The sequence below is a fragment of the Cetorhinus maximus genome, chromosome 24, assembly GCF_964194155.1.
Source record: "Cetorhinus maximus chromosome 24, sCetMax3.hap1.1, whole genome shotgun sequence".
NCBI lineage: Eukaryota > Metazoa > Chordata > Chondrichthyes > Lamniformes > Cetorhinidae > Cetorhinus > Cetorhinus maximus.
In genome coordinates, this window is record NC_135902.1 from 45640702 (window position 1) to 45777365 (window position 136664).

At 44.2% G+C, this 136664-nt stretch overlaps 1 protein-coding gene across 4 annotated transcripts; it reads left to right on the forward strand.

Moving 5' to 3' along the window:
• The first annotated feature begins 15377 nt into the window (after window positions 1–15377).
• Window positions 15378–103372, forward strand: tha1 (threonine aldolase 1). 4 transcript variants are annotated; one of them, XR_013580638.1, is made up of 8 exons: window positions 15378–15667; window positions 54360–54443; window positions 70433–70521; window positions 75158–75343; window positions 80024–80161; window positions 81753–81945; window positions 90032–90397; window positions 102801–103372. XR_013580638.1 is itself a non-coding variant. In XM_078571150.1 (7 exons), exons 1-7 carry the CDS (start codon window positions 15463–15465, stop codon window positions 90322–90324), a joined length of 1188 nt encoding a protein of 395 aa, XP_078427276.1. In that variant the 5' UTR covers window positions 15451–15462; the 3' UTR covers window positions 90325–92211. The 4 variants fall into 4 exon arrangements, 3 of the variants coding, with proteins under 3 accessions (XP_078427276.1, XP_078427277.1, XP_078427278.1); XM_078571150.1 differs by lacking the exon at window positions 102801–103372 and having other exon boundaries at window positions 15451–15667; window positions 90032–92211; XM_078571152.1 differs by lacking the exons at window positions 15378–15667; window positions 102801–103372 and adding an exon at window positions 48749–48825 and having other exon boundaries at window positions 90032–92211.
• Window positions 103373–136664: the final 33292 nt, after the last annotated feature.

A 136664-nucleotide genomic window follows, 5' to 3' on the forward strand; every position in this document is an offset into this window, starting at 1 on the left:
AGTCACACATGTAGACTTCCGGTGGGCATTGGTGGATAGCAATAGGCAACAGGAACCCTGGTTAAGTTCTTCTCTCTCCCAAAATATAGGGATTCTGAGGCCAAGTGCAGCACTCAGCCAAGTCCACCAAATGAACCTTGAATCTTCTGGTTTCTAAAATATTACAAAATATCACAAATACAGGCCATTCAGTCCAACTGGTCCATGGCAGTGTATATGCTCTACATGAGCCTCCTCCCACTTCACTAACCCCATCCTTCTGTTCCTTTCTAACCTCATGGGCTTTCTAGCTTTCCCTTGATTGCATCTATGCTTTTCACCTCAACTACTCTATGTGGTAGTGAGTTCCACATTCTAACCAATCTCTGCAATTTCTCCTGAATTCCCTATTGGATAGTGGGGGGTGGGGTCAGTTAGCTCAGTTGGCTAATGTGTGGTTTAGAATTTTTTTTATTCATTCTTGGGATGTGGACATCACTGGCTAGGCCAGCATTTATCGCCCATCCTTAACTGCACTTGTTTAGAGGGCATTTAAGAGTCAACCACATTGCTGTGGACCTGGAGTCACATGTAGGCCAGACCAGGTAAGGAGGGCAAATTTCCTTCCCTAAAGGGCATTAGTGAACCAGATGGATTTTTACGACAGTTGACAATGGTTTTATGGTCACCATTAGACTTTTAATTCCACCTCAAATTCCGCCATCTGTCGTGTGAGATTTCAAACCCGGGTCCACCCTGGGTCTCTGGATTATCAATCCAGCAACAATACCACGATGCCACCGCCTCCCTCGCCAACAGCACAGGGTTCAATTCCTGTTCCAGCTGAAGTAGACTTGGGGCCTGCCACCTTGCCCGGCTTTGTAGTAAAATCACACCACAAGCCATGGTTCAGCAATGCTACCTGGAGAAGAGGAAGTGACTATCTTGGATTTATGAACCCTAGTTCTGGTCTGGTCTACCCTGTCAATCCTTGCTTTGTGTTACTCAGTAATATACTGCATTAATCAGCTTTGCTATTTGGGAGCTGCTCTGTCTATTGCAGGACAAGGTGCAGTTACTCAATGTCATTTTCATACTAACCCACTGTATAGTTTGACCGTGTACATTTTTAGCATTTTTGTATAACTGCTTTGTTTGTATTACAGTCAGTTTATCTCTCATGCTGACAAGAGTAGGTGAGAAAATCTAATCTATTCTGTTTAAATTTTTAAAATAATTTTATGAGGGCTTTTATGCAGAACTAAAGCCCCCGTTGCAAAGATCCTTTGATGCAACAACAGTCTGTTAGGATAGCCCTTAATAACAAAGACAATCTTCATAAGATGCATGATATCCCTATGCACTGGAGCAGCAACTTGCATTTCCATAGTGTTTGAGGGAAATGGGTGGAAGCTCGACATTAAGCATTTCATTTAAAAACAGAGGCATCAGAGGACCTCAGTTTATCCTTTTATCTAAAAAAACACATCTGACTGGCGTGTGCTTCAGAGCATTTGTATGGAGACTGCAGATATGGTTTGCACACCCATCAGTTTAAGATGGTCACCTGTTAAAGTACAATTCCAGAATGTGTCATGTCTTACCAGTTTATTAGTAAACGGATATTCTTTGTCACAAAAAGTCCCAGCCAAAGAAAGGAAGATTCTGGACAAACATTAAATGAACATGATTAACAAAACTCCCACAAACCATATTATACAGCATTAGGGCAATGAGCAATATGCACATTAACAATGTGATCATCCAGTAAGTATAATCTACACCAAGAAATCCCATAAATCTGGTTGCTTTTCCTGTCAGACAATGGATTTAATACTCAGGTCAATATGACACCATATGTTTCTCGTTTAATTATTCTGTGTGGGTTTTTCGTATATTATGAACAAAGCTTTTATTTACGGGAATGTTTCTTTTTACCATGAAAGTGGTCTTCAGAATTATGGAATCTGACAATACTAAGCTCTCCTTTTAACCAGAAAATATTTGGTTCCTTGTAAAATAAATTAAAGGCACCCCACTTTAACTCTTTGGTACAGTGTCTTTGTACAGACTGTGTCTTGTCTAAATGACATTGATAGAATAAAATTTTATCACCTTGAAATTTTAGCTCTTTAATTTGATAGTGTAGTTCAAACTGGCTTTAAATGAACTAGAGCATTTTTTTGCCCATGACAGATCACAAGTATGTTTTAAGTCCCATCAATTCTGCAAATCCAAAAGTCAAAAATCAAAAAAAAATGCCACTTGGATAACTTGGGAAGGTCAAAAATTATTTCTTGTGGGCATCACATGCTCAGTTATATTATCCGAAAAGCAGATCAGCATTTTGTTGCAGGAGCCAAATCCCCCAACAATCACCCAGACTGAAAAATAATTTTACATCGCATTACAGTTCAGAAATGTCAGTATGACTCAGTTGATCGCACTCTTGCCTTTGAGTCATAAGGTTCAAGTCCCACTCTAGGGCTTGAGCACAAAAATCAAGTTTGACCCTCCTGTGCCGCACTGTCAGCGGCCGTCTTTCAGATGTGGCATTAAAAAGCCCCATCTGACTCCTTGGATGGATGCAAAAGATCACATGGCACTATTTCAAAGAAGGGAAGGGGAATTATCCTTGGTGTCCTGGCTAATATTTATCCCCAGTCAACTGCACTTAAACAGATTAGCTGGTTGTTATTTCATTGGTCTCTGTGGGAGTTTGCTGTGTGCAAAATGGCTGCTATGTTTTTTTTCATGCAGGGGACGTGGGCTTCGCTGGCTGGGCCAGCATTTATTACCCATCCCTAGTTGCCCTTGAGGAGGTGGTGGTGAGCTGCCTTCTTGAACCATGTGGTGTAGGTACATCCACAGTGCTGTTAGGAAAGGAGTTCCAGGATTTTGACCCAGCAACATTGAAGGAACAGCAATATATTTCCAAGTCAGAATGGTAAGTGACTTAAAGGGGAACTTCCAGGTGGTGGTGTTCCCATGTATCTGTTGCCCTTGTCTTTCTAGATGGTAGTGGTCGTGGGTTTGAAAGGTGCTGTAGAAGGAGCCTTGGTAAGTTCCTGCAGTGCATCTTGTAGATGGTACACACTGTTGCTACTGTGCGTCAGTGATGGAGGGAGTGAATGTTTGTGGATGTGGTGCTAATCAAGTGGGCTGCTTTGTTCTGGATGGTGTCAAGCTTCTTGAGCGTTGTGGGAGCTGCACTCATCCAGGCAAGTGGGGAGTATTCCATCACACTCCTGACTTGTGCCTTGTAGATGGTGGACAGATTTTAGGGAGTCAGGAGGTGAGTTACTCGTCGCACAATTCCTAGCCACTGACCTGCTCTTGTAGCCACAGCATTTATATGGCTAGTCCAGTTCAGTTTCTGGTCAATGGTAAGCCCCCAGGATGTTAATAGTGGGGGATTCAGTGATGGTAATGCCATTGAACGTCAAGGAGCGATGGCTGGATTCTCTCTTGTTGGAGATAGTCATTGCCTGACACTAGTGTGGCATGAATGTTACTTGCCACTTGTCAGCCCAAGCCTGGATGTTGTCCGGGTCTTGCTGCTTTTGGACATGGACCGCTTCAGTACCTGAGGAGTTGCGAATGGTGCTGAACGTTGTGTAATCATTAACAAACATCCCCCCTTCTGACCTATTCCATCACAAGGGAATGTCATTATGAAGCAGCTGAAGATGGTTGGACCTAGGACACTACCCTGAGGAACTGCTGCAGTGATGTCCTAGAGCTCAGATGACTGACCTCCAACAACCACAACCATCTTCCTTTGTGCTAGGTATGACTCCAACCAGTGGAGAGTTTTCCCCCTGATTCCCATTGATTCCAGTTTTGCTAGGGCTCCTTGATGCCACACTTGGTCAAATGCTGCCTTGATGTCAAGGGCAGTCACTCTCACCCCACCTCGGGAGTTCAGCTCTTTTGTCCATGTTTGAACCAAGGCTGTAATGAGGTCAGGAGCTGAGTGGCCCTGGTAGAACCCAAACTGGGCATCAGTGAGCAAGTTATTGCTAAGCAAATGTTGCTTGATAGCACTGTTGATGACCCCTTCCATTGCTTTACTGATGATTGACAGTAGACTGATGGGGCAGTAACTGCCTGGGTTGGATGTGTCCTGTTTTTTGTGTACAGGACATACCTGAGCAATTTTCTACATGGCTGGGTAGCTGTAGCAGAACAGCTTGGCTAGGGGCACGGCAAGTTCTGGAGCAAAAGTTTTCAGTACTATTGCCGGAATATTGTCAGGCCCCATAGCCTTTGCACTATCCAGTCCCTTTAGCCGTTTCTTGATATCATGTGGAGTGAATCGAATTAGCTGAAGACTGGAATCTGTGATGTTGGGGACCTCCAGAGGAGGCCAAGATGGATCATCCACTTGGCACTCCTGGCTGAAGTTTGTAGCAAATGTTTCAGCCTTATATTTTTCACTATGTGGTGGGCTCCCCCATCATTGAGAACGGGGATATTTGTGCAGCATCCTCCTCCAGTGAGTTGTTTAATTGTCCACCACCATTCATGACTGGGTTTGGCAGGACTACAGAGCTTAGATCTAATCCATTGGTTATGGGATCGCTTAGCTCTGTCTATCACTTGCTGCTTATGCTGTTTGGCACACAAAGTAGTCCTGTGTTATAGCTTCACCAGGTTGACACCACATTTTTTGGTATGCCTGGTGCTGCTCCTGGCATGCCCTCCTGCACTCTTCATTGAACCAGGGTTGATCCCCTGGCTTGACGGTAATGGTAGAGGGGGGGGATATGCCAGGCCATGAGGTTACAGATTGTGTTTGAGTACAATTCTGCTGATGCTGATGGCCCACAGCTCCTCATGTTTGCCCAGTCTTGAGTTGCTAGATGTGTTCGAAATTTATCCCGTTTAGCACGGTGGTAGTGCCACACAACACGATGGAAGGTATCATCAGGGTGTAGACAGAACTTCGTCTCCACAATGAATGTGCGGTGGTCACTCCTACTGATACTGTCATGGGCAGATGCATCTACAGCGGGCAGGTTGGTGAGAATTAGGTCAAGTATGTTTTTCCCTCTTGGTTCCCTCACCACATGCTGCAGACCCAGTCCAGCAGCTATGTCCTTTGGGACTCGGCCAGCTTGGTCAGTAGTGGTGCTACTGAGCCACTCTTGATGATGGACATTGAAGTCCTCCACCCAAAGCACATTCTGCACCCTTGCCACCTTCAGTGCTTCCTCCAAGTGGTGTTCAACATGGAGGAGCACTGATTCATCAACTGAGGGAGGGAGGTATGTTGTAATCAGCAGAAGGTTTCCTTGTCCATGTTTGACCTGATGCCATGAGTCTTCATGGGATCCGGAGTCGATGTTGAGAACTCCCAGGGCAACTACCTCCCGACTGCTGTATGCCACTGTGCCGCCACCTCTGCTGGATCTGTCCTGCCGGTGGGACAGGACACAGAGACAGTGATGGTGTGTGGGACATTATCTGTAAGATATGAGTCCGTGATGATGACTATGTCAGGCAGTTGCCTGACAGCTTTCCCAATTTTGGCACTAGCTCCCAGATGTTAGTAAGCAGGACCTTGCAGGGTCGACAGGACTGAGTTTGCCGTTGTCGTTTCCGGTGCCTAGGTCGATGCTGGGTGGTCTGTCTGGTTTCGTTCCCTTTTTGAGACTTTGATACAACTGAATGGCTTGCTAGGCCATTTCAGAGGTAAGTTGCTGTTAGCTTCCAGGATGCTCGGAACTGCTTTAATGAATTATTGTGATTATGCTTGAATTTTGTCTCAAGGCATTTCAGATCTGGAGAAATATTCCTTCAGTTAATGCTGATGTCACCTCAGCAGTTTCATTTGGCATGGGCTACATGCTAATATATCTGTTTATAATATAATACATTTGTGTGCACTCCCTGTGTCAAATTTTCCCATCATAACTTTCCATATAAAATTCAAAGGGCATTTAAGAGTCAACCACATTGCTGTGGGTCTGGAGTCACATGTAGGCCAGACCAGGTAAGGACGACAGATTTCCTTCCCTAAAGGGAATTAGTGAACCAGATGGGGTTTTTTTTCAACAACGGTTTCATGGCCATTATTAAACTTTTAATTCCCAATTTTATTGGATTCAAATTCCACCATCTGCAGTGGCAGGATTCAAACCCAGGTCCCCAGAGCATTACCCTGGGTCTCTGGATTACTAGTCCAGCAACAATACCACTATGCCATCGCCTCCCTGTTTCCTACATTACAACAGATGACCAGGATTCAAAAGTATTTCATTGGCTGTAAAGCACTTTGAGATGTCTTGGAGTGAAAAGTGCTTTTTAATGCTAGCGTTTCTTTCGGAAACAGGCCATTTGGCCCAGCAGGTCCATGCTGGTGTCTACTTTCCACGTGAGCTTCTTCTTCAGCATATTGATATCCGTGAAGCAACTTCTTGTTAAAAGAAATCAGTGGCACAATACAGTGTCCCTGGTAGGTAAGAACCCTGGGTCTCAGACTTATTCTTATTGCAAAGAGCTATAGTTAGATTTTTCAGTGTTAGTCCAGTTGTACATTGAGGTTCAGCAGTTGCATCAACTTCATAAGATGTCCTGTCTTATGTTCCCCAGTATGTGTTTTACTAATGGATAGTGTTCAAGCAATAAGGTGGTGAAATAGGGTGAAAGTATATTGACATATACAGCCTGATTTTAACTATCTATGTGAATGGGTTTTGAATAAGTTAAAATCTTGCCCATAATATCCTAGGCTTTAAATAAGAAAGGGCCTTACATTCATGAACATAAATATGTTGAATTTATTATGGAGAATCCAACAAGAGATGTCTCCCTGGTTTAGTAGTTACATAAGGAGGTAAATGCTCAGTTGCTGCTTGCTTCCTGGATGCTAGGAACAGCTTTAATGAATTATTGTGATTGTGCTATAATTTTGTCTCAAGGCATTTCAGATCTGGAGAAATATTCCTTCAGTTAATGCCTATGTCATCTCAGCATGACATGGGCTACATGCTAATATATCTGTTTATAATACAATACATTTGTGTGCATTCCCTGTGTCAACTTTTCCCATCAAAACTTTCTATATAAAATTCATAATGGAAACTGTAGGTGTCATGCTGTAATTACCTCCTTCCAAAAATGGAGGTGCTGGAGGGCCAGGTCATACTAAGCACTGCCCCAGCTTAGCAACAGAATAATAGGCCAAGCAAGCTCGAGGGGCCGAGTAGTTTACTGTTGCTCCTAATGCATATGTTCATACGTATTTTCTGTTGTTAGAAAGCACCATGGGTAAAATTTTAAACTAACCCACTGGGCAGGTACTTGATGGGATTGGATGGGTCACCTGTTTGAAACACTGCCACTTAAAATTATCCCCTGCGTCTGCCCCAATATTAAGCAATGAAACAAGAGCAATTCCACAATAGATCTGCAAGAAATAGACAGAAGTTTCATCTTATATATCTCAACCAAATTTTTCTATTCATAAAAGAAATATCAAAGGGAAAACAGTCAGTCATTTCCAGTACGAAGAAAAATATTGCGAGCACCAGAAACCATCCATCAGGATGCCCTTAAGAACAATTACCCTCTAATTTACTCAAGCAATTAGATCTCACGCTGCTCTTTTTTGTTCATTAAAATTTCTATTCTTTTGGACTTTGTGGATGTTCAATAAACGTTCAACGAATCCCATAAGCGCAAGGTAAAGATAAAGACAGTTTTATTGCCATTTCGTTCAATTAGAAGGCACACATGATTTGTCTGCAGTACAACAGTGTCTACACTTTGAAAATACTGTACTCCATTGGCTGCAAAGCGCTTTTGGAGTTCAGAAGTTATGAGGGGTGCTATGTAACTAAAAATTCTTTATTTTATTTGATCAAGTATTTGCGAAATTTTAACAGTTGCAAGGTGGAGGAGCCCAGAACTTGTGGCTGGAAGCAAATTGTGCAAGTGATATGGCAAAGATACATAAACCGGGGAGTGGGGGAGACAGGGAGAGATAAACCCCTTGAGAGATTACACTTTAATCACTGCCTGGAAACTCCTTTACAAATAAGACTATAGGGCACCTACAAATGTTGAAGCCTAGAAATGAAGACAAAGTTTAGAATACAGTTGCCAGCAATTACAAGTGGCAGCACCTTATCAAACAAAAACATTTATTATTTTGTCTTCGAGGGTTAAATTATGAGGACAGTTTGCATAAACTTGACTCGCATACCCTTGAATATAAAGATTGAGGCGTGATCTGATTAAAAATCGTAAATCATTCCATTCAATGGGTGAATCAAGAGTGAGGGGATATAATCTTAAGATAAGAGCACAGCCATTTAAGAGGGGAATCAAGAAGCACCTTTTCACAAAAAAGGATGATAGAAATCTTGAATTTTGCTCCCCAAAAGGCTATGGAGTTTGGTGCAATTAGAGCTTTCAGGGCCGAGATTGATGGATTTTTGTTAAATATCAAGGAATTTGGAATTAAGATGACTAAATGGAGTTGGGATTGGAGTATTCCTGTACCTGCGCTACTATAGGAAGCCTCCTGCTATATGCACCTGCATGTATAGAAATATTAGGAAATGCAACAAAATGAAAGTATTTTTGTCTACACAGTATCTATGGGGTTAAATCCAGGTTCATTCAAAGCAATGACCCAGTCTGGCTGATTGAGGCGAATTTGTACAAACAGGGATGTGGCAGCTGGGGCGTACTGCATTGCAATGAAAGGTTTTTTTAATATGCAATTGTTGTTAGTGCAATGCTACTAGCATTGTTCTACACATAAGCATCTCCAATAACTCAGATGAGAGCTCAATGGGAACAGTCACAATTATGTGATGATTGAATTACTCACATTCAATGGGCAGTAACCCATCTTGGCTCTTTGATTAAATAACCTTCCCAAATTCTCGATATGGAGCCAGATTCTGGGAATGTAACTGGTGAACAAAGGAGATCACAAACATTTCTCTCCTGATTGCGCCACACATCCTGTTTGGCTGTGTGGTACAATTGTGAGTGATACATTTGATCTCCCTTGTCCACTAGTTGCATTCTAAAGGATTCAGAAAGTATTTCTCAAACAGACTTGCCCCTTCTTGGAGCCAGTAGTGACCGGGAGAGGCAAGTGTACTCTGTGGAAGGCTAGAAGAAATCCCCACAAAAGCTATAGTCAGAGACTTTTGTTCAAAACCAATTTAATATTGGGGTCAATTTGAGGAAGGGCAACTCTTGTTATTTTCTATATTCCAAAGGAAAACCTTACAGGTCAATTGACTGTGAATAACGCTACTAGTTTATAGCCCAAGCAATGGTGTGTTAGAGGTTCTATATTACCACTTTTGAAGTCAAAGCAATCATGAGAGGGTATATGTTATTTCCAATAAGGCATTATGTTCAGTTCCTAAAACCCATACCAATAGCTAAATATTAGTGAAGTAAAGGCACATTAAGGTTGATTGGGATTAATGGCTCACTTCTGTGGATGATCGTTGGAACTGAGCATGAGGAAGACATCTGAGATAAAGGTTTAAAAATCAACAGGAAGATCCCCCCCCCCCTCCACTTTTCTTTGCAGGAGGCCCAATTAATCCTGTTTGAGAAGAAGTTATGAACAGTGCCTGATTCATGGTTTGTGGTGTGTCCGAGAACATTAAAGAGAACGCCTGCTGTAGACGTATATCTTAAAAGCTGGAAAGGAAATTCAATTCTCAAAGATTTCCATATTTTGACAAATGTCTTTAAAAGGAAGTTCTGTACTCAGGATGTCCTTGGGCCAATTTCAGAACCATTGCTCACAGGGCCACTGACAACCAACTTGAACATCACAACTTTGTGCAGCAATACTTTTCATATTTTATCACCATTAGATCACATTGCACTACTATATTCAACGTACTTTTACCACTTCAAAGCCGGGCAGGTCGAATCAGGTTGATTCACAGCTGCTCATGACACATTCATATTGGGTAACAGGAGCAGAGTGAAAATCCCTCTCTGTCCATTCTGACTGCAACAGCCTAACTCCAGTTTTTTTTTAGGAAAACAGTAATGTGCAACTCCAAAGGCTCCAAATGCAATGTGGCACCTGGCTATAAAGATCAGAATCCCAAGTTCTGTTTTTTTGTTCCAGCACATCTGTGCCAGTTCTCTACGAGAGCAAATCAGCTAGTCTCACTGCTCAGCCCTTACCCCATAGCCCTGCAAATTTTCTCTCTTCAGGTACTTATCCAATTCCGTTTTGAAAGCCACAGTTGAACCTGCCTCCACCACACTTTCAGGCTGTGCTCTCTAGGTTATAACCACTCCCTGCTTAAAAAAGCTTTGCCTCATGTTGCTATTGGTCCTTTTGTCATTCACTGTATATTGGTGTCTTCTGGTTCTCGGCCCTACCACAAGTGAGAACAATTTCTCTCTATCATCAACACTGTCTTTTTAAAATTCTTTCATGGGATGTTGGTGTCACTGGCTAGGACAGCATTTATTGCCCATCCCTAATTGCCCTTAAGAAGGTGGTAGTGAGTCGCCTTCTTGAACCGCTGCAGTCCACCTGGTGTAGGTACACCCACAGTGCTGTTAGGAAGGAAGTTCTAGGATTTTGACCCGGCAAAGGAACATTGCCGCTAGGGATCTAGACCCCTCATGATTTAGAACACCTCTATCAGATCTCCTGTCAACGTTCTCTTCTCTAAGGAGAATAACCCCAGCTTCTCAAATCTATCCATGTAACTGGAGTCCCTCATCCTTGGAACCATTCTTGTGAATCTTTTCTGCATCCTCTCTTTGGTCTTCACATTCTTCCTAAAATGTGGTTCTCTGAATTGGACACAATATGCCAGCTGAGACAGAACCAGTGTTTTATAAAAGTTCATCATAACTTCCTTGTTTTTGTACGCTATGCCTCTATTTATAAAACCCAGGATCCTGTGAGCCTTATTGACCACTTTCCCAATCTGTCCTGCCAACTCCAATAATGTGTGCACATACCCCTAGGTCTCTCGGTCCCTGCACCCCCTTTAGAATCACACCCTTTATTTTACATTGCCTTTCCTCATTGTTCCCACCAATATGTATCACTTCATACTTCTCTGCATTAAATTTCATCTACCATGCGTCCATCCAATCAACCAGCATTTCTATTTCTGCTTGAAGTCTATCACTATTCTCCTCACAGTTCCAAGCGACCTTGGTGCTGCGTTTGATCCTGAGATGAGCTTCCAACCAACTAACTGCGCCATCACGAAGACTATTTATTTCCACCTCCGTAACATCATTTGACTCCACCCCCGCCTCAGCCCACCTGCTGCTGAAACGCTCATCCATGCCTCAGTTACATCTGGACTCAACTATTCCAATGCACTCCTGGCCAGCCAACTACTTCCCACCATCTGAAAAAGTGGCATCAAATTTCTGCTGCTCATGTTCTAACTTCTACCAAGTCCTGTTCACCAATCACCCCTGTGCTCACTGGCCTACACTGGTTCCTGGTTAAGCAACATCTCAGGCCATGATTTCCGTGGAGTGGCAGTTACAGTCGGATTGCCGCTCCGCTCCTAGTTACTTACACTGAAATGCAGCCACACCTTTCCCACCCAACCTTCCGACTCAGGCTGGGTGAGAGAAGTGCAGCGCAGAAGGCATCAGAGGCCTTCAGTCAAGCGCTGGAGAGTTGAGGGTAAGGAAGATAAGCCTCCCTTTTTATGGCACCAGCTGCCATAAAACAGGTAAGTTTAAGGCCCAGCCAGTTTGAGAAGCCAGGAAGAAGGTAAGTATGGAAGGTAAGTGGGTCGGTTGGGAGGGGGGATGTCGGGCTGAGGTGGTCGGGTGGTCAGTGGGGGCTCGCTCAATGGGAGGGTGGGGTGGTCAGTGAGGGAAGCCGGGGGTGGGGGTCTAGTCGGGGGGTGGGGGTGGAGGTGGGGGGGTGGCTGGGTAGGGTAGTCAGGAGGGATATGGGAAGGTAGTCGGGGTTTCTGTACAATAGTAACCCAGAAATTAGGAATAGTTTTAATTCTTCTAACTTTTCCTGGGTAACTATTCCTATAAGACAGTCAGAGCTATCCAAAGACTGCAATTTAAATTGGAGTATTGGGTGCTTCTGAGTGCAGAATGAACTTCCCGGGCAATTGCCGTGCAATCCTTACCTGGGCATTTCCAGTGGGGAGGAGGGGTCCTCCAGCGCATCTTTTGGGGTACCCCCCCCACCGGAGATTGGAAGTTTTGGGCCTTCAATTTTAAATTCTCGTTCTTGTTTTCAAATCCCACAGTGGCCTCACATCATCAAAGCACCCCCACCCCGGCCCCAGTATCTGTAACCTCCTCCAGCCCTACAACCCTTTGAGATATCTGCACTATTCTAATTCTGGCCTCTTAAGGAACCCTGATTTTAATCACATTATCATTGGTGGCTGTACCGTAAGCTACCAAGACAGTAAAGCCCTCGAATTCCCTCCATAAACCTCTCTTTCTTCTTTTAAAACAATCCTTAAAACCTACCTCTTTGACTAAGCTTTCAGTCATCTGACCTAACATCCCATTATGTGGCACTGTTTCAAGTTTTCTTTGACAATGCTCCTTTGAAGTGCCTTGGGATGTTTTGATAGAATGAAGCGCTAAATAAATACAAGTTGTTCTTGGTGTTAGTGAGTGATCAGGTAAGACATTAGCAACTAACTTTTCCTTTTAAGTTAAACTGATGACAAAACGTCCTCTATTCTATTGAAAAACACTTCTCGTTTGTTTTGTTTGGGGCATGTTACTTTTTGCCTCAATGTTGACCAGATAACAGGCTAGTTAGATTATTTAAACATTTTGTTTCATCATGTACCAAATGTTACATTGCAAACAAAACATCAACAAATCCCAGCTGAAAAATATTTTTAAAATTTACATAAAAGGAAATCCAGTTATTGCCTGCTTTTTTTTATCTGACCTTGAAATAACCCCTACAAGCTTGTTAAAATAATAAAAGTCAAAGAGATGCCATTCTAGAGAAACTTCCAGTAACAAGAGTTAACTTTTCATGGAATGAGTGAGGGCCAAGTGGCAGGAACGATATGTAATGTGGGTTCCGCCAAGTTCTGCACAATAGAGGACTGGAAACAGTCATCAGGTGGAGATGTCATGTGTGATCCTATAAATCGCAGTGCATTAGAAAAGAATTCAATAAGCCTTCCAAAAGGTTCATAAAAGACAGTCTGGGCTGGCCCCCAGAAAATAACAGCAGCTTCAGTTATTTTACTCTCCCCCATCTGCACTTTCCAGTCAATTGCCTTAAATTATCTGCACAATTACCTGTCTCCAATCCCATTTTGTTTCTGCTGCTATTTTTGATGGAGCTCGCTGGCCTCATTCCTCCACAAACTCCCAACTTAGCCAAAACCCCAGGGTTCATATCTCCCCACACTGAGACCTACTCGCCCAAATCACTCCCGACCTTCTTATTCTCCACTTGCTACCTGTACCCCAATACAGAAAATTCAGGTTGCTGGTCCTCATCTTCAATCCCTCCCTGGTCTCATCCAATCTATTTCAAAACCTTCTTCAGTTGCATCACCCTGCCTGGGTTCCCTTTTGTCTCTCACTCCAGACCTGCTCTCTGAGGGGTGGAGGGAAATGCTGTTTGATTCTCCAAAGGTGAGGCTTTGCCCCAATACCGGGTTCCCAGGTGGGAGCTCCAGTTCATGAGGTGAGGGGGTGTATAGCTCAGTGGGAGAGCATTTGGCTACAGATCAAGTGAACTCTGATTCAAATCCTGCTGTCCCCCACCCCCTCTCCCCGCCACCTCCCCTCCCCTCTCCCCTCCCTCCCCTCTCCCCTCCCCCTCCCTCCCCTCTCCCCTCCCACCTCTCCTCTCCTCCCCCTCCCCCCTCTCCTCTCCCCCCACCTCCCCCCTCTCCTCTCCTCCCCCTCCCCCCTCTCCTCTCCCCCCCCTCCCCCCTCTCTCTCCCCCCCCCCCTCTCCTCTCCCCCCCCTCCCCCCTCTCCTCTCCCCCCCTCCCCCCTCTCCTCTCCCCCCCCCTCCCCCCCTCTCCTCTCCCCCCCTCCCCCCTCTCCTCTCCCCCCCCTCCCCCCTCTCCTCTCCCCCCCCTCCCCCCTCTCCTCTCCCCCTCCCCCCTCTCCTCTCCCCCCCTCCCCTCCCCCCCTCCCCCCCTCCTCTCCCCCCCTCCCCCTCTCCTCTCCCCCCCCCTCCCCCCTCTCCTCTCCCCCCCCCTCCCCCCTCTCCTCTCCCCCCCCCTCCCCCCTCTCCTCTCCCCCCCCTCCCCCCTCTCCTCTCCCCCCCTCCCCCCTCTCCTCTCCCCCCCCTCCCCCCTCTCCTCTCCCCCCCCTCCCCCCTCTCCTCTCCCCCCCCTCCCCCCTCTCCTCTCCCCTCCCCCCTCTCCTCTCCCCTCCCCCCTCTCCTCTCCCCTCTCCTCTCCCCTCCCCCCTCTCCCCCCCCTCCCCCCCTCTCCCCCCCCTCCCCCCCTCTCCCCTCCCCTCCCCCCCCTCCCCCCTCTCCCCTCCCCCCCCTCCCCCCTCTCCTCTCCCCCCCTCCCCCCTCTCCTCTCCCCCCCTCCCCCCTCTCCTCTCCCCCCCCTCCCCCCTCTCCTCTCCCCCCCCTCCCCCCTCTCCTCTCCCCCCCCTCCCCCCTCTCCTCTCCCCCCCCTCCCCCCTCTCCTCTCCCCCCCCTCCCCCCTCTCCTCTCCCCCCCCTCCCCCCTCTCCTCTCCCCCCCTCCCCCCTCTCCTCTCCCCCCCCTCCCCCCTCTCCTCTCCCCCCCTCCCCCCCTCCCCCCTCCCCCCCTCTCCCCCCCCCTCCCCCCTCTCCTCCCCCCTCCCCCCTCTCCTCCCCCCTCTCCCCTCTCCTCCCCCCTCTCCCCTCTCCTCCCCCCTCTCCCCTCTCCTCCCCCCCTCCTCCCTCTCCCCTCTCCTCCCCCCCTCCTCCCTCTCCCCTCTCCTCCCCCCCTCCTCCCTCTCCCCTCTCCTCCCCCCCTCCTCCCTCTCCCCTCCTCCCTCTCCTCCCCCCCCCTCTTCCCCCTCCCTCTCCTCCCCCCCCCTCCCTCTCCTCCCCCCCCCTCTTCCCCCTCCCTCTCCTCCCCCCCCCTCTCCTCCCCCCCCTCCCCCCCCTCCCCCCCCCTCCCCCCCCCTCCCCCCCCTCCCCCCCCCTCTCCTCCCCTCTCTCCTCCCTCCCCCCTCCCCCCTCTCCTCTCCCCCCCCCTCCCCCCTCTCCTCTCCCCCCCCCTCCCCCCTCTCCTCTCCCCCCCCCTCCCCCCTCTCCTCTCCCCCCCCCTCCCCCCTCTCCTCTCCCCCCCCCTCCCCCCTCTCCTCTCCCCCCCCCTCCCCCCTCTCCTCTCCCCCCCCTCCCCCCACTCCCCCCCCCCCCCCTTCCCCTCCTAAAATCAGTCAGATGTCTCATTGCCCATTTAAGGACGGTCAGTAACTGAAGTTGGACCATCCCTCCGCCCCAGACCGTAGGAAACCCCCCGGCTTCCCCGAGACCGGGCCCCCGGCCCCCGCTCCATGCTCCCCGCGTTCCTGAGGCGGCGGCTCCGGCCGGCGCTGCTCCCAGCCTTCCCCCAGCGCCAGGGCCCCGGCTCCGGGAGGCCGGTACGGACCGTGGACCTGCGGAGCGACACGGTGACCAGGCCGGGCCCGGCAATGAGAGCGGCCATGGCGGCCGCGAGGGTCGGAGATGATGTTTACGGAGAGGATCCGACCGTCAACGGTAAGGCCGCGGGGAGGAGGGAGATAGAGACCGGGGTGAGGGGTAATAGTGAGTTGGAGAGGGGTAATAGTGACGGGAAGAGGGGTAATAGTGACTGGGAGGGGGGTAATAGTGACTTGGAGGGGGTAATAGTGACTGGAAGAGGGGTAATAGTGACTTGGAGGGGGGTAATAGTGACTTGGAGGGGGGTAATAGTGACTTGGAGAGGGGTAATAGTGACTGGGAGAGGGGTAATAGTGACTTGGAGGGGGTAATAGTGACTGGAAGAGGGGTAATAGTGACTTGGAGGGGGGTAATAGTGACTTGGAGAGGGGTAATAGTGACTGGGAGAGGGGTAATAGTGACTTGGAGGGGGTAATAGTGACTTGGAGAGGGGTAATAGTGACTTGGAGAGGGGTAATAGTGACTTGGAGGGGGTAATAGTGACGGGAAGAGGGGTAATAGTGACTTGGAGAGGGGTAATAGTGACGGGGAGAGGGGTTATAGTGACCCTGGGGCAATACAGACTGAGGGTGGGGGGTTAATAGTGACCTAGGGAGAAGGGGTTATAGTGATTCAGGAGGTTGTAATAAAGAGGCAGGGAGGTTTTTTCAATGCCTGTTTGTTTATTTGGGCAAGATTAAGAGGTGTTGAGAGGATTAAAGCTTTTTTTCCTGTTGATACTATGACCAACTGTTTGAACTACACCTTCACTAGATTCTAAGGTGACCGTTTTGTTTCCTATTAAGAAGATTTTCAAAGCGTGTTTGCTTATTCTCTCAGTTGTAGAAGCGTTTCAAGACGTGCCAATGCTCCGTTGGTTTTGTACATAGTGGATGCTGGAAGGGTGGATATGGAGGTTGGAGGGGGTGTGGAAGGGATGTGAGGGAGTATGGGGATATGTGGAGTCATTGGCAAGATCTTTTAAACTTAACTGTGAAAAGGTTTCTAACTCCACAACAGGCTTCTCCCCCCGCCAGGTTTACAAACTGATTTACCTGGCGGGGTTCCCACAGCCAACAGGAACCCATCCTCCTCCACAAACATACCATGGGAAGGGAAATTTGAATTCCTAGCAAGGATTTATGTTGTGAACCCAAGGTCAGTTTTAGTGAGCGTCGGGTCATGACCTGCCATGATCCCCAACCCAAAACTGGCGGCTGAAGGGAATCATGGAATCCAGAGTGAAGAATTTGCTTCCTTTTCTTACCTTCTCTGTCTCATCATTTTAGGTGTTGGAAATCAAAGTGTGATGCAACTTGAAGGACAAGTTGTTGCCATTCCAAATTTGCCCTGCCCTGGAACATTGGCCATTCAAAAGTTGAGAAAACCAGACTCGGCAGTGGAGATGGTTTCTGGCATCTGGACACTTTAATGGTTACAGTCACTTAATTGGCCCAGTGTGCACAGAACTTGCCCCGTGTATTTATTTAACAGTAATTAGACGTTATAGCCATACAGGGAAATGCTCCTAAACCTTTACATTGCACAATGTTCCTGACATTGTAAAACAACACATCCTCTGATATGTTAGAAATGCCACAGCAAGTTTTCTAATTGTATATCTGTGTTTATTAGACTTCAAGTATTGCATGTAGAAATGTTTGTGTCACTGATTTAAAAAAGAATGCCAATTTGAATTGACATTCTGCATATCTGCCAAGAACAATCAGCCTCTAAATTTGTTGGCCATGGTATCACTTGACCACAGAACAATATTACCCCAATATAGTATTAAAAGCAAAGTTGCACATGTAGAAGGTTGATAAATTTGTGTGTTAAATTATAGTTCAATGCTCCAATCCTTTTAGAACTGTATGCCCTCTGACATTCTGTGCTCAGTGCTAGTTGAGATTCACTAAATATATCCTCTATCTTTGAAAAATTGACATTCTGTGACTGTGACCATGATAAACTAACCCTGTTCATCCTTCAGGACCCGTCTATCACCTTTGACCACACCATCCTCCTTCGATGCCTCCCGTCCATTGTCCAGTTGGGAGATGTTAATACCTTGCCAAAGTACATTGCTAAGGTTAAGGAAAACAGGTGATGAGTGTTAATTGAACATATATAAATAGGGGATAGCTGGGACACTGGGTTTTGTGGAAGGAAAGCTGAGAGACTTCACAAGTCAATACACTCTCTCAATCAAGTAAAATGCTGTGTCTTGGTTTCTGCTTCACCAGCTGGCTTGGATCCTATTAACAGGTGGGACTGCTCTCTCCTGGTTTTATTCCTATCTATCTAGTCATGGCCAGCGAATCACATGTAAGGGCTTCTATTCCTGCTCCAGCACCATTATCTCTGGATTCCCCAAAGATTTATTCGTTGGCCTTTCCTATTTCTCATCTACCTGCATCTCTGCAATGTTATCGGAAAGCAGGTCAGTTCCACATGTACACTGGCAATACCCCACTCTACCTCCCCTCCACTTCTCCTAACCCCTCCACTGCCTCTGATTTGTCACATACATTGCCTAGCACCCTATTCTGGATGTGGAGAAATTTGCTCCAATTTAATATGCTAAATGTGAAGCTATTGTTTCAGTTCCTGTCATAAATTCCTTTCCCTGGCCACTGACCCCTCTCTCCCAGACCACTCCCAGATTTGGCATCCTATTTGACCACCTACGTCCACCTCCATAACACCGCTCTTTAATACCCATCTCTTTGGCCAGGATTTTGGCCGTCTGCCATAATGTAATGCCTTATGTGACTCATTGTCAAGTTTTGTTTGGTAATTGCTCTAGTAAACTGCCTTGGAAGATTTACTGCATTAAAGCTGATTAAATAAACTCGAGTTGTTGTTTTAAACCTTAACCTTCTCCAACCCTAGTACCGTAAAATGATTCCTATCCTCCCCTCATTCTGGCCTCTTACAAATAATTGCTGCACCAGTGGTGATCATGCTTTCAGCTGCCTGGGTCCTGACCTCTGAAATTTCCACCTTAAATTTCTCTGCCTTTGAAATAGTTAATAGCTTCTTGTAGCAAAAGAAGTTAATGTGCCATAAACACTTACAAAAGGGTTTAAGTGGTTACATTAAGACTACTTTGAGGTTTCATTTCCTTAGAGTATCTACAAGTGCATTTTGTGAACTCAGCTTACACTTTTGTTGCAAGGTACTTCTAAGGCATACATAGGTACACTGGGGTAGCCTGTATAGATGCACACATCCTGAGCCCATCTAGCTACTTGCAGTCAGCATAATTTGATAGCCCCAGGATTCATTTGGTTAAGTCCTTGGTTAAGTCCTAACTATTGAAGGCTTTGCAAAATTGGGTCATTCCCTTTCGTGGCAGATTGGTGGGGTATGGGGGTGGGGGGTTGAGTTGGAGTTAATGCTGTCGGTTGTGACACGATTTTGATCTCCTTGGGGACTTGTGATACACAGTCTAGGTCTCACTACAGTGCAGGGGTATTGTGTTGACCAGTGCTCTGTACAATAGGCTTCCAGCAACACGATTGCTGGAGAAATTTATCAGCAGTGCCTCTGCCACGTTCTTCTGAAACAATGGGAGGACCAGCGAACAAATGCTAGTGTCCCCCTTGAAGCCAACTCCACAGACATTCAGGCAAAACTCCTACAAAATCAATTTCGATGGACGGGACAATATGGATGGGATTTTCTGGCCCTTCCTGCCGGCGGGACCTTCTGATCCCGAAGAAGTCAATGGAGATTTGAATGGCTCGCTGCATCTGCCGCCGGGGAAAGTCCCAGTTTATGTCCGGATAGCAGAAAACCTTCTCCACCACTGGGTCCTGTTCCCTCAGCTCTCAAATGGCCAATGTTCCAGGGGAGGACAAAGAAAACATTTCAAAGTCCACCTAATAATAAAACAGAGCGGCAGCAGAAAAGGAAGCAAACTCTGCACTCCAGACCTTACTAGCTCATGGAACACACTGCCCCATGTGCTCAAAAGAAATCTGGGTTGAGAATCTGCTTGTTCACTCACATGAAGACCCATGGCAGAAACTCACGATCCTGAGTAGACATCATCCTCGAGTTGAGGAACGGCCGCCAATGATGGCGACTTGCGAGAAATTTCTGGGTCAGTGACTGGGTCAGTGACTATCTAGGAAAGGACTCCAGACTGGCTGGTACTACTCAAGTTCTGAGCAGGGTCTGAAAATTAGACTGTCCAGTTTGGTCCACATTTGTTGTGATGAGATTGTGTTTGGCATTATGGAGGATGTAATCTATTGCAGCTGACAGTAGAAGTTGTTGTAGCCTGTATGCTACAGAAGCACTGGTAGACCCATCAGGTAAAGCTGTAAGGGTGTATGAGATCCATTATCCACTGATCTCCAGGATAGCTCTACAAAATGTGACGCATGAGCAGGACATGTATCTCTGCGGCAGTACTTCCTACAATCATTACCCAAAGAGAGGTAGGTTTCTTGTAGACAGTCTTTACAGTGTCTCTAGCATGTAGCTAACACTATGCAGCCTTCACACATCGCATACATATGCAAAATATCCTTTTAAAAATTTGGTTGTTTTTGTGCTGCAGGCTGCAATGGGCCTGCACATTGCAATCTACAAAATTCTCTGACAATTGGAATGACACTGTCTTATCCTAATAAAACAGCCTACCATTCAACTTTTCATGAGCAGTTTTATTGATTCAATTAGTTTAAACATATGTGCAGCGGTGTATGTTTGGAAAATATGCCAATGTTAAAAGCAAAGTACTGTCAAGGAGCAATTTCAGGCTTTAACTGTGGATGTGATTTTTCAGCTGCCAATTTGGCCTGTGGCTTTAAGGCTAGTACACTAAACCTGGCAGTGGAGTCCAGCAAATTATAAGCAGCTGTAGTTACCTGGCTTTTCCTATTTAAACCATTTCCTCATAGGGAGAACTTGTGTAGTGATCCTAAAGGAGCAAGCATCATGATCGCGCTCGAGACCACGGACAAACGATCCACTAATTCTTTAAAGAAACGTGAAATCTGCATCTTTATTCAGTAGGTAGCACTTTGTGTAAAGCCATAAAGAATTTCTTAAACTTGTGACTTTAGCTGATACAGTAGAAGCTAGTATTCCTCACTGAGAGCGAGTACTCTGCAAAGGAAAAGCGACTGAAGAGTACTCGCTCTCAGTGAGGAATACTGCAGAGGAGCAGTATGAGATATCATGGAGAAGACCATCTCGTGCTACTTTGACTTGACAGCACAGGGCCAATACTCTGGTGTGCTGTCAACCAGAGTTTTAAATGTATTCAGGGTTAATTTAAACGTTGAATTTTATAGACTGAGAGAACTGATTTAAAAGTTTTGAGGAATCGATTATTTGCTGAATGTATATAATATTTGTCAGCTGTGATGAGTATCTGTGCCTGGGTATAAGCACACATCTGTGAAGATTTGGACTTGGGGTATAAATAAATGCTTCCAACTGCAAATCAGTAGAATAACGGCCGATCCGAGATTAGTAGCTATTGTACATCAGTGCCAGAAGAGAGAAGTTACAAATGCTAGGAATCAAAATCAAAAACAGTAAATGCAAAGCAGGTCAGTCAGCATTTAGAGCAGGGTAAGTTAATGTTTTAGATGGGACTCTTTTTTATCTGAATTACTGAAAGAATCAGAAGCACATTAATCTGACATTTTCTTTCAGAGGTTCACTAACCTGCTGTGTGTGTTTCTGGAATTTTCTGGGGAGAATTTTCCCCATGGCGGGCCAAGCGGGAGCGGGCAATCGGGTCCGCGCCGCCATTTTTACGCGGGCGGGTCAGTTAAGGCCCGCCCAGCATACTTCACAACTCCCGGGAGCGGGTGGGCGGAGGCGGGCGTGCTCATCCCACCGGGTCCATTGGTGACCCGACGGCCTTTATAAAGGAAGGCCTGGCAGCCTGGGAAAGGCTGCTCGCGATGGCTGGGTGAAGGGGCTCTGCAGAGGGGCAATGGAGGTGAGGCAAGTCCAGAGGGTAGGCCATTGGGGCAGGCCAGGTCAGGCCGGAGGGTAGGCCAGCGGGGCAGTGTGCCCCTCGTTTTTCAGATGAGTGCCTAGCTGCCCTCCTGGAGGAGGTGGCACTGCAGTGGGAGGTCCTCCTTCCGAGGGACAGGAGGCGGAGGCCCCCCCAACCCCCCCCACCTGACGAAACGTGCTTGGGAGGAGGTGGCCGAGAGTGTTAGCTCCCATGATGTGGTGCGGTGCACATGCACAGTGCTGCAAAAGGCTCAATGATCTCCTGCACTCGGGAAGGGTGAGTACCACGTTGCCTCAAGTTATTTAATGCAGCCATCACCCCCCCCCCCCCCAACCCCCGCCAGCTCTGAGTACAGTAATGTCATTGAATCCCTCACGGCATGGATCCCTCGCTGGGTGTGACAGCAGAGATTTCCCATGCCCAATTCACCCTGAGAGGGTTGTGCTAGGATATGTTCTGCATCCACACCATGTGTGACCCTGACACCCAGAGTATAGAATGGGGTTGAAAGTCAAGGGTCTGCACCTAGGCAGAGTGCTGGTACTGGGAAGCATGTTGAAGTCAGAGTGCTAAGATGCTGGGAGTGGAGCTTCCAGTTGGCGGGGCACCTATCCACCTTTTGGTGTTTGCGCTCCACATGTGCCTCCTTGTGGTGCCACATATGAAGGAGGCAGCATTTGGCTGATGGGGGTGGAGGGGTGGTCAGCTCTGGCTTGTTTGGTTGTTTGGGTGAGTGTGCGTCAGCTGCAGGGTGACAAAGAACTGGAGTCCTGCAATGTGCCAGTCTGGCTGGGTTGGCAGGGATGCGATGGGAATACAGGTGCAGGCTGGACTAATCAATGCTCCTCTCTCATTTTCAGGAAAAGACTGCGCACAAAGCATCGGAATGAATGCGAACTGGCGGAGGGCAGGCCTAGTTGGCCATTCTTATGCCTCTCAAGCAGCAGGCCATGGACTTTAAGAGGCACCATGCCCCCAAGTCCACCAGTGGCGGTGAGGCTGGGGTGCCACGGGGTGGTGTGTCTGGCGGGCAGTCAGATCACCATGTGTGTCACAGCAGCCATGACACTGCAGAATGCTCTGATTGAACGTAACAACATGGGTTTACCATTGATAATGGAAGGATGAGCGCATAATGATCTGGGGGAGCGGCATGCACATTGACATTGCCTGCACTGTAACTAATCAAATGTCCTTTTCCTTCCTTTCAGCATCACCGGGGCAGGGCTGGGAGGAGGAGACAGAGGGCCCACCTCTCACCCCTGAAGCCCCTGAGCAAATGCACTCACCAGCGTCACACCATCTCAGCCAGGCAGGCACCAGTGCAGATACTAGCACCTCGGTGGGAATTAGATATTCGGCTAGTGTGCCGGGGCACAGCCGTGAGGGCACTTCACACTCGCTTGAGGTGCAGACAGAGACAGAGTGCCCAGGGCACCGGCAGTCGGAGGACTGCTGGGGACCAGATACTTGCTTGGTCGGTGGCTGATGATGTGGCTCTGGAGTCGTCCGTGAGGCAACAAACGCTGGAAGTGCAGCAGGGTATGCGGGACAATCTGGCACAGATACATGAGGCTATGCGTGGCATGGTGCCCGTGCTGGAGGAATCCACGCAGAGCATCACCGATGCAACGAAGCTCATGGCTGAGCGCCATGCTTCGTCCATGGAGAGAGTGGCGACTCTCGTGGAGGGACACCTCCAGGAGAGCAATCAGGTCCTCCTGGGGTTGTGCTCGCACTTGCAAGCCCTCACAGCGGCATTGGCCACAGTGGTCTGTGTCAGTGTGGGAGATGATCTGGGCACCAAGTTTCCCAGCGCGGTGCCCATCGAACTACGGTGAGCAGGGAGATCCAAAGCGACCTCACGTCAGCGCAGCAGCTGCCTGTCATCTCTGCGGGCTCCTCTCGGGGCGCTCCGGATGAGGGCAGCAGCTCCTCCGCCCCTCTGCCAGTGACCGTGGCATCCGATGAGGCTGCAGCGACTGGGGAAATGCCAGCTGTGGAACGGGCCGCTCCCTCCCAGGTGGGGCCATCAAATATTCCACGGGCCAGAGGACGTCCGCCAAGGTCATCGAGGCCAACAGGACACCACGGTGAGCAGGCTGTCTCAGGTTCCAGTGCCAGTGAGGGGACAGCACCTAGACATAGCACCCGTAAGCGTAAATTTAAGGCACCTTGGACATACCACGAGTTTCTCACTGGTGCTTTTATGTTGGCCCATAGTACTTAGTCAAAGACTCAGTGTGATGACCAACACTGTTTTTGTTTTGCTTTATGAATTTTTGTTTGCTCAATAAATCTTGACATGTTGCCATGCCTCAGGGTGATTCCTTACTTCTGCATGTGTACGGGAAGCCCATGATGTTATGAGTGAGTTGTTTGACATTGAGCTTTATTGATAAGGGCCTTAGTTAATGTTATTACCCAGGTTGATTTAGCACTCAGGTATCGAGTGTGGAGCCTGCAGCCCGGGCGTGTGTTGAAGGTCCATCTGTGGTGTGCTAGCTGAAGGTTCTTTGGATTAAAGCCCCCCGGGTGTCCCTGCCTCCCTGGAGTATGCCCGGGTCAGCATCTACCCCCTCAGTATTCTCCTGTGTGTGCTCGTTCTCAGACTCACTGCTGGACTCGTCGTGTGCACCCATAGCAACTGTGTCCACGTCTTCCTCATCCACTGCGTCCCCCTTTTCCAGCACCAGATTGTGGGGAGCGCAGCATTCTGCCACTATCAGCGACACGTGATCTGGGGGGTACTGGATTGCGCCCCCTAAGCAGTCCAGGCATTGGAAGCGCATCTTGAGAAGACCGATGGTTCTCTCCACCACAGCCCTTGTGGAGGTGTGGCTCCTATTGTAGCGCTGCTCAGCTTCTGTTCTTGGATGGCGGAGAGGCGTCATGAGCCACTTTCTGAGGGGATAGCCCTTGTCACCCAGCAGCCATCCATCCAGCCGGGCTGGAGCACTGAAGAACCCCGGCACCTGGGAGTGTCTGAGGATGTAGGCGTCATGGGAGCTGCCTGGGTGCCTTGCACAGACTTGTAGAATCAGCATCCCGTGATCACACACTATCTGTACGTTCATAGAGTGGAATCCCTTCCTGTTGACGAAGGCACTGGGCTCACCTGCTGGTGCCTTGATGGCCACATGTGTACAGTCTGTAGCACCCTGGACACGGGGGAAGCCAGCAATGGCTGCGAAGCCTCTGGCTCGCTCTGTCTGACTGGCATCATCCCAGCGGTAGTGGGTGAAAGTCAATGCACGCCTGAATAGAGTATCGGTCACCTGCTTGACACGAGTTTGGACAGCTGATTGGGAGACTCCGCAGAGATCACCCACTGACCCTGGAAAGAGCCAGAGGCATAGAAGTTGAGGGCAGCTGTGACCTTTAGAGCCACTGGAATGGGGTGTCCGCGCACACAGTTTGCGGAGATCTCAGGGCCAATCATCTGACAGATAGAGTTAACTGTCTCCCTTAAGAGACGGAGCCTCCTTCAGCACCGTACCTCAGACATATTGAGTTAGCTGCTTCACCGCCTGTAAACCCTGGCAGCAGGATAGTGGCGTCTCTGCGGCCTCTTCCGCCTTGCACTTCCTGTTGGCCCTGCACCCCTTGTGCCTGTGCCTCTCTTCTCGAAGGTGGCTCCCCTGGAGGCTGAATGTGGACTCTTGGCCCTCCCTCCCTCAGAGGAGGTGCTTCCAGTGGAGAGCACAACTCCCATTCTCAGTGTAAGGAAAGGCTTCCTGAAAGCTGCAGGCCCCAGAAATGATTTCTACTGTAGAGACCAAGGCTTTTACTCCTGTCCTAGTAGCTGGTGTGAGTTTTGAAGTCTGCCTGCTCACTCAGGCAAGTAAAAGTTACTTTCACACTTGAATCCCTCAAAGATCACATTCGCGACCCAACTCTCCCCTTTTATCCCGCCTGTGGATGAGGTTTGGATAAATGTCTCCTACCTGCCTACCCGTTGCGCCTGTGCAATGTCCTGAAGATCACACGGGCTGTGAAAAATCGGGTTCAGTTGCTGCCTCAAGGGCCTTAACTGGCCTGTTAATTGATGGCGGGCACGCATCCAAACTCATAGCGCGCCCGCCTTCCCAAATATCGCAATGGCGCACGGTGACGTCAGGACGCTCGCCCGGTGTCACTGCGCGTCATTCCCCCGCATGCCAACAGGAATATTCTGGCCTCTGTTTTTACTTTGGCCCAATATGCTTGGAGTAAAAACCGGCTTGACTGACTTATTGCTGTTTTGAAAGATGATGCGGTTGGTGGGGGGGTGGGGTATGAATGCAATTCCTCTTCAAAGCCAAGGTTTGAAACATTTTGTGTGAAAACTACGCACAAACCACCACAGTAAGCATGGAGTTCTTAAGAATGCACAGTTTTGCATCTGCGTGTGGTTACTTACTGCCAGGGTAAGATCGCACAGTGAGGTGAGAGTTCAGTGGAATTGTGCAATTTAATTAGCAGCCAGCATTGAAGCTGGTGACCTGTGCTTCTGAGTGCTGTGAATTCGGCACTGCTGAGAGCAGCGGAACAACATTGGGACCCAACGCTGATTGAAAAAAATTGTTTATTTAACTATTCTCTCTGCTTGTTGTTGGGCTAGGGTGCTCTCAAGCAGCCATTATTCATGGCTGAGCTTTGAAAGCAAGTGCTGGCATGAACCATGGGAAGGAGTGTCACAGCCAGGCCCATTCCTGTCCCTTCACAGTATGCACATTGCTGCCCAGCATTCTGGGATGTATATCAGGAAGAGCAATCTGATCAATTTATCTTATCCCTTGTAGCCTAGGAGTGCTGAGCTCACTGGCAGCAGTTTTACTGCCGCCCTGCTGAGATCAGCAAACTGCATACAGACTTGGGGGTTGAACCTGCAGGCTTCGTGCTCTGTATGTTTCACCTACTCACTGGAAAAGCTTACCGAATCAACCGGGGGATCACAATATTTATTCAGCCATTGTGTTACGAAAGCTGAAATCAGCTACACATCCCAAACTGTAGGGGCCTTGTGTGAACAACCTTCCATCACATATCCACTTCTTGCTTTCTCGTCCTACCCTATTTTCCCATTGCCTCCTGAAGGTTTAGACCTCAGTACCTCTCGTAATTTGCCACTATTCGTGTGGGATTGCTGACTATAGGGGTGTCAGCATTCAGTTTAATTACATCTTACTCAACATCTACACATTGAGTTTCAACAGCAATAAGCTGATAATCGGGACACCAGCCAGTTTTTTTTTTTCTCCCTCCTCTTCCTTACCCGAAGGGTGTTGAGGCTGCCCACTCCTATTCTCCAGCTCGGATCAGAGCACACTGGGGGTTTCCTCCTCAGTAGAACTCAGTTATTCGTTGGATCAACTTGCTGAGCTGTGAAATACCCTGGGTTGTATGCTTCAGTGTTGGTGAATTGAGGTTCAGGAGGTTAACACAGCTGGTGGGATGGGAGGGGTGTGGAAGAAGGAATAGTCATCACACCATTTGCGGGAATCTCCTAAGGGTTTTTTTTTCGCAAAGAGTGAGAACATTAAACATCGGGCACAGGAGTCTGTGTTGGTCATGTTGGAGAATTAAAGATGATAAATCTTGGTTTAACCCTTGCAATGCTGTAAATGAGTTTTCTCAGCAAGCTGCTGTATGGAGACATGATAGATTAACGCTACAACATCTGAAGGGACACCTGGTAAATTTAACAGAATTTGCAATTTGCCTGAAGCTATAGCCTTGTAACATACATCAACTTAATTGCTATCTTATATAATCATCACAGTAGAAAAATGAAAACACATAATGCATTTTTTTTCATGTATTCTAGTTGTCGGTGTGTCAATGACCCAGTAACGACCATTATTTGTAAAAGTACATATAAACATTTTTCCATCACATAATAATGTCCATGCTGCAGTTCAGAAATCACATTAATGGACATATTTTTCATAACTTGTATCATTTTGATGAATGTATAATTACAGTTTACTGCTGTACCTATTGTGTAGTGTTTGATGCATCTTAAGTGCAAAATTAGCTGGTTAAGGAAAAGTGATATTTTAATTAGAGGTAATGGGATCCAGGCTAGGGTATGACTGGAGGAAATAAGACTGTTGGAGATAAAATCTAATTAAGTAACTTTTTAGGCAATTTTCTATCCAGAAATAGAAACCACATCTCGATGAAGAGCCATACGGACTCGAAGCGTTGTCTATATTCCTCTCTGCAGATGCTGTCAGAACTGCTGAGTTTTTCCAGCTATTTTTGTTTTTGTCTCGTAAACCCCACCCCCAGTTCATCCCTTTTTTTAATAACCAGGTGACGAGACTATGAAGACCCTCTCATGGAAGTACATTCCTGAATAATTTATTTCACACTGGACTTGATGAGGAATATGTTATCTTGTAATGATATGTGGAGCCATTTAACAGAGGTCTTAAGTAAAATATTGCTCTGCAGGCAGTAATGGTAGCAGTCAGAGTACGAGCTGCAGCTGCCCACGTCCGTCGCACCCCCCCCAGCCCCTTCAAAGATGGAAAAACATTTTCCACTGTTCTATGTATTCAGCTTTCACAGCTTGTAGCTAACATGATTTGGTTTTCCTGTTCTATTTTGGTATTTCTAAAGTGTTCGTTATGAAATGTATTCTTTTTTTACACTTCATGCAGATGTGCTCAAAGCACCGCCACCCCCTCAGCTTTGGTTACTTGAAGCCCAAAGCGCTGATGCTATCAGTTTTCCATAAATCGTGTGCTCTTCAGTTTTTTTCCACACAATCTTGCTCTCACGCATGTTTCTATTAACACATTTATTGTAAACCATCTGTCAGCATTGTTAAGAGATTTTGCCTTTCTAGGGCACTTAGGTGCACGCCATAGAGTCTCGCAGCCACATATAGAGATTAATTGGATGTTCCCGGTATGTTGAATACATGTCAAGTAGTGGAGATTAACAGTACAAGTTTAGTGTTGTTGAGAGGCAGTTTCAACTTTGCACAATTTTTCAACAATCCTAAACTTGTATAGTTAAATCTCCACTGCTTGTATCAAACCTGAGGAACATGCTCTGGGAACTGATGATTTAAGATTACCACACCCAAAGATCTTGCTTTTGCCCCAAGGATTCAGTTTGCATTTGTACTACAACTGCAGCATTGACATATTGCAAAACTGCTTCTCATCAGCACTACAGTTACCATGTGAATGTATCCTTATAGATTTAACATTCACCATTGAGAAAATTGCCTTAGGATAACAATTCTTGCCAAACCTCCAGGCCCACAAAATTCCAGCAAGTTAAGCACATGAGTAAAAACTTAGCAGAAATAGAACTTGAATTGGCGTGGGCTTCATGGGTTGCATATGTCTATGGTCTATAGTTTGAACTTACCAGTTTCAGAAAATATTTGGGTTCACCCTTTAAAGACTATGATAGTGACTTTCAATATTAAACTGATTAAAGCAAAGTACTATGAATGTTGGAAATCTGAAATAAAAACAAAATGCTGGAAATACTCAGCAGTCCTGGTGGCATCCATGAAGAGAGAAGCAGAGTTAACATTTTTAGGTCTGACCTTGCTGTTCATTGGACCTGATGAATGAGTATTTCCAGCATTTTCTGGTTTTATCTTAATATACAATTAATTTAGTGACTTATTTGATTTATCTTTTGTCTTTGCCATTCTGCCAGAACACTGGATGTTTAGAGAATGTAATTTAAAAAAATGTCTTGTGGATAACACAGTTACTGTACATAGGGCAGCCTGCAAAGGAGGCAATATGGTCTTTGGACAGTCCTAGATCTTCACATAGAGCTTAGTCCTATTTCCCTACCCTTTGTCCGGTACTCAAAAGTTAGTTTTTGTGTCCAGCATATTTATCCCTTGCTACTGCTAGGCTGCCAAAACTTTGTGATTACAAAAAAGGTTTGAAAAGTACTTTGAAACTACTTTTAGCAATTTTATCCAAGATTAACTTTAAAGAGACGTGTTCATATTACAATCAACAAAAGAGAGAAGTTGGAGTTTCAGTTAAACCTAATTTTGTGCCTTCAGTAACCTGGCCCCAGCCTGTAAAGTTTTTATCATGAATCTGTTTGTGGTTTGTCTTTTTCACAAATGTGTAGTGACAGTTGTACAAATGTATACAGTTTATAGGCACGGAGTTTGATGAGTTGCACTGGACCCCCTCCTGGAATTTGAGAATTCGGCATACAAATTGGCCCAAGTTAATGAAGTTTAAGAAGAGGAATTTTTGCTGTAATTTCTAAATTGAGATTGATAGTTTTTTTTTAGGGTTATGGAATGAAGGCCAGAGTTGGGCTACAGATCAACCATGATCTAACTGAATGATGGAACTGGTTTGAGGGGCTGAATAGCCTACTCTATCCCTATTTTTTTATCTGTGTTAAGAGTTGGTGCCAAAACTGATGCAACTTTGGAACCTAATGCCATGCATTTCAGAGCTGTTTTATTTTTCCCCGCTGCCTCTTCTTAATCTTCATTTTTACTTTTACATTACTTTTATTTTTAACAAATATTCACTCTGCCAATTGTCCTGTGATTCTTTCTTTTCTAGACAGACTGCATAGATTGTATTTTTTTTCAGTCAGTTGATGCTCAGGAGTGTGAACTTTATCCTGCATGTGACACGACCACGTCAGCCTATTGTGCCTGTTTTTAATTGTCATAAATCACTACCGCTCATCAAACTATCCTGTTTGACCCCATTTGAAATTCCAGTAAGATGACTGAGTGGCAGAGCTTTGGGCTTTGTGCTTCCACTATTGTATACAATGGAACTGTTTTCAGTATTTTAACTGAAATTGATGTTTTATTATGCCTTTTTAAAAAAAAAAAGATTTTGCACTTTGTTTAAACCTTTGCTGGAATTTCCAAATCAACAGTGACATCATCCAAATTTGTGTCAATATTTAGACCCTCGTTTATGTGTGGCAGTTGATCGGAACAAAAATGAGAGTTAGTCAGGAAATAGCTCCCAGTGTTTCTGGAAGACTTTTCGCTGCAGTTCAATTTGACCGCAGCAAACTTAGTTTACTGAAAATGACTAAATATGCTTGAGCTTGGTGTTACAGACAAGATGCATCTGTAATATACAAAGGCAAAATAACTTTTACTTTAATAACTTTAAAAGGCTTAATTCTTAAAAGGGTCAGCCGAACTCATACATTTTACTTTTAAAAGTGACAAGCCCAGACCCAATCCAAACAATTCAATACAAGACAGCAGGACCTCAAAAATATGAGCACTTTGGAACTGAAAGTTAAACATTTTTTTTAATATATGGAACCGAGACCACCAACGTTCCAGCAACCAAATTTTAGTTTAGTCTTTAAGTTTTTAATTACTGTGGAGACATTTACCAGCACGCATTACTGAAACTACAAGACATTTCCAGATTATGAATGTGCTTTTTGTATTTGTGATGTGCCCAAACTAGTCTTTAATATCAGAACAATTAGACCTAAAGAAGATATTTCCACTTGTGGGCGAGTCCAGAACGAGGGGGAGAATTTTCCCCATATCAGGCGGGGAGTGTGGGCGCTGACGGACGGTGATCGGGACTGCGCCGCCATTTTGCGCGGGCGGGCCAATTAAGGCCCGCCCAGCATGTTTGGCGACTCCCGAGGATGGCGGGAGTGGGTGGGGGCAGGCGGAACGGCAATCCCCCCCAAGGTCCAATGACGACCTGGCGGCCTGTTTAAAGGCCAAGCTGCAGCCACACCAAGGCTGCTGTACATGGCCAAAGGTCAGGGACAAGGCAAATCAGGAAGAGACATGCAGGAGGGTAGGGCGGGTGGCCAGTGTGCACCCAGGTTCTCCAATGAGTGCCTTGCTGCCCTCAGCACGGTGGGATGTGCTTGTCCCCGAGGGCGGGAGGAGGGGGCCACCCCACTTGACCAAGCGTGCGTGGGAGGAGGTTGCGGAGGTCATGAGCTCCCGCAACATGGTGCAACGCTCATGGACCCAGTGCCACAAACGCTTCACCGACCTGCTGCATACATGAAGGGGGAGTAGCATGTTGGCATCATTCACTGCACGCATCATATAACCTTCTCCCTCGCTGGTGGTCAACCCATGCCTGAGTGGCCTGAGTGCAATGAGTTAGTGATGGCATGTGACCTTAGCTGGGCAGCCCACCAGAGATTGCCAATGTGTTCGTCAGCGTGGGAGGGTTGAGATGAGATGGGTTCTGCACCCGCAGCATGTGGTGCAGTGACACCCACATGACTGTGGTGGGTTCAACCTGGAGGAGCTACACCCAGGCGCACTGGTCGAACTCCACGACATGTGGAATTCAGGGTAATGACATGGTGTGAGGGGATCTTCAAGGTCCTGTGGCACATATGGATGTACTGCCCTCAGCCCACCACGTCATTGTGCCTCCTTTTCAACGGCTGGCACAACTGTGTGTTCCCAACTGCGATGAGGGCAGCATGTGGGGGCGGGGGAAAGGACACACCAGGCATATTAGTGTGAGTGCCAGCCACCAGTGGGGGAAGGATGCACTGCAGACCTGAAATGGCCAGCTGGGCTTGGGGTGGGCCGGCCATGAGGAGATTGACGGTACAAGTATCACTTATCAATGCTATTTTTTAATTTGCTGGAGGAGAATTCTCATAACAGCACCGAGTGGCTGAGGACTGGCGGTGGGCCAGCCCAGATATTGATGCTCAGCTGCTATGTGCAGGAGACACTGGACCTGGAGAAGCGGCATGCGCCCAGGTCCACTGGAGCCAGGGAGGTTGGGGTTCCACGGGCAGGCATGCATGGCCAGCACTCACGTAACCAGTAGTCTCCCAACATCCATGCCATTGCTGATTGTTGAGTGAGTGACGTTACCAGCATGGCTTGTCCAGTGCGTGTGGAATGATGAGCCAGGGGACAGGCATGTACATTGACGTTGCCCGCAGGCTAACTGATCGAATGTCCTTACTCTTCCTTTCAGCATCATCGGCGCACGGCCAGGAGCAGGAGCAGCAGGGCCCCCTCTGACACCTGAGGAGCCTGAAGTTTCACCATTAGAAGCATCACACCATCTCTGCCAGGCAGGTACCAGCACAGACACTGGCACCTCGGTGGGCATCATATCTTCAGCTAGTGTCCCGGGTCACAGCGGTGAGGGCACTTCACAGTCGCTGGAGCAGCTGGTGGAGACAGAGTGCCGATGGCGCCTGCAGCCGGAGGACTGAAGGGGCCCAGGCACGTGCTCAGTCCGTGGCAGATGATGAGCCTCTGGAGTCGTGGGCGATGCAGCCAAGTGCTGACATGTGGCCGGGTGTTCTGGAACATCTGGTGGAGATACATGAGGCTCTGCTTGGCTCGGTGTCAGTGGTGGAAGAGTCTACACAGACCGTGGTCGATGCATTGAGCATCATGGCTGCGACTCTCATGGAGACGCAGCTCCAGGGACAAGATCAGGGGTTCCTGGGGTTGCGCTCGGACCTGCGCGCCCTCACGGGCATTGACCTCATGTAGTCAGTGCCCATGTGGGCAGTGATTTGGCCATCAGGTATCCCACCTTGGTGCCCATCCATCTACGGTGAGCAGGGGGCCAAACCGACCTCATGTCGGCGGAGCAGCTGCCTGTCGTCTCTGCTGGCACCTCTCAGGGCGCTGCGGATGAGGCCAGCAGCTCCTCCGCCCTTCTGCCAGTGACCACGGCACCCAATGGGGCTGTGATGACTGGGGAGATGCCAGCTGCGGAGCTGGTAGCTCTCCCAGGCGGGTCCATCACAGGCTCACGGGCCAGAGGGTGACTGCCAAGGTCATCGAGAGCAGGCTGTCTCAGATGCCACTGCCAGCAATGGGGCACCGCAAAGACATAGCACCCACAAACGAAAGATGAAGGCACCTTAGGCACACCCTGGGTTCATTACTGGTGGTTTTCTGTTGCCCCCCACCCCCTACCCACACCAGGAGCTGATTAGAACTTTCTGTAATTTGACGAGACTTTGGTAACAATATTAAATTAATGTTGTGTCAAATGGCTGTGGGTTCCTCTTTATTTGGAATGGAATTCCTGAGATTTGATGAATGATTTGTGTGTCTTTCACATTTATTGAGGGCGCCCATTGCCAATCGTCCTATCCAGACAGGTGAGGTCTCCGGGATGGAGGATACAGGCCAAGCTTGTGTTGCACATCCATATGTGCTGTGCTAGCTAAAGTTTCCTTGGATTAGAGCGTCCCGGGTGTCCCTGCCTCCCTGAAGCATGCCCAGGTCAGCTTGTGCCCCCTCATCATTTCCCTGTGCGTGCTCATCCTCGGACTCGCTGCTGGACTCATCGTGCTCAGCCCCAGCCACTCCATCTACATCTTCAACCTCCACAGCGTCCCCCCTTTGCAGAGCTAGATTGTGCAAGGTGCAACATGCAACCATAATATGTGACACTCGATCTGGGGGGTATTGGAGTGCGCCCCCTGAGTGGTCCAGGCATCTGAAGTGCATTTTGAGAAGACCAATGGTTCTCTCCACCACAGCCCTTGTGGAGGCATGACTTCTATTATACTGCTGCTCAGCTTCTGTTCTTGGATGGCGGAGACGCGTCATAAGCCACCTTCTGAGGGGATAGCCCTTGTCTCCCAGCAGCCATCCATCCAGCCGGCCTGGAGCACTGAAGAGCCCCGGCACCTGGGAATGTCTGAGGATATAGGTGCCATGTGAGCTGCCTGGGTACCTTGCACAGACTTGTAGAATCAGTATCCTGTGGTCACACACTATCTGCACGTTCATGGAGTGGAAGCCCTTCCTGTTGACAAAGGCACTGGGCTCACCTGCTGGCGCCTTGATGGCCACATGTATACAGTCTATTGCACCCTGGACCCAGGGGAAGCCAGCAATGGCCGTGAAGCCTCTGGCTCGCTCTGTCTGGCTGGCCTCGTCCCAGCAGTAGTGGATGAAGGTCAATGCATGCCTGAACAGAGTGTTTGTCACCTGCTTGACACGTGTGGACAGCCGATTGGGAGACATTGCAAAGATCACCCACCGACCCCTGGAAAGAGCCGGAGGCATAGAACTTGAAGGCAGCTGTGACCTTTAGAGAGACGGGCATGGGGTGTCCACCCACACAATTAGCTGATATCTCTGGACCAATCATCTGACAGATAGTGTTGACTGTCTCCCTTGACAGACGGAGCCTCCTTTGGCACTGCACCTCCTACATAGTGAGGTAGGTGGTTTGCGCTCTGTATACCCTGGTAGCAGGATAGTGGCGTCTTCTGCGGCCCCTTGTGCCTTGGACTACCTCTTGGCCCTGCGCCCCTTGTGTCTGTGCCTGTCCTCTCAAAGGTGGCTCCCCTGGAGGCTGAATGTGTACTCCTGGCCTCCTCAGATGGGGTGCCTCCAGTGGAGAGATCACTTCCCATTCCCAGGCTCAAGGAGGCTTGCTGAAACCTACAGGCCCCAAAGCAAATCCTCACTGAAAAGTGCTGACCTGAAGGTAATGAGTGGAGTCCAAGCAGCTGTTATGTGTTTGAGACTTCTCCACCTCACACACGCAACTTTCAATAGCTTCTGAGCACTAACTGTTAAATGTCTGGATTCGCAGAAACAATGACCCCTCTTTCCTGCCCGTGGATGAGGATCTTTAAATTTCGGATAGCCGCAAGCCCATTGCGCCCGTGCGACGAGCCGAATATCGCACAGACGCCTTAAAATCCACAACAATTGGAGCCGTAACTACCTTAATTGGCTCGGTAATGACTGGCGGCCGTGCAATGGACTTTGTCACGTGGCAGTTGGGCCAAATGGCCTGTTTCCATGCTGTAAATTGTATCCAAGAGCTGGGAACGCAGAATAGGCCCATTAGCCTGCATAGGGCTGACACTCCTGTTTGAGGGAGGGTTTAAAATCAGCCTAGATTTCTGCACCTAATAATTATTTCTGCCGATGGGGTCTATGCAGAGGCTAGGCGGACACAAGGTTAGGCTTGGTGTGATGCCTTAAAGCGTCAAACTGTGTTGACTCTCTCATTAAGGCTGGCACATGAAGAATAGCCTCTTGATGAGTATTCAGATATTGGTGTCCATTTAACTGTAATCCATTGAGAGCCTTGCCTTCAGAAGAAGAGGGGGGGAAAAATTGACAAAAAGTGGGGGGGAAATAGAATTGCCTCCTGTTCAAGGGGGCAGATTCCTTTTTAGGACAGAATTCAAGTTGTATGTCTGATTGAAAAAGAGGGGAGGGAAATTATTTATGGACAAGTTGGGAAGGCTGTTAAAAGGCAGCCAGGATCCTTGGCTTTATTTACAGAGGTATAGAATAGAAAAGAAAGGAAGTTCTGCTAACATAGGCCAGAATTTTTCCATCGGCGAGTTGGGGGCGGGGCGAGGAACCCCCGACATCATCTCGCCCCATTTAAATATTCAGGAAGGCGGGCGGACGACGAAATCAGCTGTCAATAAGGATAATTAACCCAATTAAAGGCCCTGCCCGTCCAACCTTAAGGCTGGCGGACAGGCCAGGAGCCCCAGCGGGCTTCTGAAAAACATGAAACCTCATCCACTGGCAGGATGAGGTTTCATGTCTGTTTTTAAAAACTTTAATAAACTTTATGTAATATTTATTAACATGTCCCATCTCGTGTAAACTTTCAGCGCTCCCCCTGAGACAGCACTTAGTCTCAGGGAGCAAGGCGCTCTTTCACGCGAAAGACTGCACTTTGACAGTTGGGGAATCCCGCCCCACCAGCGCTTCACATTGGGCAGCCCGCTGGGCGCGCCTTAATTGGCCCACCCACTCAAAATGGCGGCGGGGCCCGTTTCAGCAGCGGAGTTCGGCTGCCCGCCCGCCGCCAAGCCGGTGGGGCCCGCCCATCGAGGACTAAATTCTGCCCATAATGTTATAAACGCTGACTAAGCCCCAGCTACAGTATTGTGGCCTATTCTGGGCACCAAGAGCATCGAGAGGGTGCACAGGACATTTGCTAGAACGTTACCAAAGATGGAAGACTACTAGGGTTGTTTGGAGCAGAGAAGGTTAAGGAGAGATTTAATAAAGGAGTTCAAAATCATGAAAGGTCTGGTGAGAGTAAATAAAGAGAAACTTTTTATTTTTTGGCAGAAAGGCAAATAACCAGAGAACACAGATTAAGATAATTGACAAAAGAATCAGAGGCATCATGAGAAAACAATTTGCACAGTGAGTTGTGATGATCTGGAATGCACTGTCTGAAAGGGTCGTGGTAACTGTTTCAGTGATAACTTGCAAAAGAGAATTGGACCTTGAAGTACTTAGTGGAAAAAAATTACAACTGTTGGGGAAAAGCAGTGCAGTGGGGCTAACTGGGATAACTCTTTCAAAGAGCCAACGCAGGAATGATGGATTGAACGGCCTTCTGTGCTATAGCATTCTATTCTAAAACTCTGCTCCTTCCCCATGACTTCCTCTTCCATCAGCTCCTTCCACACCACCACCCAAACCTGCTCCTTATCTGCTGTACACACAGTTTCAGAGGTTAACACGTCTGAATCATGAATGAAAAATGTTTTTATATGCAAATATTGGGCTTACCATTGAGGGCAAAAATAATTCTGGTGGTAATAATCGTCCACAAGCACTAAACACATATATTGACCACCAAATGGAAGATCCTGCTTATGGCTGTCTACGATCTCTTCATGGTGTGCTTTTGGTTTTTCTCATACTCTTCAGTATTGTCAGTAATCTCAGACTGTTTTAAGGCAGATTTTGAATTCTCGGGAGTACAGCTACAGCATATCACTCAAAACGATACCAATGAGGACTTTCACTTACCACTCAAACTTCAGGTTGCTATTTTGTGGCATACAAGCTATTAATAACTGCTGTTTACATTGTGCGTTCCATGTGGTAAAAGGTCCCAAGGTTCTACACAGCAGCATTAAGGTAAAAAAATGACACTAATGCCAAGTAGGAGAGGTTAGGAAGGATGGCCAAATGCTTGGTTGAATAGGTGGGTTTTAAGGAGGGCCTTAAAGGACAAGAGAGAGGCGGAGGGTTGAAGGAATTCATGAGTTTGGCCTGGGCAGCTCAGTGCGTTGCTGATCATGGTGAAATTATGGAAGAAGAGCCAGAGAGGGGTGGAGAACCTAAGGGTGGGGGGGAAAGGAATTAGAGGTTGGGAGAAGTGAGACCAGGTAGGCATTCAAACAAGAGGATGAGAATTTTAAATTTGTGGCATTTGCTCATAGTTGCTCAATGTAGGTCAGCAAGTCAGGGATGCTGTCAATGAGACTTGGTTAGGGTACGATATGGGCAGCAGATTTTTGGATTAGCTAAAGTTTACAGATGGTGCTGGATGGGAGGCTGCCAAGAAGAGCACTGGAGCAATCGAGTCTGAAGCTGTTGGAGGTATGGATGAAAGTTTCAGTGGTAAATGGACTCAGGTGTGGAGATAAGCAATAATACAGAAATGGAAGGAGAAGATCTTTGTGATAAAGAGTGCATGGAATCAGAGGCTCAACTCTGGATCGGATAATTGCTTGAAATTGAGACACTGGGCACAGGGGAATGGAGTTACGGTCAAGGAGTTTGAAACAAGGGCTGAAGACCATTGTTCCACAGCAAGTGTTGTTAAAGTGCTTTCCTGATGTGGAGTCTTTAATGAGCCCCAATTCCCTGCAGCTAAACATTGGGAGTCCTGAAGCCTCTCAGTCTGTGCACACTTTCCAATGACTACATTTCCTACCCAACCTACTATCTTAGGCTAAACCAGACTGTTGGCAACCTATTTAACCCTGAACTAAGCTTCTAACCACATAGCCTCTCTTTCATAAAAATGGATTACTTCCACCTCCATAGTATCGCTCACTACAACAAGTACCTTAGTGTATCTGCTGCTGATACTCTTTCTCATATCTAGATTATTCCAGTACTCCCATCCTTCAACTTATCCTGCTGCTCAATTTCTATCCTGCACCAAATCCTCCTCACTATACCCCTAATAAGATCTGAAGTTTAAAACTCTCGCCATTGAGTTTGAATTCCTTTGTAGCCTTGCTTCTCTCAATCTTTGTAATCTCCTTTAGTCATACAAACCCTCCCATTCGTCTGATGTTGGCTGTTTTGTACATTTCCAACTCCACTTTATTTACTCCACTCTTGATGATTGTGCCCTAAGGCACCTTGGCCCCCGCTAACTAGAATTTCCTTTTTGTTATGGACACGAAGGGGGTTAATTTAAACAGCACCAATTTCTCCTCTTGCTACCTGTCTGTAAACAGAAAGGCGTTTTGATTTGTTTCCCTCTTTATAAGCGGTGGCATGTTGCCCAACCCCTTGGTTTTAGTGCAAACCCATTTTCTATTAATGACCCCACAGTGAGCTCAAAGGGTTAATTTATTTGCACACACTCAAAATGTGAAAGAGAGCTTGCAATGTTCCCTCATATTCAGATAGTAAAGAGGGGGAAAGAGAAAAGAAAGATTTACAGTACAGAGACCATAAGAGAAAATAAATATTGTTACATGTGGGTTCCAGAGTCTGGAATCAAAGTCCAATGAGGTTTTCCTTCACAGAGGTTGATGGACTGAAAAGCGATGCTGGATAATTCACTTTTCCAGTGATGTTGACTTTACACAATGAGTTGGGCAGGCAGAGATGAACCAGTCTTGTAGGCGATGGCAGAGACTTCAAGCAGAAGCAGGCCAGGTATTCAAAAAAAAGCATTCCAGAAATTGCAAGTACTTCAACTCTAATTAAACACAAAAGCAACAGTCCAACAGGAGATTACTTTCCAAACATTTGCGAAAAACAAAATTCCTGCAGTTTTAAATGGCGAGGTGGGTGATGATGTGCAAGAATCAGATTTAGATGTTCAGCATCTGGCACCATTGGGCCAGAGCTTCTTTGGTGTGGATTGTCAGTCAGATGTTAAACAGCAGACTAAACGTTGCAGTTCAGCACCAGCCAGAGGCCCATGTCACATGACTCCCACCTCTCCACACTGTCTTTGACAAAGGATGCGTATCCCTCGTCTGGATCCGTGTGAGAAGATATAATAATTCTCCCAATTTTATTGGAATTTATTGTAAAATAGTGCTATCTGTGTCTGTGTGTGAGATTTAATTGGATTAAAGGCAGCTGGTCTGAAGGCTTTGATGTAAACATGGGGGAAGTTTAGAATGTGAGGTGTAAAAGGACATTTGCATTTTAAATAAGCTAGACTAAATTCCTTCCCAAAGGAAGGGTGAAATGTGTCACCTAACCAGGTGAAGTTTAGAAACTTTATTTTTCCCAAAGATTACTGGTAAAACTTAGTGCTGTGAGAGATTTTTATTATCAGAAAGATAAAGTTCAAAGACATAGTGAAACAATGGGAATTTGCATTCAAAGGGGAAAATATGTATAAAGGAGCGAAGGCTGAAATGTAAGGATAGGCTTTTTTAAGATCTAACAAGTGTGAAAAGCCTTCAACATCTATGCCTCAAGCTGCTGTTTTCAAAGAGCTGAAGTTAAGAAAACTTACTTTGAATTTGACTGGTTCAGGGTATCGTGTCTCATTTTGCCTGGGTCTTTTAAAATCTATGTGACTTACTGTTGCCTTAATGAAAGTGTAACAGGGAGTCAGATTAAGTAGAGGATTTAGAAGTTATCATAGTAGTAATTGTAGATCTATGTATTTATTTAAAACCATTTCTCTTTTTAATAAATGTTTAACCTAGTTTTGTAAAAACCAATAAGACGTGGTGGTCTTATTACTACTGAATTCAAGGCACGCATCTCGAAATTTACACAAATTGCAAAACAAGTTGTGGCAGTTGTTTCAAGTTTCCCTTTGGGATTTGAACAATCAGCACTTACCATCGGCTGTGCCATAACAGTCCCTGAGGTTATTAAATGTATCAACCATTAGCAGACGAGCAGACTCCTGTTGGCCAGCCTGATTTATGAAATGCAGATGGCCTTTGTATAGCTCTCTTTGAGTTTGTGCAGCCCAAAGACTTATTAATGGCTGCCCAGAGATGACGATGCGTGAATTTCCCTGATACTGCCAGGCAGCTCCTATTGTTTGGGGGGTCACAGACAGGCATAGATTCAGCCATTTTAAGGATCTTTGTTCAGTTTTTAAAATTTTAGGAATAGCCATGAGGGCTCTTGAGCCTCTACAGCCCTCCACCTTCCCAGGATTCAAGTGGAAATGCCAGTGTCTGAGCATAAACAAATCCTTTGGACCAGAGACAGTGGAAGTATGCTGGGTGGCAGAGGAAAGAATAGTGAGACAAAAATCCATCCCGTGGAAACAAATCTTTTGCTGGTCAGTTAGGAAACAGCGCTGAGAGTTGCCAGAGTGATCTGATCTCACTCGACCAGCTGAACAAAGAACACTAGTAATAAACACAGAAAATACTGGAAATACTCAGCAGGTCTGGCAATATCTGTGCAGAGAACGCTAGCAGTCTCATATGCATCAGCAGGGGGATCCCAAGAGGGGAAGATAAGAAGTGGGCTTAAAAATATAACAGGAAATAAGGATAATGTAAACTCTTCCTAATGTGGATTTCCATCATTTTGAGAATGTGTATGTCTTTCTTTCATCCCCTCATTTTGTCTTGAAGTGTGGAGGGAAGCTATGATATGTAAAACATTCCTCTGGAAAAAATAATTGGCTATATTTTAAGAAAGCCTTTAGACAGGTGTTGCTGCTTGTTTTGTTTTGCCACGTATCTAATACTTTGAAATGATTCACACAGTAGCATGTTCCTGTAGGCTAGCCCTCAAACCCTGTGGCAATGTTGCGTTATCTTATCTTGTATTTTCTAGGTAACTCCTTTCGTGCATAGATCTAATCAAGATTGAACTAGATAGCATGTTCGCCTTGAATACATCAATCTAACCCAGTGCATGTAACTTTTGAAACGGTAGCATGAATATACACAACTGTTGGAAGAGACATTGTCTTTCGTATATCTGCTTATTTCAAAGTCCCTCCCACCCATCCTTCATCTTGCTAACCTGAATAAGTGCACATGAAAGAACAACTCTTGCCCCTCCTAATGTTGGTACTCCAGCTGAGGATAGTTTCCATGGGGGCCAGCAACCCTCCTGTAACTCTTAAGTGTCCCACTTCATGACTGAGCATTGATTGCAAATGTTAGTTGGCTATTTGTCCAAGGGATGCATCACCTGCAAGCCTCATCCCGTCCTCAACCACACCCTTCCACTTTCTGCCATCACCTCCGCCTCTGTGTTGTTGAAGATAGACTAAACCAGCATAGACCCATGGCTTGAACCTGGGACCCATCTGGCCCTAATAGCTCAGTACCATATTAAAGTGCAGTTTTTGCATTGGAACATCAGACAGAGTTGATGCAATGTACTTATTTGACAGCACTTTGTGATCTTTTGCAATTATACTGTTAGAAAACTTAGAGAGTGCCTGTCTCTTTTAAAAAAAACATTGCACAATATATTTTTTAAAAAACAATGTGGACAATCCAAAAGTTAGAAAGCACATTAGCCTCTTGAACGGAATGCCAAGGCCCAATCCTGTACCACTCCCTACTACATAAACACAAATGACACTTGTGGGTTTTCTCCAGGGGATACATTTTATACCTCTCAAATCAATCAATTGGAAAGGGAGAGTTGGGGGAGGAAGGCGAGTGTTTATCTTTATTGCTTCGCTCGCATTTACCTCCTGTGGAGGTCACCAAGTGGTGCCAATGATAGAGCTGTGCGGACGTTCACAGCTGGACCACTTCACACTCCTGACTGAGTTGTGCATCCAGGCCTTTAATGCAGAGTGAAAGACTGTGTACAAAGAAAACGGAAACTTTTTTATCCTCTGTGCTGTTAATGACTCTTTAGTTAAATGAGTAATGATTTTTTAATGATGTAAAAAAAACAATGCGAGTAATAAGAAAATGATGAGTATGTATTGTGGGCTGAAGTACATTCCTGAATTGTGGCTCAGCTATTATTTGGCACTTTGAAGTCCCATTCTCATAGGGAACAAATGATAGGACAGCAATCTTGACAATGTCTGAGACCTCTGATACATCTGGTAAACTATAGCACTGTCGGATGACAAGAAACTGGCCAGCTGGTTGAGGTAGTGAATTGCAGATTTGTACCATCCTGAAAAATTCTGTGCTCTTGTCGGTTGTCCTTGCCAGGAATGTTGTAATTGTTCTCAATGTCTCTTTATTAGGAAGGGGATATTGAGTGAGATCAATCACTATCCAGTAACCCCCTTTAGAATTGCACATATGAAGAACATCAGGCTAAAAGATGTGATTGTTTTTTCCCGTAGTTCTTCCGTTGACCCTCCCTATCTTTGTAATCTTGTCTTCCAGCCTCTCAATCCTCTTGAGATATCTGCATTTCCATAATTCTTGCCTCTTGAACTTCCCCAATTTTAATCATTCTGCCACTGGTGGCCTTGCATTCAGTTGCTTAAGTCCTAAGCTCTGGTATAGGAATGCTCTTCCTATACCTCTTCACCCCTCTCGCTCCTCCTTTTAAGACATCCCTTAAAACCTATCTAGTTGACCAAGCTTTTGGTCATGTGACCTAATATCTCCTTATGTGGCTTAATGTCATACTTGTTTTATAATGCTCCTGTGAAGCTTCTTCGTATGTTTTTTGCACAAAAGGCACTGTATAAATGCAAGTTGTTTATTATAGTTTAAACACTCACTGTTAAAGAACAAATAACAGATGCTTAGGTAAGGTACTAGAGTGAAACCTTTACTTATAGAAACATACAAAGCAAGTAATGGGGGTCGTCAGGAGAGAGGGTAATGGGGTGGGTTGTAGGCAGAAAATCCCACAGCTGAGTGTCACCAGCTAATTCTGTTGATGGTTTTTACTGCTTTAGGACCAGTGCATTCAAAAGTATAGATATTGCACTGAAGTCCTTTGTGCACTAAAATAAAGACTCATTGAGAACTCTAATGCAGTACTGAAGGACTGCAGCACTGTTGGAGGTGCTGTCTTGCAGATGAAATATTAAATCAGGAATCTGTCTGCCCTATCAGGAGGATGTAAATACCCAAGGTGCTATTTGAAGAAGATAAAAAAGTAGTTATCCAGGTGTCCTGGCCAACGTTTATTTCTCAAACAATACCACTAAATAAATAATAGAGTCATAGAGTTATACAGCACAGAAACAGGCCCTTTGGCCCATCGTGTCCATGCCAGCCATCAAGCATCTATTCTAATCGCATTTTCCAGCATTTGGCCCATTGCCCTGGGGTAATCTGGTCATTTATCTCATTGCTGTTTGAGAGACCTTGCAGTATACTAATTGGTTGCTATGTTTCCTATTTTACAATGGATCCTACACATCAAAAGTTTTTAATTGGCTGTGAATCACTCTCTTCGTGATATGTGAAAGGTGCTGTATATATCCCAAATTCATTCTTAATCTGAAACATTGTACAGTTACACACTTAATAGCTGCATATCTACTTGTTTTAATGTCATGCTGGATATTAAGCCTTAGTGGTGTCTCCACTGTGGCAAGTGATGTATTATCACAACTTTGGCTTTGTTGTTGTTCCCCCTGCTTTAGGCTGGGGCTGCCGGTGACAGAGAAAGTATTTTCAATATCAAGCAGAGAGGCTGGATGCATCTGTAATTTTGCTTGTTTGCAGAAACCCTTCTTGGTATCAGAACTACCAACCAATGGTTTGTGAGAAAACATCAGACATTTTTTTAGCTCTGCACATGTTCTGGGACCCTGTCTTGACACAGTAACTGCTCTTCCACTTTTACACTATCGTGCAGTGTACAGTACACACCAGGAATTAGTCTCTAAGTCCCACTGTGTAATAAGATAGCTAGTCACAATCCATGGGCTATACTCATACATATACTTCACTGATATCAGCAGCCTTAACCTGGTAACACAATCATAGATTCCCATTTTTGGGGGTTTGTGATATATTTTTGGCAACTTAAACCCCGGTTCATTTATTCTTTGGAGTACAACCAATGGTTGGATGTCCTTTCCCAAGCCCAGTGGCAGAGAGATCACTTGCCACAGACCAGGGGTCTATTGCAGAACTCTTGAACTGTACAAATCAATTATACACTGCTTTAATTAGTTGAGTTTCTTGTCATCGGACAGAGCTACAGAAATTGTAAGTAGCATAGCAATGTTAGTAATAAGAAGTAGACCATTCAGTCCCTTGAGGCCTGCTCCACCATTCAGTTAGATTATGGCTGATCTGCATCTCAATTCCAATTTTCTACCTTTGCTCCTCACCCCTTACCTAATAAAAATCTATCTGCCTAAATCCCGAGTGGTCCAATTGTTCCGGCATCCACAGCCTTTCAGAGGAGAGAGTTCCAAATTTCCACCACCCTTTGTGAAAATGTGTTTCCTGATTTCACTTCTGAGTGGCCTAGCTCTTATTTTATGAAGGCGTTCCTTCGTTCTTGTTTTCCTCCACTAGAGGAAATGGTGGCAAAAAGAAAGTGAGAGCTATAATGTTATCCTAAAGTGGCAATAGGGCTTTTGCTGGGGAGTGAGGTCCAATAAAGCTTAATGTGATTGACCTTAGGAACTCTGGTGGGGTAGTGCAGAACAAGGAGGCATGATTTCAAAATTAGAGCCAGTCATTCAGGGTGAAATCAAGAAGCATGTATTCAGACAAGGGTAGTGGGAATCTGGAACTCTCTTCCTTTGAGGAAAATTTGAAAACCCTATAGTCTTGCTTTGCTGTGAGCACAGTGCAACAGTAGGCAAAGTAGTTGGTACTCCTAAGATAAAAGCAAAATACTGCGGATGCTGGAAATCTGAAACAAAAACAAAAATTGCTGGAAAAACTCAGCAGGTCTGACAGCATCTGCGGAGAGGAAGACAGAGTTAATGTTTCAAGTCCGTATGACTCTTCATCAGAACTAAAGAGAAATAGAAATGTGGTGAAATATAAGCTGTATAAGTGGGGGGTGGGATAGGTGGAGCTGAATAGAGGGCCAGCAATAGGTGGAGGCAAAGGAGCTGATCCCTTCCCCACCCCATCCCCACTAGGGCCATCTGTCACTTGCTCATCCTGCTTTCTACCCATAATGTCACCATTAGCACATCCTTTAGCTAATATCATCACCGTCAACACCCCTTTGACCTTTTGTTTATGACATCTTTGGCAGCCTCTTCTTAAACAGCTTATATTTCACCACATTTCTATTTCTCTTTTAGTTCTGATGAAGAGTCATACGGACTCGAAACGTTAACCCTGTCTTCCTCTCCACAGATGCTGTCAGACCTGCTGAGTTTTTCCAGCTGTTTTTGTTGTAGTTAGCATTCCTGTGCTATAGTGACACACCATTGTTTGCCAATGGCAACACTCTATTGTGTAAAAATGCTTCTAGGTAACTGCCTGTTCCTCTTTTGGTGTTCATCAGGCTGATTCATGCAGGCCCTGACAAGTTTGCGTCGGCTTGCATGAAACATCTCATCATTTCCAGTCAGCCCACCTTTTTTGTGCTGTTGTCTCCAGTTCTGCTGATATGGAATTTTGCATCAAGTTGATTTGGAGTTCTAAGTTTTTTTTTGGTAATTTGTAGCTGACGATTTATCACCTTTAATCTTGGTGACCTAGCAATGAGTTCACCTGGCTGGTGAAACAGAACTTGTTGAAATGAATGATTTGGCTAAGAGCCCAATTTTGAGAGTTTGCATGTGAATCTAGAAGTTTGTTTGCATTGTGTGCAATTATATACTATTATTCAATTCCCATTCACATACGGAAGAATCCAAAAATAATTCTTCACGAATGAATGGTTCCTTTTATTTATTTTACTTTTAGGGATAATTGTTCAGTGGTGTTGTCTGATGGGGCAATTGAACCTGATCTGTTTTTATTCCTCTTTCAGTGTTTCTGCTGTTTCTTTCTGGACCTTGATTCTGCAAACTTTGAAGAGTGTGTGTTTAATAAATTAGGCTTGTACCGAATCAGAATTGGAAAGTACCAAATCTTGTGGTTGATTTTCATTTCTCCCCTCCTCAAATTAGTACAATCTGTTTTTTATGGTTGATTTGGTGTGAAGATATCACCAAAGTAAATGCTGTTTGGATAATTAGAAAGGAAATGGGCTGAAAGATTACTCTGTAAACTGAGTGATTGAACATGGCTTCAATTGTGCTTATAAGACAACTTTGAAAAACTTCACCTTTTGAGTGAGTGTAAACCATATTACCATAGGTTACTGGAGGGTCAGACATTACCAGCCCTTGTGGAATTTTTGTGGTGCTATTTTGTCGATGACTTATACCCTACTGTCTTGACTTTTAAGCACGAGAGTGAGGAAACTTCAATATTCCACTTTGATTTGGTCTCTGTCGGTGACCTTTTGACCATGCGTGCTAGGTAACAAGCCTGTTCTAATAAGGCCTGTTGCTGGCAAGTTTGCAAATAGTATTTGACTATAGTTTAAGGGGCTTGTTTAATTGTCTATTAGTAAACCCAGCTAACAAGTCTGAATGCTGAAGTACCTCAATTTTATTTAAGAGGGACATTATTTTTGGTTATCTGATAGCAGAAACATTTGATTTAATTTTCTGAACTAAAACTAGCTTTATAATGGATTACAAAAACAAATATAGCTGTATAGCCATAGTTAGTCAGTCAGTGCTTGAAAAAGTTTAGTACTTTGGATTTTGGTTTTTTTAAACACTGACCAGACCAGCCCATTGCTCATTGCTCATTTCTAGCACTTTGTGTTCTTGTTTAAGACTTTAGGTATTGGCTGTTGTCCTACTAAACATTCAAGGCAAATAAAGTCAAATGCCCTACAACCCTCTAAAACCTCGTGTTCCTTTAATCTGGCTTCTTGCGCATCCCTTTTAATTGCTTAACAATTGCCGGCTATGTTTTCATCTGTCTAAACCCTAAATTCTGGAATTATCTTTCTAAATCTCTCTACACCGCTCTCTCCCTTTAAAATGATCCTTAACACCTACCTTTTCGACCGAACCTTTGGTCAGCTGCCCTAATATCTCCTATGTGGCTCAGTGTTTAAAATTTTGCTTGATAACAATCCTGTGAAGTGCCTTGGGACATGATATGTAAATGCAAATTGTTGTTGTAGCCTCGGTCATTCAGCAGACATCCTGCCACAGGTTGTGCTAAAACAAATAATTTTCTAGTTCACAATTCTGACCCTGGGAGAGCTGCCACCTTTAAAAGCGTTTTACAATTCCGTAATTTGGTCAGTGTTGTTACCTTATTTTAATAACTGCCTCTATGCTCCTGTTTTACGATGAATATGTTGAAGTAAGTGGGCCCCTTGACAGAGGAGGAGCCACGCTATTTTGCAATACACTGTCTTGCATATCCCGAACATTCTTACAAAATTACTGTATGGCAAACTCTTGATGCTTTCGCAACTGGTTTCTCCAGCAGTGCGTGATTTAAAGTAAGATGGTCACAGTTTTTCCCCAGCTCAACGGGCTCTGGACCATTAACAATAGCCAGAGCAACTCATGAATGCAGTGTAACCTTTGTAACTAGAGCAAGCTGGGAGAGACTTGAAATAGTTCTCTAAGGTAGCAAATATTGTTCCTAATAGACAGAGGGTATTGTATTTTCTGTTATAGACCAAGACCTTAATAGGCTCAGCTTCCTGTTGCACAGCATGGCAGGTATAATCTGATAAACAGTCAAAGTCACCTCCACACCTTGCGTGTGGGTGGCATGGAGTGACATATATGCATATGTACAAAAGCAAAATACTGCAGATGCTGGAAATGCACAATAAAAACAAAATGCTGGAAATGCCCAACAGGTTGGACAGCATCTGTGGAAAGAGAATGTTAATGCTTCGGGTCAATCACCTCATCAGAACCCATACATAATGACAGCATGACTTCAGATAAAGTGGCAGTCCATGGAGTTACAAGAATGTTACTCAGTTTTTAATCTAAAAGTATATTTTGGGTCGTGATATTGCAGTTTCTATTGTTTCTCTTGTTAACGATGCCTAAGACTGGCACCTCTTCAATGTTGAAGGGACCCCTCATCTTCACATTGCTGCAGATATAAACTGAGCCCAAAAGCCTTAAGCAATACCCAAGTGATACCACACCACAGTAAATTGTTTAAACAGCCTGTAGAATTTTGAAACAATAGATAACATCTGTTCAGCAGTACTTTACATTAAGCACATACAAAGAATGCCATGTAGAATTAATCACCCAGTCCTTCTGCTGCAGTGACTCATTAAGGGGCTGAAGACATGCAATGACCTGCCAGGAAAGAGAAATCCTGTTTCTCTTTAGATGTGGGAAAGAGATATGAACTTTCTTTCCCAGTAAGTATTACACACTTATGCAAACTTGCTGGAAGTACAATGAGTAAAATGTCAAATTTCGTCACTTATGAATACCTCCAGCAGAGGTCCCAATGTTCTGATCTGTTCACATTCTGCACCAGTCCACTGAAATCAATGCCAGTTGTGGGATACTTGAAGCTGAGGCTTCGCAAAGAAATACCACTGTTTCACAGTGTAGGCTTAAAGTTCGACAGCTAAAAACAAGTAAATCACAGCTGTGTAGGGTTGCCACTCTCAGGTGCTTTCTCAAGGTTTGAACACGTCATCTAATCATTTGACATCCAATCACATGGCACTTAATGGGGATATGGTGGCACAGTAGTAATGTCTGAATTAATAATCTAGAGGCCCAGGCTAATGCTCAGGGGGCATGGGTTCAAATCCCACCACGGTACCTGGTGGAATTTGAATTGAATTAATAAAAATCTGGAATATAAAGCTAGTCTCGGTGATAGTGACCATGAACTTTCATCGATTGTCATTAAAAGCCCCATCTGGGTCACTAATGTTCTTTAGGAAAGGAAATCTGCCACCATTACCTGGCCTGGCCTACATGTGACTCCAGATCCACAGCAATGTGACTCTTTACTGCTGTCTGAAATGGCCTAGCAAGCCACTCACATAAAGGGCAATTAGGGATGGGCAACAAATGCTGGCCTTGCCAGTGGTGCCCACATACCATGCAAGAATAAAGAAAAAAAACTTGTCAGCAGTTTGGTCAAAATACCAGGAAGAAGGAAACCTAAGGATAACAGGACCTGATGGTTCTCACCCCAGAGTATTAAAAGGAATGTGAGGAAATTACAGGTGTATTAGTCAAGATTTTCCAAAGCTCTCTAGTGTCAGGGAGCAAAGAAATTCATTGAAGCCATGCTGGCTATGGCTCAAAAGAGAAGGAATTTTCTGGCATTCGGAACAGCTGGCACTCTGTCATCTCTGAAGAGACGCTAATGACCTGGTGAGCTGCAGAGGATCAACGTCCACCTCTACTGGAAAAGTGAATTATCCAGCATCAGCCTTCAACCTGCCAACTCTGAAAGAATACAACACTGGACTTGGATTCTGGACACACGTGAAACAATAATTCTTTATTCTGTGGTTTTTGCCCTGTAAACCTCTTTATTTCTCTATTTCCCCCCCCCTTTTACTTCGAATGAAAAAGGCAGCTATGTTGCAACCCCTCCTCTCATGTTTGAGTGTGTGCAAGTAAACTACCCCTCTGAGTTTACCTTATCTCGGGTTTGCTGTGGGGTTATTAATAGTAATTGGATCACACGAAAACTGAGGAGTTGGGAAAATACAGCACCATTTATAAAGGGGGAAATCAAAATCTAAACACCTTTGTTTACGGACGGGTGGTGAGAGGAGAAATCAGTGCTGTTTAAATTAATCCCCCTCCTGCCTGTAACACTAGGTTCAGGAATTGTGGCCATTGATTAGAAAGTTGCAATTGTGATTCCATTATTTAAGAAGGAAGGGTGGGAGAAAGGTAACTGCAGAACCACCAGTTTCATATTAATTGAGAGAAAGTTACTGGAATCGATCATCAGAGACAGAGTCACTGAGGAGGTCACGAGCACAGTGGATAGGGAAATGTATGTGGATGTTGCCTCCATGTACTTCCAGAAGGGACTTTATAAAATTCCTTGAAGTGAGTACTAGTACAAATGAAAGTCCATGGAATTGGCGATAACCTTGCAACATAAACTAGTAATTGATTAGGATGAAAGTGACAGAGACAGACAGGGAATGTTCTCTGACGTGGCAAATGACATTCTCTGGGCGTTTGTACTGAGCCATCCACTCTCCATCAGATATGAAATCGACTTGGGTGAAGGCATAAAGGCTTCCTTATCCAAGTTTCTAGGAGTGAAATCAGGAAGACCCGTTTCTCACAGTAGAAATCTGGAATTCTATCCTTGCGAGAAAGCTTTGGAAGCTGGGTCAATTACATTTTCAGGGCTGAGATCAATATATTTTTGTTAGGCATCACAGGATATGGATCAAGGTGGATCCATGGAGTTAAGACAAATATCAATCACTGTCTAATTGAATGGTGGAACATGCTTGAGGGGCTGAATGGCCTCCTGTTCTATCTTAACTTTCAGCAGGCATCTAATAACGTTCCTTAATCTTTGGATGCTGGGGGTCAATTGAAATTTTCAAGACTTGAGTTCCTGTTGTAAAATTGAAAAGAGAATTGGATAATTACTAGAAGGGGAAAATTACAGGGCTATGAAGAATGTAAGGGGAGTGTGACTAATTGAATAGTCACAGCAGTTGCAATGCACTTTTAGAATGCAAGGATTGAGTAAGAAAAAAGGTGTCATTGGTTAACATTTTGTAGATGTTATGTATGTACAGTGCCTGCCCTGAGGCCAAGGGAGTGGTTCACATATTCCTCTTGTTCAAGGAGTAAAAAAATTGCAGACATGGTTGCAGAACAGTTAATCTAAAGTGTGGGAAAACAACTATTGTGATTTTCCAGGGCCTTTTCAGTGGTTTGGTGGTTTGCCTGAAGGTGATGAAAGCAGTAGAAAGGTCAATCAGAGTCAAACCCAACCCTGCTTAAAATCAGAAAATACTGGAAATGTTCGGCAGGTCAGTCTGCATTTTTGGAGAGCACCACTGATTGAATGTTTGGGTGGGGACACTTTGCCAAAACTCAGTGATCTTCAGTGTTGCTCTAACTACTTCTCTCCCGTTTTCCTCCCTCCCCTCTACATGCTGCCACATGCATACCATCTACCTCAACAGCATTGAGGATCAAAGGATTCGTCCTCAACTTCATCCCCCTGTTCCATCACCCCAAGAAATCCCAACTCGACATGATTCTTCTGCTGGGCCTTTGCCTCCATGTCTACTTCCTTAAGCAGACGGCTTCCATTCTCCTACTTTCAACCATCCCGCCACCCCCCCCTATTCATGTGGACTACTCCCTCTGGTTCCCTGCAGTTTTTTTTAATCAAGAACTGCTAACATGATACTGGCCATGCTAATTTCTTCACTCTCTTGCCCTAATCTAGCTTTCTCCAAAAAGCAGTGCAATGTTCCCTCAGATTCAATCCTGTGAACTCCTTCACTTCCCAACCAGTCTTCATCCAGCAGCATCTTCCTCTGGCTGGCTGCACTTGACCTCACATTGAACATCTTTTCCTCTAACTCCGTGTTTATGTTCTCCAGATAAAAGATGCCGACGTGGGAACTTGGTTTTTCTGGGAATCCTGAATGCTTTTTCCATCACCCTGATGACTTTGGTGCTGCCTTGCATAGATCTATTCTGTAAACAGCAAGATCTTGTTAGCTCATCGGACTTGTCCTGGTTCCGCATTCAACCAACAAGGTGGATGGGGGGGTGGGTGCCGGGGGAAAGGGGGTCTCCACTTTTTGAATACTGCTTTGAGAAGCTCTTTTCATATCCCCCTCCCCCCACCCCACCCCCTGCATCACCAAAACAGAGTTTTAATCTGAAGCACCTCCAACAATCACAACTCCCTCAGTACTGAGATAAAAGCAAAATAACTGCGGATGCTGGAAATCCAAAACAAAAACAAAAACACCTGGAAAAACTCAGCAGGTTTGGCAGCATCTGCTGAGAGGAACACAGTTAACGTTTCGAGTCCGTATGACTCTTCATGTTTTTGTTCCCTCAGTACTGAACTGGACTGTTAGTTTTCCTAACTGGACCTTACTGGAAAATGTTAATAACACATGCCATAATTAATGCGCAAATCAGGGGATTGAGACATGCCACGAGTTATGCACCTCTAGAATTTCCTGGTCAGTTTATGCCTTTCCATCATTTTATTCACACAAATAGCCTCACCCTTAGCCTCTTCAAAGTTTTTAAGAACTTGCAGAATTTTCACGTTAAAATTACCTCTTGATCTCACCACCGGAAATTAGGACTGGTAATTCAAAGCATAACTCTTCTTGTAAGAAGGTGATGATTGTAATTGCAATTAACCTCCCTGGCCCAGAAACAATGTAAAGTTTTCAGTCTTATTCCTGTATGTAGTAAATTGTTGATGGAGATTTCAACAATGTGAGATTTTAAATGTTAATTTTTTTCTTGCTTTTTCTTTCAGTCATTTCTTTCTCTTTCTTTAATGCAAACTTTCTTTCCCTCTCATTGTGTCTCTTTCTATATCTGATTTGATTCTAATTTACCCTCCTTCTCTGTCTTTCCTCTGATTTTTTTTTAAACTCAGTCCTTAAATCTCAATGGTTAAGGAGATAGACGCTTGGTCATGTCATTTACTGAGGTCCCAGATGCCCAGTTGCCCTCTCAGTGCTGTTATCAGCTTGCACTTCTAAAAAGTTGTAGCGTGAAACAATTTTATGGTGAAGGGTGAGAAGAGTTTAGTTTAACTAACAGTCTATGCCGCTAGCTACTTCACTCTGCACGTTCCTTTGAGCTCAGTCTCTTGGTATTGGGCTCAAACCTGCAACAGTGAAACAATGGCCTCAATTTTTTGCTCCTTAGGCACACGCCATCAGTGGGCCCGGGAGCGGACTGGAAATGGGGCCTCGACTGTGATCGGCCCCTGACCGTGATTTCACGCTGGTTGGCCAACTAATGGCCAGCACGCTGAGAAAGGCTCAGCATTGCCGGTGGGAGGGCGGGTAGAGGGCGGGTGCCAAAGTCACCACAGGCGCTAGTGAGTGCTTCCAGTGAGCTCCCTGAAGGCTGCCTCCGGGAACTGCAGACCTCCACAGCATAAACGAAACAACAAAAAAAAGCTGCAAAATATGTCCGTGCAGCACAATCAAGCGCCTGAAAGTATACCTCGTTTTTAAAAAAAAAAGGCCCCAGATATCTCTCTTTATTCCCCCATGGAGATTTCATCCCGCCCTGGATCCAGATTTGAGCAAAAATATAAAGGCCGCCTGGCCACTTGGCCCGTCCGCCAACCGTAAAAGTGGACGGGCCACGAAAAATCGCTTTCAACTGCCCCCTTAATGGGCTTAGTTGTCGGCGGGCGTGCTTTCGACTGCCGCGTGTGCCCACCCGAGTGAGATATCATGTAAGTGCACGATGTGTGCTCAAGTGTCTGGAGTGGGACTTAATCTGCAAATTTTTGACTCCGAGGTGAGAAGGCCACCACTGAGTCACGGCTGACACCAGCATTGTATTGTTAGCTGATCTGGGCCTAACCCGATGCTCGCCTGACATCTCCTCGCACTATTTCACTGACGGGTCGGGCATGCGCCCGCCCGCGGGATGGAAAATTCTGGCCAAGAAGGTGCCATCAGCCGTGTTAAGCTTGCTCCTAGGCCTCCTTATTAAATAGAATATGGAAGGGCCCGGAAGTTGGGCTCTGCCAGCAGTAGTTCTTGCTGCCCATATAAGGCTTTAAAAAAAACTAAGAAATGGGAGGCCACGCAAAAGAAAAGTAAGCAGCAAAATGCATGAGCTAAATCAATAATCTGGGGCTCTGTGGCAATTCTCATTTCATGGAGTTTACAGCTTAAATTAAATACTTTTGCTTTCTCCCCCGCCTCCCTCACAGAACTTCAGAGACAAGCCGCTGAGCTGTTTGCTATGGAGGATGCCCTGTTTGTACCCACTGGAACAATGGGGAACCTAATTTCAGGTCAGTGTAACAGCAGCAAGACATCACACCAAAGCTTTTAAATCTACTTCTAATCATAATGAACTAGAGCAACTGAAGGCCCAGACCAGCTAACAATACAATGCTGGTGTCAGCCGTGACTCAGACCCCTCGCTTAAGTCCCACTCCAGAGACTTGAGCGCACAATGAGCAAATTTTGGAAAGGTGAGGCCCGGCACAGCAATAAACTGAATTTCAAAAAAATAGTTAAGGAAAGACGCAATTGCTGAGCACAAGTACAGCAATGCCATAGCAATAAATTGTTAGTTTAAAAAAAGAGTAATTAATATAAATGACCAACGTGTTTGAGGGTCATTGTGTGTCTGGCTCACTCCTAGTCTCAGGTGCTCACCCAAGAACCCTCACCCACTGTGAGTAGGTGTGTGTGTATGTGATGGTTTGTGGTGGCGAGAGTGAGTGAGAAACCTGAAACTGGTCAAAAATTAGACTCACACTCCTCCCCACACTCGCTCAGCCACACAATCTCTCACTCACTCAGCCACCGTTTCCTCCATGAGTCACCAAAACTTCACCTTGCACGAGCACGACATACCGGGACCCAGCCCCAGCGTACTGGGCTCCCCAGGCTCCAGCCCCGATGTACCTTGGCTTCCCTTGGCCCAGCAGCCCTCCACACACTCACCAATGCCGGTGTTAGCTGCTCCTCCAATCAGAGACTGTTTCTCTTGTGTGTTTGCTGCTGTGAGCACTCCGCATCATCAGGGCTATGGATATCACTAGATCGGAGCTTCTTCTCACTTTCCTGAATCTAATCCAAGGCTCAAACAAATCCTCCACATGAAGACTTTTCACACTTAGACAAGTTTTCCACCCAATAGTTTTAAAGTACTTTTGGATTCTGTTCTTGCACATTGTCACAATCGATTGATGTAGAATGGAGCAAGAGAACACGTCCATCTGCCTAATGTTCCTTTTCCTGATTTATAGGAACCTTTTACAAGAAGAGTGGAGACCACTGCAGTTCATCTGGTCAATTTCAAAATGTGAAAAATATAAGAGTCCTAGACCTCTTATCCCCTTCTGTATTTTCCCTGTCAAGAGCCAGTCCAATTTCCTTTTTGTTTTTGCCAGCATTATCCACCTCTATTATACTATGTGTAGTATGCTCCATACCATTATCACACTATGTCTAAAAGAGTTAAATATATATATTCCCTGTACACCTTCCCTTTCAGCCCTCTCTACTCCAAACAAACACATTTATGTTCCTCAAAGACTTTTTAAAGGACTCGTATTGCTGGTATGCACTGAATAGTTCTATTGGTACTTGAATTCCCAGTAGGATGTAGCTGGAGGGAAGTGCTAAAAAGTATAGAGTTGCGTCAGTCCACAGCAGCCTGTGATACATGCTAGGCGTGTGCTTTGAGGCTGATTCCCATAAAATGATTGAACAGTAAGTCTTTGTGAATCAGAGTTTTTTTTGGTCCAGGAGATTTCGGCTACATTCGTACAATTCAAATAATGCACTCAGTGTACTGGGCTGCAGTTCAAGATTCTTCCAGTAATGAATGTAGGAGGTCTTTTATTCATTCTCAGGATGTGGGCATTTGTTTATTACCTATCCTTAGTTTCCCTGAGTTTGGTACGACTGGGTGGCTTGCTAGACCACTCGTGGACAGCTAAGAGGCAACGATGTTAGTGTGGGACTGTCTCATATAGGCTAGACCAGATAAAGGTGGCAAGCCTTCCTTCCTTAAGAACATTTGTGAACCAGTTTGGGGCCTTCGTGAGAATCCTACAATTTCATGGTCACTTTTACTGATACCAGCTTTTTATTTCTAGATTTCAAACTGACATGGTGGTCGTTGAACTTGCTTTCTCTAGACTATTCATCGAAGCCTCTGGATTATTAATAGTGCAGTAACATAACCACTGCACTGCCATTCCCACTTCATCTGTGTACATTCTGCATATAAATTAAACCGCAATTGTTGCGCACTAAATGTCACTCCTAGAATTTCCATAGGGTTTTTTCCCGTTGTCTGCCATAACTTTGGTAGAAGTCCAGCAGAAAGCTTGGTTAACTCTCGCAAACGATTGCTGTTTCTCTTGACTTCCTGCCAAAGTTACAGTGAGAAACTGTCTATATCAGAATTTGATTGCCCATTCTCCCCAGTTTATATCAGTGAGCGAGCCTTTGATTGTAATTTCTGAACTAGCAAAAAGCAAGTTGCACGTCTAAAAAATTTAACTAGGCTGGAAGTTTGTGGAGATACCAGTGTTGCCATGGCAACTCCTCAGGAATTTCTCATTAAGGAATAAGAACAATCTTCTGCTTGTAGTACAGACAATTTCAGTGCAGGACAGAATCTCCCATTGAGATTTTCTCTTTTTGCTAAGCGACTTTCCAAATAGCGAGAGAAGTTTCAACTATTGTCTTGTATTATACTGTCAGTCTACCGCCCTATCAAGTTCTGGGTGACTACATCCAACTAAAAAATTGAAGCCATCTGTTAGGTTTGATAAAACTCTGCATTTTTAAAGTGGCTTTTGCAGGATTTGTCCTTCACCCTTTTACAAAGAAGAGATTATTTGAGATTACAGAGAAATAGAGTAGTATTTGATCTTGTTTATGTTGTCAATGAGAGTTGCATGCCGAATTATGGAAAGATAGCCTGGTGGTCTCTGAGTAATTCACAGGTGTGAGATGGTGTATCAGAATGGCTCTTCAAAATATCGCATCCTGCCTAGTTCTTAGAAAAACAACACAAATAGACCATGAAGATTATTTCTTAGCAAGTTAGACACCTTCCTCAAAAAAAAGCTAGTCTAAGAGGAAAAAACACAGGAAGCTGGGCTGTGTAACGTTCACAACCATATGTAGGTTTGGAATGGCTTTCCTGTACAGTGCTCAGCTAGTGCAGTTCACTCTTAATCTGATAACATTTATGAGAACTGACCACAAAGGAAGGGAGAGTGCACTGCAACCTTGAAATGACGCAGTTTTTGCTGAATTGTTGCTTTTAGAGGGAAAATATAAAATAACTGAGTCAAATCACAGTAACAATTCAAATACTTGACAGTGAAAAGTTGCACATGATTTTACCGTTTTTAACCCGCACTTTGAAGGTTTATACAAAGAAACCATGCATACTTGACAGGATTTATAGTTGAATTCTTTGGTGCATACACAGGAAAGCATTGCATATTACATTTCAACGCTTCAGGTACTTTCTAATTGCTGGATCCCACGTATTACATGTCATGAAAATTTTCAGATGTAAAAACAAACTGAAGGATGTTCTCCTGCCTCCCAGCCAGTGTTGTGGTTATGGATATTTATGTCTTTTTTTAATATTCAAAGTCAACTTTTGAATGAAGTAAAATTTAAGTGCCAACAAAAAATTGGAGCACTTCAAGTATTTTCATGCAAGCTGACTTTGCAGTACCTAACCAAAGTATTGTCTGAGGTTTTCCGTACATTTTATGTCCAGCAAGAATGTCCATAAACTTTACTTTGACCTAGTTGAATGGAGATTTCTACTGCTTGTGTTTCCATGACTGGATGTCCATTCTGTACTCAGCATGTAGGCCATTCGTGCACACCCGACCGTATGATCTCACCCAGCTTCAATCCGCGCTGTGGCACTTGGAGATTTCTGCTAATTCTTGGCTGTTCGGCCGGCAACTAACATCCTAGACTTTAGACTTAAGAGGTGTACAAGAGATTGAAGAGTTGGGGAAATAGCCTCTAATGTTGAAAAAAAGAGAGGTGTTGGTAAATTTGTCCATCTTGCACTCATCAGGGCAAATGCAAGAATGCCAAATTTCAAACGATCACAGCAATTTATACCACAGAAGAAAAGGGCTACTGATTGGCTGAAGCAACAGCTTCCCATGTTTCCAGGTAATTCAAAAAAGGTGCAAGGCTTGAACAGATTCCCTTTGTTTGCAGAGAAAGGGTCACTCTGTATGAATTTATGTCCCTTCTAGCCTAGTGTTAATGAGCCACGTTATGAACTCAGCTTGTTGTCAGTGTAGCTATTAGCACACTCAGGATTGTTCGGCAAGTGCTGCCCAATCGCAGAATCACATCTAACAGCAGACATTTTGCTTTGGGTTTTGTAAGTGCTGGCTGGGTGAGAACGGTCTGTACTCTGCCTATTACGATCAACCAGAGAAATATGTTGTTTGATTCGATCAGTCAGTTTTTAGGATGTACAGCCTATGTACCTGGCATTGCTGCAGCACTGAAATTCGTACACAGCGTTGCTCAGTTGTGTGCTTGGCAGAACCTCATTTTGGATGACTGGGCAACACTTGCTGAATAATCCTGAGTGAGCTAATAGCTACACTAACAACCAATTTAAGATAATCAGTTGAGCTTATAACATGGCTCATTTATACTTGCTAGAAGCGATATATATTCATGTGCAGGGACCTATTCTCTGTAAACAAAAGGAATATGTTCAAGCCTTGCATCTTTTTATGAATTACCTGGAAGAATGGGGAGTTCCCCATTGCTTTCTCCATGGTAGCACCTTGACCAATCAGAGTCAACTTGCCTACCAATGAGCACCGCTTTTCTCCCATGTTATAAATTGTTATGATCGTTTGAAATTTGGTGTTTTTGCATTTTTCCTGATGAGTGCAAGATGAAAAGCTTCAGCAACATGTCTCACTTATATTCAATATTCAAGCTCTACCAAACGACTGTTTGTTTGTAAATCTTATTTTAGTTTCTCTCCTTAGCTCATTCAGATTACTCTTTAAAACATACTTACAACAGTTGGAAAATATGCTGTCTTTTCTTGATGCAAGGTCAACTAAAACTGTGGCAAGGAACTTGAGGTAGAATTTCTCCAACCTTCAAACCCATGCACCAGTACACAACACCTTGTTGTGAAAGGAAAACATTGTCGTGTAACTGAACCATTTGCAGTACAGAGGAAACAGTTAAACTGTTTTAACTCTAGGGAACCCCATTGTACCAAGTAAATCTATATTAAGAGCAATGCTGTGCAAAACTCTGAGAAAAATAATAAATGCTCAAACATTAAAGTATATTCCATCTTTCTTGAACAGCTCCATAAAGAGTTGTTAAATGCAAAGCTCACTGTGTAGCCACCCAAATGATGGAAAAAAATTCGAGCAGCATTGTAGGAATAACTGTAGCCTTCCAATTTCAGTAATACAAGGTGACACGGCAGCCTATTTGTGCACAGCAAGGTACCACAAATAACAGAGAGATAAATGACCAGATGATCTGCTTTAATGATATTGGTTCAGGGATAAATATTGACTGGGACACCAGGAGAACCCCTGTGCTCTTCTTTGACTTGTGGGATCTTATGCATCTACGTAAGAGTGCAAACAGGACCTCGGTTTTATGTCCCATCCAAAAGATGTTACATCCAAACATTGCAGCACTGCATTGAGACAGCAGCCTAGCTAGCCCACGCGCTTAAGTCATTGGAGTCGGACTTGAACCCGTAACCTTCTGACTCTGAGCTAAAAGTGCTATCGCTGAACTAAGGATGGCACCACAGTTGCTCTAAACTTTCCAATGTAATCATGTTTTATAAAAATCATACATTGGATGTTTTAGGATTTTCAAGCAATCGTCATGTCCTTGTAAATAATAAATTCTGCTAAGAACTGCAATTTATGTTGTGGCTCTTCCCTACACAAGTGTAAGATTCTCTCTGGTCAGGCTACAAAAGGTCAAGACACTCATTTTACTAACTTAAAGAATGTTATTTGGCATTTAAGGTAGAGTTTTCTCATACAACCTTGTTGTGGTGAACACAACCCGTGCCAATGAGTGATCAGGTTCCCATGTCATGGGAAAAAACAAAGGTTCCTCTCCTATGACATCTTGTTCATATGTCACAGGTGGTCCTCCTGAAAAATCACTTATGAGCCTGAGTTTTATTCTTTCAAGTTTGTTACGGGGCAGAATTGTCATAAATAGACGTGTTGTTCTCCTCTCAGTTCCTAAATACAGCACACAGCTGTCTTATCTTGTTTATCTCTCATTATTAGCAGTAAGTGTTCTTTTAAAAGTATACCTCCACTCTGCTCAGAGCAATATCAAGATCGATGACACTTTATGATCTTGGTTATCCAATTATCCAGTGCGCTGTCTGATTTTGGTCAAATTTAAAATACAGACCTTTACTCGGTGTTGTTCTGATAGAATAGATCCCTTCCTAGCAAGACGAGTCATCCCAAATTTGTCTACCTGTAATTTTGCCTCCATTCTATTGACTGCTCATGAGTTATCCTTTGCTTTTTTTTCATGCTTTTATCACAATATGCTCGATTACCAAGTATTCATGCTGATAATCCAGGGTTTCAAATTCATTCCTTTATCTCCTGGTTGAAAGGCAAGCATTGCTCTGACAGTCCCTGGCCTAGGCATTACTTAGTCCAACTTGAAAGCAGGGACCAAAAAGTCTAAAATCCTTCAAATATTATACCGTACCTTTGTAATACACAGAGCACTGAAAGTGGCACAAAATCACTTAATTGCTTCTTGCCTGCTTCATGTCAGTGATTTACTGCTTGTGTGATAAAACATTAAATTGGTGATCACGTTACACTTATGTCTAACTGTGCAAGATAAGAACGCAGCAATCCGCACACAGGGGCTAACATCAAAATGCCTTTTCCATTATAAGCACTAAAGTCACTCACTTCATACGTTCCACCCTAGAATTTCTGATCCTGTGATTATTGCCATGAATTTGGAAATGTAAGAGGCACACAGTCATTAAATTGATACAACACCGTGGACTAGCAGTAATTGTCAGGTTGAATCAGCGAATTAGTTGTTTGCAGCCAGCCCTTACCATATTTAATCAGGTCAAAGAACCACAGGTTTCTGAACCCTGAACTGAGTTCTGATGGCCATCTGTCTGAAATATGCTTACATACAATGGAAGGACCAAGGAAGCAGTTGTAACAGAAAATATCAGCACAAATATTAGTTTCTCCAGCGTTTTATGTTGGTTTCCAGTCTGCCAGATACTGAGTGACATTTTATTCAAGTATGAGGCCCAATCTCAAAGAATGGACTTCCTCATTTTGCTGAGAAAAAATCAGTGCAGTAAATCTTCCTCTGCAGTCACTAAGCATTTCTTTTTTCTGCAGTATTCTGAAGATGTTTACAGCATTGTGCGGGTTTCTAGAACACTTGGATAGAATTTTTACCGTCTTAGTTCCATCTTGTGAAACACCACCGATTGCAACACAAGGCAAAGGTGCCACATTTAAACTTGACAAGCTTGCCCACACCCTTCCTTTCTCCCCCACCACTTCATGGCCCTGCCTACCCCCTTCCCAGCACCCCCCCTCCCCTTCTCCTTACTCGTTGCTCATCAGGATGTTAGAAGTAAATTCAAATGACTACAAACAGCTTGATTTAAAATGTTAAGTTCTACTATCTGTTAAAAAAATCAAACAATGACAAATTAACGCTGCTTAAAGTTCATTGCGATGCTAACGGGCTGGGAGTCCTGATGGGGGTAAATGAGCATCCTGTGTAGTAATGACCTATTCCATGAGGCAGGCTAGGTTAATGCTTGCTGATATTAATCAGCTCTCGCTGTGGCTGACCTTGTTTTGAGACGATGTGGTCAACACTCAGTTTTAAATAGAAAGCAGTCTGCAAAAGTAAGCAGAAAGGTATGTACAAAGGTAACAGTAAAAAGTCGAGCTGCTGAGACACTGTCTCTCATATATCACTCTGTTCATTGGGAGCCACATTGAGGGGCTGATTGTCCTCTTTTGGTAAAATCCGGAGCAGTTTTTCTTTTCTTTCTTGTAATGTAGACATCACTGGCAAGGCCAGCATTTGTTGCCCACCCGAATTACCCTCGAGACCCTTGAACCACTACAGTCCATGTGGTGTAGGTGCACCCACAGTGTTGTTAGGGAGAGAGTTCCAGGATTTTGATGTCACAACAGTGAAAGAACAGTGATATATTTCCAAATCAGGATGGTGTGTGGCTTGGAGGGGAACTTGTGTGTGTCTGCTGCCCTTGTTCTTCTAGGTGGTAGTGGTCGTGGGTTTGGAAGGTGCTGTCGAAGCAACCTTGGTGAGTTGCTGCAGTGCATTTCGTAGATGGTACATACTGCTGCTACTGTGCGTCTGTGGTGGAGGGAGTGGATGTTGGTGTTGTTGGATGATGTGCCATTCAAGTGGGCTGCTTTGTCCTGGATGGTGTTAAGCTTCTTGAGTGTTGTTGGAGCTGCACTCATCCAGGTAAGTGGAGTGTATTCCATCATACTCCTGTCCTGTGCCTTGTAGATGGTGGACATGCCCTAGAGAGTCAGGTGAGTTACTCACCTCAGAATTCCCAAATTCTGATCTTCTCTTGTAGCCACAGTATTTATATGGCTAGTCAAGTTCAGTTTCTGGTCAATGGTAACCCCCAGGATATTGATAGTGGGGAATTCAGTGGTGGTAATGCCATTGAATGTCAAGAGGAGATAGTTAGACTCTCTCTTGTTGGAGCTGGTCATTGCCTGGCACTTGAATGTTACTTGCCACTTGTCTGCCCAAGCCTGGATATTGTCCAGGTCTTGCTGCATATGGACATGACTGCTTCAGTATCTGAGGAGTCGCGAACGGTACTAAAAACTGAGCAATCACCAGTGAACATCCTCACTTCTGACCTTATGATGGAAGGAAGGTCATTGATGAAGCAACTGAAGATTGTTGGGTCTAGGACACTACCCCGAGGAACTCCTGCACTGATGTCCCCGGACTGAGATGATTGACCTCCAACAACCACAACCATCTTCCTTTGTGCTAGGTATGACTCCAACCAGTGGAGAGTTTTCCCCTGATTCCCATTGACTCCCATTTTGCTAGGGCTCCTTGATGCCACACTCTGTCAAATGCTGCCTCGATGTCAAAGGCAGTCACTCTCACCTTGTCTGTTGAGGTCAGGAGCTGAGTGGCCCTGGTGGAACCCAACTGAGTGTTAGTGAGCGGGTTATTGTTGTGCAAGTGCCATTTGATGGCACTGTCGCAACACCTTCCATCACTTTGTTGATGACTGACTGATTGGGAGGTAATTGGCCGTGTTGGATTTGTTCTTCCTGTGGCAGATAATAATTGGGTGATTTTCCACATTGTCAGGCAGGTGCCAGTGTTGTAACTGTCCTGGAACAGTTTGGAGCACAAGTCTTCAGTACTACTGCCAGAATGTTGTCAGGGCCCCACAGCCTTTGCACTATCCAGTGCCTTCAGCCGCTTCTTGATATCACATGGAGTGAATTGAATTGGCTGAAGACTGGCATCTGTGATGCTGGATACTGTTGTGCCGGGCTCCCCCATCATTGAGGATGGCGATATTTGTGGAACCACTGTCTTCTGTTAATTGTCCACCACTGTTTATGGCTAGATGTGTCTGGACTGCAGAGCTTTGATCTGATCTGTTGGTTGTGTGATCACTTAGCTCTGTTGCATGCTGCTTATGCCATGCAAGTAGTCCTGTGTTGTAGCTTCAACAGATTTGACACCTCATTTTTAGGTATGCCTGGTGCTATTCCTGGCATGTCCTCCTGCACTCTTCATTGAACCCGGGTTGATCCCTTGGCTTGATGATAATGGTAGAGTGGGAGACGTGCCAGACCATAAGGTTACAGATTATGTTTGAATGCAATTCTGTTGCTGCTCACGGTCCATAGCACCTCATGGATGCCCAGTTTTGAGCTGCTGAATCTATCCCATTTAACACAGTGGTAGTGCCACATAACATAATTCTGTATGAAGACGGGACTGTGCAATGGTTGCTCCTACCCTTACTGTCATGAACCGATGCATTTTTAAAATTTATTCTTTCATCAGATGTGGGTGTCGCTGGCAAGGCCAGCATTTGTTGCCCATTCCTAATTCCCCTCAAACTGAGTAGCTTGCTAGGCCACTCGAGGGCAGTTAAGAGTCAACCACAGTCTGGATACATGGGTCTGGAGCCACATGTAGACCAGACTAGGTAAAGATGGCAGATTTCATTCCCTAAAGGACATTAGTGAACCAGATGGGTTTTTATGACAATGGATGATAATTGTCATGGTTACCGTTATTAAGAATAGCTTTAGATTCCTGAGTTGAATTTAAATTCCACCAGCTGCCATGATGGGATTTGAGCTCATGTCCCCAGAGCATTAGCCTGGGCCTCTGGATTACCAGTCCAATGACATTACCACTAAGTCAGCATTTCCCCTATCTGCAATAGATTGATGAGGATGAGGTCTAGTTGGTTCCCTCACCACCTGTCGCAGGCCTAGTCTGGCAGATATGTCCTCAGGGTTCAGTCAGTAGTGGTGCTACTGAGCCACACTTGGTGAGTCCCCCACCCAGAGTATATTCTGTGCCCTTGCCACCCTCAGTGCTTCCTCCAAGTGCTATTCAACATAGAGGAGTACTGATTCATTAGCTGAGGGGTTGGGGGCGGTAGGTTGTAAGCAGTAGGAGGTTTCCTTGCCCATGTTTGACCTGATGCCATGAGACTTTATGGGGTCCAGAGTCAATATTAAGGACTCCCAGGGCAACTCCCTCCCTACTGTATACCACTGTGCCACCACCTCTAATGAGTCTGTCTGGCCGGTGGGACAGGACGTACCCAGGGATGGTGATGGTGATGTCTGGGACACAGTCATACTCAAGGAATCATACCTTACAAAGTCAGGCTGTTGCTTGACCAGTCTGTGGGACGGCTCTCCTAGTTTTGGCATGAGCCCCCAGATGATATTAAGGAAGAGTTTGCAGGGTCGATATGGCTGGATGTGCTGTTGTCAATGTCAGGTGGTCCGTCTGTTTTTATTCCTAGTGTAGAAATCCCTACGAAGTACACTACATCAGGACCCAGAATTTAGGACTCAAGGAAGTTCAGACGTTAATTAAGATAGAGGGAGGCATTGGTGTAGTGGTATTCTCACTGGACTATTACTCCAGATACCCAGGGTAATTCTCTGGGGACCTGGGTTCGAATCACACTGCAGCAGATGGTGAAATTGAATTCAATGACAAAATCTGGAATTAAAAGTCTAATAATGACCCTGAAACCATTGTCAGAAAAACCCATCTGGTTCACTAATGTCCTTTAGGGAAGGAAACCTGTCGTCCTTACCTGGTCTGGCATTTCTTAAATGCTCTCTGAAATGGCCTAGCAAGCCACTCAGTTCTCAAGGGCAATTAGGGATGGGCAATAAATGTTGGTCCAGCCAGCAATGCCCATGTTCCATGAACAAGTAAAAAAAAAACATGGGCACAGTGGGGGCAGTATTGGCCCTTGAGAAGAATGGGAAGTCTGGGTGCTTTCTAGGTGTTCCTCCAGCTCTGGCCTCTTGAGCATCCCCCTATTTAATCATTGCACCATTGGTGCCTTCAGCTGTCCTTCCTAAAACTTTCTGCATTCTACCTTTCCTCTTTTAAGTCACTCCTGAAACCGAGCTTTTGGTTACCTATTCTGTTATCTCTGTGACTCAGTTTCAAGTTTTGTTCCATAACCTTCTGGGAGGTACTTTTTATTGCATTAAATGTTTTTTTTGTTGCTGTTTGGAGAGCTGAGAGATTCCATCTGTTCAAAGTGTTGAGCAGAATGGAGCTGGGCTACTTAAAAATAGACATGAATACAAGACTGAAAAACTGAACTGATGACCAGCATTGCTTTGGATTAGTTGTACTTTTGATTTCATGTGCGGTACTTTTAATGTAGGCGTGACCAAACCGAGGTCTAAGAATTCAACCTATGATGTGCAGGCAATTCAGCTCAGTACTTTGCCAGTTTGTGGGTTTGGAGGTTTGGAAAGAGGCTGTTTTAAGAGCTGTTGTCTTGTGGATCAATCCTCCATCAGAGTACCCAGATCTATTCATTTCAGCAACTTGGAATCTCTGCAGATTGAGTTAAAGTTAGATCTCATACTTGGCTCCCAAGACTCTAAGAGCTTGCTCACTGGTTAGTGATCACAAACTCAGATCTGAGTCTATTTGGTCCCATTACCCTCATTTATTCCACAGGTACAAATTCATGTCACTGATGGCAAGTTAAATTTACTAATTTACACATGGTGGAGTGACTTGCTGCATCATGCTACTAGTTTCTATTAAATCATTGGATTCAATTATTGGTAGATGTGAAAACTACCGATGTTTGCCTATTGCCATTAAGAACATAATGGCAAGTGCTTCAGCTGCGTGGGCCTCGAACTCTGAGACACCCTCCCTATATCTACCCTCCTCTCTACCTCTCTTCCCTCCTCTAGGATGCTCCTCAAATCCTATCTCTTTACCCAAAGTTTTGGTCACCTGGCCTAATATCTCCTAGTGCGGCAAATTTTGTTCCATAATTCTCCTATAAAACGCTTTTTGGGAGTTCCTTTATTAAATTAAAGGTCCTGTATAAATGTAAGTTGTTCCTTTGAATGGTGTAAGGGAAGTTTATGAAGCAAAGAATACAGAAAGCAGGGAACGAGACAGCCAAGCAAAACAGAAAGAACAACGTGATGTGCACAATGAGAGTTAGAAATATCATATTCTAATTCTTAAGCGAGGGAAAAATCCATCAATCCTGAGGGGTTATAATGGTTTAAGAGGAAAATCCCGATCCAGATGCAGAGAATGACATTCCGAATGTGGAAACAGTTAGGGGCAATACTTTTTGTTGCCTTTCTGAGCACATGAAGTTCTGTCATAGAAATTGGATTTGAGTTGAAAGAGATGGAATTAAATGTACACTTGGCGATGCTCTGTGAAGAACGTCAGCCGTACGGTATATATCGAAAATCCTGATTGTACAGAGACTTGTACTAGAAACCGCCATAGGAAAGATGAACAGGGAAAAGATCCCAAACATCAAAATACTGACTCATGAGCATTTCCGCTAATTACTTCCACACTTTCATATTGAAAATATTCAGTATGAAAGATTGTGGTAAAGTTGGTATGTTTTAGCTTTAATGTTAAATGCAGGGATTTAGGGTCAGATTTTCAAGCTTCTTTGTATAAACTAACAGTGTAACAACAGTGTATAACCTAACAGTACGGATATCAAGGGCTGATCATTGTCTCAATCTCAAGTTAGTGACAATTTACAGTTCCTGTTTCTTTGGAAGAATGAAAGAAATCTCGATTTTCTCCAGGAGCACTGACTGCATCGGCACTATAATCAATGTAGTGAGACTGTGCATTGGCACATGACCTCTGCCTCTATATCTTTTCTGTGTAGGGCGAGAGTGCCCCTTTGTGCAACCATCCAAGGAGTGGTGAAATTTTTCCTTGTGTAGCTGTTCATATCCCAACCATTCTCTGATGATGCAACACGCGTTCTGTCATTAGGTATTTGCTGGTATGTTTTGTAAATACTGCAGGTTTGTTTGTCAGGTTGGTTACTTAATTTATTTATTCTGGATATAAATAAATTAAGAAAGCCTGTTATCATTAATTCCATGATTTTCCATCAATGGTACAGGACAATGAGAATATACCGAGGCTCAGTGAGTTGGAGCCTTAGGAAACACTGCGCCTTTAGAAACATGAAGAGCCAGGCAAGTGCATCAAGCCACTCTCAAAAACGAATACCTCTTAATCACCTCAAATATCTGTCCAATTTCCTCTCAACATGTTACACACCTGCCCTGCACACTTTCCCTCTTCTAAGTTTGATCCTGTCCCCTCTCCTAGAGTTTGTTGCAGTCTCAAACATGTCATCTGCATTCAGTTTATCTCTTCTCTTCAGGCTTTTCAATACTTGAGGAATATCCCCTCTTCATGCTGCAGAGTAGGCAATTGTGTTCAACCTCGCCTCATACCTTCACTGTTTCAAGAAAGCTATCAGTTTGGTTTCTCTTTTCTGCATGGCCTCGAATGCTTGGCTGAAATATGGCAACCAACGTACAGATCCTCCACCACCACCACCACCACCTGAGAGTTGTGCATCATCCCGCTGGTTACACACCTCAAAATCTGTCTTAACTTTCCTTATCTGGCATACCGTGCTGCTGCCTTGCATAAGTTCCCCACCAATCCCTTCAGACCCCACTTTGGTGCGTGAAGTTATTTAGTCTATATTCCTGCTGTTTACTTCTCTTCCTGCAGTCATCTGCCCACTCACCATCCCAACTTACATTGGAGTACATTGAAGATACAGAAGCGGGTCATTCATGCCAGCCAGTCCATGCCAGTGTTCATGCTCCTGCCAACCTCCACCCTTCAATTTGGTGTCACCTACTGCTTTAGATAGCTTAACCTTAGCCCCCAGCTTCTCCAACCTAATCTATCAATCTCAGTCTTCAAAGATTGAACTGACCCTGCATTCACAGCCTTTTGGGGAACAAGAGTTCCAGATTTCCACAGGCCTTTGGATGAGAGAGTGCTTCTGAAATGGCCTGACTCTAATTTTAAGATGATGCCACTAGTTCTGGATTACCCCATCAGAGGAAATAATTTCTCTTTATCTAACCTATTGAATCTCTTTATTTTACATGGTGGTTCAGTCACCTCTCAATCTTGTATACTCAAATCAAGTTTGTTATTCGCCTATATCTTAGTGACCTGCAAATTCTCCCGACTGTCACATTCTCAATGACTGGGATGGCTAGGTACAAGAATGAACACCATTGAGAGGTGTGTGTGTGTGAGGGGTGGCAGGGGGGTACGGGTGTGGTTTGGGGAGGTCACATTGGAGGGCAAAATTTGTCCGAGCCCCATTAACAGGCATTGTGACATAGCTGTGCAACAGGATGACTGATGCACTGGTTTCCAATTAATCTCTAACTCAGCTGCATCTGAAATATTGCAACAAGCTATTGTGACAGAGTTGATTACATGAAGAAGAACCTGTGACAGATATTACCCCCATGGTCTGGAGTTTTCCTAAGGATAGAGGCACACATCAGTGTAAGATGACTAAACTTGTTGGCACAAGTTTCAACTTGGGAGCGTCATCTGTGCTTAATGTTTGTGGTTATTGTGTAAATAAAGAAGGTTTGAGCACTCCTAGCAGTAAACTACACTACCTAGAAAGAAAATAATCTGATCTATGTGCGTGTGTTGTGCAGTGCCTCAGTATTGTAAAGACTGAAATGCATGTAATATCATGTAGGATGGATCCACAGGGTTTGTGTAGGAGGTTAGCTATTTGATATGGTCGTGTAACAACATAACCTGGGTGACTATTGGATTTAGAAAAGAGGAGTCAGTATGTTCCTGAGAATATCAGAACTCGTCAACAAGGAAAGTTTCAGATCGTATGGTAACCCAGAAATTCCTCTCTAAATTACCCTTTCTTATTCATCCCTGGCATGTGGACATCATTGGCACAGCCACCGTTTCTGCCTAGCCACCTTTGCCCTGAGAAAAGTGACGGTGCAGCCCTTGTACCTCCTGCCAGCCACACCTCCCTGACACTTGGCAATAAATGAACTTTCCTGTCACACTTGATTTGACTGACTGAAATTACACAGAAAAGGACAGCACACGTGGTTGTTACACAAATTCCTTACTATGCAAAATTTTAAGTTCTAATCCACTCAGTGCTGTGGCTGGGCAACAGTTACATGGGACAGAGCAGGGAGTGGTGACACCCCACCCTCTCCCTCACATGCCAGGCCACGTATCTTTCTTGTATCTTTCTTCCTTTAAACATGTAGATTTCCACATTGTGGTCCCATCTGGTTGAAGGTAACTGAAGACAGAAGCGCCAGTTCGAGAATGTCATGCGATTGAATGGTGTTTATAAATTAACATGTGTCTTCAATAAGATCCCTTACAGCAATTCCTGATGGCCAGACCGTTTCCCATAACTCCTCTAACTGTGGCTGTTACAGTAAATCGGGTTCATGTTTAGGGTGAGCAACTTGGGGACTGGCCTCACAGCTTATTTCCAAACTTTATTTTTGTTTAAAAGTGTGCATCAGTTTAACTAGTTCCCATGAGATCTACTGGGAAATCTCTCTGTTTAAATAATGACTGTAATCTCTCTCTCTCTTCTCTGCAGTCATGTGTCATTGCCAGGAGAGGGGAGCTGAACTGATTGTTGGCGATCGAGCGCACATCCACCTCCATGAACAGGGAGGAGTAGCTCAGGTACAGCAGCTCCTTGCGCTGGGTGGCCAGCGTGTAAGACAATGTGGCACCTGAGTGTTTCCTCTTGGTTAAAGCCGTTGGTAAACCGTGTTGTATCCCTGTCTGTTTTATGTGAAGCCTCATAACAATGTTCACAAAATTTGGGTTTGGTGTTGGGTGGCGGGTGAGTGGGGGGAGGTTAAAATGCTTGATCCTGTATTACATGAAGTCAAATTTAAACATGCTGAGTTTGAGAGTAATACTAAAACAAAAACAGAAACAGAAATACCTGGAAAAACTCAGCAGATCTGGTAGCATCGGCGGAGATCTCCACCTATCACTGGCTTCTTGTCCCAATAAAACCCCCCGCCTTAAACCAGCTTATATTTCACCCCTTTCCTACTTTTACTCAGTTTTGTTAAAGGGTCATTAGGACTCGAAACGTCAACTGTGCTCCTCTCCGCCGATGCTGCCAGACCTGCTGAGTTTTTCCAGGTATTTCTGTTTCTGTTTTTGTTTTGGATTTCCAGCATCCGCAGTTTTTTGTTTTTATATTTGAGAGTAATACCGTTGGGCCTTCTCAGCTTTGGACACAAGCACACTGTTTGCACATGGATTTTTGAAACCTAACACATCTGCAATCATTTCTGAATATTCGTTGTGCTAATTGACAAGTACAGTGCAACCTACTAAAACCACCATATACAACTAAAATCCTGTGACTAAAACACAATACAGCTGTGGTCCTAACAGTAGCTGTTCAGATCTCTAACTCACCCCATCCCCCCATCGCAGTGATAGAAGAAGGATTATCACAGTCCCCTATTTTATTTCATTTTGAGTTGCATTTAACACAGTTAAATTAACACAGTTGCCTTTTGTTTTGGTTTAAGGTTCACCTTAGTGGAGTTTTCTGATCATGCATGTAGAGGAGATGCTGGGGAATGAAACTTTCATTTTCTCACCAAAGTGTCAGTGTCAGTATCCCTAGATGTAAAATAAAGCTCTCCCTGGTCTGTCCGGATCTGTATCTCTGGCAGAAACTCCGAAGCAGACCCGCTCCTAATCCTTGTACCCTTTCTGCAGACTTCAGGACTTTGTTTCAAATCTGCATCTCCACTTGCCCCACAGCTAATACCCAGTTCCTGCAGCTAATACCCAGTTCCTGCAGTTGCCTCACAGCTAATACCCAGTTCCTGCAGTTGCCTCACAGCTAATACCCAGTTCCTGCAGTTGCCTCACAGCTAATACCCAGTTCCTGCAGTTGCCTCACAGCTAATACCCAGTTCCTGCAGTTAATACCCAGTTCCCGCAGCTAATACCCAGTTCCTGCAGCTAATACCCAGTTCCTGCAGTTAATACCCAGTGCCTGCAGTTAGTACCCAGTTCCTGCAGCTAATACCCAGTTCCTGCAGCTAATACCCAGTGCCTGCAGTTAGTACCCAGTTCCTGCAGCTAATACCCAGTTCCTGCAGCTAATACCCAGTTCCTGCAGCTAATACCCAGTTCCTGCAGCTAATACCCAGTTCCTGCAGTTAATACCCAGTTCCTGCAGTTAATACCCAGTTCCTGCAGTTAATACCCAGTTCCCGCAGTTAATACCCAGTTCCCGCAGCTAATACCCAGTTCCTGCAGTTAATACCCAGTTCCCGCAGCTAATACCCAGTTCCTGCAGCTAATACCCAGTGCCTGCAGTTAGTACCCAGTTCCTGCAGCTAATACCCAGTTCCTGCAGTTAATACCCAGTTCCCGCAGTTAATACCCAGTTCCCGCAGTTAATACCCAGTTCCCGCAGTTAATACCCAGTTCCCGCAGTTAATACCCAGTTCCCGCAGTTAATACCCAGTTCCCGCAGTTAATACCCAGTTCCCGCAGCTAATACCCAGTTCCCGCAGCTAATACCCAGTTCCCGCAGCTAATACCCAGTTCCCGCAGCTAATACCCAGTTCCCGCAGCTAATACCCAGTTCCCGCAGCTAATACCCAGTTCCCGCAGCTAATACCCAGTTCCCGCAGCTAATACCCAGTTCCCGCAGTTAATACCCAGTTCCCGCAGCTAATACCCAGTTCCCGCAGCTAATACCCAGTTCCCGCAGCTAATACCCAGTTCCCGCAGCTAATACCCAGTTCCCGCAGCTAATACCCAGTTCCCGCAGCTAATACCCAGTTCCCGCAGCTAATACCCAGTTCCCGCAGCTAATACCCAGTTCCCGCAGCTAATACCCAGTTCCCGCAGCTAATACCCAGTTCCCGCAGCTAATACCCAGTGCCTGCAGTTAATACCCAGTTCCTGCAGCTAATACCCAGTTCCTGCAGCTAATACCCAGTTCCTGCAGCTAATACCCAGTTCCTGCAGCTAATACCCAGTTCCTGCAGTTAATACCCAGTTCCTGCAGTTAATACCCAGTTCCCGCAGTTAATACCCAGTTCCCGCAGTTAATACCCAGTTCCCGCAGCTAATACCCAGTTCCCGCAGCTAATACCCAGTTCCCGCAGCTAATACCCAGTTCCCGCAGCTAATACCCAGTTCCCGCAGCTAATACCCAGTTCCCGCAGCTAATACCCAGTTCCCGCAGCTAATACCCAGTTCCCGCAGCTAATACCCAGTTCCCGCAGCTAATACCCAGTGCCTGCAGTTAATACCCAGTGCCTGCAGTTAATACCCAGTGCCTGCAGCTAATACCCAGTTCCTGCAGCTAATACCCAGTTCCTGCAGCTAATACCCAGTTCCTGCAGCTAATACCCAGTTCCTGCAGCTAATACCCAGTTCCTGCAGTTAATACCCAGTTCCCGCAGCTAATACCCCCAGTTCCTGCAGCTAATACCCAGTTCCTGCAGCTAATACCCAGTTCCTGCAGCTAATACCCAGTTCCTGCAGCTAATACCCAGTTCCTGCAGTTAATACCCAGTTCCTGCAGTTAATACCCAGTTCCTGCAGCTAATACCCAGTTCCTGCAGTTAATACCCAGTTCCTGCAGTTGCCCTGCAACTAATACCCAGTTCCTGCAGTTAATACCCAGTTCCTGCAGTTAATACCCAGTTCCTGCAGCTAATAACCAGTTCCTGCAGTTAATACCCAGTTCCTGCAGTTAATACCCAGTTCCTGCAGTTAATACCCAGTTCCTGCAGTTAATACCCAGTTCCTACAGCTAATACCCAGTTCCTGCAGTTAATACCCAGTTCCTGCAGTTGCCCTGCAACTAATACCCAGTTCCTGCAGTTAATACCCAGTTCCTGCAGCTAATACCCAGTTCCTGCAGCTAATACCCAGTTCCTGCAGCTAATACCCAGTTCCTGCAGCTAATACCCAGTTCCTGCAGCTAATACCCAGTTCCTGCAGCTAATACCCAGTTCCTGCAGCTAATACCCAGTTCCTGCAGCTAATATCCAGTTCCTGCAGCTAATACCCAGTTCCTGCAGTTGCCCCTGACATTAAGTTTTGAAATCCTGACAAAGCCAGACTGTGCTGTAGACTTTTGAGCGCCTTCTCAGTAAAACACAAAGACTTGTCGTTCTCGGTTCTGTGGCACCTCCTCTTGAGTAAGAGGATCACTGGCCTGCACTTCGCTGCAGGTGTCGGAGTGTATAATCCAGGCTGACACTGCAGTGCCACCAGCTTTCTGATGGGACGTTAAACCGATGCCCCTTGGGAGAGAAAGACCTTTCACTACCTCAGGGCACCCCCAGGTGCTCTACAGCTAACCAAGATCTTTTCCAATGTAGTCACCGCTGTAATGTAGGAAAGGCAGCAACCAAATTGCACACAGCAAGATCCCAAAAATAGCAATGACCAGAGCAAAATTCTGCAGACATAAAGCTGAGTGACCCGAAATTCTAGGAACAGCAGGCAGTCTGGTACCTAATCTTTTTGGAATCCCTTTACGGTATTTTGCTTCCATCAAGAAGTTTTTTTTAAGCAGAAGATGAGCAAGATTATTCAGCCTTGTATATTTCACCCATTCGGATAGCGAAACCTACAGTCCCCTCCTTACAGCATCTAAACTGCAGCTCGAATGCCTCAAGACCTGACCGTTCTTTGGTCTGATTAAAACTATGAAACGACCATGAGTCCAGTCCCACTTTGTTTGAGCTGGTGACTTCCATCCATGTGTAAGATGCAGCGTCTTCTCCAGTTGTGCCTGGTGGCGCTGTAATAACAGTTTGCTACCCCATGACATTTACCCAGGCAGTCCCATGCCATATCTTTCAACAAGCAAAGTTAACTTGGAATGTAAAGTAAAATTAATAAATAGGGTTAATATGACAGAAAATTGTGTTGGTGAGTAGCTGATGGCTTGGCCCTGCTTCCTTAAGCAGTCCTATTACTGTGCAGTTGCTGCCCTCTAGTGGTGTTTTGTTACATTTCAGTTTAGGATTTCATACACTGACCACAACTTGAAAATTAAATTTAAAAGTGGGAAGTTAAATCAGTATTGCTTTATATGCTTTCTCTCCTGTTTGTCTCCCTTTTTAATTCCTGATTTTTTTCATGCTGGTTTTCCTGTTTGCCTGCTTCCACAGTTAACAGTCCTCTGCACTTGTAGGATTAGAACCATAGAGCACAGAAGGAGGAGATTCGGCCCATCGTGTTTGTACTGGCTGTTTTGAAAGAGCTACTGAAGTATCAACACTGATCACTGTGGTATCATCTTTTTCAGATTGCTGGAATTCATTCACAAATTGTAAAGAATCTTCCAGATGGGACGTTTGATTTAGATGAAGTAGAATCAAAAATACGTCACAATTTCCCAGACTCTCACTACCCCAGGACTTGTGTCATTTGCGTTGAGAACACTCAAAATGAAACAGGAGGGCGAGTTCTACCACTCTCCTTTCTCCAGGAGGTGAGGCAATCGCTGCTTAAAACTATTAAGACAATTAAGTCAAACTTTTATTCAGACTAGGTACAGGCAGTGCTTTATCCCAGCAACAGTCAGTACCATTAGGAGAGGAGGTAGCACAGCATAGGCCTTTTTAGTTTGTGTGTGACCATTGCCTCTGATGCAGGGACTTCACCTTCACCAGCTGTGGCTCAGTTCATAGCACCCTCGCCTTTGAATCAGAGGGTTGTGGGTTCATGTCCCACTCCCGGAAACCAAGAACTGTGATTGTACTCGAAAGAGTTGCAATCTGTGACTGTTGATAACTCGAAAGAGTTTCACCATGTCTCTGAAGATTCATCTGTATACTCACTGGTGCCACCAGGGGGAGCACAAGCATAGCACTGATCCTCAATCAACAACTACTGCTGGTATTTATATAGTGCCTTTAACATAGTGAATCATTCCAACAAAGTTTGACACCAAGCACGTGCGTTTTTCCCATGGGATGTGGGCTTCGCTGGCTGGCCCAGCATTTATTGCCCATCCCTAGTTGCCCTCGAGAAGATGGTGGTGAGCTGCCTTCTTGAACCGCTGCAGTCCATGTGGTGTAGGTGCACCCACAGTGCTGTTGGGAAGGGAGTTCCAGGATTTTGACCCAGTGACAGTGAAGGAATGGCCAATATATTTCCAAGTCAGGATGGTGAGTGGCTTGGAGATGAACTTCCAGGTGGTGGTGTTCCCACGTATCTGCTGCCCTCGTCCTTTTAGGCGGTAGTGGTTGTGGGTTTGGAAGGTGTTGTCGAAGGAGGCTTGGTGAATTACTGCAGTGCATCTTGTAGATGGTGTACACTGCTGCTACTGTGTGTCAGTGGTGGAGGGAGTTAATGTTTTAATGTGATGGATGGGGTGCTGATCAAAGTGGCTGCTTTGTCCTGGGTGGTGTCGAGTTTCTCGAGTGTTGTGGGAGCTGCACTCATCCAGGCAAGTGGAGAGTATTCCATCACACTCCTGACTTGTGCCTTGTAGATGGACAGGCTTTGGGGAGTTACTCACCTCAGAATTCCCGACCTCTGACCTGCTCTTCACAGAATCTTAACGGCACAGAAGGAGGCCATTCGGCCCATCATGTCTGCGCCGGCTCTCCAAATGAGCATTATGACCTAGTGCCATTGCCCTGCCTTTTCCCCAAACCCCTGCACCTTGTTTCTATTCAAATAATCATCTAATGAACTCTTAAGTGTCTCAACTGAACCTGTCTCCACCACATTTCCAGGCAGTGCATTCCAGACCCGAACCACTCATGTGAAAAAGTTTTTTCTCACATCACACTTTTGTCCATTTAAATCTGTGCTCTCTCGCTCTCGTTCTTGATCCTTTTATGAGTGGGAACAGCTTCTCCCTATCTACTCTGTCCAGCCCCCTCATGACTTTGAATGTTTTGGATGGGAGAGGTCTGGAGGGTTATGGACTAGGTGCAGGTCAATGGGACTAGCGGAGTAATATTTCGGCACAGACTAGAAGGGCCGAATGGCCTGTTTTCTGTGCTGTAGTGTTCTATGGTTCAATCTCTATCAAATCTCCTCTCAGCCACCTTCTCTCCAAGGAGAACAGTCCCAACCTCTCCATGGACAGCAGATTTCCTTCCCTAAAGGATATTAGTGAACCAGATGGGTTTTACGACAATCAGCAATGGTTTCATGGTCATCACTTTTAATTACAGTTGAATTAAAATTACTATTTTCCGTGGTGTGATTTGAACCCGGGTCCCCAGAGCATTACCCTGGGTCTCTGGATTACTAGTCCAGTGACAATACCACTACGCCACCTGAAGATGGTTGGGCCTAGGATACTATCCTGAAGAACTCCTTGCAGTGATGTCCTGCAACTGAGATGACTGACCTCCAACAGCCACAACCATCTTCCTTTTGTGCTGGGTATGACTCCAAATGGTGGAGAGTTTTCCCTTGATTCCATTTGATTTCTATTTGCCTGGGCTTCTTGATGCCACACTCGGTCAAATGCTGCTTTGATGCCAAGGGCAGTCACTCTCACCTCACCTCGGGAGTTCAGCTGTTTTGTCCATGTTTGGACCAAGGCTGTAGTGAGTTCAGGAGCTGAGCAGCCCTGGTGGAACCTAAACTGAGTGTCAGCAAGCAGGTTATTGCTAAGTCAGTCTGCTTGATAGCACTGCCGATGACCCCTTCCATCACTTTGCTGATGATTGAGAGTAGACTGAGGGGAGATAATTAGCTACATTGGATTTGTCCTGTTAGTTGTGGACAGGACATATCTGGGCGATTTTCCATATTGTCATGTAGATGCCAGTGTTGTAGCTTTAATGAGCATGTTGGTTAGGTGTGTGGCTAGTACTAGAGCACAAATCTTCAGTACTACTGCTGGAATGTTGTCAGGGCCAGTAGCCTTTGCAATACTCAATACCTTCAGCTGTTTTTTGAAATCACATGGAGTGAATCGAATTAACTGAAGGTGATGCCGGGGATGTCAGGAGGAGGCGGAGATGGATCAGTCTTGTCCTCTGCTCCCCGTTATTGAAGATGGGGATATTTGTGGATCCTCCTCCCTCAGTTCGTTGTTTAGGTGTCTGCCACCATTTACAACTGGATGTGGCAGAACTTCAGAGCTACGATATGATCCGTTGGTTGTGGGATCGCCTAGTTATGTCTATAGCACGCTGCTTCCACTGGATAAGCATGTATGTAGGCCTATGTTGTAGCTTCACCAGTTGGCATATCATTTTTAGGTTTGCCTGGTGCTACTCCTGGGCATGCCCTCCTGCACTCTTCATTGAATCAGGGTTGATCCCTAGGCTTGATGGTAATGGTAGAGTGAGGTATGTATGCCGGGCCATGAGGTTACAGATTGTGGTTGGTTAAAATTGTGCTGCTGCTATGGCCCACAGCACCTCATGGATGCCCAGTTTTTTTAGCTGCAAGACCTGTTTTGAATATACCCCACTTAACACGGTGCGAGGGCCACACAACACGATGGAGGGTGTCCTCGGTGAGAAGATGTGACTTCAGCTTTCTTTTTCTCTCATAGGATGTGGGTGTCGCTGGCAAAGCCAGCATTTGTTGCCTGTCCCTAATTGCCCTTGTGAACGAGGTGGAGGGTGATCTTTCTGAACTGTCACAGTCCGTCTGGTGCAGCTACACCTCCAGTGCTGTAAGGAAGTGAGTTCCAGGATTTTGATCCAGTGACTGGCATGGTCTAGTGGTCACTCCTGCCACTACTGTCATGGACAGATGCACCTGTGCTAGGTAGGTTTGTGAGGACGAGGTCACATAGTTTCTCCCACCTTGTTGGTTCTGCCACCACTTGCCACAGGCCCAATCTGGCAAGATATATCCTCCAGGGATTGGTCAGCTCTGTCAGTCCTGGTGCCACCCAAGCCAGTCTTGGTAATGGGCAATGATATTGTGGGTAGATGGGGGGAAGCTCATCTCAGGGCTAATTATGTCAGCGAGGTTGTGAACAGTCTTTAGTTTCAGACTGTTGGTTTTCAGGCTGTGGGATGGAATCAGTGGTCAGGGGATGGAGTTGGTGGCAGGGACCGTGTGGATTCTGTCCTCCCCAATATTTATCCCGACCATAAGTAGTTACAGAACCATTGAGAGTCGAGGCTCCAGTAACGTTTTACACCAATGATTCTGTTTAATTTTTGTGACAATCATCAACTCTCACCGAGAGATGCTGGAAGTGACAACATTCACTGCCTGTCCGGAAGATATAATAATTCTCATAATGTTATTGGAATTTATTGTAAAATAGAGTAATAGTGGGATGTATCTATGTGTCTGTCTGTGTGTGTGTGTGTGAGATTTAATTGAATTAAGAGGCAGCTAGTCCGGGTGCTTTGATCTAAGAAGAGAGTTTAGGTCTGAAATGTTAATAAGATATTAACATAGGGAAATTTAGAAACATTAGTATCAAGGGAACATTTGCATTTTGAAATAAATCAGAATAGATTGAACAAAGGAGGGGTGAAATGTGTCACCTACCAAGTGAAGTTTAGAAACAGTGTTTATTTTTTTCCAAAGATTACTGGTAAAACTTAGTGCTATGAAAGGGTTTTATTCTCAGGGAGATAAAGTCCAAAGACAAAGTCAAACAATGGGTATTTGCATTCAAAGAGAAAGATATGTATAAAGAAGGAACAAGGGCTGTGTGGAAGGGAAGGCATTTTTAAGATCTTACAAGTGTGCGAAAAGCCTTCAGCATCAATGCCTCAAGCTGCTGTCTTCAAGGGACTGAAGTTAGGAAAACTCACTTGGAAGTCGACTTGTTCAGGGTATCATGTTTCTTTGCCTGGGTCTTTTAAAATCTGTGTGTCTTACCGTTGCCTTAACAAAAGTGTAACTGGGAGTTAGATTGATTAGGGGATTTAGAAATTATCATAATAGTAATTTGTAGATCTATGTATGTATTTAAGTCATTTTTCCTTTTAATAAATGTTTAATCTAGTTTTATGAAAACCTATAAGACTTGGTGGTCTTATTACTACTGAATTCAGAGCATGTATCTCAAAATTTATACAAATTGCAAAACAAGTTGTGGCGGTTGTTTCAAGTTCCCCTTTTGAATTTGAACAACTCAGCATTTACTATCGGCTGTGCCATAACACTGCTTGTGTGGACTGGTTGTGCTTCTCAAAGTCACTGTCCCTCTCTGCTTGTGTTACAGGTCCGAGCTCTTGCTGACAGGTACAAGCTGCCTATCCACATGGATGGAGCTCGCCTGATGAACGCAGCTGTAGCTTTGGGTGTTGAGGCCTCGGAGATACTGCGGCTCTGTGACTCTGTGTCCGTGTGTCTGAGCAAGGTACAAGCCATATAACTGGGAGAAGAGAGTCCCTGCAGGAAGAGAGGTGGGACACTCCGGGTAGACATTTGCGTCAGTGCATTTGTAACAAATGTCGGTGGGCAGCCTATCCCCCAGCACAGAGAAGCTCAGGAAGAGGCTGAGATGGACCAGGTGAAGCTAGTGGCCAGGGGGGCGGGGGGGGCAGAGGAGGACTGTGTTTTCCCCATGGGGGGTGGTGGGAGGCGGTGTGAGGGGGCTATGTTTTCCCCATGGCGGGTGGGAGGAGGTGTGAGGGGGCTGTGTTTTCCCCATGGCGGGTGGGAGGCGGTGTGAGGGGGCTGTGTTTTCCCCATGGCGGGTGGGAGGAGGTGTGAGGGGGCTGTGTTTTCCCCATGGGCGTGGGGAATGATGTGTCTTCCCCAGGCTGCGGTGCGGGGGGGTGGGGCAGGAGGGCGTTGGGGCGATGGTTTCTCCACTGAGGGGGGGGCGGTGGTGGGGGACACTGTCTGACCCAGTACCTTGAGTCTTTGGATAAATTAGATCTTCATTCACTGCCACAGAAAAGGCTAAGGAGCGTTTCAGAAGGTTTCAGAAGGTAAATAATGAGAACTGGTTGGCGTCTCAGTAACAAAGATCATAGACTCAGGCTTAAAATCTGAAGGACGGAATTGGGAGAAACTTTTTCACAAAGGATCATTATAATGTGGAGTGTTTCACCACAAGTGAGCATTGAAACTGAAGTTGTGACATCAGTTAAAAGCAAACTTAAAAAGTGTTTGAAAAGGAGGAATATGGAATAATACAGAGACAGGACAGGAAAAGTGATTAGAATAGATGGCTCCAATGAAGGAGCCAAACAGCCATGGGTGAGTATTCTCAGTCTTAACACCCCTGGGTGCTATGGGTGATTGGTCTTTGTTCTCTGACACCCCTGGGTGCTATGGGTGATTGGTCTTTGTTCTCTGACACCCCTGGGTGCTATGGGTAATCGCACTTTCCTATTGAGCTCAGTCATCCTGTTTGCCTTGACTGTTATCACCTTCACTTACCGACTGTCGCAGTTTTCAAACTTATTAAATGGGAAGAGAGCTTTTAAGTAGCTTCGTCTCTGACGGCACTTGGCACCTCTCGTGTCTTGTTCTCTTTGGGACGTGGCGTACTGTGTGGTCAGGGTGTGACTTTTCACAACAGACCTCTGGACCCGAGTGTAAATCAGACAAACGGGAGGAAATTTTCCACCAAATAGTTTCCCAGTTCCTTGGTTTGGGTAATCGTTATCCAGAAACATGATCTGAGCGCCGGCTAAACCCCCTCTTCAGCATTGCTCCAATAGGGTAATCCCGCTGCAGAAATGAGCTGAGGCTAAGGGCCACGGTGCCAATCCTCCCAATGGCAGCTGTGCCCCCCCTCACACTGAAACCTGCCTGCCAGCTGCAGGGCCTGGCCGTCGGAGGCAGCACCCATTTGCAGGTGGCAGCTTTAAATGATTCCTCGGCGAGGCAGCGTTCACCCGGAACGTGGGCCGAACCCCCTCTGGGGACAGTCTTTTCTGTTTTGAGATGGAGCACTTTTGGCCTCCTCGAACTGACTGTGTTTGTGGGTTGTGCAGGGTTTAGGAGCTCCAGCTGGGACTCTGGTCGGCGGCCGAAAGGGGTTTATCGAGCAGGCCACCCGTGTGCGGAAAGTGCTCGGAGGAGCAATGAGGCAGGCCGGAGTGTTGGCTGCCGCGGGACTTCTCTCCCTGTCAGATATGGTCGACAGGCTCCAGGATGATCACAGAAACGCCAGGAAGTTTGCCCAAGGTACGATCTGTTTGTAAATGTTTCGTGATTCATCTCCTTTACTTTTAAAATATATCTCAACTTAGACTGTCGCAGCTCTGTCCCATTTCCAGTTTATCCAACAGTATCTGTTTCCTCATACGGAAGCAGGAATTGTCACAAGTGAAGTGTATATGAACTGCTGAGGGAGGATTTGGTTCCCGTGTCCAGCCGTGTGTTGGCGTGCTCAGACAGAGCCTGCGGCTGGTGCTGCTTAATCCATGCGATGGTTCACGTGTGAAAAGGACAGCACATGGAGCTCCTGTCTGCTGCTCTCTGTAAGTAAAGCCAGGCTCAATCCCCAAACAGCTGAGTCGTCAAATTGAGACCTAAATTGGAGACTCAAGGCAGGCCTGAGATGCCAAATGGGAGGCTGGGCCACCAAATGATGGCCTCTATCACCTAGAAGGACAAGAGCAGCAGGTGCACAAGAACACCATCACCTGCAGGTTCCCCTCCAAGCCACACACCACCCTGACTTGGAAATGTATCATCGTCCCTTCACTGTCGCTGGGTCAAAATCCTGGAACTCCCTCCCTAACAGCACTGTGGGTACACCTACACCACAGGAACTGCAGCGGTTCAAGAAGGCAGCTCACCACCACCTTCTCGAGGGCAATTAGAGATGGGCAATAAATTCTGGCCGCATCCCATGAAAGAATTTTTTTTAAATTGGAGCGCAGAAAAGATTCATGAGAATTGCTAAATTTGCCAACAAAGATAGATAGAACAGTAAGTCGTGAAGAGGACGTAAGGAATTTGCAAAGGGATATCGATAGGTTTTAAATAAGTGGGCAAAGATCTGGCAAATGGGAAAATGTGAACTTGTCCACTTTGGCTGGAAGAATAGAAAAGCAGCAGCACCATTTAAGGCAGAGATGAGGAGAATTTCTTTTCTTCGAGGGTGGTGAGTCTCTTTCCCAGAGACCAGTGGAGACAGGGTCAATATACTTTTAAAGCAGAGTTAGATAGATTCTTGACTAACAAAGGAGTGAAAGGGTATAGGGGGTAGACAGGTAAATGGAGCTAAGGCCACAGGCAGATCAACCATGATATTGAATGACAGCATAAGCTCGAGGGGCCAAATGGCCTACTCCTCCTAATTTGTATGTTCATATGGTCCCAGAGATGAGGAACTTCAATTACTTAGGAGACTTGATAGATATATTCAAAATCATGAGGTGTCTCGACAGAATAGACAGGGAAAAACTGTTCCCATTGGTGGAAGCATCGAGAACAAAATGGCACAGATATGAGGTCATTGTAAAAATGAGGAGAAACCTTTTTATGCAGCGATTGGTTAAGATTTGGAATGTACTGCCTGAGAGCGTGGAGGAGGGAGGTTCAATCGAGGCATTCAAGAGGGAATTGGATTATTATTTTAAAATGAAGAATATGAAGGGTTACAGGGAGAAGGTGGGGGAATGGCACTAGGTGACTTGTTCATTCGGAGAGCTGGCGCAAACATGATGGGCTGAATGGCCTTCTTCTGTGCTGTAACAATTCTGTGATTCTGTGAAAGACACCACCCAAGACCCAGTCCAGGGACCAGAATGGCATCTTGAGAAGCCTGATGGTCTGCACAGTGCTTGTCCCACTGAGCAGGTGGCATTGGCTGTATTGCCACTGTGCCTCTCTCTGGTGCTCCCATAGAGGTGTCAGCAACCATGTATTTAAAGGCTATCACTTGTCCCCTAGGATCTATCCATACACTTTGGGTGCAGGAGTGAAGATCTGAGGCAGCTCTGACAAAGAGGACATCAGTGACTAGTGAGATTCAGTGGGGGTGTGCAGCCATTTTTGAGATGACACTGAAGACCATAGCTAATCCTTGGAAAGAGCCAGAAGTGAAGAGGTCCAAGGCCTCATTATGATTTTGATGGGCATGGCAGGGCATGGCAGCCAGTGCTGTAGATACGAGGTCTTCAACAGCAAGGGCACAGGTCTCTGTACCCATTTGCCTGGAGATTTGTGGTCTCCTGTGGAACTGGTTCTTGGTCACCTCCAAGTAGCTCCATCTTCAATGGTAGATCCTATATTGAGAGGAGGGCCTCAGTGTTCGTCCTGACCTCCTCTCCTCTCCACTGCCCTCCTGCTGCTCGGGACTCTGCCCTTCCATGGAGGGGGTTGCCCCACATGGCCCAAAATTTGACAATCGTGCCGCTATTGCCAGCTGGAGCCTTCCTTCTGGGCAGCTGGCTGCCCAGTTGCCCTTGGTGGCCTTGCCCCCTGCCATGACATGGGGGTGTCGATCGCATTCGAAGCATGGACGCTGAGTATCCACTCTCCCTGCCATCTGTGCAGTGCCAAGTGCCCAGTCCTTCTTGGCCCCCTTATAGGGCCTGGGTGATGCCCTGGGGCAGCCATTTCTGGCTCCCCCGTTCTGTACCTGCCTGTGTTCAGCTGATCTGCAACAGGCACCTTCTTCCAAATTGCAGCCTCCCCTTCCAACAAGTATTCAAAGAGCTTTTAAGCTACTTGAATGAACTCAGTAAGGAGGAGAGCGGTATCACTGTCCCAACCTTCCATTGCCCTGATGAACATTACCAGCTCTGAGAACAGTGCCCTGTAACTTATTTTTTATTCATTCGCGGGATGTGGGATTCACTGGCCCCTATTGCCCATCCCTAGTTGCCCTTAAGGTGGTGGTGAGCTGCCGTCTTGAGCCGCTGCAATCCATGTGGTGTAGGTACACCCACAGTGCTGTTAGGGAGGGAGTTCCAGGATTTTGACCCAGTGACAGAAGGAATGGTGATATATTTCCAAGTCAGGATGGTGAGTGACTTGGAGGGGAACTTCCAGGTGGTGGTGTTCCCATTTATCTGCTGCCCTTGTCCTTCTAGATGGTAGTGGTCGAGGGTTTGCAAGGTACTGTCTAAGGTGCCTTGGTGAATTCCTGCAGTGCATCTCGTAGATGGTACACACTGCTGCTAATGTGCGTTAGTGGTGGAGGGAGTGAATGTTTGTGGATGTGGTGCCGATCAAGCGGATTGCTTTTTCCTGGATGGTGTCCAGCTTCTTCAGTGTTGTGGGAGCTGCACTTATTCAGGCAAGAGGGGAGTATTCCATCACACTCCTGACTTGTGTCTTGTAGATGGTGGACAGGCTTTAGGGAGTCAAGAGGTGAGTTACACGATTCCTAGCCTCTGACTCTTGTAGCCACAGTATTTATATGGCTAGTCCAGTTCAGTTTCTGGTCAATGGTAACCTCCCCCCCACGATGTTGATAGTGGGGGATTCAGTGATGGTAATGCCATTGAACATCAAGGGGCGATGGTTGGATTCTCTCTTGTTGAAGATGGTTATTGCCTGACACTTGTGTGGCACAAATGTTACTTGCCACTTGTCAGCCCGAGCTTGGATATTGTCCAGGTCTTGCTACATTTGGACATGGACTGCTTCAGTATCTGAGGAGTTGCGAATGATGCTGAACATTGTGTAATCATCAGCGAACATCCCCACTTCTGACCTTATGAAAGAAGGAAGGTCATTGATGAAGCAGCTGAAGATGGTTGAGCCTAGGACACTACCCTGAGGAACTCCTGCAGTGATGTCCTGGAGCTGAGATGACTGATGTCCAACAAACACAACTATCTTCCTTTTGTGCTAGGTGTGGCTCCAACCAGTGGAGAGTTTTCCCCCTGATTCCCATTGACTCCAGTTTTGCTAGGGCTCCTTGATGCCACACTCTGTCAAATGCTGCCTTGATGTCAAGGGCAGTCACTCTCATCTCACCTTGGGAGTTCAGCTCTTTAGTCCATGTTTGAACCAAGGCTGTAATGAGGTCAGGAGCTGAGTGCCCTGGCGGAACCCAAACTGGGCATCAGTGAGCAGGTTATTGCTAAGCAAGTGCCGCTTGATAGCACTGTTGATGACCCCTTCCATTACTGATGATCGAGAGTAGACTGATGGGGCGGTAATTGGCCGGATTGGATTTGTCCTGGTTTTTGTGTACAGGACATGCATGGGCAATTTTCCACATAGCCGGGTAGATGCCAGTGTTGTAGCTGTACTGGAACAGCTTGGCTAGGGGCGTGGCAAGTTCTGGAACACAAGTCTTCAGTACTATTGCCGGAATATTGTCAGGGCCCATAGCCTTTGCAGTATCCAGTGCCTTCAGCCGTTTCTTGATATCACGTGGAGTGAATTGAATTGGCTGAAGACTGGCATCTGTGATGCTGGGGACCTCCAGAGGAGGCCGAGATGGATCATCCTTTTGGCACTTCTGGCTAAGGATTGTTGTGAATCCTTCAGTCTTATCTTTTGCCCTGATGTGCTGGGCTCCTCCATCATTGAGGATGGGGATATTTGTGGAGCCGCCTCCTCCAGTAAGTTGTTTAATTGTCCACCACCATTCACGGCTGGATGTGGCAGGAGTGCAGAGCTTAGATCTGATCTGTTGATTGTGGGATCACTTAGCTCTTTCTACCACTTGCTGCTTATGCTGTTTGGCACGCAAGTAGTCCTGTTTTATAGCTTCACCAGATTGACACCTCATTTTTAGGCATCCCCTCCTGCAGTCTTCATTGAACCAGTGTTGATCCCCTGGCTTGATGGTAATGGTAGAGTGGGGGATGTGCCAGGCCATGAGGTTACAGATTGTGTTCGAGTAGAATTCTGTTGCTGCTGATGGCCCACAGCACCTCATGGATGCCCAGTCTTGAGTTGCTAGGCCTGTTTGAAATCTATCCCATTTAGCGCAGTGGTAGTGCCACACAACACAATGGAGGGTATCATCGATGTGAAGCTGGGACTTAGTCTCCACAATGACTGTGCGGTGGTCACTCCTACCCATACTGTCATGGACTGATGCATCTGCGGCAGGCAGGTTGGTGAGGATGAATATGTTTTTTCCTCTTGTTGGTTCCTCCCACCACCTCCCGCAGACCCAGTCTTGCAGCTATGTCATTTAGGGCTCGGCCAGTAGTGGTGCTATCGAGCCACTCTTGGTGATGGACATTGAAGTCCCCCACCCAGAGTACATTCTGCGCCCTTGCCACCTTCAGTGCTTCCTCCAAGTGATGTTCAACATAGAGGAGCACTGATTCATCAGCTGAGGGAGGGAGGTACATGGTAGTCAGCAGGAGGTTTCCTTGCCCATGTTTGGCCTGATGCCATGAGACTTCATGGGGTCCGGAGTCGATGTTGAGGGCTCCCAAGGTAACTCCCTCCTGACTGTATACCACTATGCCGCCACCTCTGCTGGGTCTGTCCTGCCGGTGGGACAGGACATACCCAGAGATGGTGATGGTGATGGTGGTGTCTGGGACATTATCTGTCAGATATGATTCCGCGAGGATGATTATGTCAGGCTGTTGTTTGACTAGCCTGTGAGACAGCTCTTCCAATTTTGGCACTAGCCTCCAGATGTTAGTAAGGAGGATTTTGCAGGGTCGACAGGGCTGAGATTGCCATTGTCGTTTCCGGTGCCTAGGTTGATGCCGGGTGGTCCGTCCGGTTTCATTCCTTTTTTGTGACTTTTTAGCCATTTGTTACGAGGCCATTTCAGAGGGCGTTTAAGAGTCAACCAGATTGCTGTGGGTCTGGAGTCACATGTAGGTTAGGCCAGACCAAGTAAGGACGACAGATTTCCTTCCCTAAAGGACATTAGTGAACCAGATGGGTTTTTACAACAATCGACAATGGTTTTGTGGTCATCATTAGACTTTTGATTCCAGGGATTTTTTTTAAAATTCAAATTCCACCATATGCCCCGGATTTGATCCTGGGCCCCCAGAGCATTACCCTGGGTCTCTGGATTACTAGTCCAGCGACAAAACCACTACGCCATCACCTCCCCCCTAGCTGACATGCTGGCTGATGCTAGTATATTCAGCCCACCCACCTTCCCCACCATTTCCAACCTGGGAGCAGGCCCAAAAATTCAGTTTGATTTAAAAAAAAATGTATGAATACAACCTGAAGACTCTATTTTTATAATCCTGTAGCTGAACTGAGTTGTTGAATTTAAGTAAGTACCGTAACTGTATAAACAACAAAATGTGATGGTTGTTACAGGATTGCCATTTACCAGTTCCTTGTCACAGTTCTGGATTAAAACCAGGAACCTCGGGAACTGCCTGGATTATAAAACTAAAACACCAAGTGGAAGTGACTGACCAGGATAGCTGTCTTTGATTGTTCCTCATTCATCAGGACTTGGGGAATGAGCTTTGGCTGGGTGACTTGTATTTTTGTTTGAAGGGGTTTGATCTGATTGTCCAGTTCTGTCTCAGAGCCTCTGCGTTGAGTCTTCTATCAGTCCAGCTGTTGACCTTTGCAGCAAATGGTTGGGTGAGTGTCTGGTTGGGTCACTAAAGGAACAAGGAAGTGAACTGAGTCAACAGGATTCACTGAGTGACAGGACCCCTTGTACTGGTGATATGATCAATAACCTCTGTGCATTTATAATTAAATATCACATTGGTGGTGAATTGCTGCAGAATAATCTTTAAACACTGGGAGTGATCAAAGAACAACTTAAAAGTAAAGGGGTAGGTTTTTTGCTCAGGTCAAATGTCTTTGGAACCTGGTGTGGTGGCACAAGATGTGTTGTCCCCGCCACGTCTGGGATTTGACTGCAGCAGTGACTCAGGATGTTGTGTAGATGGATGGGGAATTGAAATACTAAATAATTCATAGAATATATAATCTTAGGTGTATTCCACATTGTGTGCCATAGCAACACTGGGCTTGTCTGGTTTCCACCTCCACCCCCCTCCGCTGACCCCGGTGTCCAGTGTTGCTGTGGTTTGAGGGGGGACCATTAAGATTTAAATTGACTTGAAAGCTAATTGCCAGATGCAAAGCTCCAAGTATTTTTACTGAAAATTAATGGGCTTCTGGTCATAAGATGAGTGATATCAACAAATACAATATACAAGGCTGCGTGATACAAGCACATCAAGTGAGTGAGATATTACATAATTGATGGTGTATTTGTGTTGTTGTTCTGATTAACCAGCTATTTATTGTGATATCTATACCTACAGTGGTGCAGATGTCACTATTTTCCTTTTTACTACTCAAAAGGTATAAAAGGAAATGGAGCCAAGCCAGGTGGGTATAGTGTTAGAAACTTATATCTCAAGACCGAAATTTTCTTTTACAAAATGGAAGGACATGGCATGATCTGGATGCTAACCTGGGATTTTTTTTTAAAAGGTCATAAGTTCACCTTAGAACTGTAACAAGCAGGCCTCTTCCAAGAAATCACCTGACCCATATAGTACATGAGAGGGAGTTGTTTGTGTTGAACTGCAATTAATGAAATTTTAATTAATGAAAAGCTGGGAGACAAAAAGGCAATCACATGGCAGAGGAAGTTGTGAACCTGCTTGTTTGGAAGGCCATCTTGTTGGAGAATAAGCTGAGGAAAGAAGGCTTCCTTGACTGGCTCCCTCGCGCTACCTTGCCTAAAATTGTGTGGGGCTATCAAGCTGTAGCCAGAGAACCTTCACCTGAGTGTGACCGGCGAAGCTGAGACCAGTGGTGAGAATGTCCAGGCATCCACCAGGACCAGTGACCTGTCTTCACATGACAGAACTCCAGGTCGACAGCATTGAGACTCTGTGGACTTTATCCTTTATTTTATAACACACATCCTCCAAAGCCCATCTCTGTAGAGAGATATCTTTTGTCCTTTGTGTGTGTGTGTGGGGGGGGGAATCCTTTAGGAAGAGATGGATGGTTATACTTCCCGATTATAATTGTGTGCTAACCAGTACTTGCAACTTATTAAAATAAGTTTTTTTTAAAATAAACTTCTCATCCTGCGTTTTTGAAAGAAACCTGGTCACAGTCTCTTCTGGTTACGAGAGGTACAGGTACACAATTGGCCATTTTACTGAGAATATTAAACATTTAAATTAATGGTACTGCCTGCGGAGTAGTGGGGCTTGATAATTCACGCGCTCCTCCCATCCTGGTCGTAACAATAGTTAAGGTATAGATCAACCATTGTAAGCGGAACAGGCTTAAAGGGCTGAATGGCCAACCCCTGTTCCTATGACCAATCATTATTGCTTTACCACACTTAGTGACTAATTTGGCAAATCTTTGTTCACAGGCGTTCAGACATTTGCTTCCTCCATTTGTGACATCGATATCAATGCCGTGGAAACAAATATTCTAATGCTTACAGTGAAAGACCCAAGAATCTCACCCAAGGAATTATGTGACAAGATGGCAGAGGTGACTGAGGAGGAGCTGACCGTGTTGGGACGTGGTGTGCAAGTGTTGATGCACCCCGTGTTTGGAAGCAAAGTCCGAGCTGTTTGGCACCTAGACGTATCAGAGGAGGACACTGACCTGGCCTTACAGAAGTTGCAATATGTGATAGAAAAAGTCAATCAAAAATAGCAATGGATAAACCAAATCCTGCAATCCTTCAAATACAATAATTGTGGCCTGTATAAGAATGGAAAATTCTCAGGTGAGAATGTGAGATATTTTTGATCGAATTGCCAGACCTGATGGCAGTGTTTGCAATGTTTGTTCTTGGGGATCATATTTTGCAAATGGTGTACTTTTCTGCTGATTTTAAAATTCTTTTCCTTGTTTTCAAATTCCTCTATGGCATTGGCCCTCCTTATCTTTGTAATCTCCTCCAGCCTCACAACCCTGGTGTCCTGTTTGCTGCATTACCATTGACCAAGTGTAAAATTCACTAACAGGCAATTAGCTGTTCATATAACAGAAGTGCAGCAGAATCAGGCCCTATATTTTGTCAATGACTGTCCAATTCCAATGCCCAGGAAAACATGAAGTGGAGTATATTCATTGCAAATGCTGGAAGAAAACAAGCCAGATAATTGTGAATTGTTGAGTGATTCAGAAAAGGATGAACATGAAGTGCTAAAAATGTTCATAATGTGGATCACGATGATAAATTATGTTCTGGTAATGAATTTCCAATCACCAGAATGTACAACGTGTACTCAAAATGCTGAGAGTTAGTTTCCAATTTATACTGGTGGTTGATTTCAACTGAACAAGTTTTCAAGTACCTAGTATTCTGTTTCAGCAATGAGGGAGCTGCTATTATATTTTTCATATCCAAGGCTTGGCAAAGCTCTGACATGTCATTTCATTTCGTTTGTGTTTGAATTGTGCAAAGTTTTGGAATTAAATTTGAAAGTTAGAGCAAGTTCCACCAGCATCTTTTTTCCCCCTCATTATTCCTCCTCCCATTCCTTTATCTGGTGACTGCTCAGATGCACAGCATAAAGAAAACAGGAAGTGCACATAAAACCAACAATTTATTAGAATTTGCCTGGATATGGAAACTCGCATTCAGTTAAGGTGCAAAGCCACCTATTGACTTGGTAATACATTATGAAAAGAGAGCTCATCAAATGTGACCTGCACTAGCTTGTTCTCAATCATTGCTCAACTAGAAATCAATGCAGTGTTCCATGCCTTTTACTTGCAATGAGTCAGTGTGGCCCAGGGGAGACACTGCGCAGAACAAATAGGAACTGTCATTTCCTCTTTGCATGTCTGGTACTTTGTTTTAAAATCAGTTCTCCCTTCTCCCCGTCTACCAAGGCACAGAGGTCCAAATCAACTTGTGCAATGTCACTGACAAAGACACCGATGAAATTTCTCAAATAATTTGGTTTAAACTCATTTAAAATATCCTGATTTAAAACCTTAATTGAAATATTGAACAAAGAAAAATTATACAAATGCATTAAATATCTCAGCACAAATTCAATCCTTCAGTGTTCAGTGTTTCTTCTGGGTATCACACAACACATCATTTTGATCACCCCCTTGTGCCCTGTTAAACATAGTCTGTTACCATTAGTGATAAAGTACCATTCCTGGTACTACTGTCCCATAACGTTATTACGTTGTACACCATCTGACTAATCAATCTCATTGGATCAATACAATGGCTATTGTCACTCTCGAGGAGGAAAGATTTTAAGCTGAGACACTAAATAATTCCCTAAACAGAAAGAAAAATCAGAGAAGAGGAGCTGTATTGGAACATGTTTGGGCATCTCTTTACAGTTACTTTAGAGCAATATTTGAGAACCCTGGAACCAGGTTCCCTGCCTGCCTCGTTCTTGTTCACTCCTGTATTGTTCAGGATGAATCAACATGATAATTCACAGACAATACAGAAGCCAGGTCAGCAAATAACATCTGAGCAGAGGTGTCACTACCCAACCTTGACTACCTGGTTCCTTATTGTAACCTTTATTCAGTGGCTTTTAACAGAGAGAGAGAGAAATAAAGCATCCATTAACCCCAAGGGGGTGATATGAATGTCAAAGTTAATCAGTGAGCTGTCTCAATTATATTGCTAATATTTCCGAATTGTGCATCTGTATTTGAATGTTGCTATCTTTAATTGGTGCTGGTTGGATTAATTCAGACAGTTTTTGTTCCAGAACTGGTAGCATGTATGTTAAACTGAGCTCTGGAACTAACTTTTATGCTCGGTGACTAAGCATCCCTTTTATCCTCATAGTAAACCTTGTTTTTAGATTTTGTTTGAATTGTTTTCTATTTATTCCCTTTTCATCTCTTCTGTATTTTTATGTCAAAGTGATTCATCTTCTGTAACAAATTGTAGGTGTTTCTAGGATGATGCTCTGTTTTCTCCTCTCTTCTGTAAGTTGGTGAAAATGTAGATATGAATGAAGGCATAGCAGTGGAAAATGTTCGTGGACCATTCATCAGTGCTTCTCTGAGAACCACACCTGTCCCAAAGTAACTTCACAAACATTACTTGTTCAAAGTTTAAGAAACCTTATGCAGCATCACAACACTGTATGGGACAATCGGAAAGAGTATATAGCATTTACCTTCAGATCAGACTTGCCATGTAACAGGGGGCCAAAAGGAGATGCACAGTAGGCACTAATCTTGTCAGGAAAGAGTCAGCTACGTGGGCATGGTGAAGGACAGAATGATAGGCTTAGGTATGATGGACTGTGCTATCAGGTCACCAAGATGTGGAGGGGGACAGTCTCTCATTCACACTGCCTACCACTGGTAGTAAAATCACTACTGTCATCTGCCCTTTATGCCGCAAGGTTCATCCTAGCGCTGACAAGATACCTTCAGGGTCACCACTTCATTGGGATAACACTTCTTACTTGTGTTCAGATTGAATTGTTAGTTGAGGCATGAATGACTCCATGTCGAAAATCAAAGATGGTATGTACCTTAGGGAATGCACCAATTTGGAGAAAATTTCAACTTGATCTGGTGCTCACTTCTGAAGTTTACTTGGATGAGTTCACAATGAAGCAGAGTTTTAGCCAAATCCTTAACGGAATTGTGGGTGTCAAAATAGCTGACTCTTGAGATGTCCCCATGCGCACACAAGAATGGACTAGGGCAGAACAGTTGAAGACAACTGTGATATTCACCGATCATGCAGGGAAGGTGAAAACCTCTCTTTGCAGTTCTGGATTAAATGATGCACTTCAGTGAGACCTCCCACACCCCTTCCCCATGTCGATGCACTGCTCCCACTCATGCCCAGGTAGTGCCTCCTATGCTGTAGCACACAGTCTATATTCTCCCCATCCTCCTGGGAATGCTTGCTGTGCCAATGTGCTGGAACTGAAAACCCCTGCCCCATCCCTTCATTAAACTTAACACCCAAAGGAAAATATATCCCAAACTGGCAGACAGGTATCAGCACTGGTTATAACATATTTCCTGGATTTAGCTCATTACAAAACTCGGCACAATACAAACAATAACAAACTGTAACATGGCTGCACATCAACAAAGTGCTCACATTGTTGCTGACCGCTCTAGATGCTGCACAGCAGCGAGCTTGGCAGCCAGAAGAAACAAAGCCCCAGCAATGACCTCTGAGACACAAGAAAGGCAGGCCAAGCCCATGGACCAACTGAAACCAACGTGAACATTGTCGAACAACTTGTGTCCGTACAAACGCATTGCGATGGTGAAGGCTGCTTTCGAATAAGCAATGTAGACGGAGATCCCGGCCAGAGTCAGTGCGCCTGAAACACAGAGCAAGTGATGTTAGAACTTCAACCTCAAAGTATATCCACACATTTGCTGTTTTGGTGTATGCCAATCAAAAGGCATTAAGGGATGTCCACCTTAAACTAAGGAAAGGAACATTTTCCATTTCAGTGTCCTGTGCCACATCACCACGGGGTCAGCACAGTTAAACATGAAAGCAGGACTCTCTCTCATTTCTCTGTGCACCTGCACTCAAATGGTCTGGCCCAAGCAGTTAATGTCAGCTCCTCTTCTCTGCATCACTCAGGACACACCATGAATGCTGGAGCTGTATTTTTATTCACCACTAGTGTGGGCCGGGCATTTTTCCAGCACAGGAGTAGAGGAGCATGGGGAAAAGTAACAGGTGGTGTCAGGGGTAGGGAGAGGCACTGGGTATAATAGGAAACCAAGCTCAAAGATACTGAGGGACAGAGGTGACTGAATTTATTTCAGCAGTTAAAGGCTGTACCCCCTTAGCACAAAAGGAGCTCCAGCCATATTTTAGGGTGAGTGCATAATTAAAATGCAAGTCAAGAGTCTAATGATCCCCACATCCAAGCTGTTGTGCCGACTCCCAGCCCCCTCCACATTCAACAGCATGTTGGGTTCGTTGTGCTCTATGGGTGTCTTGTAGGATTCAAGTTACGGTTCCCAATTTGCCAGTTTGACTTATCATATTATCAGTCTCTTAATTTGCTCAGAATAATTCAAAATTCAACCGGGATCTTTTGGGGTGAAAAAGCCCTATGTAAAATCTTGAGGGTTTAAACATTAATAAATTATAAACATAGTGAAGGGCAACATTCATTGTCACTTTCAAACCAATGTAAAATATTTTAGAGTTCCCATCAATGCAAAGAATAACTTGTATCACTGAGGCGATGGTCATGCACACTAAAGCCTTCAGATGTAAGATTTTTAGGAGACTGTCTCATAAATTTGCAAAGATTATACTGTAACTCTAACCTAAATAAATTAATGAGAGCTGGTACCTGTGGCAACATGTCTCCCAGATCATGTCCCTTCCCATCAGTCATATAATTAGTCCAGTAATCTCTGTTTTTCTTCTAATTATCTCAGTGATTTTATTACACATCAATTTAATCGCATCCTATTTTGCAATGGTTAATTAGCCTTTCTTCTGGTTAGGAGCTGTTCTGATTTATCAATCCCATTATTTCAGCTGTCCTTTTACACTTCAATTGTTGCCTATTTATCCTCATAAATCAATCTTCCCATCCTTCCAATCTATTTAAATTATCTCTAGTGAAATGACCTGCCTTTGCACAAACCTCTTCCTTGGAGAAATTCTGTGCATGTTTTTAAAGACTAACAATTACATTTCTAGTTTCCATCCTAAATAACAGTCTGATATTTCATGCCATTGTGTGCTAAATTATGGGCAGCTTGAGCTATGGATCTTCACCAACTACTAAGTGTTAACTGTGCAGGTGCATTTCATATAGGGGCCTGGAATATCCTATGTACTGCCTCCTTTGGCTCAGAATTCAACAGGCCTTCCCTAATGAGGACCTGGTGGACCTTCCATGGGACCAGCATCCTGGGTTAGTAGGTCTCACCCGCTCAGAGCTGCTGGTCAATCTATTGCTCAGCAGCACCAAAGGGAGATGGTGGCTGTCGCAGGAACTACATCCACAGGAGGCCCCCGGATCGCGAAGAGACCCAGGCCAGAGGCAAGTGACAGTGGGGAGCAAGCCCGCGGGAGGAGGGTAGACAGGGTGCAAGACACCAGGGCCCAAGCAAATATTTTCTGTACCACATGATTCTGATAGTTATAACCATGAACATGTTGAAAAACATTATTCAGGCAGAAAGTTTGAGATTTATTGACTCTTTTGAGTGATTATAGCAGGGAAGAGCCAGTGCCTCTGGTCAGCCAGCAGCAGGGAGAGTTAATTACATTTAAATTGAATGTGGCTGATGTTGCCAGTGAATGGAAATCTCTGGGACACAGAAAGCCTGTGAGACTAGTCACAGGGATGTGGGACTCCTGGGCTGGATTTATAAATGCACGTTGAAATGCACTGTTGGAGTGGGTGGGTGGGGTGGGGGGGTGGTGCATGCAGGTGATGGAGGAGAGAGGGGACTGAATGCATCTGCTGACTGTGCTTGACAAGGGGTCCAAACAATCGTCCAACACACCCACCTTCATGATTTGTAATGGGTATTCAGACCGTGAATTGCACATGCTTTCAGATACAAAAATCCATAAATCACATTACAGGGCTTCAATTATATGTTTAACCTGGTCCAGCCAAAAACAGCTTTGTTCTCAATCATTTACAAAACATTTTTTCTTTTGCTATTTCCACTCCCCAAACCCCCTTCTCTTTTGGTCAATGGTTTATGTTTTCTTAGTGTTCGTAGTTGGGGTGTCATTGGGATGGTAGAGATTCAGAAATCTGATGGGAATTCTCTGCCTTCAAGTTAAGCATAGAGTGGGCAAGTGAAGGTTCCACCTGAAGCAGATACCAATATGCAGCTCTCCCATAAAGCTCCGGCAGGACAGTGGTCTTGGGTGGTTCTGCAGACTTTGAGATTAAGTGCATTAGACTTTTGAATAACTCTTCTTACAGTTTCTTTATTCCCCTCACCACACTCCCCCCTACCAAGTTGACATTTTGCTTTAATGAGTTTTGTGCTATTTATTTATTTTGCCTTGCATTTTCTTTATTAATTTGTGAAGTGTCATCTTATGAAAAATCAACTTTAGGAAGTAGGACTAGAGCTCAGGAAAATCCCAGGTTCAATTCCCAGTAAATACTGAGGTAGCTGATCTTAGGTAGAGTATTGGTAGCAGGAGTGCTGCTATAATTGTCATTAATCCATGTTTAGGGAGGAAAATATCAACAAGGCTTCACTTTGGAAATTAGGTATTGGCAGATGATTCTTCAAGGAGTGAAGAGAAAATAACAATGATTTTCCAGTTCTGCCTGGGTGGAGATGGATAGAAGATCCTGTAGTTCACCTTTTGTCTTTGGCAGTTTCTTCTTGGCCTCCACCTATCACTGGTCCCCTATCTGTCCTGTCCCCCCCCCCCCCCCCCCCAAGCTTAAATTTCATCTCATTTCTATACTTTTTAGTTCTGATGAAGGGTCATATAGACTCAACGTCAACTGTATCCCTCTCCTCAGATGCTGTCAGACCTGCTGAGTTTTTCCAGGTATTTTTGTTTTTGTTCTAGATTTCCGGCATCTGCAGTATTTTGCTTTTATCATGGTGACGTATGTCACTTACAACCTCTCCTACATTATAACAGTGAAAACACTTCCAGTAGCTGTCATGTGCTTTTGGATATCATGAAAGGTGCTATTCATTCAGTCATCATTATTCATACCTTTTCATTCAATTAATAAGCACTCAAAATGAGAGCACAAGATCTTCCTGAGGGCATTTATAATATCAAATAAAAATCTCTGGTTAGCCTCATAGATCACAGCCCTTTGGACAGCAATGTTCAGAGAAAGCATTGTGTGGAACAATCACCTCCAGTACCAAATTAGAACATTAATTCCATTATATGTTCCATGACCTGTCATACTGCGCGTGTTCTAAACTGCTTAGCCACACGTTTTATCTTTAAAGTCGAGTTTCTTTTAACAAGATACAAGCAAAAGATTAAGTATATTGCCTAATCAAGGCTTCTACCCTCTGAACAAATCTGTTCAATGAAATGATAGACACTTGGTGAAAAACACACAAAATCAAGGCATGTAGTAAATTGCATTTACTCTCTGGGGTTAACAGTTAATTACAGGAGATTGTCTGACTTCCTCACACAGCACACTTGTTTAAAAAAAGCTTTGCTCTGAGCCTGAAATGCCTGTCGATTCCTTTTCGTTATTAACCAATGTTATCTGAGTAAAGATTATCAAGTAAATGCAATGAATTGACAGTGATCTGAGAAGTGGTTGTTTTTTTTTGAAGAGGTCCATGTCATATCACCCACTTTGGGGGAACAAACAAAATCCCAATAGCCAGTTGGCTCACAATTACCCCAGCAGACACACGAGTCTCGGGGTGGATCAGCAGGTGAAAATGCAAGCTGCGGCCGGAGACCCTGGAAAAAAAGAGTTCAGTAGCTGCTGGGTGCGGAGACAGGCCGGGTGAAAGGCCGACCTCAGTGCTCCAGCACTTCGAAGATATGAAAAAATTAATACAAAAAAAAAAACAGCCCTTCAGCCCTCACCCCCAACACACTCCCCATCCATGCCAACCCATGCCACATCATGCCCCCATCCACCCCAAGGCCACTCCTACCCCCCATTCCAACCAATGCCTCCTACCCACTCCCATGGCCTGTTATAGCCCCTATGCCAACTTATTACCAACTCCTACCAACCTATGTCCCCTACCTGCTATCCTTTGCCCTTACATCTACCATGCCAACTCACTCATGCCAACATGGGCTCAGGAGCCATGCTGAGATTAAATAAAGTTCTTGTGTCTATTGATTAAATCAGTATTTCAAAAAGAAACCCCCCATTGTTTAAACCCCATTCACTACATTTAACTTCCTTTAATCTCTTATAAAAACAAGTATTTGTATTCATAGTCCCCACTTCAAAGAATTTATAACCATTGAACTGACAGACAACACCAGTGTGATAGATTGTGAAACAGTCATGCGTCACTAATCCTATAATGGTAACCCTCAGGCTTATGTCAACAGACAGATTGAAATAGCAAGCACTTTTTTAAAAACACTGCAGATGACTTTTTCAAATATTTAAAAAAGACAGAGATTTAAATCCCTCGACAGTTCTCTTGAAAGTTCCATTTGACAGTTTGCATAAACCTGACAGTTCCAATGAGTTTTTGCACACTTAATGCACATTTATATCTACTTTTAACAATCCCAAAGGGAACCTTACCACTCCCAAAGAGTACCTGGCTTTTCTCAAAGGGCACCTAACCTCACAAAGGGTATCTTACTTCTCCAAAAGAGTACCCTACACTTCCAAAGAACTCCAGCAGCTTTAGACCTTCCCCTACCAGGTCTAAAGTGCACAAGTCATGTTTTGGACATCCCTAGCCTGAAAATCAGATCTGACTGAGGCAGCTGCACTTTAACATGTGCAATTTAGAACCCATCCCCCATTCCCCCCTCTACTAAAATGGCAGGGATTGGGTTTGCAGATGGACTTCTGGATTTGTGCCTTTTCCACTATTTTTACTGAGATGGAGAGCCTCTCTGTTGGTGCAAAAATTCAGGCCTTGGCATCCAGTTCAACCCAGACTTTCAAACTCAATTTCCTATCCAACACCTGCTTGTCTATACTACTCCCTCAGCCCCACTATCACCAAAACCACTATCAATACTTCTCTCCCCAAATTTTCCATGTCTTCCTTCTGGTTTCTCCTCCTCAGCACCTGTAAACTCCAACATGTTCCAAAGCTCCGTTACCCATGTCTAGTCCTACACTTGGTTCCAGTTACTTTCATTCTAGTTTGTGCTGACCTATAATGTCCCTGCCTCCCCAACACATTGAATTCAAAATCCTCATAGCTTGTCTTCAATCCCTCCATGGCTTCAGTTCATCCTACCTCTGGTTCTTCAATTGTAGTCTCTAAGTATCTCCACCTCCTTTCATTTCACCATTGGTGGCAAAGCCTTCATCCACCTTGTTCCATCTCTTTGTAGTTTCCACTCTAAATCACTACACTCTCCATCTTTAAACTCCTTCTCAAAACCCATCTTTCCAACCAAGCTTTCATTCACTCCTACAAACTCACACACTGATCTTTGCATCCATTTCCACCCCGCCTCCAACCACTCCCCCCCAGCAGTGATGGCCCTTTGCCTCATGAGACTGAAAGGTGTCATTTCCAGCCTCAACAGAGGCCTGAGCACATCATCTAGGCTAACGCTCCGCTGCAGCAATGTCAGAGTTGCTGTTTTTCAGGTAAGATGTTAAACTGTGGATCTACCTTCCACCTCCAGTGGCTGTGAAAGATGCTCAAGGGCGTTCAACACTCAACCAACATCATTAAAACAATTATTCATCTAGTCATTTTTCTCATTGCTCTTGGTGGATCTTGGCTGATCACAAAATCCTGCCAGTTTCTGTGCAGTGTAACCATGACTACATAATGAAAGCATTTCTTCGGTCATGAAATGCTTTGGGATATTCTGAAAGATGCAAAACAAATGCATTGACAACTGGATATGTGTGTGTGTGTGTTTGTGTGCGTGGGCCTGCGAAGTGCACACACTGACAAAGATTGCAGGAGCAAGAATAGGTTTCATCCACGACTGACATCGTAACATACCGACACTGAACTAGGTGTGGCTGAATTAGCTGACGGTCTGTATACAGGCCACACGGCACTCCATCATCACCTCTGACTGAAGCCTGCACAAAGCGGACTGGTAAACATTTTTTGTTGTTATGAACTAGAAGAGCACTTGTAGTTGGAATACTGAAAGAATTTTGTAGGTTGTCAAGTTACAAATTCACATCAATACAAATAATTTGCTAAATTAACATATACAAGTGACATTTGAAGACACTGCTGATGCCTCTTGTAGATTCTCATATCTCACCAGTGGGAGAAGCTTAATTACTGCTTCAGGACTGCTTTAATTTCACTGCTCAGACAGGCAATAATTTAATTTATATAACCTACCAAGTACGAGTAATATAAAACAATTACCAGCTGATGTTGAGTTTCAATGATACCAAAGTCCCCATTCTCTCAGCAATCAGTATATTGATCTAAGACTCTGGGCAGAATATCTTAAATTAATGAGAAAGCATAAATATTTCACTGTATGCCAAATGATTGAAGTGTTTTTACACTTCCACACGACTAGCTAAGTATTTATGTTCCAAAATATTTCGAGAGAAAGAAGGATTTTTAATATGTAATCACTGTTACAATGTAGGGCAGCCATTTTGTGCACAACAAAGCATTGTTGCATACACCATTAGCAATAAAAAAGGGTTTGGTGACATTTGGTGTCAGTTGTTCTGGCGGTTTGTAACTAGGCATTTAAGTACTTTGCTGAAGCTGAGATTTGTTGGGAATGCTGAAGGCTTATTCTCCCTTTGCTGAATTCTTTAATAGGAATGTTTGAATCATGATTCCAGAAGCCTGGCTTTCTTATTAATGCATTTTCCCTTCCTTTTTCTGAACCTTTTTCTTTTTTGTTCAGCCCTAATCAAATTATTATTATTATTTCTATCCTCAAGGTGCTGCCTCATGTTCTTTATAGGCACTGCTGTCCTGGAGCATTGCATGTTTACTTGTTACAATTGAAGTTTAAAAGTTTATCATATTTTTGGACTGTCTTTAAATTTAAGGTAAATGAAGGGGGGTGATGGACCTGTTCTGTAGCCTACATGACAGTAGCCTAGGTGTTTTTTTTTCCTTTCAGGAGATCAATGGAAGACTCATTGTTTTACTGAGAGGAAGGTGAAAGGCATTTACACCTGAAAACAAAGACTGAAGTATCCAAGTATAGCATGAGTAGACCCAGAGTCTCCCAAAGTCCCAGAAAGGTGTTATAGGTATCAAGTTGTAAAACAGTGGTGCTGTAAACGATCCATTTACTCCTAAAATGAAAGGAAGTTGGGATTTAAAATCTCTATTTAACATCTCTACTTAGATACAAAACCAATGTGCTTCCCGGTGCTATAGGGAAGAGGATGTAGGAAGCCATTTTTGAGATTAGGTTACAGGCTTCCCTGTAAACCCATGAATATCACTCACAGAGAACAGTTTTGTCTTGTGTGGTCAGCAGCCATCGGAGAGCTAGACAGCAAGAGAGAGAAGCAGCCAGGTCTGCACCTTAAGCAGTGAAAATGCTGACTCCATCATTCACCATGCAGAACACAGGTGGGAGATCACACTCAGATTAAAGACAGAGTTTGTGCGGATTTAAGGAAGTTTGGAAGACTTACCTTTCTTGGAGCTAGAGGAAGGGACCTACAGCATAACCCTATAGTGAAAGGCAGTTCTGGGATTAGAAACTACATGGCTGGGAAAGTGAAAAGGAAGCAAAACATCGGGAGGTGAGAATAATTTTAGACCGTTCCCTGGATGGTGAAGTGTCAACTTAAAGAGACAGTATACTGTATAACTACAGTGGGAGATTTTCCATCATGCTGAAAGTTAAATGGGCAATCTCTTTTCTGTACTTTAAAGTATAAATTGCCTACAAAAAGAAAATAATGTTTAGTCAATAGTGCTTTTTAGTCATTTGTTATAGTAACGTTTTAAAACATGAAATCTTGACATGTCATTCTTTCAGCTTTTAACTGGAAGCTTAAACTTCTCTTTAAAAAGTTATCAATCTATGGAGATCATAACGACTCAAACACTAATTATTAGGACATCAGACTAAAGTAGGAATGGTGATTTCCACTTTGAATACTCTTGAGTTCCATGTGCAGCATTTGGTCTCAACTGAAGTGAAATTAAACCATTCCACCTTTCACTCTCCATCCTTATTGGGTTGATGAGCTCATATATATCTAGTGTGTGAGTAAAGTGTTCTCTTTGATCACTGACATTATGCAGCAACAGAGACAAAAAAGAGGAAAAGAAAGGTAATTCAAATGGAGGCAGGTTGAACTTTGTTTCACATGGGGATTTATAATCCTGGAAAGAATTATTTGGCCTTTGTCTCGAGCAGCTGAGATAAGGGGAGAAAAGTACAATAATTTGGATGTAGGCATCAACAAACTCCAATCAGTGGCAACTGGCCCATTATTCAAGTTTGATCTTGCATAGTGAGTGGCAGCAGATTGTTTGATTATTGGAGCCACAAACTGACCTAATCTGACATCCATGCGTTCACTTTGTAGGAGGAATCAATGAGCAGTAGTTATGGTCTGGAACTCCAGCTGATTTTCTCTCAGGGATGTCAAGACTAAATGCGATATGGCTGCCCTGGCCGAGGTTGATTGTATCAATACCGAGCAGAGATCTGGGACCTCCTTTGTCTTTGTAACTCAGCTAAAGAATCCACATATTAAGTAACCCCTGATAATTGCTCTTGGTGAAGTAAATAACAACTAGGTATTTTGAAAAGAACTGGAGCAATTCCTGATTTAGTAGAAATGAAGAGAAATGATTTTGCACTGGGAAAGAAATATTTAAATGCCTGTCTGTAACAGAATGTAGATGGTTAGGACAACATATTTTATTCCTACATCCTTATGCTTGTATGACACGTCTCTATTAAACTTTAATAAAACCAGTCCTATCAAGATAAAATGTAATCACTCAATTTTGAAATGTGATATAGTGGTGAGTTTCCGGGACTTTTGGCAATGTAATAATTCAACTGCTGTACATGCTTATTCCAACTCTGTTATGGATGTTATTGTAAGCTAAGAAATAATATGTTGAGGACAAATAAACTATGAAGGACATTTGTGAGAGATATTGTACAGTGATTCATCAAATTTCACAACAGGAGCTGAAAATTATGAATGACAGTTAAAATTCAGTTAAAAAATGAAAATCATTATTTTATGGACAGAATTTTCTGCTTGACGGGCGGCCGCACACCCAAACTGAACGAGCATAAAATGACGCGCGTCCCAACATCTTCGCACATTCGTGTGATATTTCAGTCCGCGGGTGTACATGGGAGTTGGCAGCCTGCCTGCTGACAATTAACAGGCCTATTAAGGCCATTAAAGTCCCAAATTCATTAAATTTTTCACTGCCCGTCCAACCTTACGGTTGACGGGCAGGCGAAAAGGCCAGGTGGCCTTTGGATTTTCGGCAAAGAGTCACATGAGGGGACATGTTTTTTTTTAAACAATTTAAAATTCTTTATTTTTAAATTCTTAAAATCTTCATCTCCCTGAGGCAGCTCTGTGCCTCAGGGAGCTTTTCCTGCGCGACATTCCCTGCTCACTCTCCTCCCCCTCATGTAGGCAGCGCTGAGTGCTACAGCATGTGTTTCACGCTAGGTGGGCCTTAATTGGCCCGCCAGTGTGAAATTGCAGGCAGCGATCGGCTTCCAGACCACTCCTGCCCACCCCCACTGGACAAGAGAAAAATCCTTGCCTATGTTTCTAACCATTTACTGAATGCTGGGTACTTTAACTGGTCAAGTTGGGACAAAAGCATAGCATACAGGGCTACGGGCCAAGTGCTGCAAAATGGGATTAGAATAGATAGGTGCTTTATGGCTGGCATGGACACGATGGGCCGAAGGGCCTGTATAGCTCTATGACTAAAAGGTTTTGATTTGAATCCTGAGAGGGTCCAGCCTTTCATCTTCCCTCACTTGCATTAGTTTGGTTCAATGGTTGCATTCTCACCTCTGAGACATCACATCATGGGTTCAAGCCCCAAAACCTAGACTGACACTTCAGCGCAGTGCTGAGGGAGTGCTACATGTTGGAGATGCTTCTTTCAAATCAGGTGTTAAACTGAGACCATGCAAACTTTGTTCTTTTCCAAAGAGCCAAGAGTTTTCTGAGTGGCCTGACAAATATTCATGCATCAACCAAAACAGATGATCTGATCATTTGTCTCAATGCTGTTTATGGAGCCTTCTGGTGTGCAAACTCCCTGCTGTCTTTGTCTACAAAATAGTGACCACCCTTCAAAAGCAATTCATTGGCTACAGAATATTTTGAGATGTCCCAAGGCTGTGAAAGACACCAAATAAATGGGAATTCTGATTATTGGATGAATGAGAGTAATCTCAGTGGGAAGAGAGATCAGGAGACTTCAGGGATTGAAAGCTATTTGCCATATTATCAGAATCAGAATCACAGAGCAGAAGAGGCCCTTCAGCCCATCGATTCTGCACCGACACGTGAGAAACACCTGACTTACCTACCTAATCCCATTTACCAGCACTTGGCCCATAGCCTTGAATGTTATGACATGCCAAGTCCTCATCCAGGTACTTTTTAAAGGATGTGAGGCAACTCGCCTCCACCACTCTCCCAGGCAGCGCATTCCAGACCGTCACCACCCTCTGGGTAAAAAAGCTTTTCCTCACATCCCCCCTAAACCTCCTGCCCCCCACTTTGAACTTATGCCCCCTTGTGACTGACCCTTCAACTAAGGGGAACAGCTGCTCCCTATCCACCCTGTCCGTGCCCCTCATAATCTTGTACTATCTACTCTGTCCATGCCACTCAATTTTGTAAACTTCTATCAAGTCGCCCCTCAATCTCCGTCGCTCTAGTGAGAACAATTCCTCAAAGAATTCAATCAAATTTGTTAGGCATGACCTCCCTCTGACAAAGCCATGCTGACTATCCCTGATTAAACATTGCCTCTCCAAGTGGAGATAGATACTCTCCATATCACAGTGACTCTCTTCAGAAACAAGAAAAGTTAAGGTCTCCAAATCCATTCTACCCTCTGATGGCAAAAAGATAAACTCCTCTCTCCCTCATACATACAAAATAGATCCTTTGTAGTAAAGCTGTGCATAGAACTGTGAGATTCAAGGTGAGTTTTAGAAGTTTCTATATTGACCAGAGTGTAAGCCGTAATATCCAAACAATATAATGTTGATTTGCCTATCAGGATAGCATAGTGGTGCTGATAATAATGCCCCAAGATGCTGGATGTGCATTGTTTGGACATGGACTCATACCAGTGATGCCTGGCCTCAGTTGTGTGACAATGGAAAGGGAGAAGAGGAGACCATAAAGGGGGGGGGGAGAAAATCAGAACCTGCTCCCACTCACCTCCCAGCATTCAGCGATAGAGCAACTCTGCTAATAGCCTGGGAGCTGGGAGTAAGTCTCACCCCATCTTCCACTGGGGAAAGTGTATGAGAGCAATAAAATAACTGGCAGAAAATGTAATTGTTGGAAGCTATTGGAAGTTGCTCCTTTCAATGTCTCTTATTCTGCAAGGTAAGTCAAAGGTTTGGGGCTCTTGATTTGTTTTTATTCTACTCACTTCAGACTGTGGGACTCAGACAAGTACAGTTCAGAAATCATGGCTGTTCTTTGGGTTCATTAGTGTCCATCAGAACAAAAAAAAAGAGAAGCAGAAAACACCTTGATGAACTATCAGGCTGTCAGCTCCTATTGCCAATCACTAGATGAACAGTGATATTTACCATAAAGAGAAATATTTCACTATTGTGTCTCAAATGAAATATTTTTAATTAAGCATTCAGTAATTTTTGAATCAGTCACTATGAAATCATTTCTGCATCACAGAAAGAAAATGAATGGAGCTCAAAAAAAAGTGCAAGCGCTGGATTACTGTTTCTATCTGAATAAAGACATTAAGAAATCTTACCTCCAACCAGAAAGTAGGAACCAGTGAACAGCAACATATAGAGACCATTAGCCAAAGAGCTGACTAGTCCAAAGATACCTCCAAGCACCAGGAGAACCAGACTCAGAGGGAGCAAAATGACAAACACCTTCTGCATAACTGAAAAGAGAGAGAGAGAGATGGTTGTAAGATGCCAATTGGTTGTTCCATTAAGTGAACTTATAACATGTGCCGAAGCACCAATTGTCAAACGGAAGCGGAGCTATAAATACAGCTTATAAGTCTGACACAATATTAAGTAGTACATGAAGTCTACCTCTGATGGAATCCAGTGCTCTCAGAGTCTGGTTATATTTCATTTATGCACTGCGCCTTGTTCCTATACTTTTCCTGGCTGATTTCTTTATCATATGAGTTAGGATGGATTGAGATTGTCCCAACTAGGAGGAGAAAGGGATTGTAACTGAAGAACATGATTGAATTAAATATCTTCAGTGCATGTGGCATAATAATTTTTAAATGTTGTGAAATCAAGATGAGATGTACTAAACATGTACCTCAACTGACTGTTGGCTGGTGATTTTCAAATAATACTTTTAAGAGAAAATATGCTCTTATTTCAATGCAAAGTACATGACCAGCACAAAATAAGTTGCTGAGAAATGAAGTATTAGTCTAAAAATCAAAATTGAATTTTGTTTTGCACAGATACGCTACCCAATCAAAAAAAGTGTGTACATCATGCACATATTTATATATAATGTTGCTTACTGATTCAGATTTGGCCTATTTCTACAAAGTTTGACGGTAACTTGTTGCTATAGAATATCATAGCTGCAATTTGCTGGATATTAGGGATGTGCTAGGATGGGAAGTTGAACTCCAAGTTGCTAATCTGAGCTGTGCCACTGTAGGGTGCTACCTAATGGAGATCAGACGATGAAAAGGGAGACTTGTAAAGAACATCATGTCTGGACACTTAAATTAAATGGGCTAACGCTTGGATTAAAATAAGGCGGAGAAGAATTTGGTTCACACACACTAAGTGACAAAGGTGACAAGGATATCTACCCTCAAAACTCTAAAAAAAAATAGAAAATGCTGGAAAGGGGAAAAAGTAGCTTAAAATTTTAAAAGGAGTGCCATTTCATCAGAGACATCATCCTAAATCCAGCCGAAATTGATAACTCAATGGCTTAATGTGCTTTGATAACAAAGCAGGTGGAAACTCTTAAGAGTTACCCCCTGGTCTGTGCAAGAACCAGAATGATTTTTTTGTCTCATTATCACATTGTCAGGACATACAAGTGGGAAGTTGAATTTTGATAATAATTGAGTTTTTCTGCATCCAAGCCTTTCAGTTGTAGCTTAAAAACACCTTTGTCAACAATCACACAGCAGGAATTTTACACCTGACACAGCCCTAGAGTCTATATGAGTAAATATGCCAGAATGCTGGTGTGGATCATCTGCAGCTTCTCCATACTGTGTTTTTGATTTGGCTGCTGTTTAGTTATGTCCAGGTCTCCACAATACTCTCAGTAGAGTTAGAAAAACTAATGAAATGAGCGTCTTTGTAGAAGCTGATTCTGACCTTTCATCTGAAGTTGTTGTAGTTCCATCCAAGTTAAATATTTGATATGACTCTAGGAACTGTTTAGGCAACAGAAATGAGCTACCCCTTGAGAAGTGGATTCAAAAGGAGGAAGTCTGTGGGGGCAATTGCTCACTACAAACGTCCTTTAAAACACATTGAGCAGGGATCAGATTTTCTGATATTTGATTTGATGAATTCTATGAACAGGAGTAGAAAATCAGAAAATTGCTACAGAAATTGCCAATCTTGTTTACATTCTGGACATATAACAACAGTCTAATAATTTTGTGGGTGAGTTTGGAACATCTAAATTTTATCATTTAGGATCAAAAAATAACAGTTGATGTACAAGTAGATGCATAAAACTACAGCAAAACAATTGATTTTACAAAATGTAACCATCATATCATAGTGAAGTGTCAATGTCTGTGATATCAACTTATTGCCCTGATTTTAATTGACGGCCAACAATTGTTTGCACTGACATCTTAATTTTGCTCCAATCCCTAGACTTTCTCCTCAAGGAGCAAACAGTAGCAATGTGGCAGGATCTGTCCTCTTGAAATATATTAAAAAGTTTTAAATTTAAATTATATGGTACTTGATCTAACAGGCATCCCTTCAGGTGGCTCTAGAGTCTGCTATAATATAGTACAAAGGAATAGTCTGTGCTGATTGTCCCATTGATTTTTCATTCATCACCATAAGAAACGTGCAGTCAGATACTCAGCAATGACTGCACCATAAGGCTGTCTTGTCCCATCAATATCTTTAAACACTTTTCAAGAGTGTGAACCAGTATGGATCCCTGAACACAGGTGTCCTGGATGACATTTGTTCTGATTCTAATCTGGAATTGAAAGGTTATTCAATCTCAGCTCTTAGAAGTCCAACTGACCTTGGGATGCCATCGATTGTTGAAGGTTGAAGGGATTGTCAAATTCATAAACAGGAATATGGCAAAGCATTGGCTTCACATAGTAAGAAATTAGCTTTACAACAATCAGCCTCTGTGATTTTAATCCAATGAGGAAGGTAAACAAAAGGAGCATAGAAACAGGAATAGGCCATTCAGCCACTCAGCTCTGACAGCCATTCAATGAGATCGTGGTTAATCTGTACCCTAACTCCATCCACTGGCCTTGGTTGCATGTCCCTTAATGGTAAAGAACTATCAATTCCTGATTCAAAATTATTTATCGAGCTACCACCTACTGCTTTTGAGGGATAAAGTTCCACATTTCTACTACCCTTTGCATGGAGAAGGTATTTCCCCAACTCCCCTCCCACATGGCCTGGCTCTGATTGTAAGGTTATGTCTTCTAGCCCTAGGCTCCCCCACCAGCAGGTAGGGAATATTACCCATTTCTTTCAAAACCCTAAAAAAACCTCAAATCATCCTTTAAATCTTCTTTATTCCAGGGAATACAAGCTGTGTTTAAAGAATGAAATCACGGGAAAGTGTAATTTATAATTGATTATTAATGAGATAGTCACTTCAGTCACAGAACCTATTTTTGCTGGTTCCTGATGCCTATCTTGGTAAGTTTGGCACATTCATTTGTGATAGTGAACCTGCCGATATTAATGTTTAACTGTACATATTCTCTCTTCTGTTAGCCAGTTGTAGTAATGGGTAAAGTGTGCTTGCTGATAATGTACTTGATAAGATTTTAACTCTCAGGAAGCCAAATCCTGCTGACATAGGACTCCATCTGTTTTGAGAGGGGCAGGATTGCAATGATGTTAGAAAACTGCAGGCCCCAAACAGGCGCTTGCCCCACTGAAGCTCATCAGCTTTGGGTCTGGTACAATATCAGATGACCCAGAGGCCAACCCAGCCAGCAAGGAACTAGGGCAAGGCTGAGGGGTGATGGTAGCCTGGGTCAACAGCAACCCACAATATAGAGGAGCATGATTCCCTTCTAGTCCCATCAAGAATAACTTTAGGTTAACTATTTTGGCTGTCTCATTTGCTTCGCTATCTGGTTAAAAGGGGATGGAGTTTACATGACGTATTCTCTACCCTGTTGTCTATCACACTGGGTCTTTTGTAGGTCAGTGTAACTTTTAAGCTTAAATTCATGATCTGTGGGGATTGGACAACCTTCCCTGGAGAGGAGTTCTGTCTGGAGTTTGTACACCACTGGAGTGGGAGGAAAGCACACCAGGATGACTTGGAGAGGCTGGTGCACTTCTGGAAGAAAGAAATCCAAGGGAGTTCTGAAGCAGGGCTGCCTTTTTCTTTTCCTCTGTTCATTTGCTTTCAGTAGCAGGGTCTATCCTCCAGAATGAGCCTTTCGCAGGCTTCTCATGGGAATGCGAGACCTTAATGCAGTAGCGATTCAGGGAAAGATTATGTCGGATGGAACTCTGCCAGCCTTTGTCTGCTGTCCTGTAATATGATTAGCTCTTTGAGATATGTGTGTGTGTATAGATGCCATTTAATATAAGCTGTTTATCTGGTGTTGTGCATAACTGTGCTTGGAATAAGATGGCTTGGCTGTCTCCATCTGACGTTTCTTTGCCATTTTCCAAATTGTTCTGTGTAAGGTCAGAATGACCACGACTTATTTTGCAGCCAGAAGAAGCTGCACTTATTGGGCTGGAGGGGTAGGAGTTTGCAGCTCTGATTGTTCCTGTAGGAGAAGGGAGGGAATTGATCAGATCAGCTATGCTGACTGGAATATTTATCTTCCGAGGGGAAATTTATGGTTGGACTGGCTCCTGTAAAAGTTCTTCTTCATCTTTCTCTGTCGCTTGTTCTGTCTCTTTTCCCATTTTGCCACAATACCCAAGAATCTGTCCCTCTTTCAATCTTCATTTCTCTTTCCCACACCTCTCTTTTGCTGCACAAATTATTAACCACAATCACCCTCTTTCCATGGCTTACTCTTTAATTGTTTTCCTCTCCCCTCTCTCACCAAACAGATGGGGGGTTTTGGTTAAATGGGTTACTTTCAGGAAATGAGTGGTACCAATGCAAATTTCTGCAAACATAAAAACACTGTTGTATTTTGAGCAGATCACATGATCCATCTCACCTAACCTTAAATGTCTCATCACTTCTATTACTATGATTATGGAACTATCTATTTCCTAGTAGAAATTGATCTTGTCTAAAAAAAAAAATTGCCCTGGGATTTCGTTCCATCACATCTGCTGGTAATCTGCTCCACAATTTCATCAGCCCTTTACCAAAAATCTTTCCTGAATGTACGATTCCCACAGAAGATACTGAGACAAACACAGAAATTGCTGGCATTTACAGGAAAAAAAAATACACAGGCTCACACATGAAATACTAGCAGCTACACAGAAAATACTGAGACTCACAGTTTATACTGTAACTTACACAGTAAGTGACGTTGTGATTCAGGTACATTCTGACTCTCTTCCCCAAAGGGGTCTATTAAAGCAATGCAAGCATTTTTACCTGAAAATAAAATGAGACATAATATTTTATACATAAGACCCTAAATATGCTTTAAACATTTGTAGTAAATAGTAGTGAATGTAACACTTTCATATCAGTTTAATGCATATTAATTTCATGCACCAGTTTAATTTTTAGTTTTATAAAAGTTTAAACTATAAAATTAGGGGACTGATAATATAAGGGGGGTGATTTACAGGTATCCTGATACAACACAACTTTGCAAGATGCAGTGTCACAAAAGCCCTGGACTGATCTGTGGGAAATAACACTTGTTCTACAACAAGTACCAAACAATGATCATCCCCTAACCAAGACCCCCATGGAATGCCACCATCATCGTTAAAATCCCTTACCATCGTTATCCTGGAAGTTGTCCATGACTAGAAACTGGAGCAGCCCATAAATGCTGATGTTACTTGAACAAGTCAGAGGCTGGGTATTCTGCAGCAAGTGGCTCACCTCCTGACTCCACAAGGTCTCTAAAATGCCTACAAGGCACAAGTCAGGATGGAATACCCTCCACTTGCTTAGTTGGGTGCGACTGCAACATCCCCCAGCTGGCCCTCCCGGCTCAGGTGCAGATGGCGGCACCCACCTGCTGGGTTCAGTCAAGGTGGTGACGCCTCCTCTGTCCCGGAACCAGAGAAAAGCCAAGCGTCGGGCATGGGAGCTTTACCGGGCCTGGTACCGGGAGGTGCTCAGGCCATGCAAAAATTCTACCTGAATATCACAGTGAAACATGGGGTAAAGTTCATGATAAACACCTACATCACGATCCCCAAGTTATTGACTTGCTGGTGATTAAGGGTAAAATGGATCTCGAAGAAACTATTAAAGTGTGGAAGACACACATCATGCGTGACTTCCATGAAACAGAAACGCTCCGACCCACAGATTTCCTCTCCCGGTTCTAAGGAGAACATGAAATGTAAATAATGAAGGAAAATGGCTATTGTAAAATAAATGCAACAACACTCCAGAAACTCAACACCATCCAGGACAAAGCAGTCTGCTTGCTTAACACCCTAATCTAGCACCTTAAACATTGTTATGAATGTGAAGTTTTATAAGGTGGTTATGTTTTAAATTGTCTCCTTTAATTCAAGATAAAAGGGAGTGGTAGAGAGGAGAATGTAACCTATTAGTTCTGCCAGGCAGTAAGCCCATGTGACCTGGTTGTCATGGGGACAGGGGTCCAGGGAAAGCCCTATTGAAAGCAAACTGCCAATCTTTAACTGCTGGAGACAAAGGAAAAGGCAGCTGGCCTGACTACTGCCAGATTTACTGACTCAGAGATCCTGGAAAGAAAGACAGAGGGAGAGAGAGTCCCAGAGAGAGAGAGAGAGAGAGAGACAGGAAGCCAGCAACTGCTGTGAACTGCAGAGGAAGAGAATGTTTTCTGTTAGCTACCAGACAAGACGCTGGTGGGAGCTCATTCTCTGGTCAAAGAGACAGAACTTGTGGAGATTTAAGGACACTGGAAAATTCCTGGTGTGACCAGAAGGAGTTGGAGGGCTGGAATTCAGTTCATGGATTCTCAGGAGACTGAGGGAAATTACTTTCGATGGATGCTAGACATTATGACTCAGCAAAATGACTCAGCATGCCTGTTGGAAGCTGGGAGTAACTTTGGACTGGTTCCCATAAAGACTATAATTCTGTGGGAGTACGTTGTAATGTATAAAAGCGACGTGGGGTTTTCGGTCCTGTTAGGAAGTAAATGGGGGATACCTTTCCTGTAGTTTAGTGTATTAGTTGCCTACTAAATAATGTTTAGTCAATGTTAATTTTAGTTTGTTTGTTACAGTAAAAGTCTTAAAATGCAAAATCTTGTCATGTGATCCTTTGAGTCAGTCACTGGGAATTCAAATCTCTTTTTTTTTTAAGAAAAAGTTATCAGTCTATACAAGGATCATAACAATATTCACTCCCTCTATCATCAGGAACATAGAGCCAAATCTTGCTCCAGGGACCCCCGTCATCATCATCATGAGGGGTTATTTCCTTTCCTTCTGCTCCTTTTCATCATCTTCCTCTTTATCATCAAACATTCATTGCTGTGATAGATCTGCAGGAAACAAGGGCATAAGAATGGGTGAACTTATCCTCCTTGGGCTCAAGGAGACAGAGAAGGATGAGAAATCCCTGGCTGCATGCTGCTTCACAGGGAAGCCGTGGTGACTGTATAAGTGACTGCACCTGTAAACCTGCAATATCCCAACAATCTCTCCATCTTCCACGGGTAAAATTGAATGACTCCTTAGCAACTCTTTGGCCTGGTTTTCCAAGTGGGATCCAGCTTTCCAATTCTCTGTTCCTCTGCCTTTCATATGCATTGTGGTCAAGTTTTGCCTGTAAGATCAAAGGAATTAAGGAAAGGCCAGCAATTGTGAGATGTCTCCCACATCATGTCAGACAGCTGGTCGAATAGATCCGCTGGTTTCAGCCCATTAAAATAAAAGGAAGGGCCAATGTACTGTACAAAACTAAGGGCTGTTAAGTGAAATAGGGACATGTACTGCACAGTCCCAAGTTAATGACCCCTTAACCACAGCACATTATGACAGTTACTTACATAGTTAGTAATTTTAGAGTGAACACTGTAGAGAAAAAGGATAACAGCCTGTGTGTCACCTTCTCTGCCCTTGTCAGGTCATTCAACTTTTTCTGTAACTAGTCTAAAGTTTTTGGTTGAGATCCATTTCTCTACACGCCACACAAGATAGTTTTCTGCGATTTCTTGCCATGGCACCAAGCAACCATTCTGTCCTTTGCTGCATCGCATGCAGGAGCATCTGATCCTGATTAAAATAGTGCGCTTTTCTTCTCTGCCTTTTTACAATGACCTCACTTTTTTGTGCTTGCTCTCAGCTCTCCACTTGAAGATGTAATTTATAAGGAACACAAAGACACATGCGACCCTTCAGTGCAGCTACCCAACGGTGAACCTGTCTACACAGATTTATTTGTTATTTCACCCAGCCCGCTGCTGCAGCCATTCTTGGCTTTACTCGTAATTTCCAAGTACCCAATGGCACATCATTGCCACTTCACATGGGGCAGGTTTCTCTGGTCATCAGGCGGGCAGGCCCGGGAAACAATCCGCCGCCCGTGATTGGCCCCTGACCTCGATTTCACGCTGGCTGGCCAATTAACAGGGGGGAAAGAGCACCGAAGTCTGCGCTTGCGCAGGGGAGCGCGCAATGAGAGCTCCCTGAAGGCAGAGAGCTGCCTCAGGAAGCTGAAGAATATAAAACCTTTAAATAAAGATGCGGAAAACGTGAAAAAAAATGTCCCCACATTCGGACTCACTCACGTGAACATAGACATAATAAAAATTCTGTCAAAACATTTTTTTTTTTTTAAATTAATGTTGGAAACCTCATCCCGCCCGTGGATGAGATTTCCTCAAAAATGAAAAGGCCGCCTGGCCAATGTAAGGTTAGAGGGGCAGCAAAAAAAATAGCAGTTAATTAATTAACTGCTTAATAGGCCAAAATATCACACACGCTATTTTATAGCTGATCAGGTCAGGCACACACCCAACCATAGGACATAACATTCTGCCCAAAGGGTTTAATTGACTGAATTGCCAGTAATCATTTAAATGAGCTAACTCCAGAATTTATGGTGTGGCAACACAGTAATGGGTATCAATGGATGGGAAACAAAGGCGGGTAAATTGATTCGAGGTACAAATCAGCCATGATCTAACTGCATGACAGAACAGGCTGAGGGGATGAGTGGTTTACTTCTGTCCCTATGTACAGCATCAATGGGTAGACGTCCAATCTCAAGGGTGTGAATATTTTAATGTTCTCCTCATTCTTCTGGCAATTTCATCCCCTCAGCCACCCTCCAGTGCCTCAGCTAACTGTCTTCAATTGACATCCATGCCCATATACTTAAAGCAGGCTTACCGGGCTGTGCTCAGAAAGGGGATCCTAGGCAATTCTTTGTGCAACTGCGGAGACAGAATGTAGCGTCCCTGCTGCCCTCAATTAATAGATCAGCTAATTGAACAGTCTGAACTCTGACCCAAACCTGAATCCTTCCTGTCTGCTTACTGCTTTAACCAGTTGAGATATCGGGGTGGCTGGAGTGGGGGGAAGTAGAACTTCAATATTGAGATATTGTAATGACATCTGACCAATTACAGTTACATCAAATTACAACAAGGCAGACCAATGAGACAGTCATTCCAGTGTCACTGACTCAACAAGAGGGAATAAATTCTAAGATATTAAATTATTTCTTGTTGATATTAAAGACATTAATGATGTCTGATTTAAATGAATTTTTTTATCATTGTAGTCTATCACCATGTCAGTACGATTTGTCGCATTTGCAACATATTTTTTGCTTTAAATATTAATTTATATTCCTGCGAAAGTTTGTGACTTGTGTTTGTCTGATAAATTACATATACAAGAGTTACCAAAATATTCAATTAAGGTTAAATGCTGTCAGAATAAGCGTCTTGTTCAAAATTTGTTTGTGGTATTCTGCCTTATGGGCCTTGGTAACAAAAGCATTTTGTATGGTACCTTGAGGCGAACTTCTAAGAAATAAATTAAGCCATAAAATATTTAATCATTTTTCATCTCAGTAAACCTCCGAGAAAAAAGAAAGCTATGTTTAATAAAATCTCAGAAAACAGAGACAACTTAACAGAAAAGGATGTGATCCACATTTAAAAACACTGTTTTTAACCTTGTAAAATTACAGGGATAATAAATAGAAAATGGTATAAATTAATATATGTTTTTCTTTACTAATTTTCTCCCCTCCCCTTCTTTCCTCACATGAAGGCCATGACACCTTGCTGGGGGACATTTCTGCAATGGCCCACTGTGTAGTATCTCAGTATATTCGTATGTGAAATTAGATAAGAGGGTGTAGAGGGGAAATCTGACAGTAGGACATCATCTCCAAGCCCAATCCTGTTCACATCCTAACATCCACATACATTCACTACCAGCAAGGGTAACCAGAATTAGGAAATCTAGCTGATCTTCTCTCGAGGATGCTGAAGCCAAATTAGCCTATAGCCTTATTCCCTAAGATCAGCTCATTCACTTGAGACTGGATATTGAAACTGGGAGCTTTGCTGGTGTGTACAAATCACTAAATCATATTCTAGGTTATAGATCTAATATACTTGTAGAAAGCAAAGTGGAAATTACACGTCCATGATGGATAAACTTGGTGAGGCCTGGGAGCTGACAGGCTGTATCTAATTGCAGTCGCAGCGATAGAGAGTATCCAGACTCCAGAGGGTTACAGCTGGACTCTAACCAGTGAAAACCCACAGACAACCAGTGCAAAATATCAGTGAATAGCTCAGGTATTGGACTAGAAAAGTCTGCCATGGACAATTGATTTGATCCCTAACTTCTGTCGCCAGATCTGTTATCATGGAACCACATAGACCCCATAGAGACTTTGCTTGTAAGTCTGGGACTTAACCTTGCACTTCCTGGTGGCCATGCAGTACCAAAATATATTGGTTGAGGCCTAAGAATAGGACGCCTGCCCAGCCTCTTGAGCTGGGATTGGCGTATGCTGCAGGGAAATTCAAGAAAGATGAAAGGCCTATAAACACTCAAAAAGAATGTTGTTTCACACTCAAAGAATATAAGAGTAGAATATGAGAATTCTTAGGGACAGAAAATTAACATTAAACTCAAACAAGCCTAAACTTTCAATCTGCTTTCCATCAAACCATCTTCTCCAGAAATGCAAAAATGGTCTCTTGAATTATTTTAAACTCTATTTGGCTCTATTTCCACCTTTCTTCCTGTGAGACACCAAAATCATTGTGAACAATTTAAGATTTTTTTTCCTTGCCAGTATGACTCCAGAATCATTGAACCAGAGCTGAACCTGTCTATGCCACATTCTAGAATTAATTACTTTAAATTGGGTCACGTGATACTTGCAAAGATCTTGTGGTGCAGTGGGTAGCGTCTCTACCTCTGGGCCAGAAGCTCTGGGTTCAAGTCCTACTTTAGGACTTGATGGCCATGGAAGGTGTTTTCCTAATGTGGCTAAACAGGTTGACTATTAGCCTGCAAATCCTTCCAGTATGTCTGATGGCAGATAGTAAGAGCAGGAGTGTTTCCTGGCCAACCATACTGCAGAAGGCAATGGCAAACCACTGCAGTACTTTGCCAAGCATAATCATGGACCAATCCAATGGAAGTCCATGGTCGCCAAAGCCCTCTTAGCACATGGCCCCTGAAAGAGGAGGAGGATACTGGCAAGGTGCCAATGTGTGCTTGGGCACAAACTCATGACGACAAGTGGTCTACAATTAGTAGACAGTTGGACTGTAGTTACTGGTTTTAATTTTTGAGGCTTTGTATTTTAGTCAAACATAAAAAGTATCAATTCTTAACAAAACTATTGTATTATGGAAATCTTACTTCACCAGAAGCACAAAACCAGGCCTGTCAACTTTTATGACAGATGTGGGTTATTGTCCTTGGAAAGTACAACACTATTGCAATAGGATAGGTGAAATAAAGTCTGATTGAGCATGGAGTTGTGCTTCAGAGTGAATCTGAAATGGAATCAGCTCTATAGTAAATGTCCCATTTCAAAGCATCTCACCAGAATGCCACCAGAACAAAGCACAGCACTTCAGATATGGGGTTTATAGTGAGAATACTATTGCAGAGTAATACTAGTGACTTTCTAATCTGCACATCAACAACAACAACTTTCATTTATATAGCACCATTAGCATAGTAAAATGTACAGTGTTCACAGGAGTGTTGTCAAACAAAATTTGACACAGAGCCACATAAAAAGAGATATAGGATAAATGGCCAAAAACTTGGTCAACGAGTTGGTTTAAGGAGTGTCTTAAAGGAGTAGAGGAGAAGTTACAGCTGCCATTGGTGGAGCGATTAGAATCAGGGATGTGCAATAGGCCAGGTTGTAAGAGAACAGAGATCTCAAAAGGGTTGTAAGGCTGGAGGAGGTTACAGAGGTTGAGGGGGCAAGGCCATGGAGTGCTTTGGAAAAGTAATGAAACACCAGGCACCAGAGGCACCATGGTAACATGACAACACCATGTCATTGTGACTTCTGGAATCTTGGATGGATGCATTCAAAAAAGGTACCAAATGCAGAACTGTGCGAACACTGCAGACTTCACGCCTGGTCTGTTGTATTGGAAGCAGGCCGTATTGTTACCAGCAGCAGAATACATATCTGGGCATAGTGCTTTGGAGGAGAAGTCATGACATGATCCAATACAGTTGCCAACTCTGCACAAATTCATTGATACTGTTTCAGAATCACTTGCACTCTATTTTTCAAAATAATTAAGTGGTCATCAATTATTGTGTTTTTATTATTAAAGAATACCATGCATATATATGTTTGCTTGATGCCAAAAAAGACAACAGTATGTTAAAGAAATAATTATGCTTCACCAATCGGACAAAAGTGCACCAATGACCGAGTTCTTACTGGATCATGGATGGTTAACTATCCAAATTTTGGGACACTGATTATGAATCCAAAGCCTAAATATGAATCCTTATATTTCATTATAAAGAGCTGTGTTTAACTGAGCAATTTTTGACTAATAGCCTATTGAATAGGTACAGGAGTATTTTGTTACTGGGCTAGATTTTAAAGCAAACATGTATATCATTTAGCTGATATTGCACTGTAATGTTGTTTGGTACTGGTCATCATCATATCCACAATTGTGTACAAATTTAATACATAGCATGCAGTACTATGTTCCTGTGAGATTAACCTGCAAACCCGTTTTGAAAACTGAAAGAGTGAATGTTTCTGACTTCAAACCATTTGAGATTTAATACACTGCAGTAAACACAACGTTTTTTTTAAAAATTACATCGAAAAGAAATCACCCGAAGCATGTAATGTAACATACCAGGAAATGCATGAAAATTCAATGACATTGTAATCTCTCACTTTAAGTCCCTGTTTGTTTCTTTTGAAAATTGATTGGCATTGATAGAATTTGTTCCCTTCGATCAGAAATGGGGTGCTTAGGCATTCACAAATAAAAATGTTATTTTCTTGCTCATTGGATTGGTGGCTTTAAGTTGTGTATTTGCATAGACACAATTGTTATGTAGCATTTGTCTATGATATAACATTAATCTGATAACCTTTACTTCAGAGGAATTAAGGGGTTAAAAATAGGAGATTGCTTTTATTCATTAGTTCTGGCCAATTGTGTTGTTTGAATAAATGGAAGGTTCATGTGTTGCTCCTTACCTGGGAGACACTGTTCAATGTATTGTATTATGTTACTTTGCCGGAATAATGAAAGCAGCACAAGAAAATTAAACACTTGAGTGAATCAATGTTGCTAGTAATCAAGATGTTAGTTTTCAAATGGAGAGGATGATTGTATTTATTTAGAAAGGAGTGCTTACTAATGGTAATGGACCCAGTACAGACTTTCCTCAATATGTGTATATTTATATTATAGCATTAATATTCATCTAACTTCACATTTCTATTTGGCTATAAATAAATGCATTAGTTGTTTAGCCCTTGAAATCGGATCGGAATGTAAGTTCTACCATTCCTAAGGGAGTGGGATATTGCAACATGGGGCTATATTTAATTCAGCCTATAGACCACTAAGTAAAGGCAATTGTTAACGCTTCAGCTCACAGCACTGTGCAAGGGCATATTACATAAAAGTGCAGCTTTTGGAACCATGGGAACAATGAACAATTGTTGGAACTATTGCAGAACCAGAGAGAAAATAATTCTGCAAAAGCTTAAAATTGTAACACTTTGTAAATTAATGAATCTGACTGATACAGCTTATTGCAGTCTGCCCTACTTCAGTCTCTAGGCACCTTAATTACAAATCCCATTCAAGCAAAGAGATTTCAAAATTACAAAATGTACCTATCCTTTTATTAAAGCCAACAATATCAGATCAGAGCCAAAATGGGTGAAAGACATTTTAGCTCTTTGAATTTTGTACATTTTGTCCCTCTGACAATTGATCATTTTGTGCTTTTTGTCTGTGTTTTGTCAGTTTCTTTTAGTAAGGGAGAGAAGTTAAAACAATCACTATCACTAGAGTAAACGTATTGGAAAAGCTAATGGAACTAAAGGCTGACAAGTCCCCTGGACCTGATGGCTTGCATCCTAGGGTCTTAAAAGAAGTGGCTGCAGAAATTTCAGCTACATTGGTTGTAATCTTTCAAAATTCCCTAGATTCTGGAAAGGTCCCAGTGGATTGGAAAACCTCAAATGCAACAGCTCTGTTAGGATCCCAGATGACCCCTGTTATGATCCTGGAGCAGACCCCCAAGTTTTTGGTAAGGCCCAGTTAGAGACCAATAACATTGTGTCTACTTTAAACAATGTTTGAGATTCAAGTCACTTGCTACAAGAATAAAAAGCCACAAGATTCCACGGGTTTCTAACAAACAAAAAAAAAATCAACTTTCCTATACAAGGTCAGAGAGATGAAACAATCCACAATATCTATCTCATATTCTAACATTCAGGGTTAATATGAGGTACATGTGAATTAACAGGCAAACTGCGGTCAAACACACCATGTTGCACACTTATTAGTAAATGCAACCAAGACAGAGTCCACAGATTTCTCAGCAACCCACCCAGATGTCAGTAAACATTGAGAGTCAACCAATCCCGTTGAAACTCTGTCTGTCTCACGAAGGATTCTAGTCTTCGCCTTCAACAATCTCACCTTGGAATTCTCTCCAAAGGTCACTCTGACTAGGGCGGCCTCAATGATATCTGATTTCGCAGGGTTCAGTCAAGTCTCCCAAGACTCTGTTCCCCTGGATTCCTATGTTTGCACTCAAATACTAACTCATAAGCACAGCTCCAGCTCTTTGGCCACACCGAGCAAAATACTACTGTTCCAAAGGGGTACCACCAATCACCAGAGCTCTTCCTGAGCCCCCTTCAATTGCCAGGGATGCTTCTGACCCCTCTTCAATCTCCAGGGACTCTCCTGAGCCCCTTTCGATTGCCAGGGCCTCTCCTGAGCCTTCACCATTTAAAGTCTGCCAACCACAGCCCTTTTTTGGCTTGATGCCTCTTTCTTTGCATCTCTTTCTTCTTAAGTGGGATCTCTCCCTTGCCCCTCCCCCTTTGGAACCTCTGCCTGTGCCCTGCCTGGGATTCTTTTTGACTATGGCACTCCGCTCCCAGGTCACCTGACCAAGTTTTTGAGCCGTTTCTTTTTGCACAAGCACACTGGGCCCATCCTTGGCCCTAGGAATCACAAAACTGCTGAAGTGCACATGGTCTGCCCACTCCCAGCCCGCACATGCGCGGAACTCCCAAGGTCTACTGGGACTTGGAGCTCCCAACCTTCTCTCTGGAAGATGTAAGTTTAGATTTCTCGACAGTCCCCAATTTTGTTATGATCCTGTCAGGGACCATTCACATTTAAAGAAGAAAAACAGTCACTTTTCCTATGACCAAGCCAAGCGGTATGACATAGCCCTCCGGAATTTACTTGAATTTGTCGTATTCCAGTAAGATAAGATTCTCTGGGGGTCCTTCTACTAGGCAATCTTCCACCTTTTCCTTTACCGAACTCACGACTGTGAATGTCTTAGCTCCTAGTTCGGGTTGCTGGCAGAAACCCAACTGCCTTCCCACAGTTTCTCAAGCTAACTCTGCTGAGTGGTTTGTCCTACAAGGCTCGGTGAGGACCACTGTAGATTTATTCCAACTAGGCAAATTTTCCAGCTGCTTTTCCCTCACGAAATCCAAACTGAAATAGAGCCCCACCCACCATCCACATAGTGAACACTGAAGCTAGTATTTTCCCTGCTTGAAATGCAAGCCTATCTAACCAACATCTCCTGTTGGCTCTCTCAATCCGGTGAGGTGTAATCTTTGCCATAGCTACAACTGCCTCTATCTGTTCCCAAACTGAACTGCCTATTTCTGTCACACACAAATCAAACAAAAGAACCTTCTAATCAAGGCTCCATCCTGAATCATTATCTCTATACAACATTGCATGCACGCCCTATTCCCAGGTAGAAATACAAATTAACCACCTTTTAATTCCAGAGATTTCCTTGATTCTAGCAAACCATATGAATAATTTCTATCTCTAATGGAGTTTTATGATCCTGTTTCCCAGAATTGCTAGCACTGCCCTAAGTAAACATCCGCAAGCTTTTAAGTGTAACATAATTCAAACAAGCTTTGAGTTTATTTGCTTCAGATTGCTTATCACTTTCTCAATCATATGCCATCATTTTCTACAGTTAAAACTTTAATTTCTAAAGCTAAAATTCGTATTCTAAAATATATGAATTATGAACTAGATATTTGCAACACCTCTATTCAAGGAAGGAGGGGGACAGAAAGTAGGAAACTAGAGGCCAATTAGCCTAATATCTGTCATTGAAAAAATGTTAGAATCTGTTATTAAGGAGGTAGTAGCAGGATATTTAGAAAATCATAATGCAATCAGCCAGAATCAGCATGGTTTTGTGAAAGGGAAATCATGTTTGACAAATTTATTAGAGTTCTTTGAGGATGTAACAAGCAGAGTAGATAAAGGGGAATGAGTAGGTGTAGAGTATTTGGATTTCCAAAAGGCATTTAAAAGATGCCACACAAAAGGTTGCACAAGGTAAGAAAGAGATCATGGTGTTGGGAGGTGATATATTAGTGTGGATATAGGATTGGCTAACTAAAAAGGATAAATGGGTCATTATCAACTTGGCAAACTGTAACTAATGGAGTGCCACAAGTTCAGTGCTAGGGCCTCAACTATTTACAATCTATATTCATAACTTGGATGAAGAGGCTGTCTGTATTCTAGCCAAATTTGTTGACAATGCAAAGATAGGAAAGCAAGTTTTGAGGAGGATAAAGAGCCTGCAAAGGGATGTAGATAGGTTAAGTGAATGGACAGAACTATTGCCAGGTGGAGTATAATGTGGGAAAATGTGAGGTTGTCCATTTTAGCAGGAAGTATAGAAAAGAATAATATTACTTAATTGAAGAGACTGCACAATGTTGCAGTACAGAGGGATCTGGGTGTCCTTGTAGATGAATCACAAAAAGTTAGCATGCAGGTACAGCAAGTAATTAGCAAGGTAAATGGAATGTTGGCCTTTATTGCAAGGGGATTAGAGTATAAAAGTAGAGTATAAAAATATTGCTACAGCTGTACAGGGTATTGGTGAGATGACAGCTACAGTACTGTTTTAGTGTACAGTTTTAGCCTCCTTACTTGAGGAATATACTTGCATTGGAGATCAGTTTAGAGAAGGTTCACTAGGTTAGTTCCTGGAATGACAGGGTTATCTTATGAAGAAAGGTTGAGTAGGTTGGGCCAATACTCATTGGAGTTTAGAAGAAGGAAACATTTAGAATTCTGAAAGGGCTTGACAGAGTAGATGCTGAGAGGATGTTCCCCCTCCTGAGCGAATCTAGAACTAGGGGGCACAGTTTAAAATTAAAGGGGTCTTCAATTTAAGACGGAGATTAGGAGGAATTTCTTCTCTCAGAGGATCGTTAGTCTCTGGAATTCTCTTGCCCAGAGATCAGTGGGGGCTGCGTCATTGAATATATTCAAAGGCTGAGTTAGACAGATTTTTGAACTACAAGGAAGTTGAGGGTTATGGAGGGCAGGCAGGAAAATGGAGTCAAGGCCAGATTCAGATCAGCCACAAAGCACAAGTCAGGAATGTGATGGAATACTCTCCAATTGCCTGGATGAGTGCTGCTCCCACAACACTCAAGCAGCTCAACACCATCCCAAACAAAGCAGCCTGCTTGAATGACTCCAAATTCACCACCTTAAACCTTCAGTTCCTCTGCCACCAGCACAGTGGCTGCACTGCAGCAACTCATGCCAAGGCTTCTCCTACAGCAGCTCTCACAACGCTCACTGAAAAGGACAAAGGTAGCAGGAACATGGAAACACTATCCAAACTCCCCTCCAAATTACTCCGCATCCTGACGTGGACATATATTCCTATTCCTCTGTTGTTGCTGGGTCAGGAATGTGTATCACCACCACCTTCTCAATGGCAATTGGACATGGGCAATAAATACTGGTCTTGCCAGCAACACCCATATCCCAAGAATGAATTTAAAAATGGTGAAAATAAAAACAAAGTTTGTATAAAACTAACTGCTTAGAAACTGCTAAAACTGTAAATTTCAGTATTCAGGTCAATCACTAGCTTTCCTTTTTCTCTCTTAAATTTTTTTTTTAGGTTTTTTAATCTCGTCTCAGTCATCCACTTAGCTGGGGCACAAGGCACTGTATGGGCAGGAGGATCTTAAGCAAGGCCTATGTGGCCTGGAGCTGGAGGCTAAAAATGCCCCAGTCAGGCTTTGCAATTCAAAGTACCCTAAAAATGTGCTTGTATTACCCAATATCTAATACAATACTGGAGTGTACCAATATGACTACCAGATGATCAGAATTCAAAGTACCCTGAAGGAAAAGTAATTGCCACAAACAAGCAAATTGGTGCAAATGGATGGGGCGTGTGGTTTGCTATTTTTCTCCATATTTTCAGAGAAAAGTCACATTGAGTGGAAATTACTTTGTATTTAGTTAATATTCACTTGCTTTGTGAAATAAATCAGCTTGCCGATTCATGTCCAACTTGTCTCACCAATTGTTAGTTGGCTGTTGAAAAAATTGCAAAAATGCATATCAGGACATGTGCAGAAAATCCAATTCTGATCATCTGGTAGTCACATTGGTACACTCCAGTATTGTATTAGATATTGGGTAATACAAGCACATTTTGAACACAAGATGATCAGGCCACTAATGGGAGTGCCCAATACCCCAACTATAACCAAGAGAACATTCTAAGGGAAGATCCAAACCTTGTAACAAAATATGGTAATGCAAGATCATTTTAAATCAAACAATCTGCTGATAGGTTAGATAATCATCCAGACTGAGATTCCTTAAAAGAGGAAATCATGACCTAAAACCATAATTGACACTTTTCTTTCAATTGGAATCCTTCCTTATGAGTATGAAACAGCATTGACCCCCATGGTAAGTAACTACCTTGACAATTAGATCTGCTATTTTTGGTTACCCTTCACAGATGTCAAGACTTTCCTATTCACCCTCACAGAGTGACTATAATCTGCCAGACATCATCAGTGAACCTGGCCATTTGTGCTTTGATCTTTCTGCTGCTCAAGATACTTTTCACTGTTTGCTATTTGTGATTATCAATTGCACTGGTCAAAAATGAAATATTTTTACAGTAGGTGTGATTAAATTGGCTACTGTGTTCTGCAATAGTATTAGCACATTAGAACTGAAATAATGCAGTGGGCAAGATGGGATGGAAATGACGTCTTACAAGAGGTTCAGTTAAGTCTGATTTAACACACTCTCACTGCATGGAGACTAGATTAGACTCCTACACATTACTGACCTCTCTAAAACACTGCAGCTGTGCCTTGTATTGGCTTTACTTGATGGAACCAAATGAATTCTGATGCCTTCACTTCAAACTAGTCAGATTCTGTCCTTTAACTGCAGAATATAGGAGCAAGTGGTGTGACTCAGCCAATATCAGTGCATTGTGTACTCAGGTGCCTTATGGAGGTTCTGTTAGCCATGATAAACTGGCTATGTGGGTTTATGCCTCTCCTTCCTCAAGTTAATGGGGAGAATATCTCCCTCAGTTAATTGTATTATTTTCAGATTGCATTTTAATAATTCCTTGACTCAAACCATTTTAAAACAGGACACAGAGGTGGAGAGGTTTACAGCCAGAATTCTAGAGCTTAGGGTCTGGACAGCAGAAGGCACAACAACCAATAACAGGGTGAAGGGATTTAGCAATGCACGAGAGGCCAGAGTTAGAGGAATACAGAGCTTTTGCAGCATTGTAGGGCTATAGGAGGTTACAGAGATCGGGATTGAGTTTGCCCATTGAATGATTTGAATGCGAGTTTGAGAATTTTTAAAGCAAGGCATTAGTGGACAGAGACCAATGTAGGTCAGCAAGGACAAAGGGCGATGGATGAGCAGGACTTGGTTTGGAGTAAGATAGATTTATGGATGAGCAGAAATTTATAGAACTTGGTGCATAGAAAGCCAGCCAGGAAAGCATTGGAGTAGCCGAACGTGGAATTGACAAAAGGAAATGGAAGTCAGAATCTCAGCTCAGGAAAGATTAGAACAGCAAGATTGTGAACAGCCTGGTTTAGTTTAAAGCAATGGCCAGGGAGGAGAATGGAACTTATGGTAAGGGAGCGGAGTTTGTGGCAGGTGACTAATGTTTAATTGCCATGATTAGATTGTTTTTATTCATTCAAAAGATGTAGGCATCACTGACAAGGCCAGCATTTATTGCCCATCCCTAATTGCCCTCGAGAATGTGGTGATTAGCTGCCTTCTTGAACCGCTGCAGTCCATGTGGTGTAGGTACACCCACAGTGCTGTTAGGTGCAAAGTTCCTGGATTTTGATCCAGCAACAGTGAAGGAACAGCGATATAGTTCCAAGTCAGGATGGTATGTGGCTTGGAGGGAAACTAGCAGGTAGTTGTGTTCCCATGTGCCAGCTGCCCTCACCCTTCCATATGGGAGAAGTGGCAAAATTGCAAGATGTGGTCAAAGGAGGCTTGGCAAGTTACTGCAGTGCATTTTATAGATTGTATAATTGTGGTCTCTATGCTGATGGTGGCGGGGTTGAATGTTTAAGGTAGTGGATGGTTGCTGATCAAGCAGACCATTTTGTCTAGATGGTGTTAAGCTTCATAAGTATTGTCAGAGTTGCTGTCATCTAGGCAATTGGAGAGTATTCCATCACACTCTTGTGCCTTGTAAGTGGTAGAATAGCTTTAAGGAGCCAGGAGGTGCGTTACTAACCAGAGAATATCCAGCTTCTTTACTGCTCTTATAGTCACAGTATTTGTGTGTTTGATCCAGTTAATCTCTTGGTCAATGGTGACCTCAAGAATATTTATGGTGGGGGATTTGATACTGGTAATGCCATTGAATGTCAAGGGAAAGTGGTTCGATTCTCTCTTGTTGGAGATTATTACTGCCATGAACTTTACTGCCACATTTCAGACCAAGCCTAGGTATTGTTCAGATCTTGCTGCATGCAGGCATGATGTGCTTCATTGTCTGTTGGACAGCCAGTCTCACAACAGAGATGTCAATAGAGGCGGTGGTGATGCCAAGCTCAGTATCATCAGTGTATGCGTGGAACCTGAAGACACGTCTTCAGAGGATGGTGCCAAGGAGCAGTATGTGAAAGAGAAATAGGAGGGGGCCAAGGATAAATCCATGGGACAGCACAGACAGAACAGTGCGGTACCATCTCAGTAAGATTATTTTTGTACATTCACCTTTCATCAAAGGCAACACTCCCAAAAACACTTTGTAACCATCAATGCCAGCAAGTAAGCATTGATTAGAAGCACATTAAGGAACTGACCTCTGATCTCTATTCAAATAAAGCACATCAGGTCATACCTCTAATTCAATGAATTCTGGATTCAGCTAACAGCCAAGTGCATCACAGGCAGAGTTAGAAGGTAAAAAGTTTAAGAAGTGTCTCTGCTCTAACACAGTTAGAGAGAGTGAGACTATATGGACTGAGTCTTCATCAATCACCTCTGCAATTGTTTTAAGGGACTGATGGCTCCGGGAACCATTCCCCACTCCGTGAAATCTAGATGAACTTTGACATCTTGGATTTACTTCAGTACTTCCATGCCAAGGCTTTTTTCTTAATACCGTGACTGAAAATTTCACTTACAGGTGGTGAGATTTTCCCTGGATCATTTAGGCTTTAAGGAGCCTCCAAGATAATTAAACAGTCTTGAACTGCAATGCAGAGCAGATTTAGCCTGTCTTTAGTGCAAATTATTGCTCTGCTTAAGGAGCTGAAGTGCATACAAGTTGTTGTAGTACTGTGATAGAGGTGGAAACCGGGTAAGGGGGATTCAAACATGGAGTTCCAGGAGAAATAAGCACTGATTTGGGAGGCAACAGCACGTTCAAGAACTTGAGAGGAAAGAGAGGTTGAAGATGGATGGCAGTTTGCAAGAACAGAGGGATCAAGGTTTTTATTTAAAAAAGAGAGGTGATGGCAGTAGAGTTGAAGGAGGAGGGGACAGTATGAGGAAAGTGTTAGCTAACATGCAACCAAACAGGGAAAATTGAGTGGTCAGCAGTTTAGTCAGAATTGGGTTGAGGGAGCAGAAAGTGATCTTATGGACAAAATGAATTTAGAGAGGGCATGAGGGGAGATAGGAGAGAGAATAGAGAAAGATGCAAGTTCAGGACTGAAGCATTGGAGAATCTTTGAGAAAGTTGTTCCACTGGGTGAAGGGAAGTGGCAGAGATAGCTGATCAGATGAGGCTAGAGGAGACAGGGAAGGGGAGTTTAAGAAAATATCTTACCTTAGAGAAAAGAAACCAGGGATTATCTTTGCATCCCAGGATGAAAGCAGGACCTGGTGGTGCGTTATGTGGTCCAGCCAGACCCATCTCCAATCTGAGAATGTTGCTTAGGGTGGGGGAGGCTTTGCTCATTACACATCAATCCAAAACCAGTTCTATTATTTTCTAAATTTACTACAGACGTATCAGAGCCATAAACACAATGGTAACATGGAGCCGTGCAGGGATTAACTGGAATGCAGCTCAGAAGGCTGTATGGATCTGCAATGCTGGTCATCTTGGTCTACACGGTACCGCCAGTTACAAATGCTCTGCTGACTAACCCTTGCTATTTCAATGGAGTTCCGTTGCTATTCAGCAGCGCCGAATAACCTAAGACTTTATCAGCAAATATATATTCGAGATGTTTTATTGCTTTTCCCCCAAGTGCCAGGAGGACTTGTGGCATTTTTTCCCCTCCGAGCCGCGACAAATATGCCGGCTTTGAGATAAAGGTTCAGAACTTTATTGCAGCAGAATCCCTACCCTCACGGAGGGGACACAGCACAGAGCAAAGGTCAGCACTCTCACAACTCTTACAGCAATGTGTAGGGTGGATACAAACCAGCTCAACCACAACGGGTGTTCGATGTACCGGCGCCTTGAAGATGTTGATTTGCGTTTTGTTGATCCCGGCAGAGCCTCTCCCCAAAACAAAAACAGAATTACCTGGAGCCTATCCCCAATCGGTTCTGTTCGAGTGATTATCCAGACTTACCATTCCCATCAGAATCTCCACTAAACGGCGGGGTTGGAGGTTTAACCCCGCGCTGTCTTCGCCTTGAATTTTATTTAGATTTCTTTTTGGAAATATTTTACAATGTGACTGCAATTGCTCTCGTTTTGTTAAAAAACAAAGTAAAGTTGTGGCCATCCAGTGAAAAAGGCCACTTTGATGGTAATAATGTTGAACAGGGTTTGAACTCCAATATTTGAATTGGGAGGGGAAGACAGTTACCACCCCGGAATACCAGTTGCGTATATCTTCGAAACCCAGGCTAATTTCCGGAGGTTACTTACTATCGACAGTGATTCCAGTATGAATACATGAAAGTTCCACTCCAGTTCTGAGGAAGTGAGGAACACTAGGAGACAACTGATCAGAAGGTTTAAGGGGAACCAACACTGACAAACAAAAAAAAGACATTAAAAAACAGTCCAAAATCGGGTAAGGTTGCACTGACACAATGAGACTAACAAGGGTCATTACAGCTAATTAGAGTCAAACACCCAGGACTGACCCTTAGAAAATGTTCATTAATTTATCATTCACAAAGTTCCAATCTCTATGAAATATAACTTGGTGAAGAATCACTATCCCCTACAGATTCCCTACCTTCACAAATTCTCCAGAGGCCAGAATGGGAATTTAAATCTTCCCAATCCTCCCCATAGTTATATCTGGAGTTCGACACGTCGATGATATACCAATAATCCGTGCCGATCGCTACCGCCAGAAAGACAAAACTTAAGAGTCCCGCGAACCCAGCGGTCAGACAAACTGTTCCAACAGTCATCTTATTCCAAATAGCCTTCACGATGTCAGGCGAGGACATTTTGTTGTGTTGAGTCTTCCCCTTTCTACATTTTCCTGTCTGCGGACTGCACTCACACAACTATCCTCATCCGTGTGAATTTTCCTCTGATCGCAATTACAGATGCAATGAGATGAGGAATGAGGCGAACGCTTTAAAGGGTGAAAACAACCGGTAGAAAATTGTATGTCTGCGGTTGGACGTTAAATCCCCTCCTCCCCACCCTCCGTCATATGAGTTTCAATTACAGGTATTTGGTCTCTTGCATTATAATCGTTACACCGTTTCAAGTTCAATTTCCAACGCTTTGGCAATCAGTTAAAAAGCTCACATTCTTTGGTTTTACAGCAGGTTCCGGGCAGATGGTTAACCCGCTGGCTGCAAACGGGTTACATAGCATATTCCTCGTGACTAGAATATATTTCTTATACCAGTCTTTAATAGACCTCCTCAATTATTGGTAGCGCTTGTGAACAGGGAACAGCACCAGGAAAGCTTTGCAGTTCTCGATACAATTGTTTGAAAATAGGGTTACGGATTTAATCTCTTGTTGCTCACACTCTCTCTTTGAAGTTTTCTGGTTCTTGTCTAACCAATTGATCACGGTATTTACATTGGTTCAAGCATTTTCGGTATATTATCATCTGCAACTCCTCCCTTTCAGCCTCGTCTCTTTTATGGTCACCAGGTTAAAAGCACAGGATTCCCAGTATTTTGAAGTTTTCCTTCGGTTGCTGGTTACCTTTACATTCGAATTTCTCAGCCTCTTGGACCATAACTTCAACGTCTTCATTACAGAAAGGTTTTATGAAAGGGAAATTGTGTTTAACCAATTTATTGGAGCTCTTTGAGGAAGTAACATGTACTATGGATAAAGGGGAACTGGTGGATGTACTGTACTTAGATTTCCAGAAGGCTTTTGATAAAGTGCCACATCAAAGGTCATTACGGAAAGTAAAAGCTCATAGTATAGGGGGTAATGTATTGGCATGAATAGAAGATTGGCTGGCTAACAAGAAGCAGAGAGTAGGCAGAAATGGGTCTTTTTCAGATTGGCAAGATGTAACGAATGGAGTACCACAGGGATCAGTGCCGGGACCTCAACAATTAATAATTTATATAAATGACTTGGATGAAGGGATTGAAGCGCTGGTTGCCAAATTTGCTGATGATACAAAGATAGGTAGGAAAGTAAGTTGTGAAGAGGACATAAGGAGGCCACAAACAGATCGTTAAGTGAGTGGGCAAATGTCTGGCAGATGGAGTTTGATGTGGGAAAATGTGAAATTGTCCATTTTAGCAGGAAGAATAAAATAGAAACATATTACCTAAATGGTGAGACATTGCAGAGCTTTGAGGTGCAGAGGGATCTGGGTGTCCTAGCGCATGAATTACAAAAGGCTAGCATGCAAGTAATTAGGAAAGCTAATAGAATGTTATCATTTATTGCGAGGGGAATTGAATACAAAAGTAGGGAGGTTATGCTTCAGTTGTACAGAGCACAAGTGAGACCACGTTTGAAATACTGTGTACAGTATTGGTCTCCTTATTTAAGGAAGGATGTAACTGCATTGGAAGCAGTTCAGAGAAGTTTTACCAGACTAATGCCTGGAATGGGTGGATTGTCTTATGAGGACAGGTTGGGTAGGCTAGGCTTGTATCCAGTGGAGTTTAGAAGAGTAAGAGGCAACTTGATTGAAACATATAAGATCTTGAGGGGTCTTGACAGGGTGGATGTGGAGAGGATGTTTCCTCTTGTGGAAGAATCTATAACTAGGGGTCACCTATTTAAAACAGATGAGGCAAAATTTTTTCACTGAGGGTCATGAGTCTTTGGAACTCTGTTCCTGCAGAGGTGGTGGAAGCAGAGTCTTTGACTCTGCAGAGATGGATAGATTCTTGGTAAGCAAGGAGGTGATAGGTTATCGGCAGCAAGTGGGATGCAGATTTCAGGTTACTATCAGGTCAGCCATGATCTTATTAAGTGGTGGAGCGGGTTTGAGGGGCTGAATGGCCTACTCCTGCTCCTTGTTCGTATGAAGGAGTGACGTTTGACATTTGTAAGGTGATTTTTTTCATTTCTTAATGTTTTTCTCCACAACCAGCTCAAACTTACTCAAAACAAAAACAGAATTACCTGGAAAAACTCAGCAGGTCTGGCAGCATCAGTAGAGAAGAAATTAGTTGACATTTCGAGTCCTCACGACCCTTCGGCAGAACTGAGGTATAGTTAGGAGAGAGGTGAAATATAAGCTGGTCTAAGGTGGGGGGCGGGGGAAGAGAGAAGTTGAGGGTGGGGTGGTTGTGGGGATAAGCAAGCAGTGATAGGAGAAGATAATCAAAAGATGTCACAGACAAAAGGATCAAAGAGGTGTTGAAGGTGGTGATATTATCTAAGAGAAGTGCTAATTAAGAATGGAAGGCAGGATACTCAAGGTACAGCTCTAGTGGGGGTGGGGTGGAAAGACTAACAAAGTTTTAGTTTTAGATTTAAAAATAATGGAAATAGGTGGGAAAAGAAGAATCTATATAAATTATTGAAAAAAAAGGGGGAGGGGGAAGAAACGGGATGGGGATGGGGGGGAGGGGGAGTTTAAGATCTAAAGTTGTTGAATTCAATATTCAGCCTGGAAGGCTGTAAAGTGCCTAGTCGGAAGTTGAGGTGCTGTTCCTCCAGTTTGTGTTGGGCTTCACTGGAACAATGCAGCAAGCCAAGGACAGACATGTGGGCAAGAGAACAGGGTGGAGTGTTAAAATGGCAAGCGACAGGGAGGTTTGGGTCTTTCTTGCGGACAGACCGCAGGTGTTCTGCAAAGCGGTCGCCCAGTTTGCGTTTAGTGTCTCCAATGTAGAGGAGACCGCATTGGGAGCAACGAATGCAGTAGACTAAGTTAGGGGAAATGCAAGTGAAATGCTGCTTCACTTGAAAGGAGTGTTTGGGCCCTTGGACGGTGAGGAGAGAGGAAGTGAAGGGGCAGGTGTTGCATCTTCTGCGTGGGCATGGGGAGGTGCCATAGGTGGGGGTTGAGGAGTAGGGGGTGACGGAGGAGTGGACCAGGGTGTCCCGGAGGGAATGATCCCTACGGAATGCCGCCAGGGGGGGTGAAGAGAAGATGTGTTTGGTGGTGGCATCATGCTGGAGTTGGCGGAAATGGCGGAGGATGATCCTTTGAATGCGGAGGCTGGTGGGGTGATAAGTGAGGACAAGGGGGACCCTATCATGTTTCTGGGAAGGAGGAGAAGGCGTGAGGGCGGATGCGCGGGATATGGGCCGGACACAGTTGAGGGCCCTGTCAACGACCGTGGGTGGAAAACCTCGGTTAAGGAAGAAGGAGGACATGTCAGAGGAGCTGTTTTTGAAGGTAGCGTCATCAGAACAGATCCGACGGAGGCGAAGGAACTGAGAGAATGGGATGGAGTCCTTACAGGAAGCGGGGTGTGAGGAGCTGTAGTCGAGGTAGCTGTGTGAGTCGGTAGGCTTGTAATGGATATTGGTGGACAGTCTATCATCAGAAATTGAGACAGAGAGGTCAAGGAAGGGAAGAGAAGTGTCAGAGATGGACCATGTGAAAATGATGGAGGGGTGGAGATTGGAAGCAAAATTAATAAATTTTTCCAGGTCCCGACGAGAGCATGAAGCAGCACCGAAGTAATCATCGATGTACCGGAGAAAGGGTTGTGGGAGGGGGCCGGAGTAGGACTGGAACAAGGAATGTTCCACATACCCCGTAAAGAGACAGGCATAGCTGGGGCCCATGCGGGTACCCATAGCCACACCTTTTATTTGGAGGAAGTGAGAGGAGTTTAAGGAGAAATTGTTCAGTGTGAGAACGAGTTCAGCCAGACGGAGGAGAGTAGTGGTGGATGGGGATTGTTCGGGCCTCTGTTCAAGGAAGAAGCTAAGGGCCCTCAGACCATCCTGGTGGGGGATGGAGGTGTAGAGGTATTGGACATCCATGGTGAAGAGGAAGCGGTTGGGGCCAGGGAACTGGAAATTGTTGATGTGACGTAAGGTGTCAGAGGAATCACGGATGTAGGTGGGAAGGGACTGGACAAGGGGAGAGAGAAGGGAGTCAAGATAACGAGAAATGAGTTTCGTGGGGCAGGAACATGCTGACATGATCGGCCTGCCAGGACAGTTCTGTTTGTGGAGGTAGGAGGTAGAAGCGGGCCGTCCGAGGTTGGGCGACTATCAAGTTGGAAGCTGTGGGAGGAAGATCTCCAGAGGAGGTGAGGTCAGTGACAGTCCTGGAAACAATGGCTTGATGTTCTGTGGTGGGGTCATGGTCCAGGAAGAGGTAGGAGGAAGTGTCTGCGAGTTGACGCTCAGCCTCCTCGAGGTAGAGGTCAGTGCGCCAGACAACAACAGTACCACCGTTGTCAGCGGGTTTGATGACAATGTCAGGGTTGGACCTGAGAGAACGGAGTGCAGTAAGTTCAGAGTGAGACAGATTAGAATGGGTGAGAGGAGCAGAGAAATTGAGACGGCTAATGTCACGCCAACAGTTCTCAATGAAAAGATCAAGAGAATGTAAGAATCCAGAGGGAGGGGTCCAGGTGGAGGGAGAATATTGGAGATGGGTAAAAGGATCCGTTGAACGGGGAGAGGACTCCTGTCCAAAGAAGTGAGCACTGAGACGAAGACGGCGGAAGAAGAGTTCAGCATCATGCCGAGCCCGAAATTCGTTGAGATGAGGGCGTAAGGGTATGAAGCTAAGTCCTTTTCTGAGCACTGAACGTTCAGCATCGGAGAGGGGAAGGTCAGGGGGTATAGTGAATACGCGGCTGGGGCTGGGATTGGAAGATGGGGTGGGGATGGAGGGACAAGCAGGGGTGGAGGGTCCCAGATGGGTGTTGGTGTCGATAAGTTGTTGGAGCTTGCGTTCCTTAGCATTTGAGAGAAAGAGAAAAAGTTTCTTGTTGAGGCGACGGATGAGGCGAAGAATAAAATGAAACTGGGGGCACGCGCAGCTTTGAAAAAGGGTGCGGCGGTGCTGCTGGAGGGAGAGGTCGAGTGTGTTCATATGACGGCGCATGGCACTGAGTGTGGATCTCAGAATGCGACGGGAACAGCAGTCCGAGAAACGTTTTATGTCCCGGAGATACCTGTAATCCTGGGTGGGTTTGAAACAAGAGGGATGGAATTTCAGTTGAAATCCACGTGGGGTGAGTCGGAGACAGAGAGTCACTGAGAAAGGAAATATGGCTGTGAAAGCGGGTTTTAGTAAACACCTTGTCAAACACCAGGAGAGAAATGGAAAGCAATGAAGGTGAGCAGGGCAGAAGAGACAGGCGGAAATCCTGTCGGAGAACAGAACAGTACTTCTTCAGGGAGGGCATTTCTTGAAGAGTGGTGGCGGTCAATTAAACACACAGATAAAAACAAAAAGCTAAAAGCTACTGCGGATGCTGGAAATCCAAAACAAAAACAGAATTACCTGGAAAAACTCAGCAGGTCTGGCAGCATCGGTGGAGAAGAAATCAGTTGACGTTACGAGTCCTCACAACCACCCCACCCTCAACTTCTCTCTCCCCCCGCCCCCCACCTTAGACCAGATTATATTTCACCTCTCTCCTAACTATACCTCAGTTCTGCCGAAGGGTCGTGAGGACTCGAAACGTCAACTGATTTCTTCTCCACCGATGCTGCCAGACCTGCTGAGTTTTTCCAGGTAATTGTTTTTGTTTTGGATTTCCAGCATCCGCAGTAGCTTTTTGTTTTTATCTCAAACTTACTCAGCGAGTTGTTATCCTTGGTCATGGCTTTTCCATTCACATCTTAATCAGCACAGCAGGATGGTTGTCAGATTAGGCTGTAAAGATCCGCGTTTTCTTGAATGGTGATGTTACACTTGATTGTAGCAGTCAAAACACCGCCAGCAGTCTCAATACCCAATAATGGTATAAAATGCGACAGTAGATCCTGCACGTTCTCTGCCCTGTTTTCAGGTAGTTGCCTCATATGTAACAGCCATATTATGGATTCCTATCTTTAGAGATGACAGGGGAGAGAGACGGTGGCGTAGTGATGTCACTATACCAGTAATCCCAAGGCCCAGGCTAACGCTCAGGAGACATGGGTTCAAATCACACCAATGATGACATTTAAACTCAATTAATAAAATCTGAAATAAAAGGCTTGTCTCAGCAATGACGATTGTGAAAGTATTGTCAATTGTTGTAAAAGTACATCTGTTTCACTAATGTCCAGAGAGAAGGAGATCTGCTGTCCTAACCTGGTCTGGCTTACATGTGACTCCAAACCCACAATAATGTCTGAATTGGCCCAGGAAGCCACTCAATTCAAGGGTAATTAGGGATGGGTAACTAACGCTGGTAATGAGCACATCCCATGAAAGAATAAATAATAAAGAAATCATGGAGCAATTTCTGGATCTTAGAAATATGATGGA

Excerpts from the sequence above, each read along its gene's own strand:
- tha1 (XM_078571150.1), top strand. The coding sequence starts at position 15,463 with ATGCTCCCCGCGTTCCTGAGGCGGCGGCTCCGGCCGGCGCTGCTCCCA. Across the intron at positions 54,444-70,432 it reads AATGGGGAACCTAATTTCAG|TCATGTGTCATTGCCAGGAG; the intron begins GTCAGTGTAACA and ends TCTTCTCTGCAG. Across the intron at positions 70,522-75,157 it reads AACAGGGAGGAGTAGCTCAG|ATTGCTGGAATTCATTCACA; the intron begins GTACAGCAGCTC and ends CATCTTTTTCAG.